The sequence below is a fragment of the Oncorhynchus masou genome, chromosome 24, assembly GCF_036934945.1.
Source record: "Oncorhynchus masou masou isolate Uvic2021 chromosome 24, UVic_Omas_1.1, whole genome shotgun sequence".
NCBI lineage: Eukaryota > Metazoa > Chordata > Actinopteri > Salmoniformes > Salmonidae > Oncorhynchus > Oncorhynchus masou.
Genome location: NC_088235.1, coordinates 101,091,245 through 101,235,423, shown reverse-complemented (window position 1 = coordinate 101,235,423; position 144,179 = coordinate 101,091,245). Strand labels below are relative to the sequence as shown.

At 43.6% G+C, this 144,179-nt stretch overlaps 3 protein-coding genes across 5 annotated transcripts in view; all 3 read left to right on the top strand.

Annotated features, from left to right (window-relative positions):
* Positions 1-4,697, top strand: part of LOC135513151 (N(G),N(G)-dimethylarginine dimethylaminohydrolase 1-like) — a 129,125-nt gene extending 124,428 nt beyond the window's left edge. Inside the window, exon 6 of one of the 2 annotated variants that reach the window (XM_064935908.1) lies at positions 915-4,697. In XM_064935908.1, the coding sequence (XP_064791980.1) occupies positions 915-1,031 (117 nt within the window). In that variant the 3' untranslated portion in view covers positions 1,032-4,697. The remainder of the gene's footprint in view (positions 1-914) is intronic. The other variant, XM_064935909.1, reaches the window with a different exon arrangement.
* Positions 4,698-14,429: 9,732 nt separating this feature from the next.
* LOC135513150 (UPF0690 protein C1orf52 homolog) lies at positions 14,430-18,105 on the top strand. The gene is made up of 3 exons (XM_064935907.1): positions 14,430-14,880; positions 16,552-16,762; positions 17,208-18,105. The coding sequence occupies exons 1-3, from the start codon at positions 14,572-14,574 to the stop codon at positions 17,354-17,356; spliced, it is 669 nt and encodes a 222-aa protein (XP_064791979.1). The 5' UTR covers positions 14,430-14,571; the 3' UTR covers positions 17,357-18,105.
* Positions 18,106-37,390: 19,285 nt separating this feature from the next.
* Positions 37,391-123,185, top strand: LOC135513149 (rho GTPase-activating protein SYDE2-like). Of its 2 annotated transcripts, none has more exons than XM_064935906.1 (7): positions 37,391-37,747; positions 53,521-54,261; positions 69,401-70,593; positions 80,771-80,897; positions 97,446-97,627; positions 97,828-98,059; positions 118,412-123,185. In XM_064935906.1, the coding sequence occupies exons 1-7, from the start codon at positions 37,639-37,641 to the stop codon at positions 119,140-119,142; spliced, it is 3,315 nt and encodes a 1,104-aa protein (XP_064791978.1). In that variant the 5' UTR covers positions 37,391-37,638; the 3' UTR covers positions 119,143-123,185. The 2 variants fall into 2 exon arrangements, with proteins under 2 accessions (XP_064791978.1, XP_064791975.1); XM_064935903.1 differs by having other exon boundaries at positions 37,391-39,868.
* Positions 123,186-144,179: the final 20,994 nt, after the last annotated feature.

Genomic DNA, 144,179 nt, shown 5'->3' with positions numbered 1-144,179 from the left:
TTGTGAGGCTTTTTGGAGATGACCTAATATTTCTCACTCCGTTTTTGAGAACTTTTCTCTACCTAAATGTTCATTCTTAATGCCTTAGATTTGTATCCCTTGTAAGTGCTCCCAAATCAATGTAAAATTAGCAAAGCCTGTAACCTAAAATCAAACTCCTACCTTCTCTAGTGGGTAGTGTTGTTCAAACTATTGTCTGTAGTGTTGTTCAAACTATTGTCTGTAGTGTTATTCAAACTATTGTCTGAGGAGGGACCATTATTTGTACTTGTCCTGGAGAGGCTGAGCTGAGGTGTATATCAATATTATTTAATAATAATTTCCTTTCTTCCTCTCTCTCTCTCTCCATCCCTCTCTCTCCCCATCCCTCTCTCTCTCTCCCCATCCCTCTCTCGCTCGCTCTCTCTCCCCATCCCTCTCTCTATCCCCATCCCCCTCTCTCTCTCACTCTCTCTCTCTCTCTCGCGCTCTCTCTCGCTCTCTCTCTCTCTCTCTCTCTCTCTCTCTCTCCCCATCCCTCTCTCTCTCCCCACCCCTCTCTCTCTCTCCCCACCCCCTCTCTCTCTCTCCCCATCCCCCTCTCTCTCTCCCCATTCCTCTCTCTCTCCCCCATTCATCTCTCTCTCCCCCCATCCCCCTCTCGCTCTCTCCCCATCCCTCTCTCTCCCCCATCCCTCTCTCTCTCCCATCCCTCTCTCCTCTATCCCCATCCCTCTCTCCTCTCTCCCCATCCCTCTCTCTCTCCCCATCCCTCTCTCCTCTCTCCCCATCCCTCTCTCTCTCCCCATCCCTCTCTCTCTCCCCATCCCTCTCTCCCCATCCCTCTCTCTCTCCCCATCCCTCTCTCTCCCCCACCCCCCTCTCTCTCTCCCCCCATCCCCCTCTCTCTCTCTACCCAACTCTCTCTCCCCCAGGTGTTTGAGAAGCTGAAGGACCACATGTTGATCCCAGTTTCCAACATGGAGAAGGTGAAGGTGGATGGAGCCCTCACCTGCTGCTCTGTTCTCATCAACATGAAAGCCAAAGTCTGATCTGAACATGATCCGTTGGGGTCTCAGGTAGACCTTGGTTCAAATACTAGTTGAAATTGTTCACATACTTTGATGTGCCAGGTTTGCCAGTTTTGGACTATACTATTGGGCCATTATTACGCCAGGCAAACTCAATCAAGCACAGACAAAGTATTCTACTTGATTTCGAATAGTATTTTAACCCAGGTCTGCTCTCAGTGCAGGGTCGGCCCACTGCTGCCACCTTGCCCGGTTCAGAACCCCAACTACCTAGCCTGGGTGCAAGTCTGTTTCTGGCCAGTCTGTTTCTGCTGTCTTGCCCCCGAAAACAAATTGGCATCAAGGTTACCAACCCCCCTCCACCTTCTGAAAGTGCTCATGTGTCAATCAATCCCTCTGCTTACTGGTCAATGTTTACAACCCTTTAAAAACAACCACTTCTACTATAACACAGGAGAGGTAAAAAGGACAGTCTGTTTCATAGAATGGTTTGAAGGTGGAGCTATATAATGTTACGGTATAGTTAGTACAGTATATGCATAGTGCAGTAGCCGGTTTATAAAGAATATAAAACGCAAATATATTTACAATCAACTGCTGATTACTATATACATATTTGTAATTATTTATTTTTAGATTCAATTCATCATGATTCATGCCACATAACAAGTATACGTTTTTATTGAGGGGGAGAAAGGAATTAAATCAAATCTACCTAGTTATGGGTAATTCCATGGTAATGGAATTACGCTGAGACTCTGATTTTTCACTTTTAAAATGTATATCAAACAAAAAACTGACTGAAAAGTGTAATGAACCACATAACTCTATACACAAGGACTACTTTTAACAATTTACACACAAAATCTTACAAAAGCATATTTACAGGTAAAACTGTAGATACCGATCGGTATCAAACCAGGATGTGTCACAACCGGCCGCGACCGGGGGACTCATGAGGCAGTGCACAATTGGCCCAGCGTCATCTGGGTTAGCTGAAGATTTTGGCCGACTGGGTTGTCCTTGTCCCATCGTGCTCTAGCGACTCCTGTGGAAGACCAGGCGCTGACACGGTCGCCAGGTGTACGGTGTTTCCTCTGACACATTGGTGCGGCTGGCTTCCGGGTTATGTGAGCATTGGGTTAAGGAACAGTGCGGCTTGGCAGGGTCGTGTTTCAGGAAGGACGCACGGCTTTCGACCTTCGCCTTATCCCTTTTTCTCCCCAAGGTTGTGATATTCAAATGAAAATGTATAAAATAAAATCTGTGCTGGTACAAAGTTTAGTAACCGTAATGCTGTCCCCAAACTTTGCATACGGATAGTTTTTCAAGGTAAATGTTTACTTTTTTACTGTGTAAATTGTTCAAAGTAGTCATTGTGCATAGAGGTGCATGGTTTGTTGAACTTTGAAATCCATGGTTTTTATTTGGCATACATTTTAAAGTGACAAGTCAGAGTCTCAGTATTATCCCCTGACTGTGGAAATGCCCTTATCTTGGTCATATATAAATAGTGGGCTTGTTCTCTCTGTCTGCCATGGAGACCTGAGTTCTCTTACTTTACATCATTGTTGATTAAAAATGTATTATTATTGATTATTGGACATGAATGTTGATTGATCCCTAGCAATGGGGGGGGGTGCTAGTTATTCCACCTGGCTGATCAGGGGGTTATTTCTGTGATTCTGAAGTCTAAACCCAGGGTAGGAAAGTAACTACAAAATTCCCCTGAAAATAAAATGTCAAAGGATGCAAAGTAAAAGTGAATTTCCTAACCTGTCTTAAACTAAGCTGTGCCCACTTTATAAAAGACGGAGCACACTGTGTGACGGATGTTTAATTATGACCAATTGGCTTGTCATTACTCATGATATACTCTCAGAACTTTTAACATGCCTCAATCTGCTGTGTGCCTCCATCGAAAACCAAGTGGCTTAAATAACTACTGCTCTATACTCTAGTCAAGAAGCCTTTATAGCAGATTTCAATGGTTTTTGTTGAGTTTTTTAAGCCCATTGTCACTGCGTTGACTACTGATACTGACCCTGGTACTTCCTTCTTGTTATGCTCGTTCTGTATGAGAGCATGTTAGGAAATCAACATGAGACTGTTCCTCCAGCTGGAGAGATGATACACACTTAGTAGGGTCTCGCCACGAACCACCTCTAATCTATCCTGCTGTGTTTACATTGCATAGATCGCCTTTAGTAAGATCTTTGAAGTCTGTTGACGACATAGAAATACATGTATAAATACTAAAACGGGATCTCCCATTCAAGTCAATGGACCGTGATCGTTGGACTGGTGGACATATGGAGTCTATATATAAGGGTGCAGACTTTTTCACCATTCTAGTATATATTATATTTCTATGGTTAAGAAGCTCTTCCCAACAGCCTCATCAGACATGAGCGTATACATCTCCAGCAGAGGTTTATGAACATACAGATGGCTACCAGCATCTACAACCAAAGCCTATTGCAGAGTGGGGCAGATGATGCTGAGCAAGAACCTGAAAATGTTTGCTTTCGTTTGACACTTTTTCTTTCTTAATAATCTGATGCAGATGAAAACTATTTCATCAAAGGAAGTGACGTCTTGCAGTAAGAAGCACAGCTAGAGACTCTCAGCTTGACGTCCAGTGCTCTGGCCTGGAGTGATGTATAGCCTAGTCTGCGGCCGTTCAGGAATGGGCGAGCAGAATCATTGTGATGAAACATGGAAAGAATTCATTTTGGAAGAGAGGCTTGTAAGCCAGTAAATACTCACTCTCTCTTAAAATGTTCTCTCTATAATTCTCTCCCCCTCTTTATGTATATGTATATATATGTATGTATACATGATCCCTTTCCCTGCTATTGCCTCATACACATTTCTGGGGTAATTTATGACAATGATATCATACAGTCTGGCAAAAGGGCGCAATGACCTGCAGTTAAAAAACATAATTTGTGACACTAGCAGTATATTTTACAGGAGGCCCTTGGCAGGTCCACTGATGATACCATAGTTGCTGTGTATCCAGCACAGACCAGAGCTGACGCAGTCAGTGGCTGTTTACATCCCAAATTGCACCCTATTCCCTACATAGTGCAATGCTTTTGACCAGAGCCCTATGGACCCTTGTCAAAAGTAGTGCATTATATAGGGAATATGGTGCAATTTGGTATGTACAATTTTTATGGGGGCCAAAGTACCTGCTGCAGTTGTAGCCTACTGCTGAAAGTTAGAATAATTGCAATATCCCACCAATCACACTGGCTGTTGCTTGTGATAATTTGAATTTTAAATCAAGTCCCCAAAATACAAATCTATTCAATCTTCCTTCAATTTGAATATTTTTTTTCTTGATCTATCATTTTTTCTATTGGTGGTGACAACTTTCATTACTGATAAATGTACTGCTCCCACTGCCAGCAACATAATGTGCTGTTCCACATGAGAAAGTGTTCCACTGATAGCCTAGGTTGAATTCCTCATAAACTACAATAACATTTTAAGATTGACCTTTTGAGTGACCCTGTGTATCCCATAGAAGTGCTGTGAATTGTCCATTTTGTCTCAGGTTTCTTGGTTTTAGTGTATTGTAGATGTTAAGTTGTGTGGAAGCCTCGGTCAGCCATTTAACACTCTTTTTACACTGCATCTTGATTTGAGCTTTTCAATAAACTTCATTCTAACATCAAATTGAAGGGTTAACTTATTGTGCATTGTATGGGTTTATACTGCATATATTCTGCTGTCCGGACCTCTGGCGGTCTCTATGGGGGTGCCACAGGGTTCAATTCTTGGACCGACTCTCTTCTCTGTATACATCAATGAGGTCGCTCTTGCTGCTGGTGAGTCTCTGATCCACCTCTACGCAGACGACACCATTCTGTATACTTCTGGCCCTTCTTTGGACACTGTGTTAACAACCCTCCAGGCAAGCTTCAATGCCATACAACTCGCCTTCCGTGGCCTCCAATTGCTCTTAAATACAAGTAAAACTAAATGCATGCTCTTCAACCGATCGCTACCCGCCCCTACCCGCCTGTCCAACATCACTACTCTGGACGGCTCTGATTTAGAATACGTGGACAACTACAAATACTTAGGTGTCTGGTTAGACTGTAAACTCTCCTTCCAGACCCATATCAAATATCTCCAATCCAAAGTTAAATCTAGAATTGGCTTCCTATTTCGCAACAAAGCATCCTTCACTCATGCTGCCAAACATACCCTTGTAAAACTGACCATCCTACCAATCCTCGACTTTGGCGATGTCATTTACAAAATAGCCTCCAATACCCTACTCAACAAATTGGATGCAGTCTATCACAGTGCAATCTGTTTTGTCACCAAAGCCCCATATAGTACCCACCATTGCGACCTGTACGCTCTCGTTGGCTGGCCCTCGCTTCATACTCGTCGCCAAACCCACTGGCTCCATGTCATCTACAAGACCCTGCTAGGTATAGTCCCCCCTTATCTCAGCTCGCTGGTCACCATAGCATCTCCCACCTGTAGCACACGCTCCAGCAGGTATATCTCTCTGGTCACCCCCAAAACCAATTCTTTCTTTGGCCGCCTCTCCTTCCAGTTCTCTGCTGCCAATGACTGGAACGAACTACAAAAAGCACTGAAACTGGAAACACTTATCTTCCTCACTAGCTTTAAGCACCAACTGTCAGAGCAGCTCACAGATTACTGCACCTGTACATAGCCCACCTATATTTTAGCCCAAACAACTACCTCTTTCCCTACTGTATTTAATTAATTTATTTATTTTGCTCCTTTGCACCCCATTATTTTTATTTCTACTTTGCACATTCTTCCATTGCAAATCTACCATTCCAGTGTTTTACTTGCTATATTGTATTTACTTTGCCACCATGGCCTTTTTTGCTTTTACCTCCCTTATCTCACCTCATTTGCTCACATCGTATATAGACTTGTTTATACTGTATTATTGACTGTATGTTTGTTTTGCTCCATGTGTAACTGTGTCGTTGTATGTGTCGAACTGCTTTGCTTTATCTTGGCCAGGTCGCAATTGTAAATGAGAACTTGTTCTCAACTTGCCTACCTGGTTAAATAAAGGTGAAATAAATAAATAAAAAACTGCAGACGAACCAGGTTTCCATCCAACCATTTCATGCGGATGAATTACCTGACGCAGGAAAAAAGTCACAACCGTGCTAATGGAAGCAAACAGGATATGCCGGTACCAATTCTTATAAAGACACTGCTCGTTCGACATGGTGGGATGTTTTTGTTAATTATGCGATAAATAGCGGTGGAAGCACCTTTATGTGCAAATATTGATATAATAACCATCATATCGAAGTAAACTTGAAGTCACGTGAAGACATTTTGTGTGGTCCTCCCACTACGACTCGGGAAAGCGTGCAGTTTATTAGGCTACATAAAGGATGAAGCACTTCACAGGGTGGTGAAGGTGCAAGTTGATGAGCTTGATACACCTTTCCAATAAATATCGCGAGGGTCTTATTATGGTAACATGATGATCGGTGCTTGGCTGACGTTTGACAAATACAAATAATATCATAATGTAGATAGCCTACCCGCACTGTATCTGCTGGCCGTTGGCTAGAGCGCATGTTTGCTATATATCCTAACCAACAGTTTTTGTGACAAAACCATCAGGAGTTGAGAATGTACGGAATGTAGTGTAACGACCCTGGGTTTATACGCGCGGAAATCGACCCTGCCGCTTGAGCATGCTTTTGCCGCACAGTCGATAACGCGCAGGAACTCGGGCTCGAGGGTTCGCTCCCTGCTGTTTCATTACACTGGTGTCAGAAGTGGGATGTACATGGGAATTTATCAGCAAAAGTAGGTATGTGCACTATGTCATTACACATGTACTTTTATCCGCAAAAAGTCCATTTGATGGAAACAACTTTTTTTTAAATGCACATATTGTTTTAAGAAGATTTTAGAATGTTCGATTCAAAATCTCGCAAATTGGATGGAAACCAAGCTAGTGATTGGGCTGCCCAATCAGTCAATTGCGTCACACATTCAAATGAAGTGTTATATCGCCACATTGTGGTCGTATATGGGATAATAATTATAAAAACCTTTCACAACTCAGGGTTGCAAAGATGAACATGAGCACAAATTTTATAGAAAATCTGTTAGGTTTTATTTATATATAAAAACACGTTGAGTATGATAAATAAATCATCAAGGACCTGAGCCGCGGCCTAATCACCCCACTACCATCTCGAAGGACGGGGTTCTACTAAGTTAATATATGAAATTGTTTTAAGATGGTCATACCAAGGATCATTAAGCTATTTGATTATGAATTTTAGGACCCTTTTTTGTAGGTATAAAAGTGTATACTGAACAAAAAAATAAACGCAACATGCAACAATTTCATTGCTTTTACTGAGTTACAGTTCATACAATGAAATCAGTCCATTTAAATATTAATTTGGCCCTAATCTATTAATTTCACATGACTGGGAATACAGATATACATCTTGGTCACAGACACCTTAAAGCAATGGGTCTCGCAATGTATTTTTGAGCATTCAAATTGCCACCAATAAAATGCAATTGTGTTTGTTGTCTGTAGCTTATGCCTGCCCATACCATAACCCAATCGCCACCATGGGGCACTCTGTTCACAATGTTGACATCGGCAAACCGCTCGCCCACACAACGCCATACACGTGGTCTGTGGTTGTGTGGCTGGTTGTATGTACTGCCAAATTCTTTCCCAACATTTTGGAGGTGGCTTATGGTAGAGAAATTAATATTAAATTATCTGGCAACAGCACTGGTGGACATTCCTGCAGTCAGCATGCTCCCTCAAAACTTGACACATCTATGGCACTGTGTTTTGTTATGAAACTGCACATTTTAGAGTGTCATTTTATTGTCTCCAGCACAAGGTGCACCTGTGTAGTGATCATGCTGTTTAATCAGCTTCTTGATATGCCACACCTGTCAGGTGGATGGATAACGTTGTCAAAGGAGAAATGCTCAATAACAGGGATGTAAACACATTTGCTCACAAAATTTGAGAGAAACAAGCTTTTTGTGCATATGGAACATTTCTGGGATATTTTATTTCAGCTCAGGAAAAATGGGACCAACACTTTAATTTTTGTGTTTATATTTTTGTTCAGTGTATACATAAAAAAATATTTGATGAAACATTGAATTTGGCTTTACTGCTATTATCCCATAGAAATGCATTGAATAACAGATAGTAAAAGAAAAATCAGAAGAATTTGGTTTTGAAGTGTCTGTATCTGAGAGATATAAGAAAGATCAGGAAATTATTTAAAAACATGTTGGACACATATTTGACCCCTGTTTAAGGCACTGAGTCTTGTGGGTGTCCTCAGTTGCAGCCTCGGCATCCTAGATCAAAACAACTGACATGTACAGTCGTGGACAAAAGTTTTGAGAATGACAAATATTATTTTCCAAAGTCTGCTGCCTCAAGTGTCTTTAGATATTTTTGTCAGATGTTACTATGGAATACTGAAGTATAATTACAAGCATTGCATAAGTGTCAAATGCTTTTATTCACAATTACATGAAGTTGATGCAAAGAGTCAATATTTGCAATGTTGACCCTTCTTTTTCAAGACCTCTGCAATCTGCCCTGGCATGCTGTCAATTAACTTCTGGGCCACATCCTGACTGATGGCAGCCCATTCTTGCATAATCAATGCTTGGAGTTTGTCAGAATTTGTGGGGTTTTGTTTGTCCACCCGCCTCTTGAGGATTGAGACCACAAGTTCTCAATGGGATTAAGGTCTGGGAGGTTTCCTGGCCACAGACCCAAAATATCAATGTTTTGTTCCCCAAGCCACTTAGTTATCACTTTTTCCTGATGGCAAGATGCTCCATCATGCTGGAAAAGGCATTGTTCGTCACTAAACTGTTCCTAGACAGTTGGGAGAAGTTGCTCTGTGTTCTTAAGCAGAATTGTGAGTGAGCCCACTCCCTTGGCTGAGAAGCAACCCCACACATGAATGGTCTCATGATGCTTTACTGTTGGCATGACACAGGTCTGATGGTAGCGCTCACCTTGTCTTCTCTTGTCTTCCAATCGGAAAGGGGATTCATCAGTGAAAATGACTTTATCCCAGTCCTCACCAGTCCAATCCCTGTACCTTTTGCAGAATATCAGTCTGTCCCTGATGTTTTTCCTGGAGAGAATCGGCTTCTTTGCTGCCCTTCTTGACACCAGGCCATCCTCCAAAAGTATTTACCTCACTGTGCATGCAGATGCACTCACACCTGCCTGCTGCCATTCCTGAGCAAGCTCTGTACAGGTGGTGCCCCGATCCCACAGCTGAATCAACTTTAGGAGACGGTCCTGGCTCTTGCTGGACTTTCTTGGGTGCCCTGAAGCCTTCTTCACCACAATTGAACCGCTCTCCTTGAAGTTCTTGATGATCCGATAAATGGTTGATTTAGTTGCAATCTTACTCGCAGCAATATCCTTGCCTGTGAAGCCCTTTTTGTGCAAAGCAATGATGACGGCACTTGTTTCCTTGCAGGTAACCATGGTTGACAGAGGAAGAAGAATGATTCCAAGCACCACCCTCCTTTTGAAGCTTCCAGTCTGTTAATCAAACTCAATCAGCATGGCAGAGTGATCTCCAGCCTTGTACTCATCAACACTCACACCTGTGTTAGCGAGAGAATCGCTGACATGATGTCAGCTGGTCCTTTTGTGGCAGGGCTGAAATGCAGTGGAAATGTTTTTTGGAGATTCCGTTCATTTGCATGGCAAAGAGGAACTTTGCAATGAATTGCAATTCATCTGATCACTCTTCATAACATGCTGGAGTATATGCAAATTGCCATCATACAAACTGAGGCAGCAGACTTTGTGAAAATGTATATTTGTGTCATTCTCAAAACTTTTGGCCATGACTGAACATGACTGGTCAAAAGTTTAAGTACACCTACTCATTCAAGGGTTTTTATTTTATACTATTTTCTATGTTGTCGAATAATAGTGAAGACATCAAAACTATGAAATAACGCATATGGAATCATGTAGTAACCAAAAAGAAGTGTTAAATAAATCAAAATATATTTTATTTTGGGATTCTTCAAATAGCTACCCTTTGCCTTGATGCCAGCTTTGCACAGTCTTGGCATTATCTCAACCAGCTTCAGCTGGAATGCTTTTCCAACAGTCTCGAAAAAGTTCCCATATTCTGAGCACTTGTTGACAGCTTTTTCCTTCACTCTGCAGTCCGACTCATCCCAAACCATCTCAATTTGGTTGAGGTCAGGGGATTGTGGAGTCCAGGTCATCTGATACAGCGATCCATCACTCTCCTTCTGGTGGTTGAGAGAATGCCACGAGTGTGCAAAGCTGTCATCAAGGCAAAGCGTGGCTATTTGAAGAATCTCAAATATATTTTGATTTAAAAACGTTTTGGTTACTACGTGATTACATACTGTATGTGTTATTTCATAGTTTTGATGTCTTCACTATTATTCTACAATATAGAAAATAGTACAAATAAAGTAAAAGCCTTGAACGAATAGGTGTTCTAAAACTTTTGACCGGTAGTGTATGTGTTTGTGAGAGTCACCTTTCCATAGGTATGTAGCCCAAACTGTTCAGACGCTACAGGCAGAAGTTGGCAGACAAGCAGTACCGATTTCAGACAAGTCCCGTGAAGCTTGTCAGGGTCGTAGAGCAAAACGGAAAAACACATTGTGTTTGTAAGTATCATCTTTCCATAAAGGGGTCGTAGTTTCTAGCCCAAATCGTTTGGAAGCTACAGACATTTTCGGGATGTCTCATGGTCTGACAAACACACTATCTCTGTCACCTTTCACAGCAGATGCGGAAGACAGACATGGATTGATACACAGCACATGCAACAACAAAATCCCAGATTACTCTAGTTCAAACAGAGCTATTATGCTGAGTAGACTTCCGTGGTCACAGACATCGACTTAAGGGGGTTTAAATAGTTACCACTAGCCAGCCTCTGCCAATACCCTGCCCTGAACCGTAGTCACTGTTACTAGCCGGCTACCACCCAGTACTCTACCCTGCACTTTAGAGACTGCTTTGCCCTATGTACATAGAGTAATTGAACATTGGTCACTTTATTAATGACAAATTGAGGCTGTTGAGGGCAAATGGGGAAGCAAGTAAATATTGTGAAGTGGTTCCTAATGTTTTGTACACTTAGTATATGTACTGTATTCTAGTCATGGCTCATCCTATATAACTGCAAGTGCAGGTCTGAACATTTTCATAACAACTTCATTATGTTATTCATAAATTCATTTTGAAATGCTTATTTTAAAATGATTGTAATTTGAAACCTAAGGTATCAAATTGATCAGTCTTACATCACCTGTTTGTTAACCATTATGACACTATAGTGAAGACATTTGTATGATCCAGGCCTACAGTTATAACATGACAGACAGCTAGAGCTCAGTCAATTAACTTTTCACAGAGGTGATGAGAGCCTTCTCCTTTTGGGTTACTATAACTTTATAGAGTTAATCTGCACCTTGCCACTTGAGAATGGAGGAGAGGAGGACTGGGAGAGAAACACAAGCAAGCGGAGTGATTGATTGCTCACAGTTTCAGGTAAGAGCTGTAAATAGATACAAATAGTCCTAAAGCCTAGAATAGATTCAATTTGATCCACGGAAGATCTGCTTTATAGCCACTTGACATTTAAAGGTAGCATAATTGTTGATTGAGCCCACATATGCTGCATTTCGCGTACTGTGTATGCGGGAACATTGCCTTTAAAATGTGCATCCCGGCCTAAATATAGAGGCATGGCAGGCGGGCTTGATAGGTCTATAACAAAACAGTCTACTCTAGTATCCTTTGGGCGGGGCGACTGCCAATTATGTTGCCAAGCACGCGCACCGGAGTGTGCCTTGCAGCCTACAGTTGTCCTCTTGACCCGCCAGTTAAATGGTCTGTAGGTGTAACATTTGTATTTATGAGACTAGTCTAGAGTAGACCTAAGAGGCTACAGTGATATCATAAATATTCCCTATATAATTACAGTGATATCACAAATAGAGCCCTATATAATCGAGTCTCTCGAAAAATGCCTACCTATTCTGCGCAGGTTGCAACAAAACAATTTGCAAGGTTGATTACCCCCGGACAACACCCTAAGTGCAATCAATCACCAAAATATGTCTGTGTCCCAAATGGCACACTATTCCCTATAGGTCCTGGTAAAAGTAGTGCACTATATGGAATTGGGTGCCATTTGGGGAGCAGACATCATTCTAAAATAAAGGCCTGAAAGTGAAAGGTCACCTAATTTCTGTTGTTGATTCAGTTATGAAGGGTAAGCTCATTCCAGCGGACCTAAAAACACTTTAGATGTGTCCTCACATCTTCAGTGTTTTTCTCCCCTTTGTTTGTCCCGCGTTTCTCCAGTGTTTCCATTCCTATTGGTCGGTGGTAGTGTCAGTCGCACTGGTGTCACAGGGGCTCCTGTGACCTTGACAAAAGAAAGCCTGATCCAGGATGCTTCCGAGGCCACTGACCTCCACAGAGGTCAAGGATGTACCTGCTGAGGGAGTGGGTGGAGAAGGAGGGAAAGGAGGCCGAGGAAGAGTGGCAAAGAAAGATTAAGGAGGCCGAGCTCCGGCCCTCTGCAATGGAAAAGGACTTGGAAAGTGAGAAGACCAGGGCCTCCTTGCTTGAGGACACAAAGGCCAGTCTTAAAAGAAGTGAGGTAAGCAGGGCCTTGCATTTGAGAGCCATTGAAGAGGGACAGAGGAAGGTGGACAAGGTGGAGGTCAGGGTCTCTTGGAGGGAAAGAGGCCTGTAAGAAACATCTCTCCAACTGAAGAAAGAGCAGAGCTGGAGACAATGAAAGTTAAGAGTTAAGAGCAGTGAAGACTCTGAGGCCAGGCCCTAGAGATGGACAATGTTAACACCAGAGTGCAGGGCTTCAAAGCTGACCAATGCTCTGGAGGAGGAGAAAAGGGTCAGAGGTCAAGGGAAGGACCTCTGGCCGAAAGAGAAAAGGAAGATGGAGCTTGACATCAATCGAAAGATTGAGGCAATCGGGGAGGTTGAGGAGAACATTAAGAAGGCTAGCAAGGAGAGCGAGGAGGTGGTGAAGAAGAAGAAAAGGACAATTCAGAACCCGTGGGAGGTCCTAAGGAAGAAGACTGTCAAGCTTGAGGACGATACCCGAACACTTGTGGCCAAGAAAGGGGGAATGACAATAAAATGTCAACAATGAATAAACAGCTAGAAAGGAGTGAGGAAGAAAACAACGCCCTCAAGGACAACATCAAGGTCCTTCAGTCTAAGATTGAGAAGGATGACAGAGGGGCGGAAAGCACTGCCTACTGTAAGTTTAGTAGTGAGCTAGGAAACATGGAGGAGGAGAGAGGGGCAGAGAACATCACCTATGACCAGCTGAGGAGTGAGCTAGAGAAAATGGAATAGGAGAGGCAGGAGGAGAAACGTTCCTTCAACCAGCTCAGGACTGAGCAGGAAAACAATCTGGCAAGAGAAAAGATTGTTTTGGAAAGGGCAACCTAGCTAGCACATTCGGTACCTCGGAAGTTCCGTGAACGTAAGTTTTTGGTTTGCCATTGGTTCTCGGAACGAACCCATACGTTTCCTGACTGGTAAAACTAAACGTTTTTTAAACATTCTGAGAACAGAAGTGACAATTTTGCCTGTTCTGGGAATGTACATTTTTAGTTTGCAGGGAGGTTCTGATAATGTTTAACTATGGTTCCCTGAAAGCTTTCCTGGGAGGTTTAATTAATGCTCAGAGAATGGAAATTATTGGTTATTTTGAGTTTTGTTTTGTTATAACTTGCTTAACTTTCACTGAATGTTTCAATAATACTTTTAATCATGCAAACACATGCATTTTTATTGTGACACCACCACCAGGATGGAGCTAGCATGCCATGTTTTTTTACACATACAAAGCTGTTAATTTTAGTCTATTTAAACAGTCAAAGGAAACAAGCAGTTTTTTATCCTATCAGTATCGAAACATGGTCCAATGATGCACAACGACCATTCTCTCTGTGGGGTGTTTTGGGAAACACATGATACATATTTGACTGTTGTAGGAAAGATGCATTGTTAAAACATGTGTAAGCCTAAATTCCATCGCTATCGGGAAACCGGGCCCAGGTTAGGTGTACGTGTATCACCTTTTCAGTTCAAGAAACGGGTTTCTCTGTCCGAGCAAACCGGGTTAGGGTTTGGCTGGGGTAGGCCGTCATTGTAAATAATAATTTATTCTTAACTGACTTGCCTAGTTAAATCAAGTTCAAATAAAAAATTGAGCATGACGAAAATAACTGCTCATAAAAGTTATGTCGCGTCTTGAAAAAATGGACTACTGCTCCTTTAAGAAACTATTTTTACGACTATGTTTTTACGTCATTGCGTACTCTTTTACGGCCACAGTCACTCAAAATGGAGTAACCAGCAAAAACATCAAGCTTGCTTGCTAATTAATTAGGGGCATCATCTTATCTCTCAAGTTAAATTCATCGTATTACTAGCTGAGGTAATAATTTTATCAGTATGGCTGATAAGAAGAAACCGGACTCTTTCCATTACTTCATGAGTTACGATGATTTGAGTGACAGTAGTGATAGTAACAGCAGCGATTCTGATGAAGCGGGCCAGAAGAAATCAAGGGGGAAGGGGGTGACCGATGCTACTGGAAGCGGTAGCAAATCCCCCCAACACGGGACCAAGCGGGCTGCCAGTGGAGCTCCTCTACCAAAACCCGACGAGCTCTTCAAATCGGTCTCTAAGCCGTCCTTTCTGTACAACCCGCTGAATAAACAGATCGATTGGGAGAGCCGCGCCGTGAAAGCTCCAGAAGAGGTACTGTGTTTAACCAGCCAGCTAGCGTTCGTCCATTAGCTAGCGGTTGTCGTAACTAGTTGTTCACCAAGCTAACTAACGTTAACTACCTACTTGCTATGTATACTGAACAAAAATATAAACACAACATGTAAAGTGTTGGTACCATGTTTCATGCGCTGAAATTAAAGATCCCAGAAATTGTCCATATGTCCCAAAAAATTGCTTTTCTTTCAAATGTTGTGCACACTATGTTTACATCCCTGTTATTGAGCATTTCTCCTTAGCCAAAATAATCCATCCACCTGACAATGTGGCATATCAAGAAGATGATTACACAGGTGCACCTTGTACTGGGGACAATAAAAGGCCACTCTAAAATGTGCAGTTTTGTCACACAACACAGAGTGTGCCATTTGTATGCTGACTTCAGGAATGTCCACCGGAGCTGTTACGAGAGAATTTAAGTTATTGAATCATCAACACATGATACATCTTCAACTGTTGTAGTGTAACAGTATAACTTTAGACCGTCCCCTCGCGCGAACCAGGGACCCTCTGCACACATCAACAACAGTCACCCACGAAGCATCGTTACCCATTGCTCCACAAAAGCCGAGCAAGGGGAACTACTACTTCAAGGTCTCAGAGCAAGTGACGTCACCGATTGAAACGCTATTTAGTGCGCACCACCGCTAACTAGCTAGCCGTTTCACATCCTTTTACAGTAGGAAAGATGCATTGTTAAAACGTGTAAGCCTAAATTCCATCGCTATCGGGAAACCGGGCCCAGGTTAGGTGTACGTGTATCACCATTTCAGTTCAACAAACGGGTTTCTCTGTCCGAGTAGAAGAACCGAGAACTTCCAGCTTAGGGGGAAAGATGGCGGAAGCGAATGATGAAGTGGATTCTGAATACAATGGCTGTAAAATCAAGGAGAATTGGAGTATTGTCTAAAATAATGGAAAACAAGCCGTCATTTTCGAGAATTTGTCAATACGTCAACCGGCCTCACAACCTCAGATCATGTGTTACCGTGCCAGTCCAGGACCTACACATCCTGCTTCTTCACCTGTAAGATAGTTTGAAACCAGCCACCCGGACAGTTGATGAAACTCTGGGTTTGAAATTTCAGCAGAAATGGTCAGAAACAGTCTCAGGAAGCTCATCTGCGTGCTCGTCGTCCTCACCAGGGTCTTGACCTGAGTACAGTTCACGTTGGAACTGACTTCAGTGAACAAATGCTCATCTTCGATGGCCACTGGCATGCTGGAGTAGTGTGCTCTTCACGGATGAATCTCGGTTTCAACTAACGTGCAAATGGTGTCATGAGGGCAAGTGGTTTGCTGATGTCAATGGTGTGAACAGTGCGCACCATGGTGGCGTTGGGGTTATGGGCGAGCCAGAAATCTTGCTTGTTTGTAGGTGACCAAATACTTATTTTCCACCATAATTTGCAAATAAAGTCACTAAAAATCCTACAATGTGATTTTCTGTATTTTTTTTTCTCATTTTGTCTGTCATAGTTGAAGTTTACCTATGATGAAAATTACAGGCCTCTCATCTTTTTAATTGGGAGAACTTGCACAATTGGTGGCTGACTAAATACTTTTTTGCCCCACTGTAAATAGGGGAAACCTATATTTTTTCAATTGAAAAGATGAGTTACTTATAATTAACTTTTCCTGCAGCCTGCAAAGGAGTTCAAGGTGTGGAAGACTAATGCGGTGCCCCCTCAGACCTACGCCGCGGAAGCAGAGAAGCCCAAGAAGGGAGCTCCCCCAGGGATGGACATGGCCATAAAGTGGTCCAACATCTATGAAGATAACGGAGAAGACGCTCCGCAGCCTCACACCGGCAATGCTGTCTTCCTGCCCACAGAGGAACAGCCATCAGATTCCGGTAGGGAGAAAAGTGTTACCCGTGTGACTGACCACATTCTGCCTGCTTATTATTACATCTTCCTCTCTACAAAGGGTAGTGGTACACTGTCCATACATCTGCTCGAACCAGAGCCCTCTGCCTCGCAAACACATATAACTGCCCGCTTGACGAGGCACTAGCCACTTGCGCCACCGAAAAGCTAGCAGCTATGTGACGTGTGTGCAGACAGTTCACGCTGTTGTGTGGGCTTACGGTACCAGCTTTACCTCTATCTGCTTATGCCTGCACATCTCTCAATTATTTTCAGGCAGAAAATGATTTATCTCTCTCCTCTGACACACAGTAACTTGATATTTACAGCAGGGGGGGATATTGGTGCTGGTTAGGCAGGATACAGTACGCAGCTGTGCATTCCCAGTTAATTTCTGAATGATTATGACGTGTTGTTTTCTCCCTGGTGTAGACGAGGACGGAGACAAGGCCTCTGCGAAGAAGCGTAGGGTGGAGAGCTTCCAGCAGAAGGAGAAAAGGAAGAGGGATCTGGGCCAGGCCACATCTGACAAGAGTTTCGTAGAGGAAGAGAAGAGGATCCTCAGGCAGAATGCGGATTGAGGCCCAGATCTGGTGTGAAGCTCGGGTCTGGCTGCCCTAAGCCTCTGACTGTCCTGCAGCTTTACCCCAGACACCCAACACTTTCCCTTCTTCTCCTCTGTGTCCAGCCCCTGGTTATGTGAATGGTCCAGTACTCGTCTACCTAGGACATATGATATAGATGTTATTGTTCTGAAAACATTTGGACTGTTATTTTTAATCCCTTGTTATATCTTTGAGCATATTATCCAAACACTAGTGGAAAACGCACGTATTACTGAGTGTGTCTAGGTATTGATCAATGTTTCGTTGTAAAGACACGACCACCTGATCTACATAATATAGTCTGGATTTGGATGAATGTCTCTGGACTGCGTTGGGCAAATCATTGTGTTCATCTGTTTGGATCATGAGGAGATGTATTTTTTTATATGGCAACTTATTTTTGAAAAGCAAATGTATAGTAAATACATTTTAGATTATTACTGTCTCTACATGTCTCTGTTGGTGAGACACTAGGTCAAGAAAGACTGCATTTACTAGAGGAATAAACTGTTCCTCAACATGTAATATTCGCTAGATGGCAGCCTTGGGCCACATTTGGTACACAACCTTTTCACTGGTGGGGAGTAGTATCTTAAATGTTGCCATGTCTTTTAATGCATCTATACAATATGTATACAGTTAACCACACACTGACAGTTTTGTCTGTTTTGTAGTAAATTCCGTTGTCTTACACAACTGATGCAATAAATGGAATGTGAATATAAGGCTTGCTGATTGGCTCTGTCTTATCTTGAACATAGAAATCAGCATTGATGTGAGAGTACTAGTAACACAAGCATAACTCTACTGAACAAAACAAAATGGTGTGTTTTGGATCTTAATGCTCAAAGTGCTATATTTAAGCAATAAGGCACGTGGGTGTGTGGCATATGACCTATATACCACGGCTAAGGGCTGTTCCATTATAAACTGGTTACCAGCGTAATTCGAGCAGTTGAAATGTTGTCATACCCATGGTATATGGGCTGATATAGCATGGCTGTCAGCCAATCACCATTCAGGGCTGGAACCACCCAGTTTATAATGTGAAAAGTGTGTGGCTTTTGTTGACGAGAGTAACTTAAAACTACTTTTGGTCATTCTGTACAGGCAGTGTACTTCAGATAATCCAAGGATGTTTCTCATTACATGGAAACACCTGGGAAGTTATTCTGTCAAACATTAACCCATGTTCTGGATTTTTTTTTCATGACTAAAAGTCCTTTTATAGCTACTCATTTAAAATGAAACTACACCTTGGTGATATGGGCATACTGCACTGTTAATGAATATTGTTCCTTTGGTCTTACATTGACTTTGTTCATATTCAATTAATTGACTTGTTTTTATAACCTGGATTTCTGAGAATGTGCTCTGATTGACATGCATGAAATGTGAATTCCCTATTTAAATTTCTTTAGTAGTAAATGGAGCAAATATGTTTTTTTAGCCCAAGAAAAAAAGCTGTGTTTCCGCAACGCTTCTGTGATCTGAGGAATTCCTACCATATCAGTCATCGACCGCTGACATGAAATACTGGCAAATATGCTTTTGATAACATTCCACCTCCAGGTATGTGCCTGGCCTTGCCTGAAATGCATACCTTAATCAGTTTTGGAAGAAGAAACATTGTTATTCCACAATACTAACTTAATTAACAGAGTGAAAACAAATAAGCCTCTACAGAATACAAATACCTGCCTGCTTTCCACCAGTGGAGGCTGCAGAGGGGAGGACAGCTCATAGTAATGGCTGGATTTGTCAAATTATTGGACCTTTATTTAATTAGGCAAGTCAGTTAAGAACAAATTCTTATTTTCAATGACATCCTAGGAACAGTGGGTAAACTGCCTTGTTCATGGGCAGAATGACAGATTTTTTACCTTGGGGATTTGATCTTGCAACCTTTTGGTTAGTAGTCCAACACTCTAACCACTAGGCTACCTGCCGCCCCAGAATGGAGTCAATGGAATGGTATCAACAGTTAATGTTCCTGAGTGGCCGAGTAAGTTTTGACTTAAATCTACTTGAAAATCTATGGCAAGACCGGAAAATGTGTTTTGTCTCGCAATGATCAACAACCAATTTGACAGAGCTTGAAAAAATGTGAAATTAATAATGCGCACATGTTGCACAATCCAGGTGTGGAAAGCTCTTAGAGACTTACCCAGAGAGACACACTGTAACTGCTGCCAAATGTGATTCTAACATGTATTGACTCAGGGGTGTGAATACTTATGTCACTGAGAGGTTTCTGTATTTAATTTGCAATACATTTGCAAAAATGTTTTTTAAAAAGGGTTTTGAGTGCCTTAGACCACTGCGCCACCCAGGAGGCATGTCCAAACTTTTGACTGGTACTGTAATCTCTATTAAACAAAAACAAAACAAAAAAAACAGATCATTCTGGAGTTCTATTTTGACAGTAAAATATAGCAACTGTTGTCTAATTAGCAACCCAAAATTCATGACAATCACTGGAATAGGTTGCACAAAATATATTGAGTCATGCATTCCTGCTTGGACGTGTTAGATGAAACAAGTTATTTCTTGAATACGTCAGTAGTCTATTTATTACACTTCCTATAGAGCACTAATAGAGCAATCTTACTTTATAAGATGATTACTCATTATCTGACCAAATCATGGGTTGGTGCCACCAACTGTAAAAGTTAGTTGCAGCAGTGATACCAGAGGAAAATGTTAGTCTGGAGCCCTGTAATAATAGTAATTAACACTTAGGGTAGGTGTTGATCCAGGGGTACAGATATGCCAATTTGCCACTGATTTGCTTTATATCTTAATTCTTTGGCTTGGCTTTTATAACTTATAAGGCTTAAGCAGACAGGCAGGCAGACAGACAGGCAAGATGCTGATAGATATGGACAGGCAGACAGACAGACCGTGACAGCAGAGAAGATGCTGAGGCAGGCAGGCAGGCAGGCAGGCAGGCAGGCAGGCAGGCAGGCAGACAGACAGACAGACAGACAGACAGACAGACAGACAGACAGACAAGCAGGCAGGCAGACTGAGAAGATGCTGAGACAGGCAGTGCAGCAGAGAAGATGCTGATAGAGATGGACAGAGACAGACCGTGACAGCAGAGAAGATGCTGAGACAGACAGACAACAACAGCAGAGAAGATGCTGAGACAGACAGTGCAGCAGAGAAGATGCTGAGACAGACAGACAATGACAGCAGAGAAGATGCTGAGACAGATAGACAACGACAGCAGAGAAGATGCTGAGACAGACAGACAATGACAGCAGAGAAGATGCTGAGACAGATAGACAGCACAACAGGGAGGCTAACAAAATGGCTAGAGCAGAGGCATAGTTATAGTGGTACCTCCAGTAGAGTGGTACATCCTCTGAATGTAGTTTGTATTTGTACATCACTACGAGTGAACTACTTAAAGTGTAGGAAACCTGTTACATACAGGTTTGATAACAGGCATGAGTTGATACGTTTACTGTCAGGTCAAGTGTATGTCCTTTATAAATTTCATGCATAAGCGGGGTTGGGTAGATTACTTTCTAAATGAAATCCATTACAGTTACTATTGATTTGTCCAAAATTGTAATCAGTAACATAACTTTTGGATTACCCAAACTCAGTAACGTAATCTGATTACATTTTTTTTACTTTTAGATTACTTTCCTCTTACAAGGCATTAGAAGAAGACAAAAATGTATGTTACCAATTGAACAACATCTATTGCAGGATAAATCAATGTTAAAAAAAAAGTTTACATAGCTGGCCATATATGGATGTTCAATTTTACTTTATGGGTTGGTTATGTAGGCTTCTTCTAACCAATCGCTTTCTACTCCATATAATAATATGATTCAATTATATCTTTACATTAAAAACCAAAGTCTATCAGAATTCCAGTCATTCCAATAAATGTTACACCCCTTGATCTTCAAGAACAGGACTTGGAAATATGGAAGTACAGATTAGCCAAATTGTTTTACCTGAGCATGACCCCAAAACGAAGGATTTATTAGCCAGCCCTACTCTGTTGTTTTTGATTTTGTTGTCATGGAGAACTGATTGAGCTCATTGAGTTGAAAAATAAATGCTACACTCATGGAATTGCATGCTTTGAGCACTACTGAAAAGTGCTATTTACATGTAAAAAATGAATGTCATATGCTGCATTTGCTATAGGCCTATTGTTTACATTTTTGTTGGTGACACTTTGATATGCTAATAATATGCAGCTGTTTAAAGAGAAAATCCACAGATGAAACAATAACAAAACGGTTTTGGTAAAAAGCTGAGGGATGGGCCTGGAGAAATGTAACCACTCTCAGATGAATACACAGAGCTACGGATGCAAGGACTGACCCTCCATGATATCCACATTTGTGTTTTAACCATGTTATGAGGCTATACAGTGTTTGTGTACAAACATTGGAGAAAACAAGCTTATATTTTGGGTTCTGATGGAGTGTGACAGTTGAACTAAGCTCATGAAGCATTTATAAGTTATATTCTTCAAGAATCAATGGATATACATAATTTATAAGTCCAAAAATGGATGTAGCAACTACAGGTACCCCCTTTAAGTCTATCAAAAGTCTGGGCTTTGACTTGGCCATTCCAAGACATTTAAATGTTTCCCCTTTAAACCATTCAATGTATTTAGCGCCATCCGACATTCCTCCAATTCTGACCAATAAATTCAGCATTTTGACATGTCCCTCCATGCACCCTCTGTGACTTCTAGGAAGATTTTAACTTCGCAAAATGTTGGGGTTAAGTGAGTTTTCACTATCATTGTAAAGCCCAAGTTATTTTGTTGCTTTGGCAAATTCCTTTCTGAAGATGATTATTTATTTTATGTGATTAGTGATTCATTTAAGTCTGTCCCTGTTACATTCCTTTTAAAATATTTTTTCCGAAAGAAACATGGAACATCAAGAAGTCAAATCATAGTGTAAAAGCAGGTGAGCTGGTTCTACTCTTTGACCATTTTCTGGTGTTTTGTGTTGGAAAACTGAGTTGGTCGAACATAACAAGTCAACCCTGTTGCCAATAGATAGACAGGCTAGACATTTTTTAAAGAACCTGTGCAATCAAAATTCAGTTTTTCCTGTTTTATCATATTGTAGAACAGCTGATGAAGCTAACACTGTAAATGTTTTTATTTTATTTTGTCAGTGTTATTTCCTGATAGCTGCTGGTTGAAAATACAATCTACACAGGACCTTCTAATCAGCAGGTTTGCGTCGGCGGAAGTTTCGGCTTGCAATGGTGACATCACCATTCGGTAAATTGGTTAATAGACCAATAACAAAAAAATCCAAACCTCTCTGCCAATAATAGCTAGTTTTCAGTTTTCCCCTCCCCACTCAGACCACTCCCAGACATCCTTTTTATCCACGCCAAACTTGATGCAAAACCACACCCAAGAGTAACCTAACAACATTCAAAGCCATGCTGATTGGTCAGAGTTTGGAACTCTAGAGAGGGAATCCCCGTGAACGTGGAGTTTGCTCATGCCTGCCATGCCACGAACCTTAGGAGATGCGCAGTTTCGTGGCCTCATTTAAAATGAACTAAACGAAAGGCAAGCAACATGTGACTCTGTAGATCAGTGGTTCCCCAATGCTGGAAGTGGGGCCCCGATTGAAAAACTGTGATTGTCAGTTCCCCAATGCTGGAAGTGGGGCCCCGATTAAAAAACAGTGATTGTCAGTAATAGTGAATCAATGGAGCTAACTTTGCCCATTCAGCTAGAGTTAGCTATGCAGCATCTCTTTTAGTTGCCAACGAGTGTAACGGATGTGAAACGCTAGCTTAGTTAGCGGTCGTGCGCGCTAAATAGTGTTTCAATCGGCGACGTCACTTGCTCTGAGACCTTGAAGTAGTGGTTCCCCTTGCTCTGCAAGGGCCGTGGCTTTTGTGGAGCGATGGGTAATGATGCTTCGTGGTTGACGGTTGTTGATGTGTGCAGAGGGTCCCTGGTTCGCGCCCGGGTATGGGCGAGGGGACGGTCGAGAGTTATACTGTTACACTAGCACAAATGTCAAGTATCTCAATAGTCCTTTCGTAAACAACCTAAGCTAACGCTAGATGATGCACACTGCTAGACAGCTTCAGTCCAATCGGCGTTGTAAATTAGCGATAAGACTTTATATAATTCACAGCTTGCTTACCTCTAAAAACAATGCAATTATTCATAATGTTGATGCTATCCATCTGGTCAGAATTCACTCACTACATAATTTAACTCAACTTCATATATAAATTCAGGAAAATGCTAAATATGGATGGCAGTGTTCTGTTTTGTTTTGGTGGGGATTCCGTCTCTAGCATTCTTCCCAGTGTTGCCAACTCCTCAGTAAGGAAAGTAGCTATTGGCTGTCCTAAAAGTTGCTAGAAGTCGCTAAATGACAGCATCACCTAATTTACATAATTGGCCATGTGCATGTAATTGTGATGGACGCTGTAGGAGAGAGGAATAACGTCGTGGGAGTGACAAAAAGTGAGTAAAAAACACCCTAAATATGTTTAGAACTACAAATGAGCAAGCTGCAGAGAGTGGCACACACAGCGAATAAGAACCAGATATTTGAGGCCATACTCCTCCTTCAGCACTTTATGGACCCCATTGTTAATCCCCGTCATAACAGAGGCATTGTCAGTCCCTATCCCCAGGAGTTTCTCTTTAAGACAACACTTATCGAGGAAAGCCACAACAGCACTGGCTATAGATCTGGCATCTCCTCCCTCCAACTCAACAAGCCCCAGAAATGTTGATACAATTGTCTGCTTGGTGTCACTAAAGTACCTCATCTCAACCCCCAGGTACTTAGAAACACTTACATTCGTGGACTCATCGAGGAGGAGGCTGAAACGTTGGTCACCCACATCTGCGACCAACTCAGAAAGTATGGTGCTAGAACACCATTAATCATTTCTGTACACTTTGTCCTGTGCATTTTGAAGTGGGTAGCAGCTGAGAAGTGGGTAGCAGCTGAGAATGGTTCTCCAATGTGATCACATGCCAGCATGGAACAGTGTTCAGCGATAGCTAATGCCATGGTGTCCTCAGCCTTTTTTGCAGAGTCAATTCTTTTAACCATAAATGGCAGCTCAAAAGGCTTAGCCTTTTTGAGTATGTTTTTGAGTTTACGTGTTTTTTTACATCTCTAAGTTTGGCGTAGAAATCAGCCTTACAATACAGGCAGAATGCCCATGTATCATCTCCAATAAACGGCTTCAACCAGCCTTTGAATTCAGGGTTTGATTCCCACTCCTTTCTGTATTTTTGAGTGTACAGTTTAGACTGAGACATGATGAGCTAGCCAGCTAGATGTTTAGCTTATGTCACAGAGGCACACACACAGTGGACAAGGTGAGTAAGTGACTGAGGCTGTGTGAGTCAAATGCAGTGATTTATTTTTGTGCAGTGATTTATTTTAGACAAAGAACATTTTACATTTACATCCCACCCTGAATGTAAGCCAGGGCGGAATCAGCCAGCGGCGGCTTCCCGCATGCGTGATTCATTTGCAGTCTGGACGCGGAGGGGTGAACATCTCCTGCTCTGACTGCAGCTGGGAGGGACTGCAGCGTGAGGACTGGGCCACCTGTGAGTGCTTTGGGACGGGGGTGTGGCCCACGGCAGCACCTGCTGCTCGTTGAGAAGAGTAAGAACGATACGTGCTTTCACGTCAGAGTCTCCAAAAGTCTCTAATAACACAAGAAAAAGACACTAATTTTGTCGCTAGTCGATTTTTTTGAAAATGTGTCGCTAGACGTGTCTGAATACTCGCTAAATATAGCGACAGAGTCGCTAAGTTGGCAACAACGCTCTTCCTTCTCTCTCCCGCCTTTACTTCTCACAGGGAACAACAGAACTCTGACTAATCAGCGCGGCTTTAAATGTTGCTGGGTTTCTTATGGGCGTGGTTTTGCATCAAGTTTGGCGTGGATATAAAGGACACCTCTCAGACAGTCCTAGCAAAATTCTTGCTTGAGAAATAGTTGTGTGCTAAAAAGCTATTTTTGGCCATTTTAATGGAAATCTATTACAGTACTTAATCTATTAAGGTACTTCATTCTTACTCAGAAATGATTTGATATTGATATAAAAATGGCTGCATTGGGCCTTTAACAATGCACTTTGTTTTGTGAAGCTTGCATTCAATTGATTTAAGTTATCTCTGTTACTTTATTTGACACTTAACAGGCACTAGCTATAGTATTATTATTATTTTTTATCTATTGAGATGGGAAATCATGTTTTTTTAGGTTGAAAATTAGCTCTTTATGACAGAATGTTAACAGTTGGTGAAATCAAAGTTACACTTGGTGGAAGTTACACTTGGTCCACAGTTGGTGGAACGACCACATTTTATACTGTATTTTATGTGTCATATAACCAGTCAAATCAAGCCTTAATGATGATGTCCAGGCATGACAAACAGAGTGCACTCTGGGACAAGACCTCTTTAATCCATAGCTCTGGCTGCTACTGCTCTGCTCTTAAAAGTCCTTAACTACTAATTTCCAGTGAAACTGTACCTGTGTTATGGACATACAGTTAAAGTCGGAAGTTTACAAACACTTAGGTTGGAGTCATTGAAACTCGTTTTTCAACCACTCCACAAATTTCTTGTTAACAAACTATAGTTTTGGCAATTTGGTTAGGACATTTACTTTGTGCATCACACAAGTAATGTTTCCAACAATTGTTTGCAGAAAGATTATTTCACTTATAATTCACTGTATCACAATTCCAGTGGGTCAGAAGTGTACATACACTACGTTGACTGTGCCTTTAAACAGCTTGCAAAATTCCAGAAAATTATGTCATGGCTTTAGAAGCTTCTGATAGGCTAATAGCCAAGACCTCAGAAAAAAATTGTAGACCTCCACAAGTCTCATTCATCCTTGGGAGCAATTTCCAAACGCCTGAAGGTACCACGTTCATCTGTACAAGCAATAGTACACAAGTATAAACACCATGGGACAACGCAGCCGTCGTACTGCTCAGGAAGGAGACGTGTTCTATCTCCTAGAGATGAACGTACTTGGGTGCAAAAAGTACAAATCAATCCCAGAACAACAGCAAAGGACCTTGTGAAGATGCTGGAGGAAACAGGTACAAAAGTATCTATATCTACAGTAAATCGAGTCCTATATCGACATAACTTGAAAGGCCGCTCAGCAAGGAAGAAGCCACTGCTCCAAAACCGCCATAAAAAAGCCAGACTATGGTTTGCAACTGCACATGGGGACAAAGATCAAACTTTTTGGAGAAATGTCCTCTGGTCTGATGAAACAAAAATAGAACTGTTGGGCCATAATGACCATCGTTATGTTTGGAAGAAAAAGGGGGAGGCTTGCAAGCCGGAGAACACCATCCCAACCGTGAAGTATGGGGGTGGCAGCATCATGTTGTGGGGGTGCTTCGCTGCAGGAGGGACTGGTGCACTTCACAAAATAGATGGCTACATGAGGGAGGAAAATTATGTGGATATTTTGAAAAAACATCTCAAGACATCAGTCAGGAAGTTAAAGCTCGGTCGCAAATGGGTCTTCCAAATGGACAATGTTCCCAAGCATACTTCCAAAGTTGTGGTAAAATGGCTTAAGGACAACAAAGTCAATGTATTGGAGTGGCCATCACAAAGCCCTGACCTCAATCCCATCTAAAATTTGTGGGCAGAACTGAATAAGCGTGTGTGAGCAAGGAGGCCTACAAACTTGATTCAGTTACACCAGATCTGTCAGGAGGAATGGGCCACAATTCACCCAAATTATTGTGGGAAGCTTGTGGAAGGCTCCCCGAAATGTTTGACCCAAGTTAAGCAATTTAAAGGCAATGCTACCAAATACTAATTGAGTGTATGTAAATTTCTGACCCACTGGGAATGTGGTGAAAGAAATAAAAGCTGAATTAAATCATTCTCTCTACTATTATTCTGACATTTCACATTCTTAAAATAAAGTGGTGATCCTAACTGACCTAAGACAGGGAATTTTTACTAGGATTAAATGTCAGGAATGGTGAAAAACTGAGTTTAAATGTATTTAGTTTAGGTGTATGTAAACTTCCGACTTCAACTGTAGTTAATGAAGACATTTTTTTCCATAATGTGCTAGTTGCAGTATCAAACCCAAATGATGATGGTACATCCACTTATAATTTCATCCCATGACTCTGGCCACAGCTATTATCTAACTGCTGGTGAGCTGTGTGGTGGTCTGTATTTACACCCTGAGGACTGCTAAGTGCCAGAAAAAAGGGCTGTCAGGCTGTCACCAAGGCTCGCTGGGAATGATAGGTGGTGGGTGCTGTGTAGAGGAGCAGACCTGGGTTCAAATACTATTTCAAATTTCAATTACATTATCTGTCCTTGATTGAGCTTGCCTGGCCAATAGAATTGTCCAAAACTTGCAAACACCGCCCATCTGACAACTCCAGACAGGCAAGAGCAAGAGCACAAAGTATTTGAAAGATGACGATTAGTATTTAAACCCAGTCTGCTGAGTGCTGAGAGACATGTCCTGTGTTGTCTCTCTCTTCCCACTGCCAGCAGGGGCCACAGGCAGATGTTTCTTAGAAGTTACTTTTCACACCACTGGCCGGCCCATACTGACAAACAGATGTTGCACAGTGGAAAACACGGAATAACAGCTAATAGGGACAAATCCTTTCTTAAATCTGTCATTAAATGCTTAATGTAAGGCAACATAAGCAGTGGTAGAAAAAGGCCCCAAATCCTGGTAACCTCAAATAGGTCTTATTCCAGACTAAAGGGGAATATTAACTTGTGTAAATCAATTGTGTATCTGCTGTGTAAGTACAGGTAGTAACATACAAATATATGTAATATAGAATGAAAATACAGAAATTGTAAGGCATAAATGATAAGAACTCATTCAAAATCAATTGTTTTACTGTTGATTGATGCAGGCACGCAACAGGCTACTTTGTAGACATTCATTCATCCTTCTCTGTGCTTTTACTCAGTGGTGGAAAAAGTACTTTAATGTCATACTTGAGTAAAAGGAAAGATACTGTACCTTAATAGAAAATGACGGAGGCGGCTTAGGGTAGAGAAATTAACATTAAATTCTCTGGCAACAGCTCTGGTGGACATTCCTGCAGTCAGCATGCCAATTGCACGCTCACTCAAAACTTGAGACATCTATGGCATTGTGTTGTGTGACAAAACTGCACATTTTAGAAAACTGCACATTTTATTTCAGCTCATGTACATGGGATCTGCCCTTTACATATTGTACGATTACTTGTTTTTTTAAGTTACGGATAAAGGGCACACTCCAACACTCATAATTTACAAATAAAGCTTTTATGTTTAGTGAGTCCGCCAAATCAGCGGCAGTAGGGATGACCACATGTTTTCTTGATAAGTACGTGAATTGGACCGTTTTCCTGTTCTGCTAAGCATTCAAAATGTAATGAGTACTATTGGGTGTCAGGGCAAATGTATGGGACTAAAAAGTAAATATTTTCTTTAGGAATGTAGTGGAGTAAAAGTAAAAGTTGTAAAAAAATATATAAGTAGTAAAGTACAGATAACCCCAAAAATGACTTAAGTAGTACTTCAAACTATTTTTACTTAGTTACTTTACACCACTGAACGTAAGGCAACACATTGCTGTTGCAGATGTACATCAGACGTGTGTTATTGAGATGTGTGTGTGTGTTTTAGGCAACACAACATAATCATTACATTTCTTTACAGGTAGTGTTATAAACCTACACTGAGGTTACAAAACAATAAGAAAATCTTCCTAATATTGAGTCAACAGCCTCAATTTGTTGGGCATGGACTTTACAAGGTGTCGAAAGCATTCCACAGGGATGCTGGCCCATGTTGACTCCAATGCTTCCAACAGTTGTGTCAAGTTGGCTGGATGTCCTTTGGGTGGTGGACCATTCTTGATACACACGGGAAACTATTGAGCATGAAAACTCCAGTAGCGTTGCAGTTCTTGACACAAACCAGTGCGTCTGGCAACTATTACCAGACCCGTTCAAAGGCACTTAAATGTTTTGTCTTGCCCATTCATTTACATTACATTTACATTTAAGTCATTTAGCAGACGCTCTTATCCAGAGCGACTTACATTCACCCTCTGAATGGCACACACATGCACAATTCATGTCTCAAGGCTTAAAAACCCTCCTTGAACCGGTTTCCTCCCTTTAATCTACACTGATTGGAGTGGATTTAACAGGTGACATCAATAAGAGATCAGAGCGTTGACCTGGATTCACCCAGTCAGTCTATGTCATGGAAAGAACAAGTGTTCCTAATGCTTTGTGCACAGTGTATAGTAGACCAGGGCATTTCGGTGAGTGGGATTGTGAGTGATTTTATAGAGGAAAGACAAACACACACACACAGGCCATGGCCCCAGTCACTTAATAGAACCTGGACAGGCCTGAGATCAATGATGTATGGCAGTAAAGTGGAGCCAGATCCAGAGAGGAGAGATTGGTGATGAATGGTGAACAGTAGCAAAGAGGTAGACAGGAGACAAAGAGTCTGACTGTGATGATAAACATGTCAGTGGCTGTCTGTTGATAAAGCCAAGCAGAGGGAAAGGCAGGGCAGGAGGGCTAGCCCCAACCCACTGAGCCCAGCCAGGCCCTAAGTGGCTAACGGTAGCCTGAGCGATAGCCTGACAGCCAGCCTGGACAGCAGTAGGCTAATAGGAGAGATGTGTATGTCTACATCTCTGTCCAGGTCTTGTCCTGCATCAAGAGGCTTAAGTGGCCGGAGCAGGTCGAGTAGCAAACACATGCACTGGATTGGAGGCTTAGAGATAACACTTCCCTGGTCTGGGTGTGTCAATTTGTTGGTGAGTGTGTTGTCTAGATGCTTAACAGTGTGTACTACTAATAAAGCTGTGTCAAGATTTTAGGGAAAGGGTTGTGATGTCAACATATTGTTTGGCAGTGGTTGGAGTACAGATTAATGTCTGCATTTCAATGTATAAACAAATAAACAATGTTCACTTTAGGGACAATATCACAATAAACTGTCAGTTTGACTGCTACTGTATTTTCCCAGACATTTTGAAAAGAGAATAGTACATTTAACAACTGTGTTCTCAACTGAAGACATACAATATTGGGTTTGTGTTGTTTTCATGGTCTTCTCATCATTCGTCATTTTGTCTTCATCATGTCCCGCGTATATATACTTACATCTTTTCTTCAAATATCTTTTTATATATTTTATTTTCTAAAAACTCAACTTCAAAACACTCTCCTGAAACCCGCCTCACCAAATAAAATTTAAAAAAGTATTATTCACCTCAAATCTGAAATCCACATTAGAAGCTAGCCAGAAGCTAGCCAGTTTACTGGCTAACGTTTGTATTCAGCTAACCAAGGATGGTGTTCATCAGCTATCCTTTAGCTCGAAAAGCTATCGCCAGTTTTGTACAACGTGACTCAGACCAGAGCATACCGGACCTAATTTCTCTCCATATCCCCGGGTTCCAACCGCAAACTCTGGACATTTACACCTGGATCTTGCACTAGCTAGCTGCTATCCGAGTGACTATTGGCTTACGTTGGTCCCGGAGCAAACATCAATTATTCCGGAGTTAGCCAGCTGAAGAGTTCCATCAGCCACTCCTGGGCTACAAACACCTATCCGGACCCGTTTTACTGCCAATGCGGAGCCCCACCGGGCCTTCACGAAGGTACTACCGACGTTATCTGCCCGAGGGAGTTATCCAACTGGCCTCTCCGTCGCGACGTTACCTGGAGACCCATCTGCGGCTGTCTTATCGGCTGCTATTTGAATAGGTCTATCGGACAATTTTTTTATTTTATTTTACCTTTATTTAACTAGGCAAGTCAGTTAAGAACAAATTGTCTTGGGTCACTATAACTACAGTACCTCTTCCCTTACTGTATTTATTTATTTAGCTCCTTTGCACCCCATTATTTCTATCTCTACTTTGCACATTCTTCCACTGCAAATCTTTCTTTCCAGTGTTTCAATTGCTATATTATATTTACTTCGCCACCATGTCCTTTTTTGCCTTTACCTCCCTTATCTCACCTCATTTGTTCACATTGTATATAGACTTATTTTTCTACTGTATTATTGACTGTATGTTTGTTTTACTCCATGTGTAACTGTGTGTTGTTGTATGCGTCGAACTGCTTTGTTTTAACTTGGCCAGGTCGCAATTGTAAATGAGAACTTGTTCTCAACTTGCCTACCTGGTTAAATAAAGGTGAAATAAAATTCCAGATAGCGGGAGGATACAGCGGAAAGCATGCGAAAAGAATAGTCACTCTTGATCATAGAGGAGGCCCTTGGCAACGCTGCAGTTCTGACAGTTAGGGATCCAGTCTAATTTATACCCAGAGAAAGACTCAGTGTCATGGACATACATTTAGTTGTGGTGCACACTGAGAAATGGAAAGGCCCATAAAATAAGCTAGGGGGAGAGACTGGAAACAATGGACAGCCATCAGGACAAGCGCTCCAGCAGCTGCAAAGCCCTCTTTCCAACACACACAAACACACACTCCCTGACCAGGCTGGCCTGAATGGGGGCCAGCCAAGCAGATGTTCTGCTTTGCCATCTCAAAGAGGAAAGCGAGTGATTGAAAAAAGAAAAAGAAACGTCCCGTTCTTTGTTCTTTCCCTGCTGTATCGGGGAGTTGTAGAAAAAGTTGCAGAGTAAATTGCAATGTGCTCTTACACGTACAAGGCACTTGGAACAGTCTAAGATGCTCTCACTACTTGGCAACGCTGGTTGTTGCACAACTTTAATGTTACTAAGATACTAGCATTCTACTAGAGAATGTAAGGAATGTTGCTTTGCCATGTGACTTCACTGACAATGTTATGCTTTAGGACGTAAAACTAAACTGACATGTCTTGTGTTTTATAGGTTAATCTATGATAGCCTTGAGTAGTTATACTGTAATGTTGATGGTATAAAGCAGATCTATTACACAGTAATAACACTGTATTTCTCTCATTACTATTTCAGATCATTTGAGTCATCCACTGCTCACTTCTGTGATTATTGTTCATAGTTGTTTAAGTAGCTATCATCTTTTACTAGTATAAACATGAAGCCTATATCAATCAATCAAATGTATTTATAAAGCCCTTTTTACATCAGCAGATGTCACAAAGTGCTTATACAGAAACCCAGACTAAAACCCTTAACATGCAGTGCAGATGTAAAAGCACGGAGGCTGGGAAAAACTCCTTAGAAAGGCAGGAACCTAGGAAGAAACATCCTCTTCTGGCTGTGCTGGTGGAGATTATAAGAGTACAGTGCCTTCGGAAAGTATTCAGACCCCTTGACTTTTTCCACATTTTGTTACGTTACTGTCTCATTCTAAAATTCATTCAATTTGATTTTTTTCCTCATCAATCTACACAACCCATAATGACAAAGCAAATACATATTTAAAATAACCCCAGAAATAGCACAGTATTCAGACCCTTTACTCAGTACTTTGTTGAAGCACCTTTGGCAGCAATTACAGCATCGAGATTTCTTGGGTATGACGCTACAAGCTTGGCACACCTGTATTTGGGGAGTTTCTCCCATTCTTCTCTGCAGATCATCTCAAGCTCTTTCAGGTTGGATGGGGAGCGTTGCTGCACAGCTATTTTCAGGTCTATCCAGAGATGTTCAATTGGGTTCAAATTCGGACCCTAGCTGGGCCACTCAAAGACATTCAGAGACTTGCCCTGAAGCCACTCCTGCATTGTCTTGGCTTATGCTTAGCTGTCCTGTTAGAAGGTGAACCTTCGCCCCAAGGAACTCTCTGTACTTTGCCCTGTTCATCTTTGCCTCGTTCATCTTTGCCTCGATCCTGACTAGTCTCCCAGTCCCTGACGCTGAAAAAGATCCCCACAGCATGATTCTGCCACCACCATGCTTCACCGTAGAGATGGTGCCAGGTTTCCTCCAGATGTGACGCTTAGCATTCAGGCCGAATAGTTCAATCTTAGTTTCATCAGACCGGAGAATCATGTATTTCATGGTCTGAGAGTATTTTAGGTGCCTTTTGGCAAGCTGCAAGTGGGCTGCCATGTGCCTTTTACTGAGGAGTGGCTTCCGTCTAGCCACTCTACCATCAAGGCCTGATTGGTGGAGTGCTGCAGAGATGGTTGTCCTTCGAGAAGGTTATCCCATCTCCACAGAGAAACTCTAGAGCTCTATCAGAGTGACCATCGGGTTCTTGGTCACCTCCCTGACCAAGGCCTTTCTCCCCCGATTGCTCAGTTTGGCCCTGATGGCCAGCTCTAGGAGGAATCTTGGTGGTTCCAAACTTCTTCCATTTAAAAATAATGGGGGTCACTGTGTTCTTGGGGACCTTCCATGCTGCAGAAATGTTTTGGTACCCTTCCCCAGATCTGTGCCTCGACACAATCATGTCTCGGAGCTCTCCAGACAATTCCTTTGACCTCATGGCTTGGTATTTGCTCCTCTGACATGCACTGTCAACTGTGGGACCATATATAGACAGGTGTGTGCCTTTCGAAATCATGCCAATGAATTGAATTTACTGCAGGTAGACTCCGATCAAGTTGTAGAAACAGCTCAAGGATAATCAATGGAAGTGGGATGCACCTGAACAAAATGTAGAGTGTCCTAGCAAAATATCTGAATACTTATATAAATAAGGTATTTCTGTTTTTTATTTGTAATAAATTAGCAAAAATGTTTTTTTAAACTGTTTAGCAATAGTAATAACCTGAACCTGGTTATGGCAATAACCCATGGTCCCATTTCCAGGCTCCTGCTTTCCATGTTGCAAGTAGTTGTGCAATGTTCACTTATATCGTGTGCCATAAGTTATGCACAGTTGTTGTTGTGGTGGTCTGCATATAGAATAAAATTACCTCTCTTTCTCTCTCTCTCTCTGTCTCTCTCTCTCCCTATTTCCCTACCTCCCTCTCTCTCTACCACTCTCTCCTCCCCCATCTCTCTCTCTCCCTCTGTCACTCTCTTCCTTCCCATCTCTCCCTCGTCTCTGTGCCTGCCTGTAGGCTTTGACCTGTAAATATCAAATCAAAGTTTATTTGTCACATGCTCCAAATACAACAGGTGTAGTAGACCTTACAGTGAAATGCTTACTTACAAGCCATAACCAACAGTGCAGCTTTTAAACAAAAAATAAGAGTAAATAGCTGCCCAAACAAGGTCTAATCTATCAGTGAGGCACGCAAAGGTGACAGGTCTACATGGCTCCGCAGCAATAACAGATGCTTATCATAGTGTTTTACTTTGGGGTGCATGCAATCATTACAGACATTGAACTCTGTTTTATTCTCCTAAAGCTGGATTCCCCAACTGGAAGCACGCAGACCGAATATGTCCCGCGAGTGATTTTTTAAAAACGTTTTTATTGTTGAACAGAAAAGACTGTAAAACACCAGCAAATCAGCTCCAAGTAATTTAAATTTTGGAAATCTGTTCCAAAGTATTCCCACGCATAATAGAGAGATATACACCTGCGTGTACAAAACATTAAGAACACCTGCTCTTTCCATGACATGACCAGGTGATTCCAGGTGAAAGCTATGATCCCTTATTGATGTCACTTGTTAAATCCACTTCAATCAGTGTAGATGAAGACAGGTTCAATAAGGATTTTAAGCCTTGAGACAATTAAGACATGGATTGTGTATGTGTGACATTCAGAGGGTGAATGGGCAAAACAAAAGATTTAAGTGACTTTGAACGGGGTATGGTAGTAGGTGCCAGGCGAACCGGTTTGTGTCAAGAACTGCAGCTGGATTTTTCACGCTCAACAGTTTCCTGTGTGTATCAAGAATAGTCCACCACCCAAAGGACATCCAAACAACTTGGCACAACTGTGGGAAGCACAATGGAGTCAACATGGACCAGCATCCCTGTGGAAAGCTTTCGACACCTTGTAGTCTATGCCCCGACGAATTGAGGCTGTTCCCAAGGGCAAAAGGGGGTATGTGCAACTCAATATTAGGAACGTGTTCCTAATGTTTTGTATACTCCGTGTATGTGATCATATACAAATGTAAGCTGTGCCTGACTTGGACTGAAATTGGTGCCGGTACTGGTTATATTTAGGTGCAGGAGCTCCACAATACTTTTGAGCTAATAATTTTCAAGAGGAACTGGAGCTCCTAAAAATCTGCCCCTTTTGCCTGTGGTCAAGTGAGTTTTGGATGACGTTTTTGGCTGATGTTAGCATGATGAGACATCCTCTTTAACATAGAAAGGATAGAGAGACTGTGTTGTTATTCCTCTAAATATGGAGTCATACTGAGGAGGAGATGTCTCCTGAATGGTTCCTTACACACCCACCATGATTATCCAGACTTTGAGGTAGGGGTGCTGAGGATTCTGCAGCACCCCCTGAAAAATCAAAATAGTTGTGCACAGTTAATGTTGTGGTGGTCTGCATACAGAGTAAACTGCCCTCTCTTTCTCTTTTTTTTAAATGTATTAATTTTACCTTTATTTAACTAGGCAAGTCAGTTAAGAACAAATTCTTATTTTCAATGACGGCCTAGGAACAGTGGGTTAACTGCCTGTTCAGGGGCAGAACGACAGATGTGTACCTTGTCAGCTCTCACTCCCTCTCTCCTGAAAATTCATCATATTTTTGCAAAGGGAATATGTATATACTGTATATTAGCAGACCAATATAGCTGTCTGTAGTGCATGCAAAAAATAAGCTAATCATATTTATCTGTATGGACACTCTGTCCAACATGTTTCCCTCTGCGGCAGGCAGAAGACAGATGTGTCTCTCTCTGCTGAAATGCTTCACAGCTATCTACCAGTGAAGGTGTTGATTTAAAACCTGATCAGAGGCTATTTACTGCTCATGGTCCTGTACTTTCATTAAACATGTCAGGACTGGGATTTGAATGTGAAAAAGGATTTTCACTTAGAAAGAAAGAATTCCATAGGGTAGCGCACAATTGGACCAGCGTCGTCCAGGTTAGGGTTTGGCCGAGTTAGGCCGTCATTGTAAATAAGAATTTGTTCTTAACTGACTTGCCTAGTTAAATAAAGGTTAAATAAAAAATCTAATCCTGGCAACCTCACCTAGATTTTATTCCAGACTAAAGGGGAATTTTAACTTGTGTAAAAACATTGTATCTGCAGTGTAAGTACAGGTAGTAACATACATATGTAATTATATGTAATATAGAATGAAAATACAGAAACTGTAAGGCATAAATGATGAGAACTCCATAAGAAATCAAGTGTTTTACAGTTGATTGATGCAGGCACGCAATAGGCTACTTTGACATTATTCATTCATCCTTCTCTGTGCTTTGGTGGAAAAAGTACTTTATTGTCATATTTGAGTAAACGTAAAGATACCTTAATAGAAAATGTCAAGAACAGATATTGAGATTGACAAACATGTTGCTAATAAACACTTATCACAGTTTAAAAGATTATAGCTATCAATTGTTATAGATTCTGGACAGGCTTATTACTTAATATTATCATGAATTATTATTATTATTATGATTATTATGCCTATTTTGACTAGACCTATATGTACTCAGTGGGGATTTATTCATGCGTTTATAGCTTCACTGGAATGTCACCAGTGATTCGCTAATCTGTCACATGTTGCCTCTAGGATACAATGGCACATGTTGTGTCAGTGGCATACTAGGCTGCGTTTACACAGGCAGCCCAATTCTGATATTTGTCCCACTAATTGGTCTTTTGACCAATCACATCAGATCTTTTCACAGCACAAGCTCTTATTCGAAGCTGATCTGATTGGTGAAAAGACCAAATAGTGAGAAAAAAATATCAGAATTGGGCTGCCTGTGTAAACGCAGCCAAATGTTGACAAATTCTTAACATATTGTCGTGAAGTTCTACAATGTAGCAGGTAGCTAAATATTATACTGCTTGCGTACGAGTTTGCGCAATGCGCCTATCACCCCCGCCAGAAAATATTCCAAATATTTGAACAGCAAGCGCAGAGAGGAAGGGGGGTCGGAGAGAGCAGAGAGGAAGGGGCCGGAGAGCGGAGAGAGAAGAGAGAGAGGCGCAGTTGAGCAAGTGAGCTAAGTAGCTAAAGCCAGTCAGTGAGGCCGAGGCGGACAGTTTTGAGGTGACAGTGGAGAATGGGGAGGACTTTGCACGCCCGGCGAATTTTGTCCGCAGAAAGGGTGCTCAAACTCGATCTCTACCCATCTGAGAGCGTGTGCTGAAACTGGAGAAACACCGGTGGACAGGAAGGAATGGCTGATCCTCTGAGGAGGAATTTATTAGCAAAACTTCGGGGGAAGAAAACTAAGAAAGGGACGCCGGCTGGTGGATACGGCGCTGCGACTAATGGGGGCAGAGCAGGTAAAGGAAAAGTTTCTCAAAACCCAGACGGCCAAACTCGTCCAGTAGTAATGTTCGCAGAGTTGCATTGTCTGACAGACAACATCATGAGAGGTAACGATAGTTACGTTAACGACATTGTAGTAAACAAGGTTGGATTAGATCAAGAGCAGAGCACGGTAGGAGTTGTTGAGACGAGTGAGTTTCCCCAGCAGTACGAGGCTTCAGCTAACATGCACATAAACACTAGCCGGGGGCCGGGGGACAATCAGGGTAGCGGGTGCTCCGGGATTAGGGGTCGAGTAAATGAGGAACTCTTGGGGGTCTCACTTCAAAGAGCAACTCAGTACGAGGGGAACGATAGAGACGAGATGATCAGAATCCATAAACAAGGGCCCGGCTACTTCTCTGGACAATTACAACAAGGACACATAGGTAGAGCGCACGAACAGAGAAAACACTTTGTCCCCATTCCGCGACAGTATAGCGCAGGGGATTCAATAGGGTTTGGGAGCAATAGTCCTAATAATCACATTATATACCACAGAAGGCCTGATGGGGTAGTTAAAATGACAAATGGCCACAATCCTGCTTCAAAGAGTAATGGAACAAATGTCTGCTTTGACAAAGATCTAAAGACTCGAGTAAGCCACGGGCAGACAGACGACTCCTGCCATCAAACTGTGTACAACTACGAGGCAGGCAACGGGCAGGGGTCGATAAATGATTTCAAAGTTACGGCAAACGTGCATCCTGGCCACAACCAAATATTGAAAACAAATGTTACAAATAACGGGACGCAAATGTGTCCGCCGGGTATCCCGTGTGCGCATCATCCGGACAGTAATTACACCGAGGAAAACATTGTGATTAGAAACATAGAGAGTTACGGGAGCTCGCCTGAATTTACAGGGGACAACATTAGGGTGACCCATTTGCAGAGCCCGACATTTTTCCCCACTGAATTGGAGATATGCGACGTTAACGTGGCCTCCCACTTCATATGCGCAAGAGAAGGAGCACTCCGACACTACTCTCTAGATAGCGAGGATGATGATTATTATGATAATGTAATTCTTCCCTTTTATGTGTCTGAGTCATTAGGTCCAAATGATAGAAAAAGCTCCGATAAAATAGAAGCCATAGAGTCGGGAAGAGATGTTCCTAAAGGACAAGTCATGAGCGACAGTGTGCAGGAGACAGACAGACTGCGGAGCCAGTTGAAAGAGGCCTATTACCTTCTTATAAACACCATGCATGATATTAGTTTTGATGGTCAGGTCAGTGTCAACGGTTTTATAGATCAGGCAAGTTCCTCCAGTCACTCTCGGGACAGCATGTGCTCACGGTTGTCCATCAAGCACGTGGACAGTGATGCTTGGTCGTCGGGAGAGCACAGTGTCCAACAGGTGTCTGACACAGACTCCATCCTGTTGTGCCTGCTGAGTCAAAACCGAGGGGATCCAAGTCTCAAAAAAAATGTCATTAGCAAGAGCCTCGTGAATCTATCTGCTAGCAGGATTGGGCCTCCCTTACTGCGTTCCACTAGTGACAGAGCTATCAAATACCGCAGTGGTGCGCACAATGCGCCCTGCATCCAGGCCCTCGGTTCCCAAAGCCCTGCCTGTGAGAATGGGGATGGAGCAAGTAGGCCACAGGCTGTTGTAGCCTCTGACCCGTTTGAGAAACAGGCCAGCTACAATGGTGACACGAGCAGCGACGACCTGCTTCAAGACACCGGTGAAGACTTCAAGTTGAACGAGAGTAGTGGCTCGGTCAACAGCCTCACTGGATCGTCCGACAACGCAGACACCCAGCAGGGTGGTAACAGCAAGCGAGATGGAGAGATGAGCGCATGGGACCGGGGAGGCTCTGCCAAGCCCCATGGAGTCACCGTCAACAAGATGCAGGAGTGGATGCACAAAGGCCGTCTGTTGTCTTCGGAGATGAAGCAGCGCATCGCGGGGTCCACGCCCCAACCCCATGGCACCCACGGTGGCCTGGATAGTGCACCACGGCCCAGCCAGGGCCAGGCCAGCTCAGTTCCAGGTGGATCTAAACCAGCAGCCCTGACGACCAGAGTTCACGGGGCCATACCCGCCACTGTGGTCCCATGCCAGAGCCAGGCTTTGCATCAGTCAGGTAGGAAGGGAGGTGGTGGCCCCCCCTGGTGGAGCCACTCTCCGGTCCAGGGAATCTCCCCCCTGTCGTCCTCCTCCATCCTCCTTCACCCATATTAAACTACTCCGTCTGGTCTGGTGGTGGTGGTCTCACTTTCTCTCCCTCTGGATGCAAAGCAAAGGGACGGAATGAATAACTGCCTGTCTGACCGGCCCCTTTGCTTTCCTAGTAGGATTCTCTAGTCTAACTGGTGGCGGGTTCTGGTTCTTCTTCTTCACACACTAATGTAGGTTCCATTTTAACACTGAATAGCACATTGGTTATAGTGGGCCACACTGTAGTAGTAACAATAACCACTAACTCACTCTGTAGTCTCATGGTGTTGATAACAGTGATAATGGTTGTGGTGGGTATGAACATTACTCTTGAACAATGAAATGTATAATGTGTATTAATGTTTGTTTGAGACCATAATTCGAGATGAAAACATCTGTATCGTGAAACACAAATGGATATCCTGTTTTGATATTACCATGTTATTACGGTATTACCATAAAACCTGTCCTTACATCTGCTGGCCTATTTTTTAAGGAAATGGGATACATGTCTACTTTTGCAGGTTGTAAGGTGTAGTTGGTGAGGTGACATCTTTTTCTTGTTGTTTCCCTGTGATATTTTCTATGGTTGGGTATGGATGTGTGTGTGTGTGTGTGTGTGTGTGTGTGTGTGTGTGTGTGTGTGTGTGTGTGTGTGTGTGTGTGTGTGTGTGTGTGTGTGTGTGTGTGTGTGTGTGTGTGTGTGTGTGTGTGTGTGTGTGTGTGAGGTTGGTGTTCCAAGGTATGTGTATGACTGGTGGGTTGAGCCTCGTCCAGGGTAAATAGGGTGATAGGCCACATGTACCGGGTGCTGTTGTTGACTCTCTCTGGTGCAGGGCTAGAAATAGAGTGTGATCTCCGGACTGCAGCGGAGAGGGAGAGAAATAAAGAGGGTGAGAAAGGTGGAGGGAGAGAAGTAGGGAGAGGGGGAGCATGGGGAGGGAGAGAAGTAGGGAGAGGGGGAGCATGGGGAGGGAGAGGGGGAGGGAGGGAGATGGCTGCTAACTTTCTACTTTCTCTCTTTTTCTCTCCATCTCATATCTTTGTCTCTGTTTCTCTCTCTCCCTCTATCTCTCATGTCTCTGTTTCTCTCTCTCTGTTTTCATCTCTCATGTTTCTGTCTCTCTTTCTCTCTATCCCTCTCTTCATCTTGTCTCTGTTTCTCTCTCTCTCTGTCTTCATCTCTCATGTTTCTGTCTCTCTTTCTCTCTATCCTGCTCCATCTCTCATGTCTCTCTTTCTCTCTCTCTGTCTTCATCTCTCATGTTTCTGTCTCTCTTTCTCTCTATCCCTCTCTTCATCTCTCATGTCGCTGTCTCTCTTTCTCTCTAGCCCTCTCTTTATCTCTCATGTCGCTGTCTCTCCTTCTCTCTAGCCCTCTCTTTATCTCTCATGTCGCTGTCTCTCCTTCTCTCTAGCCCTCTCTTTATCTCTCATGTCGCTGTCTCTCCTTCTCTCTAGCCCTCTCTTCATCTCTCATGTCGCTGTCTCTCTTTCTCTCTAGCCCTCTCTTCATCTCTCATGTCGCTGTCTCTCCTTCTCTCTAGCCCTCTCTACATCTCTCATGTCGCTGTCTCTCCTTCTCTCTAGCCCTCTCTACATCTCTCATGTCGCTGTCTCTCCTTCTCTCTAGCCCTCTCTTCATCTCTCATGTCGCTGTCTCTCCTTCTCTCTAGCCCTCTCTTCATCTCCCATGTCTTTGTTTCTCTCTCCCTCTCTTCTTTCCCTCTCTGTCTCTCTATTCATCTTTGTCTACTCTACTCTCTTCTTCTCTCATCATAGAAAAGTTCAGCCTCTTCTGCACTTTTCCACTGTCTTACCATACCTGTTGAAGTCGACCAACAGGAGAAGACAGGGAAAGAGAGGACAGTGAGACAGAGAAGCCACTAGGTGTATGAAAAGGGATGTATAGAAAGACTAGCTCAGGGACCTGGGAAGAGAAAATAAGGTTTCTCTCCCTGTAGGTTGTTTTATTCACTGTCTTGTCCCCCACTCCTTCCTTCATAAGTTCCATAGTAACTTGCATTTTAAAAGGACCTGGGAGTGAATATTTAGAATGCCAATCCTGTTGTTTAAATTGTTTGCTCCCTGTTACTTAATTCCTTAGTATGAATGAACAAAATGGGCAGCGATGAAGTATTTATTAAGGTCAGCCCCAGAGCTTATCTTACCTCTGTGGATCTCTCTCTCTCTAGATCTATCTCTCCTCTCTAGATCTCTATCTCTCTAGATCTATCTCTCTCCTCTCTCTCTCTAGATCTCTCTCACTCTAGATCTCTCTCCTCTCTCTTTCTCTTGATCTCTCTAACCTCTCTCTCTGCTCCACAAAGAGCCATTTAAAAAAGGTAATACCAAAACCTCTCAAAGCGTGACTATAAACTTAGACTATAAACGTTCCTTTTATAGGCGCTCTTTTAATTTATGCAGATATGTGTCTTGGCTGACATGCTAAAAGTGATCCCCATTTATCCCCCTCCTGGTTTATTTATTGGAAATTAGAACTCACTTTGAAGTCATAAATATAATGCAGTTGATTAGGAGTGTAAAATAGATTTGACGACAGTCCTTTTAAAGTGTCTGTATGGCATCTTTGTACTTTTATAATTAGTGTGAAATCCCCCTGCATATTCATCACCCACAATGTGCTATTCACAGTGATGTGTGTGTGACTGAGTGTCTTGGGAAGTAGGTTAAAATAGAGTAGTGAGAAGTTGTTAGATGGCTCATCGTGTGTGTGCATGTGTGCATATGTGTGTGTGAGTGTGTGTGTGAAGTGGGACCACCACGATATTGTTGATGGTTAAGAAAGATAGGGAAGATCTAGAATGATACGCTGGGACAAACACTGGCTGAGTTGTGTAGAGTTCAGTTATCTCCAGGCGTCTACTACCATGTGTAGCATACAGGCAGTAGGTCTCTACTCAGTATTTTTGTTTTCGTCAGTTTGGGGCTCAAAGGAATGAGGATAAATCAAACCTACTGTAGACCAATAGCCATGCCAGCTAGTAGGGTGAAAGGCCCACCAGACTTTGAAGATTTGATTTTCTCTTTTTCTCAGTACCTGTTATGGCTCAGTCTGATCCCCTCGTCAGAGAATAATAACCAGCCTCTGTCTGCATGCTTTGGATATTAACCTTATTGGAAGTCACACACCTGAATTGGGATTATGGGTAATATTTGTCAGAGGTCACAATATATCATTTACAAGGAGTAAAGGCTTCATAAACCCGTTATATGGCTGACATATATGCTTCACAAATCATTTATATGCAAATGTCATACTTTCTACAGGTGATATATCTGGTCTTATAGGGACATTTTAAAACATGTCTACTCTATATTCATGATGTCCAGCACCACGCCAACATCAACATACTGTGAAAATGGCACATTTCTGTGTAAAAAAAAAAGACACAGGAAGATAAGTGATTCCAGTGACATCAAACAATTAGTAGTCAATGCCTCCTCATCATTGGTTAAAATCACTGATGCTTTCCAAAATTGTGGCGTAACCCTTTTGCTGTAACATATAACCCAAGGTAAAGTGATCTCCCCTGCTCTTGGTAATGTATTAAAGTGGCTACAATATCAAATAGGCAGGAAATATTCAATCTGATCCTCTTTGCCAGCTTCCCTCCACTGTTAAGTCGTGTTAAGACTGTTTCGCTCTCTGTGTCTGCATCAAGCCAAGTCTTGTTACTGAACTGCACTGTTTTCTCTCATAAACACACGTAGCACCAGTTCCAGATTACCAAATACAATGCTTCCTCCTGTCTGCTGTTTGTGATACTAAAGACAGATCAGATGATGAATGAGATAGAGGAAGCAGCATCATGGTAGTAGAGCCAGACATCTTTATGTAGAGGGTGAGTCAAATACTAATCATAATACGATATTCTCTCCGAGTTTGTCTGTTGACTCTGCCAAGTCAAAGTCAAGCACCAGCATCTTCATTTTCATGTGATGTCTCAGGCAATGTTTTTTTAATGTGTTTTTCTAGTTTAAGATTCCAAAGAAAAGGAGATAGCAGTATGAATGAATAGGTCGGAAAGAATAGGAACAATGATAAGGTGGAATTCTTGTTGTTTTTTCTGTTGGTATTCTATGTGACCGGGAGAGTGACACCATTTCCAATTCTCACCCCCGCAACAGGGCGGCAGGGAAGAGGACTGACTGACACACTCACACGAACACACACACTGCATTATTTGCCCAGGCCATATGTTACCCCTAAGGTCTTGGGTGTTCATTGGGCAGGCATGCCACTCCAAGCCACTCTCACAGGTCTCAGTCTGCATTACTTTTAATTGGCTGTGTGTGTGTGTGCGTGTGTTGACCACTGTGGACACTATTGGTGAAGGTTACCGGACTCTCATGCCAACTAGAAGCCAAGGGCGAAGGAAGGCTCAGGTCTTGGCAAGCTGTGTCAATCAGCGCAGAGTGCACTAAAGTTATCTCAGGGTCGGGTTAGGGCACGCACAAACACAGCGCACACACACCCAGCACACACATACACAGCACACACACACATTGCATTCCCACAGATTAGGTTTATAAGGGCAAAGTCATATGTCTCTATCAAGCAAGTGTTGACCCAGTTTGAGTGTTTGTAACGGCTTTCCTCCTGGGAAGGAGAGGCGAACCAAAATGCAGCTTGGTTATAGTTAATGTTTTTTAATAAGAAAACTCAACATGAACAGAATACAAAACAAGAAACGTGAAAAGCCGAAAACAGTCCCGTGTGGCAAACACTAACACAGGAGACAACCACCCACAAAATACCCAAAGAATATGGCTGCCTAAATATGGTTCCCAATCAGAGACAACGATAAACACCTGCCTCTGATTGAGAACCACTCCAGACAGCCATAGACTTCCCTAGACAACTACACTGAACACAACCTCATAAATCTAATAAACCCCTAGACAAGACGAAACACAATAAATCACCCATGTCACACCCTGGCCTAACCAAAATAATAAAGAAAACACTGATAACTAAGGCCAGGGCGTGACAGTGTTTTTCACCACTGCTTTAGTTCTCACACAGTTTACTATGAATCCCAGGACATTCCTGGGAACTCTTCACATCTCATCAATAAAATGACAAGACCAGAGAAATTACATTTTCCCCAAATATGGCACTAATGCAATTCCTCAAAATGCACAACATGTCAGCAGTAGATTAACACAAAAAAACCACTAGAAAGTGACCATTCTGGATTACTTAGGACCAATGCCGATTTTTGGGTGTCAAGGAGGCTGAAGGCCACTAATACATAACAACAAAATGGCAATAATTTAATTTGAATGGTAAATGTCTTGATAAACTGGGTAAATGAAGATGGCATAGGCCTATTCACAATACAGGTGAATGCATATTCAATAGGAGTGTGTGCATGCATTGAGTTATTGAGCTTGTTTTGGGTGATCAGTGGAGTCTATGGTGCTACAGGTGACAAACAATCTGTTTGTCTTCCATTTGGGACTTAATATTATCCTACTGATCAACAACATTGGCAAAGAAGCTCCACTGCCACATGTCACGCCGATATGGAAAGACATCATACAGGCACTGCTGTTAGTTTGAAGAAAATCTATGGGTCCAAAGTCATTTCATGATTTGATTTGTGATCGTGATGTGTGACCACTAGGGATGCACGCTATATCGGTGAAGATATCGGAATCGGACGATATTAGATAAAAATGCCAACATCAACATCAGAACGATGTCTAGTTTAACGCCGATGTGCAAAAACCGATGTCAAAGCTGACATGCATACTTATATAACGTAGGTACATGACGTAATGACGCCGCGTAAAATCTGGCACTGAGGAAAGTCGTATTTCATGCTCATGAATGTGCTGGTTATGCTGGTTGTCATACCGCAGCTGCCATTTCAATGGCATTTGAGAACATGTTGGAAACATGAACACACTAGCTAGCTCCATTCGAACAACTGACTCGAGAAATAAGCTCATAATTTGCTCCTGCAGTAGACGTGATACCCTCTTATGGCATTGAAACGCCTGCTCAACAAAACTGCCGACACAGGCTGTGAACAAGCTGTTCGGTGGCATTCTCTCTTAACTGTGTCACCAACATGCTCGATGCGATGTACAAGGACCGCAACTTTCATGCTCGATGCGATGTACAAGGACCACTACTTCGATGCAGACAAGAAACAGGGCTTACGTGACATGTTACATACACAGCTGGACAAGATGGAAACAGACACAGTGACAGTGCGCACCGAGGAAAAGTGGCCATGGACAGACAGAGCTGAAACTTCACTGCTTGACATGTATGATGAAATCCTGGTTGAGAATGAAACGACTGAACAAATGAACAACAAAACAGCACAGCAAATAAGTGAAAGAAATAGGTTTTTGATGATGTTTTACTGGTAATGGGGACATACGTAAATGCTAACAAAATAACTTTTTGGTCAGTGGTGTGTGTGTGTGTGTGTGTGTGTGTGTGTGTGTGTGTGTGTGTGTGTGTGTGTGTGTGTGTGTGTGTGTGTGTGTGTGTGTGTGTGTGTGTGTGTGTGTGTGTGTGTGTGTGTGTGTGTGTGTGTATAACCTTTATTTAACTAGGCAAGTCAGTTAAGAACAAATTCTTATTTACAATGACGGTCTACCCCGGCCAAACCCGGACAACACTGGGCCAATTGTGCGCCACCCTATGGTACGCCCAATCTTGGCCGAATTTGATACAGCCTGGATTCGACCCAGACCCTGTAGTGACCCTCTTGCACAGAGATGCAGTGCTTTAGACTGCTGCATCCATGTGTGTGTGTTAACTATTTAACTGTACTAGAATGCTTCAAAGGCCGCAAAAATGTTAAATATCGGTTATTGGTATCGTTGTTATTTTTGGTAAGGAAAATAGCCAAAAATGTCATGTCGGTGCATCACTAGTGATCACGGATGCTTATGAAATTAGTATTTTCTTCTCATTATCTTTGACTAGGATTTTTTATATTTATTTCAGCTGTCAGGACACATCTCTTAACATCTCAGCTGCCAGGACGAAATTCTAAACAATTCAATTGGCTAGTTCAGCTATCTGTCAAGAAATTGCACGTTGTAACTTGATCCTACTGCTACGATGGGATAGAGCTAAGCTGTAACTCTGCTCCCTTTCACATCTCTCTCCATCGCTCGTATCACTTACTGCTGTTTATTGCTACTATGAGAACTGGTTCAATAGCGATGGCATTTTCTTATCAAGCCATAAATGGGCATAGTATCTAACAAGGAGAGCGATGGTAGGAAAAAAAGGTGACACAATGATGCAAGTTCTGTCTGAATGACTCAAATCTTCCCATAGTTTGCAAAGTGAGAAGGTACACACACGTGCTGACCTACAGCTTTTTTGGTCCATAAGCATGCAGGAAGATTCTTAGGTAGCTACACCTATTGCCAACCTTTATTTAGGCATTTTAAAACAGTTCCTTCTTTCTCTATTATGACAATCATCTAATCCAACTATTAACTGTCAATTTACTGATACGATTGTGGTTGGTCAGGTCAGCACACCAGTAAATAGCTAACCGGAAGTCAGATGGCTCCTTGCCGGAAATGGTGCATGTTCAAAATGATAACCCGCTAACTATGTTGGCTATTAGCTCCTATCTGATATATTAGCACCATGTTTATCTAGCCAGCATAGTAGCTAATATAGATAGCTATCTAACGCAACAGACGAAAGGGTTAGTTATCGTAATCTCTGCTAACAGGTCACATAGCTATCTGCTTAGCTAGCTAGCTACCTAAGCATGTTGCATGCATGTGCGGGCACGTCAACACAAGCCTTATTATTAGTGAATTAACTAAACTAATATTTGCAAGAGGAGTTAGATTTTGGCCACTGTGTCAATTCATGCATTTCTCAATACTGCAACTTTCTGTTGGAGAATGATTTATCTTGCTGCTGCTGATTTTCCCAGTTAGACATTCCTCCGCATTGTGCAGTGCTCGTGGCTCAGGCGGTAAATTGCGGCTGGCCTAGCAGCAGTTTTGCTATGTAGAGGGACTATCCGCAAAGCCAACAAAGAAGGACCCAATATTTTGGCTCGGTCGATTATTGCTTGTTCTCTAAATAGCACATTATCCAAATAGGCTGTTGCATGGTAGCCTTTAGCCTAGAGTATTTACTTCATACAAAATCGGCATAAATTCAATACACGCATAATTGACACTGCCGAACTGCACACGTGACCTGAATGCAGTTAATAAACCCTACAGGAAACCATATAGCCTATAAAATAACGTATGCCTCTTTAAGCTGCTATTGTGACTGCAGAGAGTCACAAATTTGATAAGCCTATGCATAGTTCACTACATAGGCATCTCTGTCACAGACAATGAAGTCTGTTAACAATTCATAGAGGCATGACGGAAATTCTATATTTTCCTGTCCTAAAGCCTAGGCTATTTTCCTATCCAGTCCCAATTCCACTGAAACCCAAAATCCTGTCGTACATGACAATTCCTCATTTTATTCTGTAATCAATAGGTTGCATTATCAAAGCATGTCTCTTGCCAATGCATGTCAAAATAGCGATATAACATTTCCCAAGCTTCTCTGCGATGTCTCGTACTTGCTGCCCATATGAGAGCTTCGGTAGAGAATATGTGATCGATAAACGGTATGAGAGTAGATATGGATATTTGTTAAACAGGTTAAGATACCTTGATATTTAAATTATTTCCACTATTTAAACTGGTCTGCTGTATGTATAACCATCAACCAGATTTTGCCAAATATAGGAGATATTCTGTCATTCTTTGATGGAAGTTATTTAGCAAGTTTAGCAACTTTGGTCATTTGACTTTTGTTACTGCCGTTACAAAATGTGTATGATTCGACAACGCTATACCCGAGAGACGCTCTGTGCATCTAGGAACCGGAAGGTTGCAAGTTCAAACCCCCGAGCTGACAAGGTACTAATCTGTCGTTCTGCCCCTGAACAGGCAGTTAAACCCACTGTTCCTAGGCCGTCATTGAAAATAAGAATTTGTTCTTAACTGACTTGCCTGGTTAAATAAAGGTAAAATAAAATAAATCTTGAGCCCGCTCTGTGTCGGGATAGCCTACTGCTGAAATGCACTGAATTGAGGAACATAACGTTCAAAATTGATGAATTGTCTGTTTCGCAATTCACAACAGTGTCATTGGCGATCAAAGACAGTTACTCTATCATTACTAAATATCAGTTTAATTTGCTCTGAAATCTTTACATAGTGGCACAGCACCCCTCTTATTTGGGGAGAATCCTGGCATAGCGACCATACAGAATCTTGGTTTTAAACACTTTAAATGGAATTCAGATTTTCACGGTATTTCCCGGGACAATGTGGATAAATATGAATTATTCCCGGTATTGAAACTTGGGGGTGATTTTCTGAAGAATATTAATCCCTACAGTTTACTGAGTGTTCTAGAACCTGCACAAGTTATTTTTCAGTTGGTTCTTTCCACTGCTTGAGGCTCCATGGCAATTGTTGTGACCTACATCCAGTGGTTGGCCGTCAGGGCCAGCAAGGCCTTCTCTGCTGGCCTAAACATCATCAGAATATATATTTTTTTTAAATATATTTTCCCACAAATATGTATTAAATTATTCCCCAGAGTAAGAGTTACACTCTTCATTTCATAGCGTTCCTCTTGGTTGCACTGCTTCCAGCCCCAGGTTGAGATTTGGAGGGCTGGTCTTTATGTTAGATATTTTATCCAATCATATTCAGCCATCATGTGTTGCCAGGGTCTCAAATCTGCCCTCAGGCCTTCAGAATCAACAGTGCGGGCGCTTGTAGCTTAAAGTGAATGAAAATTAAAATTTAGTGTCAACCAATCAGCTTTAGAGTTGGCTATTGTACGCCTGCTGGCTGGCTCCAGTGTTACACAGGAGCCAGCTAGCAGGCGTAGTGCCTGCACGTCTTTTGATTGGATTACCAATATTGAGAGGCAGGTCCTATATGGGCAGGTCTCAGAACTAGGAAACTGAAATTGATCAACGAATTAATTTGCATACTACTAAACTGTTTTTTCAACCCACAATGGCGGAAGGAGAAGATATCTATTTGGTCGAGGATATAATTATAACGCCATTCTGAAGACAAACTTTTCAAGAAAAGTTAGACATTGTCAGGAGAGGTAGACGCCGACGCTACAAAGCTGACGCTACAAAGACAGGCTACGAGAAGCACTGCAAACTGTACTGCTGGGAATGCCTATTATTTGCAAGTGATCGATTTGGTGTTTGGAGCCACACTGGCTTTGCAAACCTGAGTTGTCTAACCAAGGCAGCAACGAGACACCAAAGTACGGCTGGGCACTTCTTACAAACAATGGTGCTTTTGAAAACATTTGGGGACACCCGAGTAGATCTACAGCTCAACGAACAAGCGCGCAGGACAACGAAGTTGCACAATGAAAAGGTATTGTACTCTTCCCCTGCAATTCTCTGAATAAAAATTTCAATTTCAAGGTGACGCAACGCCTGGTTATACTGCGTTTCTGTCTAAATGTATAGTGTCTAGAGCCATGGCATCATAATGATGGTAATAAGAGGTGGATTAATTCGGGTGGGACTGTGTAGGACTTCACTGAAGGCCCAGGCCCCAGAACCCCGGCACGCTACTGCCTACATCAATAGTATTTTTTTGTTTTCAGGGCATTGATATGAATTCAATATGCGTTTACAGTTTGATGTGATGGTAGAGAGATAGTAGGAAATGGATGGAGGGGTGTTGGAGGAAGGCGGTGCCGTGCCATGCATGATGTGTGAGAGGTGTTGAAGAGAAAACTGTCAATCTAGAGGAGCTGTGGTCTGGAATGTCCTACATGTGGGAACACGCTACCTCTGTTATGGAAGACCCCTTAAAGGAGACAGCTCTGCAGTGACCAGCTTAACTCACGCTAGGCTGTACGACAGCAGCCTCTAAATCAACTTGAGCTAAGGCTAGCACTAATGCTAACATGCCATCCCCATGCTAAGTGCCTATTCTCATTGACGAAAGTTTAAGCAGAGGCACTACGACAAGATTTCAATTGACATAATATGTACATCAACTGTTTCAATATACATGACATTCTTGACTTCCTTACATTTCGTTGAGGCTGGCAACGTGGCATTCTTGCTTTGCAGCTCCAATTTACCGTAAACATCACAGTAGCCATTAGCAATGCAAACTATTCAACAATGCGAGTTTAAGGTAGGTAGCAAACTAAACAAAATTATTTCTGCATTCTCCTTAGTTACATCATAATAGCTGCATTAGCTAGTTAGCCGAATGCGGATGTTTGCTAAAACTGGAACTGCTTTGAGGTTATAATAATTATAATAATGTACAATAAATTAAGACTACAGATTATTGAATGGGATAATATACACCATTTTTTGAGAATGATCATTTGAAACATACAGTTTTAATGAGTAAATGTATTTATACATGTTTTCATTTTGATAAGAGATTAAACTACAATGAATTGAAGGTTATTTGTTGATGTAAAAATCTAAATGTACCGATTTAAGGTTGTGCCATTAGATTTGGGGTGAGGTGGGGTCACGGAAAATGTTTGGGGGGAAAAATGGGGTCTCCAGAAATTGTCTGAAAAAATGGGGTACCCACTGAAAAAGTTTGAATACCACTGCCAGGGTTAGGGTTAGGGTTAGGGTTTATCAATATCGTAGAGCTCTTTATATGAGGTAAAAAGCTAATGTGCCCGCACGCGCACACACACACTACACACACACACACACACACACACACACACACACACTGTGCCTTTAGGGCCCATGTCAATAAAATCAGCCAAGCAAAAAATAAACTTAGTTTCAATCTAGTGAACTCGGAATAGCTTCCTTACGCAACTTTACAGGCCATGTTCCACTAATTTGATTGCACTGGTTAAAAATAAACTATTTATTCTGACACGCTGGTACTTTGTAATAGTACACTTCTTCAACCCTGAACACACACACACACACACACACCAACACCCAACTCTGGACCCTATGTATGTTGTTTTATAAGTGAAAACATTCTCGGTATCCAGTCTGTAATTTGGTGGTTGTAGCGCAGCTTGCAGGAAATCTGTTTCCTTAAGGAAAAGAGAACTTGTCATTAGCGTCTACTGTGGAGGGGCTCGTCTGGGCTGAGAGGAGAATGCTCGTATCAAAACAGTCTTTACAGAGAGAAGACTGCCATGCGATGCGTGTTGCAACAGGACCCAGCCCTCATCACTCAGATCCAGCCTGTCTGTTTCCCTCTCTCTTTCCCAGCAGGCAGCATCTGCTCATCAGCCCATGGCTTGTCAACACTGCCTGCGGAAAAACAAGACCTGTCAGACAAACAATCTTTGCATGATTTGCAGGGTTACTTGCGTTGCGATTTGTAAGAGATTTGGCTTCTCTTTTTATTATCTGTTAGGTAAACTGTACACACAGAGCTGCGAACTGTACAGACACACAGGGACATCTCTTGTTGCGTTGAATGGGGATGGTACTTTCTGAACCCTTAGAAAAATGTCAAGCCAGAAGCTGCCTCATCACCACATTTTTTATCTGCCCCTATTGATGCTCATATCGCTGCTGGTTCTACTTATGTCAACTGACCAAACCATCCTCCTCACCCTCCATCCCATTTGCCTCATCCCTTCATCCCATCCTCCTCACCTTCCATCCCCTCCTCGTCCTCCTGATCCCTGGCACCTCTATTTTCACTGCTGTCACGATGGCTGTGATTTTTCTGATTTTTTCCCCCCGCTCTGTTTAAGGGAGCTCTGACTCTATCCCGTCTCTCTCTGTGTGTGATTTTCCGCTAGGTCTGAGCTCGCACATTCCCCAAGCTGACATTCCAGGGATGGGAAGTCATTGGAGGAGATGTGCCAGTGTTGCGAGGCGTTTGTGTTTACAAGGGGCCTGCATGGCCTGCCACGTAGTAATGACGGTTTGTGTTTTAGTCCAAATATAGCAGAACCAGCAGTGGAGAAAAATACCAAAAAACACATTTCTCATTCTGTCTATCAGAGGTGAAATACAGACGTGAAGAAAGATGATGTGTTTGGATTTTGAGTAACGTGTGTGGTTGTATGTGAGCGTGAGAAGAGAGGGAAAAGTCCCTACACATTTCTCCATCCCAAGGCCGAGTAAGTCACTGTTGGTAAGTCACCTATGGTTTCATGATACAGATGTTTTCATTTAAAGTAACAAAGGCACAACGTTATCCTCGCAAGGCAAATATAATCAGGTAATCAAATGTTGGGTTTAGAAAACAAGTGGGAGGCTATGATTCAACAAGTTATAAAACATCCCACACTGTTTCCATGGTGATAGTTGCCAGAATATCTCTTTGTGTCTTAAGGCTCCTGTATGAAGGGATACAGGTGAGCAGATGGTGGCAGTGAGATATCAGTATAAGAATGCGTCCAAAATGGCACCCTATTCCCTACATAGTAGTGCTTTACTTTTGACCAGATAATAGGATGCCATTTCAGATACAGCCTCAGTCTCTCCTGCTCTGCAGTCTGACACGTCTCTCTTTCTCTCACTCTCTCTCCTGCAGCTCTGATAGAGAATGTCCACTCCTCCGATAGGCACGAGGTTGGCGAGGGCAAGGCCAGTGAGCTGTCATTATGGAGACCCCCACTCAACACCATCACCGTTTCCAAGAAACGCAACTGGCTCCAGCAGAGCTCTGGGAGGCCGCATCACACCACCCAGGATGACCCCCAGTGCATTCTGGGAGCAGAGGAGGACAATGGACATGGACATACACCCCGACCCCCTCCTAGCCCCTCCCCGGAGTACCTAAAACCCCCCGGACCGCCGCCCTCCCGGCCCCTCCGCCTGCACCTACCCCAGGTGAGCATGTGCCACGCCCACGTTGGACCCCAGCCCAGGTGTGTGGACCCGGCCGAGGAGAATGATGCGGATGACGAGGGGGAGATCTGGTACAACCCCATCCCTGAGGATGAAGAACCAGAGCTACCTCACATTTACAGACCCACCGCCATCCCCCAGGTCAGACTGATGGTCCCTACACGGCCCCAGGAGCCCCAAGCCCCCCAGATCCAGAGGAGGCCCAGCCGGGAAGGGGTGGCCGGGCGGACCCTGGAAGGCTGCAGCCCTGACCTGGAGGGTGTGGGGGAGAGCCTGGGTGGCGGAGGTGGAGGTGGAGAGGGGAGTCAGCAGGGGAATGCTGTACATTCCATGGAGCCGTCGGTACAGCTGCACAGACAGATGCTGCACACATGCAAACCTCAGGAGGAGGGGCCAGCCAGTTCCAGCAGAGCCACAGCTGCAGGTAAATAACCTCTAGAACTACTTCTATCCATCTCCCTCCTCCTAGTCTTATAGTCTTTCTAATCTACTCTCACTCACTCTCTCCTTTTCTTTTACTATCCCTTTCTCCTCTTTCTCTGTACTCACCTCTTTCCCTTCCTCAACTTAGTGCTGGCGGCTGTCTGTCTGTCTCTCAGTCAATCAGTCTTTCAATCAGTCTTTGAGACACCACGCACACACACATACCTCTACTCTCTCTAATCAAATCTCCACATAGTGGTGTCAGTCATTAGGTTAGCTAAACCCAGCCAGACATTAGTTAGCCAGGTGGAATTAGTTGGCATTCCTGAAGGGAATAAATCATTTTTTTTCTTTGTGACTGAAGCTCATTCCCGGGATTAAGCAACGCTGTAGACTAGGGCTGTCCGAGTTAACCAATTTACTGAAGTTCACTTTTGGTGTGTGTGTGTTTCAGTGTCGAGACGGCGCAGCACGATTTTAACTATTATGTAGGGTGTCCAATCAAAAATGCATATTTTGACCAACTTCTTATCTCTATCATAATCTGTCCAAACTGTATTGAAGTTGTTACCCTTGTAGCATGGCCAGAATTAGGGTGACTAAATCAATGGAGGAAAGACACAAAAGTGGTAAACAAAATCTGGAAAATTGATTTGCGTCAGTAAGGCTGGATTCTGTACAATAATTAAATCTACATGGCTACCTGACAGGCTCGTCTTTCTTCTCAAATCCGCAGGACATAAAACAATATAGAGGTAAGAGGGATATCGATTTAGAGACATGACATGTAGTATTTTCATATTTTAGTATACGTTTAATTTGAAATTTCTGTTCTTTTTCGAAGATTGAAAAACCCCACTGAACGATTCAGAACATAAAAAATGATATTTGTCTTCACATAAGGATTTAAAATTTCATCACCAAAGTGCGTTTCACCGACTCTGGGCAGAGAGGGTGTACCCCCTATATTGTGATGACAGCCCCTACACAACTCTCTTAGTACGTTGTATTTTTAATTTTTTTACTTCTTATTTTGACTGCTCTGATGTGGCAACACGGTTGTTTGGACATTTTGACAAATCTTGAAGTGAACCCATAATTATGACTTTTAACTACTGTCTTCTATGGCACGCAAAAGAGCTTTCTGGTTGTTGAACACAAAGCGAAGCTGAATAGCAAGGATATACTTATCCCTTCCGCATAATTGGCAGCAGCCATAGCAACAGAAGTTCTTTATGAAAGTCATAACAAGCCTGACATGTGCACTGGTGTTGCTCACTTCACTTTGACTAAATGTATTAGTGAAAAGAGCAAACTACCAGATATCTACTGGTAATACTAGTTGGTTAGAAGTTTTAAAAGTATTAAAACACTTTTTACATTTGTCTGAGTGAACAACAGCAAATGTTTTGGAACCTCCTTCATCCTACATCTCCAGTCTTGTCTTGGGGACATTCTCTCCAAAACAATGTGTTCTGAGGGGACATTCTCTCGCTCAACCTTTTTTGTGAGAGTGAGTGACATAACACAAGCGTGATTGACAGGTAGCGGCCAACAGAGCTCGGCCAATGGGTAACAACAAAGCCCCGGCTCACAGTGACATCACATGCTGAGTGGCCAAAGTCTCAGTCATGAAAGACTTTACATGCAGGATCAGGATTAGCCTTAGGCCAGGGCCTGAGTGGGGCCTGAGTGGGGTCTCAGTGGGGCCTGAGTGGGGTCTCAGTGTTCCAGCACATGAATGCTGGAATAGCCACAGACACTTTACATGCAGGATCAGGATTAGCCTTAGGCCAGGGCCTGAGTGGGGCCTGAGTGGGGCCTGAGTGGGGTCTCAGTGTTCCAGCACATGAATGCTGGAATAGCCACAGACACTTTACATGCAGGATCAGGATTAGCCTTAGGCCAGGGCCTGAGTGGGGCCTGAGTGGGGCCTGAGTGGGGTCTCAGTGTTCCAGCACATGAATGCTGGAATAGCCACAGACACTGATTATAACCAATTAAAACTAAGCTATTTTCTGCTCTTGTCATTTGATATGGTACAGTGTGAAATTCCAGATATTTCCCACAGTCTTTCATGGTTAAACGATGAAAGGGGAAAGCACGTAGAAAGACTCCTCTGTGTAGAGAGAAGTTGCATGATTATTATGTTGGTTATCAAACTGTGTGTGAATTCTGTGTGATTGATCTGTGACTGAGACAGAAAGGCATTTACAGGAACTTGTGTCATAAATGAGTCAGTATGTTGTTGTGTTGTGTGGAATGTGGCGTCCTTGTGATAGTGTAGGTCGCCTAGTTATCTGGGAGATGTGCTGCTTGCTGTGTTCTGTGTTGTGCATGGTGGGGAGTGTTCAGTGAGTGTTTTGTGTTCCAGTGTTCCACTCCGGAACTCCCTGCTCGTTGTTGACTTTGCGGTCGGCTCCTGTGGGTTAGCCGACGCCACTCCACACTTCAACCCGTGTCTCAACAAAAAAGACCCTACCGCATTACATGTCCTCAAAGAGAAAGTGTGTGTGTGTGTTACTACGTTGTGTGTGTTACTATGTTGTGTGTGTTACTACGTTGTGTGTGTGTTACTACGTTGTGTGTGTTACTACGTTGTGTGTGTGTGTGTGTGTTATTACGTTGTGTGTGTTACTACATTGTGTGTGTTACTACGTTGTGTGTGTTACTACGTTGTGTGTGTGTTATTACGTTGTGTGTGTTACTACGTTGTGTGTGTGTGTGTGTGTGTGCGTGTGTTACGTTGTGTGTGTTACTACGTTGTGTGTGTTACTACGTTGTGTGTGTGTGTGTGTTATTACGTTGTGTGTGTTACTACGTTGTGTGTGTGTGTGTGTTATTACGTTGTGTGTGTGTTACTACGTTGTGTGTGTTACTACGTTGTGTGTGTTACTACGTTGTGTGTGTGTGTTATTACGTTGTGTGTGTTACTACGTTGTGTGTGTTATTACGTTGTGTGTGTGTTACTACGTTGTGTGTGTTACTACGTTGTGTGTGTTACTACGTTGTGTGTGTGTGTTATTACTTTGTGTTTGTTACTACGTTGTGTGTGTTACTACGTTGTGTGTGTGTGTGTTACTACGTTGTGTGTGTGTGTTACTACGTTGTGTGTGTTACTACGTTGTGTGTGTGTGTGTTACTACGTTGTGTGTGTGTGTTACTACGTTGTGTGTGTGTTACTACGTTGTGTGTGTGTGTGTTACTACGTTGTGTGTGTGTGTTACTACGTTGTGTGTGTTACTACGTTGTGTGTGTGTGTGTTACTACGTTGTGTGTGTGTTACTACGTTGTGTGTGTGTGTGTTACTACGTTGTGTGTGTGTGTTACTACGTTGTGTGTGTGCCAGCTAGGCACCCAGTGAGAGGTGACGTTACCTATTTATCCGTCAGTCAAGTCACAGGTGTTGTGAACGGTGGTGAGCCCTATAATAATAATAATGATGATGATGACGATGATGATGTATGTGTCCAGGTCTCTGTAATGTGGTAAAAATACTCCCATAATCCTTTGGGATGTAACAGGAGCTGAGTGCCGAGACGCTGTCACGGCAGGAAGTGGCAGGGTGACAGGCCGTGTTTTGGGTTTGCAGGTGGACAATGTATCAGACATGTCCCTGACTTAACCCTATACATTCTGTATACTCCCCTTTTCCTAAGGGTCAAAAATGCCCCGCCTTCACTAAACCCCTAAAATAAATCAGCTTAATTGAATTTTAAACCCCAAATCTATTTTGCATGAAGAAACAACCTGCCATTCATCACAAACTTTGTGAATATGTGGGTTTTCCCTCTTCACAATGCAGAAAGACTGAATTTAATCAGTGGACACCACTTGTTGTTATTACAACACACCTGTCAGAATTGTTTTCTTTAAGTAGAGGTTTATTATTATTTTTGCTAAAGATACTGTATAGGTGTAACATATTTGTTTTAGCAAGGGATAACACTTGTATAGCCTAAGAAAGTATCAGAAATGTACAGAAAGTAGTTTTGAATGCATTTTATTGAAGGGAAGCAATAACAGTATTGAACTTTTTTGGCAACATAGTGATATATTCTTATATACTGTGACTAGTATCACCACCCTGGATGGTTCCGACCTTGAATATGTGGACATCTATAAGTACCTAGGTGTCTGGCTTGACTGTAAACTCTCCTTCCAGACTCATATCAAACATCTCCAATCGAAAATCAAATCCAGAATCGGCTTTCTATTCCGCAACAAAGCCTCCTTCACTCATGCCGCCAAACTTACCCTAGTAAAACTGACTATCCTACCGATCCTCGACTTCGGCGACGTCATCTACAAAATAGCTTCCAACACTCTACTCAGCAAACTGGATGCAGTTTATCACAGTGCCATCCGTTTTGTCACTAAAGCACCTTATACCACCCACCACTGCGACTTGTATGCTCTAGTCGGCTGGCCCTCGCTCCATATTCGTCGCCAGACCCACTGGTTCCAGGTCATCTACAAGTCCATGCTAGGTAAAAGCTCCGCCTTATCTCAGTTCCCTGGTCACGATGGCAACACCCACCCGTAGCACGCACTCCAGCAGGTGTATCTCACTGATCATCCCTAAAGCCAACACCTCATTTGGCCGCCTTTCGTTCCAGTTTTCTGCTGCCTGTGACTGGAACGAATTGCAGAAATCGCTGAAGTTGGAGACTTTTATCTCCCTCACCAACTTCAAACATCTGCTATCTGAGCAGCTAACCGATCGCTGCAGCTGTACATAGTCTTATCGGTAAATAGCCCACCCAATTATACCTACCTCATCTCCATACTGTTTTTATTTATTTACTTTTCTGCTCTTTTGCACATCAATATCTCTACCTGTACATGACCATCTGATCATTTAACACCCCAGTGTTAATCTGCAAAATTGTAATTATTTGCCTACCTCCTCATGCCTTTTGCACACAATGTATATAGACCCTTTTTTTCTACTGTGTTATTGACTTGTTTATTGTTTACTCAATGTGTAACTCTGTGTTGTCTGTTCACACTGCTATGCTTTATCTTGGCCAGGTCGCAGTTGCAAATGAGAACTTGTTCTCAACTAGCCTACCTGGTTAAATAAAGGTGAAATAAAAATAAAAATAAAAAAAACAATGAGGAATTCAACTACAAAATACTAGTTGTCTCCCATTTTTGAGCCATTGCCCCCATCCACAAGGTGTATAAACATCAACAATAAATACGAATAAAATAAGATAATAGATACAAAACAAAAACGTGAAGAACATAAATCTAATTTTAATTAGCACATTTAGAACAGTGTGCAAGTGTGTGAGCATGGACTTTGCAGATATTCTCACATGTGCAGCACATAGTATTTGTTTTACAGTCCTTCTTTGGGGGGCAGAATTGGCATCTCCTCCTCTTGCCTGCCCCAGCTGCAGCCTCAGGTGGATCAGGACAAGATTCAGCCCCCTGAACAGCTTTCACAAGCGCTGCAGAGGCTGCTGTGCAGGTGAGGCGCTCACTTCTTTAAATGTGTGGCGTTACAAGTGCCTTTCCCAGCTGCTCCAGGAACCCCCTCCTCTTGTTCCGCTTATCAGGCAACCAGGTAGGGTTGATCTTGTTCCATATCACAAAGGAATTGTATGAGGACACATCAATGATGTTTTGGAAGATGTCCAGGGGTCAGCGGGCAGTCATCCTCCTGCAGCTGTAAGTCCCAAGCACCTTGTCAACGTTGTCCACGCCTCATTTGTTGTGGTTGTAGTCCAGGATGATGGCTGGCTTCCTGTCCTCACGATCACTGATCTCAGCCATTTTGTGCAGTGTGTTCAGGAGGACCACATTCTTGTTCCTCTTTGGAAGGTAAGAAAATAGAGTGGTGGTGGGGGTGAAGGCAAACTTTGATGAGAAGGCCTCTCTCCCTCTTGTTGCAAGGAGTGCAGGGGGGAGCTCAGGCTTGTTCTTTCTAACTGTGCAAACCATGGTGATCTTCCTCTTCAGGAGCTGCTGGCTGAGTTCATAAGAGGTAAAGAAATTGTCACGTGACATTGTGCCTCCTCAGTCCGTCTGTCACATCAAGCACAACCCGCATCCCCTGGTTCTTCTCCGGGCCTCCACTGGTTGGCTTCCCTGTGTAGACTAGCATCTTCCAAGCGGAGCTGGATTGTGCGTCACAGGCCACACATATCTTAATGCCATACTTTACTGGCTTGCTGGGCATATACTGCCGGAAAGGACAGCGACCTTTTGACAAAAGAGATTACTATCAGTAATTAGTATCAGTGTCACAGAAAACAATCACATAAATCAATGATATTACAGCAATACATAATAAAATGAACAGTGAAAATGACTTACATTACAGATATGAAAATGAAAATGTACCTCTGAATGGAACTAGTTGCTCAACGCTGTTACTTCAGGGCCGTAGAGGTATGGCAGACGCTCCACCCACTTCTCCCACTTCTCTCGTAGCATTCTTGAGAAAGTGTGAAAGACTTTCAGTGGCATTGTGGCACGGAAAATCGACCAAGTTTGTCATCTCCAGGATGATTTTTTTCTATGGCTGGTGTGATGAACATGTAGAATGTGGAGGTGATGTCCTAGGCATGGGCAACTGCATGTCTTGTGGGTCAAGGGGTCATCCTTATGACTTTTTGTGCTGCCACCCTGCCCTGGTTGTCATATGGTGACAAGGACCATGTTATTTTGCTGTTCTTTGACAAAAATGTCTCACTTTCAGCTTGGAGGATTTCTTCTTCATCTGAAGATAATGCATCGTGCTCTGGGTTGTGTTCTTCCCCATCTTCTTCTTCAGATACCTCCTCCTCTTCTAAATCATTGTTCTCTTGTTCCTCCTGGACATCTGAAAAAATCTGATCTACGACCTGTTGTGCACTGAGAATCATGGCTTCAGCTTAGAGAGAACTGGGGGGACTGTCATCTGCAGCACCTTTATAGCCTCTGACTACATTCCCCATTAGTAAACTATGCTTTCAAGAAATGTTTATTTTGTCTGATTTTTAAAATTTTTTGTCTGTGAACTTGAGTCATGTGTGGGGTCGTGGAGGGGAGATGCAGCACATGCACAAAAAAAGTTGTAGTGTTGTCTGAGTTCATCAGTAGCACGTATAATCTCAATATCTCATTGTGTGTGTGTGTGTGTGTGTGTGTGTGTGTGTGTGTGTGTGTGTGTGTGTGTGTGTGTGTGTGTGTGTGTGTGTCTTTGTGGTTTTTGTGGTGTGTAAATTATTTTATAACTGCTGGGTCAAAAATGACCTTAAGACAATCTTTGTACCCTGGTGGTGTACAGCTTTCATCGAAATATGAACAAAGGCGATGTTTCACTTTTTCTAATGTTGGGGTCACTCTAGGAAAAGTAATCAAATTTTAAGCTGAAAAAAGATCATTTAGAGGTTTTTCTCTGCTGTTAAACATAGTGGGGGGTCATATTTGACCCTTAAGACAACACGGTTAAGCAGGGTGTACTATTAGCTGGTTGGTGGGGTTATTGGGAGGGGAGGTAAGGTTGAGAACTTAAGTTTAATGGACAAATGTATGCTGTGCTGTGTGATTTGGCCTTCTAGTCGTGAGTGACTGACTGACTGACTGACTGGTCATGGAATTGTTTCACCCCTCTCCCCACAGGGAGTAATTGAGACCTGTCACTCAATCTGCTTTCCACAGACTACAGGGAGGAACAGACATGGGGGTAGTATGGTCACTGCTTTCAGTAATGCCATATTGTCCACATGCAGCCTGTAAAAGAAGGCCCTTGATTAGAATAAAAGGGGGATAGTAGAATGGAGAGGGGAACTATAGTGTCCTACTCCTTTTTCAGGTTTTTGTGATGCCAACATCCTATCACCCTCCTCCTCTTCTCTTCTCCTTTATAAAGTCTCAATCCCCTCTTCACTACGAGCCAAACCCACTAGCACAGAGGGCTACTGTATTACAAGTGGCTAAAATGGATAACACTTTGTTACTGGCTTTGAATAATAAGAGTGTCTGTTAAATAATAATTCATTTATGCACGTTAGATTAGAATGACCCAGTCCAACACTAGACCTTCTATCTCTGTCCGTCTGTCCGGCTGGTTGGTTGGTTCTTTTTCCTAACCGGATACACCCTAGACTCCTCATAGGGCTGTCATTGACTGCTCCTTTGTCTGGCTGAATGCTGTGTTTGTATGGAGGAAAATGACGGATGGACTATAGAGAGCATGTAGAGGCAGGTGTGTGTTCACATAGCGCCTGGACAGGAAATCTGGAAGTTGGGCCGTTGGGGTCAAATGTGGTCAGAGCTATTTTTATGGTTGTTTGGATCGGATCAGCCTGCGAAAGTGAAGCGCTGCAGTAAATGAAGGATCACTTCATTAATTTTGACTCTGGGGATCACAAGAGTGAAAATACACACACACACACACACACACACTGTTGTTGGAGATAGAGAGGATCTCTGGGCTGAGTTGGAATGCCTGTGGCAGTAGCCGTAGTCTACATAGAGAGCAAGACAGGCTGCGTTGGCAGGTAGCCATGTTGTTGTGCTATTGGGAGTATAGAAAGCATAGGGCCTGCCTGCCATGCCTGGCTATGGGTGCATCCCAAATGGCACCCTGTTTCCTATTTAGTACACTATAAAGCCCATAGGGTACTGGGTGCAGTAGTCCACTGTAGGGAATAGGGGACGTATACTATATTTGGTCACCATTGTAATGAAACACCTCCCGTGGCTGCTGGGGCCTCTGAAAGGATTCCAGCACTGAATGATTTAGGCCCCAAGGAGAGGAGAGCCACCAATACAGTGTCTCTGTCTGTGTTCCAAATTGCAGCCTATTCCCTATACAGTGCACTACTTTGATCAGAGTCCTATGGGCCCTGGTCAAAAGCAGTGCACTAGAGAATAGGGTGTCAGAGGACAGTGCACTAGAGAACTCTCTTTCCTTCTCTGTTTGTGTCTATAATGAGTGTGTGAGTTTGCAAGGGAGAGGGCAGTTTTTCACTTTAAAATGTATGCCCCCAAAAAAACAATGATTGCAAAGTTAAAGGGATATTTTGGGATTTTGGCAATGAAAGCCATTACCTACTTCCCCAGAGTCAGATTCATCCGTGGATACCATTTTTATGTCTCTGTGTGCAGTTTGAAGGAAGTTGCTAACTAGCGTTAGCGCAATTGCGAGCTAGCATTACTGCAGTTAGTATTGGCTCGCGAAACAACCTCTAACTTCTTTCAAACTGGATACAGAGACATAGAAATGGTATCCATGTAGCAACAGTCATCAAAATTGTTAAAATGTTTTAAAAACAATTGTAATAAATGCAACAGTTGGACAATATATGAAGATACTGTCGTTCTGTCCCTGAACAAGATAGTTAACCCACTGTTCCTAGGCCTTCATTGCAAATAAAAATTTGTTCTTAACTGACTTGCCTAGTTAAATAAAGGTTAAATAAAAAAACTAAAAAACTAAATCCATCAGATATTGACAGAATTATAGCATATTCAACATTTTACTTACATGGACAAATAATAAATGAAGTTCAGGAATTTTGTTGGGAATTCAGGTATTCAATATAATGTCAAATATCACTTTTTCTTCTTAGAATGCACTCATATTTACATTTTCTAATGCTATCAGGTATTTATTATATATATTTTGTGTTAAAATAAAGTTATATGTGCAGCATTTGCATAAATACACTGGGTGTATTTGCATGTATTAATACATTAACATAACGGGGTGGAACAGGGTTGCAACACCAACAATGTGCTGTCTGCAGTGCTTGCTGTTTGGGGTTTAGACTGGGTTTCTGTATATCACTTTGTGACATCGACTGATGTAAAAAGGGCTTTATAAATACATTTAATTGATTGAATGGTCGAGCCTATCTGCATTGTCTAGACTGCCTTATTAATTACTGTTGTTGTCAAATTCTGTTGCATTATTCAACAAATGTGTCAATAGCAGGATACCCTCAGATAACAAGTCAACACGCTTGGCTCTAGATAACACCTATCTATACATACTTTACATTGTTTGCAAAATCGGACATACTATCAGTGTTCATTTTTATAATCAGTGTTCATTTTCAGAAGTTGCTTTCATTTCAGTGCAACTAATTTGTAAGCATTTCAACTGTATTGAATTGAAATAAAAGTCTCTTCTCTTTCTTGTGATGTAAGTGTCGATGAGGCGTTAAATCTCAGACGAAGCTTTAGTGTACTTATAGATTCAACGGAAAGACGATGTATTCCATTAAGCCCATTTCAACCATTACTGGGTTGTGTTTGACAGGTAATTCAAAACATTTACGTGGTTGTAACGTTAACGGGAATAATGACAGGCACAAGCAAGAGTGTGAGAGTCTCAGGAGTAAAATGAAAGCAATCAATCCAGCCAGATTTAAGGAATTTTGGACCCAGGAAATAGATGGTTGGAAAAGACAGATGTTTCGGTGGCCGGGGCATGTTGCTAATCCATGAGTTCATCTGATTTGGGGGAAGTAGATAAAGGGCTTCCTTGCCAAAATCCCGAAGTATAACTTTAAACAAACCATACAACTCTATGCACAAGGACTGCAATATGCAGAAATTGTTCCTCTATTTCCTGGTTGAAAAACAAGCAAGTGTGACAAAACAAGCAAGTGTAAAAAATCATTGTACCATCTAAAACCGCTGTGAAATATAATTTCAATAACCAAAAATATTGTATTTTCAGCTGTTTGAAGCTGGTGTACCAAACCAAAAGTTGCTAAAATGACATTTAAAAATGGGAACATTTCTATGTGAATTTGGTCGGGTCGCACAAAAAGTTACATATGGCAGCTTTAACAATTTCCACAAAAAATGGTGCAAAAACAGATTTACTTGAAGAAAAGTGCAGATGCAAGGTTTGGTAATAGAATGACAGCACAAACAGCACAGACCATCATTCTGTTATCAAACTTTTCATCTGCACTGTTCTTCAAGTAAATGAGTCTCTGTTACCGTGGAATTGTCTAGGGATAATTAAGGACATCAACTTTGTCTCCTATCACCTTCTGTCAGAGGAAGTACACTCATACACGCACAGTTACTGTCACAGAACACAGTAACTCCCCCCACACACACACAGTCTCTCTTTATGCCCACACATATGCACACACAGGCACATACACACACCCCTTCCACACACACACATCGCTCTCTCGCTTAGCACCTGTCTGGGCCCAGAACTTTTTTAAAGGCAATCAAGGGCCATAAATTCCTTTTCTTTGTTAGAAGGGTGTCAGTGACAGTCTGCCCGGGGTGGGCCTTGGGGGTCATAAGGGAGAGGGGGGTGTATGGGGGCGACACTGGTCACCCAGCTCCGGTTCCAACGTGCGGAATGCTACCCTTTGCCCTTTGACCCTATGAACATCCCCCCGGGGTTAAGTATCAAACAGTTCCCCTGATCCTCAGGTAGAGGGTGTCGAGTGTCTGTCCCTCTCTTTCTCTCTGACGTTGCTGTAGATGTTGCCACAGGGTAAATGGCTACAGAATAGTGAGGGAACTATGGAGAACAGCACAGTAGTCATTGGATTTGTTTTAAAGGTAATGTTATTCTACTTGGTAAATGTTATATCCACCAGATTTAACTCAGTTGGCTGTTGTTGTGGATGAGGGTTATGTTCATACCATTAGATTTAGGATAATTGCCAAATACATTTCCACATCATGTACTCATCTGAAAACGGACATAAAATCAGACAATACATTTGAACATACATTTGCTTTACAAGTAATTTACCTTTATTATAGGAGATTTTGAAAGTTGATTGGTCCAAAATGTGTTCCAGTGGTTTCAGTTCAGGCATGTGAGTTTGGCCAAACCTGAACCTCAGTATCTGGGACCCACCGTAGATGTTGTTTGGCACTTCTTCCAGAGGTATTTTGCACCTTTGGTCCGGCTCTCTCCCCCTTTCCCCCTCTGTGTGCTGGTATTTGTTATTGTCATGAACCACTAGCTAACAGGGATTTATATTCAGCAGCCTAAGGAAAGGGAATGGAGGCTAAACATGGTTTATTATGGAATGTCAGATAACACCCCCTTTCACTGGCCAGGCCTCTGATTCGCAGTACAAGGAGTGCCTTTGTCCCCCCCATACCCCCTCCCCCCTCTCGTCTTCTCTCTTCCCCTCTTCATGCATGCAGCAACCCACTCTGCCCTACTGCTGCCTCCATCTTACCCCCTCGCTACACCCTCCAACACCTCCTCTACCCCCTCCCGGCCTCCCTCTTACCCCCTCGCTACACCCTCCGACACCTCCTCTACCCCCTCACTGCCTCCCTCTTACCCCCTTGCTACACCCTCCGACACCTCCTCTACCCCCTCACTGCCTCCCTCTTACCCCCTTGCTACACCCTCCGACACCTCCTCTACCCACTCCCTGCCTCCCTCTTACCCCCTTGCTACACCCTCCGACACCTCCTCTACCCACTCCCTGCCTCCCTCTTACCCCCTTGCTACACCCTCCAACACCTCCTCTACCCCCTCCCTGCCTCCCTCTTACCCCCTTGCTACACCCTCCGACACCTCCTCTACCCACTCCCTGCCTCCCTCTTACCCCCTTGCTACACCCTCCGACACCTCCTCTACCCCCTCCCTGCCTCCCTCTTACCCCCTTGCTACACCCTCCTACACCTCCTCTACCCCCTCCCTGCCTCCCTCTTACCCCCTTGCTACACCCTCCGACACCTCCTCTACCCCCTCCCTGCCTCCCTCTTACCCCCTTGCTACACCCTCCAACACCTCCTCTACCCCCTCCCTGCCTCCCTCTTACCCCCTTGCTACACCCTCCAACACCTCCTCTACCCCCTCCCTGCCTCCCTCTTACCCCCTTGCTACACCCTCCAACACCTCCTCTACCCCCTCCCTGCCTCCCTCTTACCCCCTTGCTACACCCTCCGACACCTCCTCTACCCCCTCCCTGCCTCCCTCTTACCCCCTTGCTACACCCTCCAACACCTCCTCTACCCCCTCCGTGCCTCCCTCTTACCCCCTTGCTACACCCTCCAACACCTCCTCTACCCCCTCCCTGCCTCCCTCTTACCCCTCTCTCCAGAATAGCACAGCAGGCCCCTCTGAAAATAGAGCAGGGGATGTTGGCAGATCATGCTACCCTCTTCTGTGCTCTCTTTCTCTTTGCTTTCTTTTTCTCTTCCTCTCACTCTTTAACTCTCTTTCCCTCTATCTCTCTTTCTTCTACTTTCTCTTTCCTCTCTTTTACTCTCCTTCTCCCCCTTTCCCTCTCCTTTGCTCTCTTCACAATGAATAGCCAACAGAATCACTCCTTTGTTTCAGCAGTGTGGAGGAACTTGTGGTTTGAAAACAGAAAACTGAAAATGATACGGAAGTGATAACTGTAAAGAGAGAATAAGCACATTATAGTGTGTTTTGGAGTGATTTAATGTCTTATATTCAACTGTGTGGTTTTATCCCTGAATTCTGATTGGCTGAAAGTCATGGTATATCAGACCGAATACCACGGGTATGACAAAAGTTTTAGTTTTACTGATCTAATTAGATTGGTAACCAGTTTATAATAGCAATAAGGCTCCTCAGGGGTTTGTGATATATGGCCAATATACTCAGCGTTATGTCGTGCATAACAACAGCCCTTAGCCGTGGTATATTGGCCATATACCACACCTTCTCTGGCCTTATTGCTGAAATATTCAACTGTGACAGAATTGTCCTCAAAAAGTAACTGAATGTTGAAGAAATTAAATCAAGTTTTTGTTGTACTTAGTTACTAACGTATTGTCTTGGAAGGCCATGAATGTAGATACTACTAGTACTGCAGTGCACCAAATCATAAAGTTCTCTTAAAATGGTGGTGATGCAGACTGGTTCTGTACAATATATAAATGAGTTACCTCAGCCATGTTACATGTTTTGGACATTCTGTCCCTTGAAGCTGATGATATTTCCCTGTGATGTGTGAAAAGGGGAGAGGATAGAAAAAGGGAAAGGTTAGCAAAAGAGGAAATCCTATTAGGAAAGGGAAAAGTGTTCTTCTCTGTTTTAAACAGGCTCAAGACTCCCATCGGGGGACCAGCGGGACACTTCAGTCATCTAAACTGTAGCTGGCCTGAGGCTGGAGGGTGAGGGCTGTCCTGTCCATGTCTTCTCTGTCCACTGCACCTGGTACTGGCTCGCTGCTGGGGCAGGCCAGATGGATTTGTTTAACCTGACAAACTTCTACTGAAACAAACTAATAGAATAGTTTGTCGCAAGAGGGGTGGGTTGTTGTAGAAACAGAGTATGGCTGGATGGATGGATCATGGAAGCAGGCAGAGCCCACTGAAGGACAGTGCCTTGGGGGAAAGATTCTGAGAAGGAGCTCCCAAATTCAGTCCCACTTCATAGGCTTTCTTTCGACTAGACTCTCACTCTGGCCCCAGACTACTGGTTCAGAGGCTTTCGACTCTCACTCTGGACATAAGACTACTGGTTCAGAGGCTTTCGACTCTCACTCTGGCCCCAGACTACTGGTTCAGAGGCTTTCGACTCTCACTCTGGACATAAGACTACTGGAGCTTCTCTCCAGGCTCTAACATTCCTGAGTGTAATTTAGGCAACTTGTAGACGCATACCATTGAATGGATGTGTTAGTAATGGGTTCTCCCTTCAGTAACGTTAGCCCTGAGCCCTGAAGCAGAAGTGTCGAATTCCTCTTTGTGTAACAATTTGCTTCAGAGACCTGGCTCGCTCACACCTTTGCTAATAAGATCTACCGTAATCTAGAATTGACCTAGCATTTAATTTAGTTAACGACATCACAGGAGTTCATTCTTAGTTAACAACTGGTGAAGTTTGTTACGGTCTGATCTGGAATGCAAGCTGTTGCTGATGGTGTAAAGCAATTGAATTTAGTCCCATATTAGTCTCACGTCAACCCCTGTCTAACTGTCAGCTGTCTAAAAACTATGACATATACATAACTCAATTTAGAGTTGTTTAGCCTTCAACAAATCTTCCCAGTGCCCTTCTTTAGTATCTAAATGTTGAGTGTTGTGTCTATCTTCGTGTATTTTCTCTGGTGACCTCTGTGAGTTTCAACATGGTCTCTCTCTCTCTCTCTCTCTCATTCTCTCTCTCTTTCTCTCTCTCTCTCTCTCTCTCTCTGTCCCTGTTGTTCTCACTGCAGCAGAAGGCCCTGACCTGGCCACCCCTAGCTTCTCACCTCCCTCCAGCCCCAACCCTGCTAAGAAGGGAAGCTCCCTCAACTGGTCATTCCCGGACAAGATCAAGTCCCCGCGCACCGTCAGGAAACTCTCCATGAAGATGAAGAAGCTTCCGGAACTCAGCCGCAAGCTCAGCGTCAAAGGGATCCCTAGCAACAACACCAGCGGTAACGGAGCCTGCGTGAGCAGCCAATCAGAGACAAGGACCCAGTGTCCCAAAACCAATAGTGGGTCAGAACCAGGCTCCGCTCCTCCCAGGTTGTCCCCAGGGGGCGGGCAGGGGGCGGCCGCGAGCCGTAATGTGATCTCGAGATATCACTTGGACAGCAGTGTGTCGACACAGCAAAGTTACAGCAAGAAGAAGAGCAGCGGGACCTCCATGTCGGCTAGCAAGGGGGGCTACCTCAGTGACGGGGACTCCCCAGAACTGGTGGCCAAGTCTGGGAAGCACAGATCCTCAGAGGGCAAGGGAGGCAAGGGGAAGGAGAAAGAGAAAGACCCAGCCACTGGAGGAGGAGAGAGAACAGGAGCAGGAGGAGTAACAGGAGGAGGTGGCAGCTCCAAGCTGCACGGCACAGAACTAGACATTGACGCGTTCCGCCACTACGCCTTCACAGAACAGCCCAAGTGCACCCAGTACATCTCAGGCCTGATGAGCCTGCACTTCTACGGCGCTGAGGACCTCAAGCCGCCACGTGTCGACTCCCGGGATGTCTACTGCGCCATCCAGGTGGACTCGGTCAACAAGGCACGCACTGCCCTGCTCACCTGCCGGACCACCTTCCTAGACATGGACCACACCTTCAACATCGAGCTGGAGAACGCCCAGCACCTGAAGCTAGTTGTGTTCAGCTGGGACCCCACACCCAAGAAGAACCGGGTGTGCTGTCATGGCACTGTGGTGCTACCGGCTCTCTTCAGGGTGACCAGGAGTCATCAGCTGGCCGTGAAGCTGGAGCCACGAGGCCTGATCTACGTGAAGTTGAACCTGATGGAGCAGTGGCAGAACTCCCTGGACGGAGGCTACGATGGGGACCGGGAGCGACAGATGTTTGGGGTGGAGGCCTGGAGGGTTGTGGAGAGAGAGAACTCAGGACTCATGGTGCCCCTGCTCATCGAAAAGTGCATCACGGAAATTGAGAAGAGAGGCTGCCAGGTGAGTTCAGCTCATGAGAGTTCATGTTTAATGTTTGTTTGGCAGATTTAGCAGATTCATCTCTTTGGTGGTAGACTTGTGTGAATTTGATGAAATGTCATATTCTTCAAAAATGTAGTTATTGTAGTTATACAGTACTAGCTGTATGTTGCAGAAAACCATGTGAAAGTTATTAGTTTGGCATGATACTTGAAACTAGCTAACTTAACATGCTGGATAGACTTGCTGAAATCAGACATAATGCCCTCTACCACCTCCAACTCCTCTTCTTCTTCAAAGGAGAGAGACTCCAGCTTTGGTCAGGGGGGGGGGCCTGAGAGGCTATGCCTTGGTGGGGGGGCAACCTCCTTGGGTCTTTCGCCATTACTTTCTCCGGGCCTCTCCACAGCTAATCTATCAAATGGAGGAGTACAAAGAAAACAAGTGGCCTGAGGTAAGGTCTGGCCAATGTGCTAATGGTTTTAGCCACTGGCCAAGTACGTTTATTAGTTGTGTTTTCTTTGTACTCCTCCATTTCTCTCTCTCACCCCTCTCTCTCCCCCTCTCTCACTCAATTTCTCTCTCCCTTTCTCTGTTGATTTAAGAGACAAACATAACTCAGACACTTGGTAGAGTTTGTGTAGGGGAGATGATTATCACTAGATGCAGTTTGGAGCCATCTTTACCTGGGTCCCCCAGGGGCCCCATTTGAGAGGGGTTAGGGGGGATCTACATCAGATTACACAGGAATGTATAGGACGTGTCACAGAGGCATGCAGAGAGAGCCAGACACACAGCATAGCATGTCTTTAGGAATAATTATGTGTATCCCTAGATGGAGACTACTCTCATTTCAGTGTCTCCATAAATGCATGGCCTTTGGGGCTGTAAAGCCTTTAAGGTACTGGATGAATGTGGCTGTTCTGAAACAACTGCTGATTGGTGTCCCAGAAGCGAGTTATGTGTGTGGGGTTGCTGTAAGGCGTGTTTTTGTATTTGTAAGAGACAGATGTCCTTTCAGAAAATGTATCTGTCTGAAATAGTCCTGTGTGGTTCAGTTGGTAGAGCATGAGGCTTGCAATGCCAGGGTTGTGGGTTCGATTCCCATGGGTGACCAGTAAGGAGAAAATGAAAGTATGAAATGGATGCACTCACTACTGCAAGTTGCTCTGTGTAAGTGTGCCTGCAAAGTGATGAAAATGACATATGTTGAGACAAATAATTATCTGATATCAGCTCCACTAAAAAGTCAGTGAATTTTAGTGCATTGTTTTCCTAGAAGGGGGTCAGAAGTTTGTGAATGGTGCAGGTGCATCCATCTATTTGCTATCTGTCAAGATCGCCTAGTCCCATCCCTACTGATTGGCTTAGTTAGGGGTCCAACAAGCCTGTGTGTGTGGCTGGGTGTGTGGGTGGGTGGGGGTGCATGGGTGCCTGCCTGTCCTCATGCTCGCTCATTCAGGAAGTCCCTGACTCACCACGGGAAACCATTCTGTTGTTTTAATTAAGGCAAGGACAGACCATTGTTTCCTATTGGTGTGTGTGTGTTGCTCAGCAGCAGATAAGGCCAAGGCCTCTTCACCATCAGCTGTCACACTACTGCCTGTCTGTGTGCTCTCTGCTCTCTCCTCTCAGAGCTGCTACTCACCCTAAACTAAAGAAAGAGCTTTTTCTCAATAGGCTTGTTGTTCATTGTGCCCAGTGACTTCTGTTTACTCTTGCACGAAGCTAAATCCCTGCCTAATCTGCCCATTTTTTACCCTCTCGTGTGAGTGAGTGGGGTTTAGAAATGTTAGACAGAACAGAGAGCTCTCAGTCACAAACAGTGTGGCTAGTGGCCTGTGTAGACATTAGTGGCGGTAGTCTGGAGGCCTGTTAAAAGTCATAGATAACCAGCTATGTACCAAGCTAGGGTCTGGAGCCTAGAGGCCTGTAAAGAATATACAGTGCATTCGGAAAGTATTCAGACCCCTTTACTTGTTCCACATTTTGTTACGTTACAGCCTTATTCTAAAATGGATTATATGACATTTTTTCATCATCCATCTACACAAAGTACCCCATAATAACAAAGCAAAAACAGGTTTTTAGAAGTTTTTGCAAATGTATTAAAAATAATAAAACATAAATACCTTATTTAAATAAGTATTCAGACCCTTTGCTATGAGACTCGAAATTAAGCTCAGGTGCATCCTGTTTCCATTGATCATCCTTGAGATGTTTCTACAACTTGATTGGATTCCACCTGTGGTAAATGTAATTGATTGGGCATGATTTGGAAAGGCACATACCTCCCTATATAAGGCCCCACAGTTGACTGTACATGTCAGCGCAAAAACCTTAGAGCTCAGAGACAGGATTGTATTGAGGCACAGGTCTGGGGAAGGGCACAAAAACATTTTTGCAGCATCGAAGGTCCCCAAGAACACAGTGGCCTCTGTCATTCTTAAATGGAAGAAGTTTAGAACCACCAAGGCTCTTCCTAGAGCTGGCCGCCCAGCCAAACTGAGCAATCGGGGGAGGTGGGTCTTGGTCAGGGAGGTAACCAAGAACCGGATGGTCACTTTGACAGAGCTCCAGAGTTCCTCTGTGGAGATGGAAGAACCTTCCAGAAGGACAACCATCTCTGCAGCACTCCGCCAATCAGGCCTTTATGGTAGAGTGGCCAGATGAAAGCCACTCCTCAGTAAAAGGCACATGACAGCCTGCTTGGAGTTTGCCAAAAGACACCTAAAGGACTAATTTAATCTTTAGGGGCTGGAGCCAGGAGGCCTGTAAACACCGTAGATATCCAGCTATATGCCGAGCTAGGGGCTGGAGCCAGGAGGCCTGTAAACACTGTAGATATCCAGCTATGTACCGAGCTAGGGGCTGGAGCCAGGAGGCCTGTAAACACCATAGATATCCAGCTATGTGCCGAGCTAGGGGCTGGAGCCAGGAGGCCTGTAAACACCGTAGATATCCAGCTATGTACCGAGCTAGGGGCTTCAGAAAGTTTTCATACCCCTTGGCTTATTCCACATTATGTTGTTTTACAGGCTGAATTCAAAATGGATTAAATCGATTTTTGGCACTCATCTACACATACAGTGCCTTGCGAAAGTATTCGGCCCACTTGAACTTTGCAACCTTTTGCCACATTTCAGGTTTCAAACATAAAGATATAAAACTGCATTTTTATGTGAAGAATCAACAACAAGTTGGACACAATCATGAAGTGGAACAACATTTATTGGATATTTCAAACTTTTTTAACAAATCAAAAACTGAAAAATTGGGCGTGCAAAATTATTCAGCCCCTTTACTTTCAGTGCAGCAAACTCTCTCCAGAAGTTCAGTGAGGATCTCTGAATGATCCAATGTTGACCTAAATGACTAATGATGATAAATACAATCCACCTGTGTGTAATCAAGTCTCCATATAAATGCACCTGCACTGTGATAGTCTCAGAGGTCCGTTAAAAGCGCAGAGAGCATCATGAAGAACAAGGAACAGACCAGGCAGGTCCGAGATACTGTTGTGAAGAAGTTTAAAGCCGGATTTGGATACAAAAATATTTCCCAAGCTTTAAACATCCCAAGGAGCACTGTGCAAGCGATAATATTGAAATGGAAGGAGTATCAGACCACTGCAAATCTACCAAGACCTGGCCGTCCCTCTAAACTTTCAGCTCATACAAGGAGAAGACTGATCAGAGATGCAGCCAAGAGGCCCATGATCACTCTGGATGAACTGCAGAGATCTACAGCTGAGGTGGGAGACTCTGTCCATAGGACAACAATCAGTCGTATATTGCACAAATCTGGCCTTTATGGAAGAGTGGCAAGAAGAAAGCCATTTCTTAAAGATATCCATAAAAAGTGTCGTTTAAAGTTAGACACAAGCCACCTGGGAGACCCACCAAACATGTGGAAGAAGGTGCTCTGGTCAGATGAAACCAAAATTGAACTTTTTGGCAACAATGCAAAACGTTATGTTTGGCGTAAAAGCAACACAGCTCATCACCCTGAACACACCATACCCACTGTCAAACATGGTGGTGGAAGCATCATGGTTTGGGCCTGCTTTTCTTCAGCAGGGACAGGGAAAATGGTTAAAATTGATGGGAAGATGGATGGAGCCAAATACATGACCATTCTGGAAGAAAACCTGATGGAGTCTGCAAAAGACCTGAGACTGGGACGGAGATTTGTCTTCCAACAAGACAATGATCCAAAACATAAAGCAAAATCTACAATGGAATGGTTCAAAAATAAACATATCCAGGTGTTAGAATGGCCAAGTCAAAGTCCAGACCTGAATCCAATCGAGAATCTGTGGAAAGAACTGAAAACTGCTGTTCACAAATGCTCTCCATCCAACCTCACTGAGCTCGAGCTGTTTTGCAAGGAAGAATGGGAAAAAATTTCAGTCTCTCGATGTGCAAAACTGATAGAGACATACCCCAAGCGACTTACAGCTGTAGTCGCAGCAAAAGGTGGCGCTACAAAGTATTAACTCCAGGGGGCTGAATAATTTTGCACGCCCAATTTTTCAGTTTTTGATTTGTTAAAAAAGTTTGAAATATCCAATAAATGTCGTTCCACTTCATGATTGTGTCCCACTTGTTGTTGATTCTTCACAAAAAAATACAGTTTTATATCTTTATGTTTGAAGCCTGAAATGTGGCAAAAGGTCGCAAAGTTCAAGGGGGCCGAATACTTTCGCAAGGCACTGTATATATATCCCATAATGACAAAGTGAAAACATGTCTGTAGAGATTTTTGCACATTTATTGAAATGAAATACATATATATCTAATTTACATACAGTACCTCTCAAAGGTCTGGACACACCTTCTCATAAAAATGGTTTTTATTTATTTTTCCTTTTTTATGTTTTACTATTTTGTAGAATTATAGTGAAGACATCAAAACTATGAACTAACTCATATAGTAACCAAAAAAGTGTTAAACAAACCAAATATATTTTATATTTGAGATTCTTCAAAGTAGTCACCCTTTTCGTTGATGACAGCTTTGCACACTCTTGTCATTCTCTCAACCAGCTTAGTGAGGAATGCTTTTCCAACAGTCTTGAAGGACTATGCTGAGAACTTGTTGGCTGCTTATCCTTCACTCTGCGGTCCAACTCATCCCAAACCATCTCAATTGGGTTGAGGTTGGGTGATTATGGAGGCCAGGTCATTTGATGCAGCACCATCACTCTTCTTGGTCAAATAGCCCTTACATAGCCTGGAGGTTTGTTTGGGGTCATTGTCCTGTTGAAAAACAAATTATAGCTCCACCAAGTGCAAACCAGATGGAATGGAGTATCGCTGCAGAATGCTGTAGTAGCCATCCTGGTTAGGTGTGCCTTGAATTCTAAATAAATCACTGACAGTGTCACCAGCAAAGCACCCCCACACCATCACACCTCCTCCTTCATGCTTCTTGTTGGGAAACACACATGCGGAGATCATGCGTTCACCTACTCTGCGTGTCACAAAGACACGGTGGTTGGAATCAAACATCTCCAATTTGGACTCATCAGACCAAAGGACAGATTCGTGTTTCTTTGCCCAAGCAAGTCTCTTCTTCTCATTCGTGTCATTTTGTAGTAGTTTCTTTGCAGCAAATCGACCATGAAGGCCTGATTCACACAGTCTCCTCTGAACAGTTGATGTTGAGATGTGTCTGTTACTTGTTGCAATCTGAAGAGCAGTTAACTCGAATGAACTTATCCTCTGTGGCGGTCCTCATGAGAGCCAGTTTCATCATAACACTTGATGGTTTTTGGTCTTTTACCAAGTAGGGCTATCTTCTGTATACCAGTCCTACCTTGTCACAATAAAACTGATTGGCACAAACGCATTAAGAAGGAAAGAAATTCCACAAATGAACTTTTAACAAGGCACACCTGTTAATTGAAATGCATTCCAGGTGACTACCTAATGAAGCTGGTTCAGAGATTACCAAGCGTGTGCAAAGTTGTCATCAAGGCAAAGGGTGCCTACTTTGAAGAATCTCAAATATAAAATATATTTTGATTTGTTTCACACTTTTTTGGTTACTACATGATTCCATATGTGTTGTTTCATAGTTTTGATGTCTTCGCTATTATTATACAATGTAGAAAATAGTAAAAATAAAGAAAAACCCTTGAATGAGTAGGTGTGTCCAAACTTTTGACTGGTACAGTATACCGTTAGGAAATTGCTCAAAGGGGTGTGGGTGAAGACTTTTCTGCACATATTTTTTCAAAGCCAATTAAATGGAGATTCCCGATTGAGGATGCTTTTTAGTCCAGGACTAGGAATAATCTGTGTCCAGTTAACTACCCCCTAGTTGTTGGAATGTGTGACACCATGCTTGTTGGTGTTTTAAAATTATTATTTAAAAATATATATTTATTTATTTATTTTATATTTAAAACATACAATATACTTGCAGTGAAGCCACTCAACAACTACATCATATTAGTCATCTAACAGCCTCCCATCCAGAGCGACACACAGAAGCAACCAGGGTCAACGCCCTGCTCAAGGGCATGTTGACAGATCTCCCACCAGCCCTCCAAGACCCCCCCTACAGTTCCCCAAGAGTTGCCCCTCAAACATTCTATATAATAATTTGACCTGAAAAGCACAAAGTCTTGAATCTTACGTCATTTTATATATCAACTCATACACCCTGTACCATGGAATCGGTACATCAAAAATCTCTTCCCAACTATTTTGCCATCTGTATGGCACAGCTGTAAACATCCGGGCCTCAAATAAAACTGGTCAACTTTCCTATTTATACTATTTTTATTCCTCCACGAGTTTTGATCCTTTATATTGGGCAGACAGACCAGTTTCCTACCTTCTCCAACTGCCACCTGCATCCTCCGTTTTTGGGGTAATGCTGTAATCAATTAGTTGTAATCTTGGATTGAGCAGACCTTCCCATACAATTCTGATTACTCCACGAAAGACATAACTCTACCATTTCAATTTACAATATAATTCATAAACAGAATACCATTTTCAAACATATTTTCCATAAATACAGGTATTTTATGCTTGTTGGTGTTTAGCTAGCTTCCAATTCCAGTTGTGAAGAGTCCAGTCAGTGCAGTACCCCTCTGGGTTATGCAAGAGAACGTGGTTTCTGCATTGTACTCATTAAACCTATTGTTTAGTAAGAAACAAAGCAAAGAGGCTTCGTACCACCCAGAACCATAGATAGGTGCTGCACTACCTGGAACATGGCAGTTCCCTGGCCGGAGATTAGGAAGCTGTATCGTTGAGCTATTCATAACAGTTCCAAACAGTTCATAACAGTGTAATTAAGTGTATATTGTGATCAGCCAGTACACACAGGCTCCGTGTTCCCATGGGTTTTCCATGGTGGTTTCACTGGTCATGTAACTACTCTGTTGCTACTCTAAGAGGTTGTTTACAGTGTGTGACTGCCATGTTTTGAACTGACAGCTGTGGGATCCTTGCTAGTCATTAGTGCTGAGCAATTAACTGACATTTCGGTTTTCAAACAACTAATTGACAGACATCGGTTCAATTATTTGAATTCCATTTTGTAAAAAATAATTCTGTCAGCTCAATGCACACGTTGTGCAGTTTCTGTTGAGATAAATCAGATCATGCCCGAAGTCTGTGATGTAGTAGGGAGTTGTAGTTTCCAACAGGCCAATATTCTACATCGTTTAGCGCAGAAATAATGTTAATTAACTATAAAGACCATAATCCATTGCACGCCTTCTTGTCCGATCTGTTTCTTTTACACCTGTTTTGTAAAAGAGACAGAAGAATGCGCCATAGCATGATTTGAGAGGGATGAAATACATGATCTAAGCCAAGGTTTCTCAAATTCAGTCAAGTGTTTATTTATATTTTACACTTTTAAGGGAATAGTGCCAGATTGTGGCAATTAAGCCCTTTTTATACTTTCAGAGTCAGATTAACCCATGGATACAATTTGTATTTGAATTGCCAAAATCTTATACTATCCCGTTAAGATCAGAGTGACAAGTTACAACATACAGTGCCTTGCGAAAGTATTCGGCCCCCTTGAACTTTGCGACCTTTTGCCACATTTCAGGCTTCAAACATAAAGATATAAAACTGTATTTTTTTGTGAAGAATCAACAACAAGTGGGACACAATCATGAAGTGGAACGACATTTATTGGATATTTCAAACTTTTTTAACAAATCAAAAACTGAAAAATTGGGCATGCAAAATTATTCAGCCCCCTGAAGTTAATACTTTATTTCGCCACCTTTTGCTGCGATTACAGCTGTAAGTCGCTTGGGGTATGTCTCTATCAGATTTGCACATCGAGAGACTGAATTTTTTTCCCATTCCTCCTTGCAAAACAGCTCGAGCCCCGTGAGGTTGGATGGAGAGCATTTGTGAACAGCAGTTTTCAGTTCTTTCCATAGATTCTCGATTGGATTCAGGTCTGGACTTTGACTTGGCCATTCTAACACCTGGATATGTTTATTTTTGAACCATTCCATTGTAGATTTTGCTTTATGTTTTGGATCATTGTCTTGTTGGAAGACAAATCTCCGTCCCAGTCTCAGGTCTTTTGCAGACTCCATCAGGTTTTCTTCCAGAATGGTCCTGTATTTGGCTCCATCCATCTTCCCATCAATTTTAACCATCTTCCCTGTCCCTGCTGAAGAAAAGCAGGCCCAAACCATGATGCTGCCACCACCATGTTTGACAGTGGGGATGGTGTGGTCAGGGTGATGAGCTGTGTTGCTTTTACGCCAAACATAACGTTTTGCATTGTTGCCAAAAAGTTCAATTTTGGTTTCATCTGACCAGAGCACCTTCTTCCACATGTTTGGTGTGTCTCCCAGGTGGCTTGTGGCAAACTTTAAACGACACTTTTTATGGATATCTTTAAGAAATGGCTTTCTTCTTGCCACTCTTCCATAAAGGCCAGATTTGTGCAATATACGACTGATTGTTGTCCTATGGACAGAGTCTCCCACCTCAGCTGTAGATCTCTGCAGTTCATCCAGAGTGATCATGGGCCTCTTGGCTGCATCTCTGATCAGTCTTCTCCTTGTATGAGCTGAAAGTTTAGAGGGACGGCCAGGTCTTGGTAGATTTGCAGTGGTCTGATACTCCTTCCATTTCAATATTATCGCTTGCACAGTGCTCCTTGGGATGTTTAAAGCTTGGGAAATATTTTTGTATCCAAATCCGGCTTTAAACTTCTTCACAACAGTATCTCGGACCTGCCTGGTGTGTTCCTTGTTCTTCATGATGCTCTCTGCGCTTTTAACGGACCTCTGAGACTATCACAGTGCAGGTGCATTTATATGGAGACTTGATTACACACAGGTGGATTGTATTTATCATCATTAGTCATTTAGGTCAACATTGGATCATTCAGAGATCCTCACTGAACTTCTGGAGAGAGTTTGCTGCACTGAAAGTAAAGGGGATGAATAATTTTGCACGCCCAATTTTTCAGTTTTTGATTTGTTAAAAAAGTTTGAAATATCCAATAAATGTCGTTCCACTTCATGATTGTGTCCCACTTGTTGTTGATTCTTCACAAAAAAATACAGTTTTATATCTTTATGTTTGAAGCCTGAAATGTGGCAAAAGGTCGCAAAGTTCAAGGGGGCCGAATACTTTCGCAAGGCACTGTATATTTGTAGCAAACATAGCAAGCAGTGGCGTGAATGAGAGCCACGAGCGTCCAGCCACAGCTTGCTCCTCATCATTTCTACAGTGCAGTGGTGCGCATCAGTTATATTTCAGATGTTGTCAACCTCATATCATTTTTATGCATTTTGGAGTAGAATGCCTTTAACCTGGTTGTCTATGTGTTTCTGCAGGTTGTGTGTATTTAACCTGGTTGTGTATGTGTTTTTGCAGGTTGTGTGTATTTAACCTGGTTGTCTATGTGTTTCTGCGGGGTGTGTGTATTTAACCTGGTTGTGTGTGTGTTTCTGCAGGTTGTGTGTATTTAACCTGGTTGTCTATGTGTTTCTGCAGGGTGTGTGTATTTAACCTGGTTGTCTATGTGTTTCTGCGGGGTGTGTGTATTTAACCTGGTTGTGTGTGTTTCTGCAGGGTGTGTGTATTTAACCTGGTTGTCTATGTGTTTCTGCAGGGTGTGTGTATTTAACCTGGTTGTGTGTGTTTCTGCAGGGTGTGTGTATTTAACCTGGTTGTGTGTGTTTCTGCAGGTTGTGGGCCTCTACCGTCTGTGTGGTTCAGCGGCAGTAAAGAAGGAGCTTCGGGAGGCCTTTGAAAGGGACAGCCTGGGTGTGGAGCTCTGTGAAAACACCTACCCTGACATCAACGTCATCACAGGTAACATTACACTGCAAATAGCATCAGAACCTCTGTCCTGTAACACCTATTAAAACTATTGCTGTGTGTGACATGTACAGTGCCTTTAGAAAGTTATTTGCAACAAGGCACTAAATTAATACTGCAAACAATGTGGCAAAGCAATTCACTTTTTGTCCTGAATACAAAGTGTTATGTTTGGGGCAAATCCAAATTCAATACAACACATTACTGAGTAGCACTTTCTATATTTTTAAGCATAGTGGTGGATGCATCATATTATGGGTATGCTTGTGATCGATAAGGAGTTTTCGAAGAAAAAAGAATGGAGCTAAACACAGCAAAAATCCTAGAGGAAAACCTGGTCTAGTCTGTTTTCCACCAGACACTGGGAGATGAATTCACCTTCCAGCAGAACAATAACCTAAAACAGAGTTGCTTACCAAGAAGACAGTGAATGTTCCTGAGTGACCAAGTTACAGTTTTGATTAAATCTGCTTGAAAATCTATTGCAGGACCTGACAATTGTTGACTAGCAATGATCAACAACCAATTTGACAGAGCTTGAAGAATTTTGAAAAGAATAATGGCCAAATGTTGTACAATACAGGTGTGCTAAGCTCTTAATCACTGGTAAGATGTAATCGCTGCTAAAGATAATTCTAACATGTATTGACTCAGGGGGTTGAATAGTTATCTAATCAAGATATTTTTACCGTTTTATTTTTCATATATTTTTTACAAATGTTATAATTTTTCTTCCACTTTGACACTACAGAGTCTTTGACCAAAAACGACAATTCAATCCATTTTAATCCCACTTTGTAACAAAACAAAATGTGGAAAATGTCAAGGGGTGTGAATGCTCTCTGAGGGCACTGTACAAACGTCACACATGTGTCTGTGCATGTGTGTGTGCGATTGCATTTACGTGTGTGTGTGTGTGTGTGTGTGTATGTGTGTGTGTGTACATGTGTGTGTGCATGCATGCTTACTTGCATGTTTTTGTTTGTTGTAAAAGTATTCCAGTCAGCATACCACCAGCATGTGAGTGTATCTGAGAGGAGAGCCCTCACATCAGCCAGCCAACCATCCAGACCAATGTGCATTTAGGTCATTCCTTCATTTCCCTTCTCCAGGTTTAGACATGCCACTCGCTCTGACCACCCCCGCTCTAACACACACACACACACACACACACGCACACACACACACACAGACACAGACCCCTGAACATAATTCACGTACTGAGGGTTACCATTATTTACACATTAAATGGAGGACAATAACCCAGTTTCACTCTGCTTGAAGTAATGTAATTCCTCACTGGTTTCAATCATTATCAATGACAAACTAGGACTAAACCGTTCTGCTTGGCCATGTTGGGACTGGAGTAAATGTCCAATATTCCCCTTCGCTGCAGCCTGCAGAAGGATGTTAGCCTGATCAAAATAGCTAAACAACACCAATGATCTGTTAACTTCCAGAGTATGTCTGCCATGTCACTTGTTAACCAATGAATGTAGATTCCAGAATAGACAGGGGAGGGGCAACAGTTAAGAGAAAAATAATAAATAAAAATACTTGCTCACGGATTATTATTTTCTTCCCACCAAAAAAGAGGAAGACCATGGAAGCCCCTTGGCATTGTGGGAGCTGCTGTTGGTTTTGGAAAGAGGCCCATATAGGCGTCCTCGTATCATGCCTGCTTTGATCCAAATGCATTAGTATGGCAGGGCAAAGAACACAGTTAACAGTTGAGCGGGTTAGAAAAAAGGGCCAGCACCAGTGTGGATTGTTGGTTTTTGCTTGCTGTCTAAATTTACTCTGCCGAGCGTGTGGCTGTTGCAGATGGGCTGAGGGAGTGAGAGAGAGAGCGCCGGGGAAGGGTGGCTGGGCTGAGAGCAGTGATAGATAGAGGGGGGTGGGGTATGGGGGTTGGTGGTTTGAGTGTAGTCAGGTCAGCCGGAGAGAGAGACAGAGAGACTAGCTAATAAGCAGGCCAAATGGATGAGCTAAGAGGAGGCGGCGAGGTCTGGGTTGTCACCCGGCTCATTTAAAAGGCAGAGGTATTGAAAGGGATTACCCCGTGTCAAAGTTCAATCCAAAGCTTGCAAAACATGTGAACTGCCTAGCCTTACTTTGTTTCAAACCATGATCCCAGACAAAGGAAACAACTCATCATGATTGTCATGCTCTGAATAGAGAATAGTTGTAACATACATGAAGTGAATTTAGCCAATGGCTCTTTTTTGTCTCAGGCAGCGGAATTTCTGGGTTAGATTTTTTTATTGCGATACAGTATTTTTAGGTACAGACTTTTTTGGTATTAACATTAAAACTTGTCAGTACATTCAGAAGTTGTATGTAGGTTAACATGGATGACAACAGGAGTCTAGATGGTGTAGGTCTCTACTGTAATTGAATTAGTGTTGACAGCTGGGATGTGACTTAAATCAAGAAGGGTGGTGGAGGGGGCAGGAGCTCTCTCTCTCTTTAGCCCCCTTTGACTCAGAGACATTCCTCCAGGGCTGGGAGGGCTTTGGCAGGACCCCGTGTCCACAGACCCGCCCCCCAGCCCCTTCAGTCAGGAGCACAGATGGAAGGACAAGCTGCTCATTTTAGTTTTAGTCATGGTGGTGTGCTTCGGTCACCGGCCAGGCATTACTTCCGACTTCTCTGGTTCTGATCTCAGAGAACGCCATGCTTTACACAAGGAGGCTTCTGAGAGGCCGAATAGGTCAGTCACAACATCTGCCATTCTTAAGTTATTATTGAAGTATTATGTATTTCTAGTCTATGTAACACAGCAATGAGACTGTACGAGGATCATTGTAGATGTAACTGATGTTGTTTCTCCACCTGGTAGCTAATGCATGGAGTCCCATCTATCAACCCTTTCTTGGCAGGAAGCCAACACAACAAGAAGCCTCAGTGATGCGTTCTAAATTAAATAGAGCAAGGGTTGATGGTGAATCCATGTAATTTCCCTCCTCTCAGTGAAAGGGAAGATAGTGGTTTGGGCTTAGTTAGAGTCTGTACGTGTGATGAGCTGCTAGTTGCTCCGACAAAGGTCATTACAAACCGAAAGCTTAGAAAAACGAAAAAATCGGAAATTGCATATGATTTAAGAGACTCCCTTTGTTAACAAGGATAAAGAGTCTAGTTTGTAGCCCAGCTAGCTGCCCTTCCAGTCCTCTAGTCCAGCCCTCCCCATGCAGTGAATACATGGAAAGTCATTAATAGTGCTCTCTTTGATGCAGAACACACAGATGGTATTTGGTTAAGTGGAGGCATGGTGTCTTAGCTGAACTCTAGGCCAAACAGGAGGCAGGAAGGGCCCGTCATACAAACACCTACAGTCCTTGTCCAGTGTGAGTGGGTGGGTGTCAGAGAGAGAAGCGGGCAGGGCAAGGCAAGGCCCCGCCCCCTGTCCTCGACAGCCCCTCTGACTCTCTCTCTACTGGTCTGGGAGTGTGAGGAGAAGGCAGGTGTTGGAAGGAGAACAAGCCCCTATTTGTTTCTTTAGGGCAGCATCGACCGACGGCAGCAGTGACCTGTAGTTTTGTTTGAAAAAGGTGTTGGACCATTGCCATATGGGTCTTGTAGTGTTTCTTGTAGATATTCTGCAAAAGTCTACAATTTCAATTGTGAAAACCCGTATGTATAAGATTTGCCTGTCAATGACTAAACTTTGGACCAAAAACACAACACATTTCTCTATCAACTCAAAGCTAATTTCTGCCACCAATTCCCCTACAGGAAAATCCCAAAACAACTTCACTGAAAAACCAAAACACCTTCCCTGAAAAACACAAACACCTTCCCTGAACAACAACATTCCTCGTCTCCATGATGTGTTTGTTGCCTAACACATCACAGGCTGTGAAAATAAAGGTAACACCTGCAGAGGAAGGCCACCTGTTCCAAACTGAGCATGACCTTGCCTGGTGTGTGTGTGTGTGTGGCAAGCCCCAAAAGGGGTTAAGGTACTCCAACGGCAGAGTAAACACAGAGCTGTGTCATAGCAGGCTAATCATTTACCCCACACATAATGGCTGCATTCTCTCTGCTCTGAGTCACTACACACGCACGCACACACAAACACACACACGCACACACACAAACAGGAGGTCCAGTGTTTATATCAAAACTACTGCGGAAGGGAACATAGAATATTGGTGTGTATTGAGTTATAGGTGTGTTGTGTTCACACAGAGATCATTAAGGTGGTATAAGTGAGAACCTATAATCTATAATTATTTGCTCAGTAGTAAAAAAAAGGAAGGTTATTTTCATTGTCACATTGCATTTCAAACTTGGCACTAGTAGAGCACTATGTTAGTTGGCGATGGAATAACTAGATTAAACTGAAGTTGATGAATCTATTTGTTTTTGTGAGGACTGATAGAACACTGTGTTTTGGTTTTGCTGGAGGATGTTCACAATCACTGCTTCTATCTGCCTGGGAAATCAGCATGTCTAAGGAAGTATCCAGAGAGCTAGAAGTTAAACCCTGTTACATTTATCTCTCCTTTATCTGTACTTATCTAACACTGCACATTCTAAACATCTCTTTAATACCTGGTACCTCTGAGTCAAATGGGGGTGAAAATCATGAATGAAAAAGCAAACAACATTGTAGCTGTTTGTCAAATGTTTCAAAAGCTCAATAGTAAACCAGGTAGAGTCTCTGCCCAGACTGTTGTTAAAGAGGGGCGGACTGACTGGCAGGCTGGTTGGAGTGCTATCTATCACCAGGCTCCCTGAACAAAAATTTCCTTTTCATATCTGCTGTTTTCATCTAGGCATGCAGTCCTCCAGTCTGAACAGAGACCTGTCATCATTGTAGATCTACCTCAGAGAAAGGGGGAGAATGGTGGGGGGCTGGGAGAGGGGAGAGAGAGAGAAGAGAGAAATCACAAAATGTGACAAACACCAAATTGAGACTGCATGCAGAATTCTGCAAAAATATCCTCTGTGTACAATTTAAAGCTCCAAATAATGCCTGCAGAGCAGAATCAGGCCGAAAGCCGCTAATTATCAAAATCCAGAAAAGAGACGTTACATTTCTACATTTCTTCCTAAAAGGAAGCGATTCCCAAACCTTCCATAACAAAGCCATTATCTACAGAGAAATGAAACTGGAGAAGAGTCCCCTAAGTATGCTGATCCTGGGGCTCTGTTCACAAACACAAACAGACCCCACAGAGCCCCAGGACAGCAACACAATTAGACCCAACCAAACCATGAGCATACAAAAAGATAATTACTTGACACATTAGAAAGAATTAACAAAAATACAGAGCAAACTAGAATGCTATTTGGCCCTAAACCGAGAGTACACAGTGGCAGAATACCTGACCACTGTGACTGACCCAAACTTAAGGAAAGCTTTGATTATGTACAGACTCAGTGAGCATAGCCTTGCTATTGAGAAAGGTCACTGTAGGCAGACCTGGCTCTCTAGAGAAGACAGGCTATGTGTCACGCCCTGACTGTCAGGACCCGGTTACGAACCTGGGTCTCCGGAGTGAGAAACAGTCACTTAACCAACTGAGCCACGAATAGTCAGCAGAACCCAGAAGATGAGGCAGACACAGCAGTACTTAAGACGGTGTATTTAATAAAGTAAAAAAGGAGAAGTCCTTCAATACAAAAAATGGCAAATCCAAAAGGTGGTAGGAATAGCACAAAAAAGCCTCAAGAGATACTCAAAAACAAAACAGAATTCCACAAGAGCATCCACCGGAAACGACAAGAATACACAGAACACTAGGGCTGGGTGCTAACATACAAACACAGAGCACAGAACTGAGGGAAACTAAGGGTTTAAATACAATCAGGGGAAACGAGGCACAGGTGCAAATAATAATGGGGAACAAGGGGAAAAACATGAGGTCAAAAAGCACAATGGGGGCATCTAGTGACCAAAACCCGGAACAACCCTGGCCAAATCCTGACAGAATCCCCCCCCCCCCCTAGGAACGGCTCCTGACGTTCCTACCAGCTCTCTCAGGGTGGAGGGCCCTGAACTGACGAATGAGGTCAGGGTCCAGGATGTCTTTGGCAGGAACCCAGGAGCGCTCCTCGGGACCGTAGCCTTCCCAGTCCACCAGATACTGCCAGGACCGCTGCACCCGGCGGGAATCCAGTATCCGATGGACGGTATAAGCCGGCTGGCCTCCAATGACACGAGGCGGAGGGGGAGGTCTGTCTGCCGGGACAAGGGGAAAAAAACAACAGGTTTTAACAATGAAATGTGAAATGTGGGATTAATCTTAAGGGATCTGGGTAAGTGTAGGCGATAAGAAACTGGGTTAACTCTCCTGGCAACCTTGAAGGGACCGATGTATTTTTGGGACAGCTTGCGAGACTCCACCCGTAGAGGTAAGTCTCTTGTGGAGAGCCAGACTCTCTGGCCGGGGCGCAGGGTAGGCCCGGGACGGCGACGTCTGTTGGCTTGTTGTTGGTACCTCTGTGAGGAACGCATAAGATTAAGACGGGTCTTCCTCCACATAAGCCGACAGCGTCTGACGAACTTCAAGGCTGAAGGCACTCTGACTTCTGCCTCCTGGTCCGGGAACAATGGAGGAGCATAGCCAAACTGACACTCGTGCGGGGACATACCAGTGGAGGAGGAGCGCAAGGTGTTGTGCGCGTATTCGGCCCAAACAATAAAGGATGACCATGTGGACGGGTTGTCACGAGTCATACATCGGAGGGTGGTTTCCAGCTCTTGATTCATCCTCTCTGTTTGGCCGTTGGACTCCGGATGGTACCCTGAAGATAGACTGGCAGAAGCCCCCATGAGTTGGCAGAAGGCCTTCCAAAACCTTGAGGCGAACTGGGGACCTCTGTCAGAAACCATATCTTGAGGAATGCCGAAGACTCGGAACACATGATTAATTACCAACTCAGCCGTTTCCTTGGCAGAAGGTAACTTAGTCAGAGGGACGAACCTGGCCGCCTTTGAAAACCTGTCGATTATGACTAGGATAGTAGTATTGCCATGGGATGGAGGAAGTCCAGTAATAAAGTCCAATGAGATATGGGACCAGGGTCTGTGGGGAACAGGTAAAGGGTGAAGGAGTCCTTGAGGGCGGAGGTGAGAAGATTTGCCCTGGCAGCACACGGGACAGGCATTGACGAAAGTGGCAACGTCTTCTCTTATGGTAGGCCACCAGAACTTACGCTGGATGAACTCCAAGGTGCGACCTACGCCCGGATGACAGGTGAGGCGAGAGGAGTGCCCCCACAGAAGGACCTGAGTCCTCACTGCCTTGGGGACAAACAACCGATTGGCAGGACCTCCTTTCGGGTCCGGTTCGCTAGCTTGAGCACGTCTCACGGTATCCTCAACTTGCCACGAGATCGGAGCCACAATCTTAGCAGCAGGAAGGACAGGCATGTCCGTGTCATCTCGAATGGCAGGAGCGTAGACTCGGGACAGGGCATCCGGTTTGAGATTCTTCGACCCGGGCCGATAGGTGAGGATAAACTGGAATCGATTGAAGAAAAGAGACCATCTAGCTTGTCTAGAGTTCAACCGCTTCGCCTGCTGGATATACTCCAGATTTTTGTGGTCCGTAAGCACTTGAAACGGGTGAGAAGCCCCCTCGAGCCAGTGTCTCCATTCCTTCAATGCCATCTTAACCGCTAGGAGTTCACGATCCCCACATCGTAGTTCCTCTCAGTCGGGGTAAGCCGGTGTGAGAAGAAAGCGCACGGATGAAGCTTCTTGTCTTCACCCCTCTGAGACAGGACAGCTCCAACACCAAGCTCTGATGCGTCTACCTCCACCACAAATGGTTCATCCGTAGTCGGTAGTATCAGGATGGGAGCAGAGAGAACACGCTGCTTGAGTCCTTGGAAGGCCGTCTCAGCTTCTCTTCCCCACAAAAACCTTGCATTGCCACCCTTGGTTAAAGCTGAGAGAGAGGCTGCCACCAAGCTGAAGTTCTTGATGAACTTGCGGTAAAAGTTTGTGAAGCCCAGGAAACGCTGAACTTCCTTAACGGATTTGGGGGTGGGCCAATCCGCTACCGCCCCTACCTTCCTGGGGTCCATTTGGACTCGACCGGGTTCCACTACAAATCCCAGGAATTGTACTCGGGATGAATGGAATTCACATTTTTCCGGCTTAACGTACAGATGGCTGTCCAGGAGGCGTTTGAGTACTTGTCTGACATGCTTAGTGTGTTCTTGAAGGGAGCTCGAAAAGATGAGGATGTCATCCAAGTAAACGAAATGTTAAGCATATCCCTAAGCACATCGTTTATGAGCGCTTGGAACACCGCTGGGGCGTTGGTCAGGCCGAAGGGCATCACCAAGTATTCATAGTGACCAGTAGGCGTGTTGAAAGCGGTCTTCCACTCGTCACCAGGTCTGATCCGCACAAGATGGTATGCGTTCCGCAGGTCAAGCTTAGTGAAAACAACTGCTTCCTGGAGCAGCTCGAAGGCTGTGGCCATAAGGGGTAGCGGGTAACGGTTACGGACGGTTATGGCATTGAGTCCCCGGTAGTCGATGCAAGGACGTAATCCACCGTCTTTCTTGGCCACAAAGAAAAACCCTGCTCCCGCCGGGGAGGTGGATGGACGCATGAGGCCTGCTTCCAGAGCGTCCTTGATGTAGGTATCCATAGCAGCTCGTTCGGGTGGAGATAGGGAAAAGATCCGACCCCTGGGGGGCAAGTGCCCGGAAACAGGTCGATGGGGCAATCGTAAGGTCTATGGGGTGGTAGCATGGTAGCCCTCTGTTTGCTAAACACCAGTTTGAGGTCATGGTAACACTCGGGAACTCGGGTCAGGTCGATGGATTCTAAAGACTCGGGAGTAGAACTCGGGGAATTCTGGAAAATACAAGTAGCTTGGCACGTAGGACCCCACTGCTTGATAGTGCCCACAGACCAGTCGATGTGAGGGTTATGGCTGTGAAGCCAGGGGTATCCAAGGACGAGAGGGAACTCGGAACAGGAGATCAAATGAAAGTTCATCAATTCCTGGTGTTGTGAAACTGAAAGTCGCAAGGAGGTAGTGACATGAGTGACAAGTCCAGATCCCAAAGGGCTTCCATCCAATGTAGTGACCCTCATGGGTTCACATAGAGATTCAGAGGGAACGCCATTCTCCTTCGCCCAGACACCATCCATGAAGTTACCTGCGGCTCCAGAGTCTACCAAGGCTTGAAGGTGAAGCTTGTGGTTGTCCCAGGAGAGGGTGACTGGAATGAGCAGACGGGAGTTGGACGGATGGGAGGAGGTTATGTTTCCCGTTACAGTTCCCCCCGGTCTGTACGGGACAGAGCGTTTCCCTGGAGCCCGGGACACGTGGAACGGAAATGGCCCGGTTTGCCGCAATATAGACAGCGTCGCTCCCTCATCCGGCGGTCTCTCTCAGCCTGGGAGATGTGTCCAATCTGCATGGGTTCCGATGGAGCCAGCGAGGATAAAGGTGGGGACTCGGAGCTAGGACTGATAGGGGCTAGAGGTCTACGGTTGAGTTCTCTCTCTCTCAGACGCTGGTCAATGCGTGAGGCCAACTTGATCAGGGACTCGAGATTGTCCGGTGGTTCCCGAGTGGCCAGTTCATCTTGGATAGTGTCGGAAAGGCCTTTCAGAAAGCACACCGTGAGCGCCTCGTTGTTCCAGCCACTTGCTGCTGCCACCGTGCGGAACTGGATGGCATAGTCCGTCACGCTGCGCCAACCTTGGTGGAGAGTCAGGAGCTGTTTGGCTGAGTCAGAACCACTGCTTGGGCCTTGAAACACTCGTTTGAATTCCTCAGCAAAGGCAGAGTAGCTGGCACAGCAGGAACTATGGGCATCCCACACAGCAGTAGCCCAGGCCAGGGCTTTTTCCGACAGCAGGGTGATGATATAAGCGATCTTAGACCGGTCGGTGGGAAACGACGAGGGTTGTAGCTCAAAGGAGAGAGAACATTGGGTGAGAAACCCTTTACAAGCACTTGGATCACCTGAGAACCGTTGGGGAGGTGGAAGACGAGGTTCAGCCAGGGGGTTAACTGCCATGGGTACGTGAATCTGAGGTACTGGGACGGGAACTGTTGCCGGGGTAAGACGATCAGAGATTTGCTTAATGGAAGTCAGCATCTCCGACAGAAGATGAGAATGTCTAGCCATTAAGGCCTCTTGCTGAACCAGGGCGGCTTCGTGGCGTTGGACAGTCTCCTGGTGGTGGGACAGCATGGCAAAAAGGTCCTGGGAACTGGCTGCCTCTGGGTTCATTTTTGGCTCTGTGTTTCTGTCAGGACCCGGTTACGAACCTGGGTCTCCGGAGTGAGAAACAGTCACTTAACCAACTGAGCCACGAATAGTCAGCAGAACCCAGAAGATGAGGCAGACACAGCAGTACTTAAGACGGTGTATTTAATAAAGTAAAAAAGGAGAAGTCCTTCAATACAAAAAATGGCAAATCCAAAAGGTGGTAGGAATAGCACAAAAAAGCCTCAAGAGATACTCAAAAACAAAACAGAATTCCACAAGAGCATCCACCGGAAACGACAAGAATACACAGAACACTAGGGCTGGGTGCTAACATACAAACACAGAGCACAGAACTGAGGGAAACTAAGGGTTTAAATACAATCAGGGGAAACGAGGCACAGGTGAAAATAATAATGGGGAACAAGGGGAAAAACATGAGGTCAAAAAGCACAATGGGGGCATCTAGTGACCAAAACCCGGAACAACCCTGGCCAAATCCTGACACTGACCTCAAAGAGACGTTTTATTTCTCTATTTGGTTCGGTCAGGGTGTGATGTGGGGTGGGCTTTCTATGTTTTGTTTTCTATGTTTCTTTATTTCTATGTTTTGGCCGGGTATGGTTCTCAATCAGGGACAGCTGTCTATCGTTGTCTCTGATTGGCAACCATACTTAGGTTGCCCTTTTTCCCTCCTTCGGGGTGGGTAGTTAACTTTGTTTGTGGCACATAGCCCTTAAGCTTCACGGTTGTTTGTATTGTTTATTGTTTTGTTGACGGCATCATCATCGTCATCATCCTAAATAAAAGGAATATGTACACTCACCACGCTGCTCTTTGGTCCTCTTCATTCGACGCCCGTGACACTATGTGCACACTGCCCACAAAATGAGGTGGAAACTGAGCTGCACTTGCTAACCTCCTGCCAAATGTATGACCATATTAGAGACACATATTTACCTCAGATTACACAGACCCACAAAGAATTCGAAAACAAATCCAATTTTGATGAACTCCCATATCTATTGGATGAAATACCACAGTGTGCCACCACAGCAGCAAGATGTGTGACCTGTTGCCACAAGAAAAGGTCAACCAGTGAAGAACAAACACCATTGTAAATTTAACCTATATTAATGTTTATTTATTTTCAGTTTTGCACTCAGTTTTGCACTATTTGCACATTGTTACAACACTGTATATGGACATAATATGACATTTGAAATGTCTTTATTCTTTTGGAACTTTTGTGATTGTAATATTTACTGTTCACTTTTGTTTATCCATTTCACTTGATTTGGCAATGTAAGCAGATGTTTCCCATGCCAATAAAGTCCCTTGAATTGAATTGAATTGAGAGAGAGACAGGATGATGCTTTAAGTGCCTACCATGATGGCTTGACACAGCAAACTTAGTTGTTTTTTAGTAGAATAAAATCTGCAGCACCACCATGGCTATGTGGTGTAGGAATGCACAAACGGCAGACTCTGCACTGCTATGTTGAGGCATGTTGGGTCTTGAGTACAGTTATGGAGGAGGCTCTGATCCTGACTCCTGATGTGAAAAACACCCCTGAGTTAGGGACAGAGGAACGGAAAGAAACGGTCACACCCCTGAGTTAGGGACAGAGGAACGGAAAGAAACACCCCTGAGTTAGGGACAGAGGAACGGAAAGAAACGGTCACACCCCTGAGTTAGGGACAGAGGAAGGGAAAGAAACACCCCTGAGTTAGGGACAGAGGAACGGAAAGAAACGGTCACACCCCTGAGTTAGGGACAGAGGAAGGGAAAGAAACACCCCTGAGTTAGGGACAGAGGAACGGAAAGAAACACCCCTGAGTTAGGGACAGAGGAAGGGAAAGAAACACCCCTGAGTTAGGGACAGAGGAAGGGAAAGAAACACCCCTGAGTTAGGGACAGAGGAAGGGAAAGAAACACCTCTGAGTTAGGGACAGAGGAAGGGAAAGAAACACCCCTGAGTTAGGGACAGAGGAAGGGAAAGAAACACCCCTGAGTTAGGGACAGAGGAAGGGAAAGAAACACCCCTGAGTTAGGGACAGAGGAAGGGAAAGAAACACCCCTGAGTTAGGGACAGAGGAAGGGAAAGAAACACCCCTGAGTTAGGGACAGAGGAAGGGAAAGAAACACCCCTGAGTTAGGGACAGAGGAAGGGAAAGAAACACCCCTGAGTTAGGGACAGAGGAAGGGAAAGAAACACCCCTGAGTTAGGGACAGAGGAAGGGAAAGAAACACCCCTGAGTTAGGGACAGAGGAAGGGAAAGAAACACCCCTGAGTTAGGGACAGAGGAACGGAAAGAAACACCCCTGAGTTAGGGACAGAGGAAGGGAAAGAAACAGTCACACCCCTGAGTTAGGGACAGAGGAACGGAAAGAAACGGTCACACCCCTGAGTTAGGGACAGAGGAACGGAAAGAAACGGTCACACCCCTGAGTTAGGGACAGAGGAAGGGAAAGAAACGGTCACACCCCTGAGTTAGGGACAGAGGAAGGGAAAGAAACTGTCACACCCCTGAGTTAGGGACAGAGGAAGGGAAAGAAACGGTCACACCCCTGAGTTAGGGACAGAGGAACGGAAAGAAACGGTCACACCCCTGAGTTAGGGACAGAGGAAGGGAAAGAAACGGTCACACCCCTGAGTTAGGGACAGAGGAACGGAAAGAAACGGTCACACCCCTGAGTTAGGGACAGAGGAACGGAAAGAAACACCCCTGAGTTAGGGACAGAGGAACGGAAAGAAACGGTCACACCCCTGAGTTAGGGACAGAGGAAGGGAAAGAAACACCCCTGAGTTAGGGACAGAGGAACGGAAAGAAACGGTCACACCCTGAGTTAGGGACAGAGGAAGGGAAAGAAACACCCCTGAGTTAGGGACAGAGGAACGGAAAGAAACACCCCTGAGTTAGGGACAGAGGAAGGGAAAGAAACACCCCTGAGTTAGGGACAGAGGAAGGGAAAGAAACACCCCTGAGTTAGGGACAGAGGAAGGGAAAGAAACACCCCTGAGTTAGGGACAGAGGAAGGGAAAGAAACACCCTGAGTTAGGGACAGAGGAAGGGAAAGAAACACCCCTGAGTTAGGGACAGAGGAAGGGAAAGAAACACCCTGAGTTAGGGACAGAGGAAGGGAAAGAAACACCCCTGAGTTAGGGACAGAGGAAGGGAAAGAAACACCCCTGAGTTAGGGACAGAGGAAGGGAAAGAAACACCCCTGAGTTAGGGACAGAGGAAGGGAAAGAAACACCCCTGAGTTAGGGACAGAGGAAGGGAAAGAAACACCCCTGAGTTAGGGACAGAGGAACGGAAAGAAACACCCCTGAGTTAGGGACAGAGGAAGGGAAAGAAACACCCCTGAGTTAGGGACAGAGGAAGGGAAAGAAACAGTCACACCCCTGAGTTAGGGACAGAGGAACGGAAAGAAACGGTCACACCCCTGAGTTAGGGACAGAGGAACGGAAAGAAATGGTCACACCCCTGAGTTAGGGACAGAGGAAGGGAAAGAAACGGTCACACCCCTGAGTTAGGGACAGAGGAAGGGAAAGAAACGGTCACACCCCTGAGTTAGGGACAGAGGAAGGGAAAGAAACGGTCACACCCCTGAGTTAGGGACAGAGGAACGGAAAGAAACGGTCACACCCCTGAGTTAGGGACAGAGGAACGGAAAGAAACGGTCACACCCCTGAGTTAGGGACAGAGGAAGGGAAAGAAACGGTCACACCCCTGAGTTAGGGACAGAGGAAGGGAAAGAAACGGTCACACCCCTGAGTTAGGGACAGAGGAAGGGAAAGAAACGGTCACACCCCTGAGTTAGGGACAGAGGAAGGGAAAGAAACGGTCACACCCCTGAGTTAGGGACAGAGGAAGGGAAAGAAACGGTCACACCCCTGAGTTAGGGACAGAGGAAGGGAAAGAAACGGTCACACCCCTGAGTTAGGGACAGAGGAAGGGAAAGAAACGGTCACACCCCTGAGTTAGGGACAGAGGAAGGGAAAGAAACGGTCACACCCCTGAGTTAGGGACAGAGGAAGGGAAAGAAACGGTCACACCCCTGAGTTAGGGACAGAGGAAGGGAAAGAAACGGTCACACCCCTGAGTTAGGGACAGAGGAAGGGAAAGAAACGGTCACACCCCTGAGTTAGGGACAGAGGAAGGGAAAGAAACGGTCACACCCCTGAGTTAGGGACAGAGGAAGGGAAAGAAACGGTCACACCCCTGAGTTAGGGACAGAGGAAGGGAAAGAAAAGGTCACACCCCTGAGTTTTATGTCATGTAGGTCAGGAGCGATATAGGAGGGAAATCCTTTCTTACACAGCAACAACTTTAAAGAGCATACAGTATGTATAAATCTTTAACATAGGGTCCTACTATATATATTTTCCTTAGATTTGATTTGTAATCAGTCTTACCGCTAGACTATGCTCTTGCCAGTGTGTTTGAAGCTAGAATCCTTAATGTTGAAAAGGCCATGTTGGTTTGTGATATTACAACAACAAAGAAGTTACTGAAAACAATGGACACTGTCACCTCGGACATCATTGCACTCGCGACTGAAGAGCACAATATGTACTGCAACAACAACAAAATCTCAGCTCGACAACGAAACCTATAACAGCTGTAGTGGGACAGCCAGTGGCGCTGTTTCTCCTACTGCAGATCCCATCCTTAAACTGCAGGAGTCTGGTGATGAGTAAAACACAACTCAGCCTGACGGGCATCTGGGAGTTTTCAACAGTGGACTGAATCTACATCACTCTGTCAACAGAAGTCCACCTACTGCATTCCCGCCAGACTACATGCTCTGTATGTAGAATAGAATAGTACTTTATTAGTCCATCTCTGGGGAGGAAATGCTGGTTATTCCACACACTAAAAAGCAGCCTGATCCCAGATCCCCAGTATGATTTCAGTCTGCTCTTTGTTTCATGCTTGCTTTTCATCTGGATTAGAGGGTAGCATGGATAGAGATTATACCAGGCAGTCTAAAAAAGACTGGACAGCATTAAGTTAATGACTCCCTCTTCCTTAAGTAAACAATGGGATTGGACAGGATTAAAAAGTGAACATTGATTCATGCTCTTATTTCTCCTATAAAGCTGTTAGGGAAGACGACTAGACCATGAGTTGTAATGTAGTATGTTAGAAATAAAATATGGGTAACAATTTACATAAAGTTCTTCTTATACCGTTGTAGTTATACTCTGGAGAACGGTTGTGAAAAAAGCCAAAACCCAATTAAGTGTACTGATTGTACTGGTTATATGCCATGCTTAATTGATTAAGCAGCTCTATTTACAGTGGCTTAATCTGGATGTTATTGTCAATCTAGTCACGTACATGTGTCTGAACTGAAGTTGTCTTTGTATGGTAATGGACCTGGAGTAGTTACTAACTGAAACAGCCTCAGTCTCTGTCTCCAAATCACTGAGGACCCACTGACTGCCCAACTCAAAGCTCTGCTCTGAAAAGCGATGGCTCGTTAAGCACAGAAAAATATATAATAATATCCATCCATTCCACCGCTGAGAATTGACACGCTGCCAAGACGTCTTTCTTTATTTCCATATTTGTCTGTTATTTTTTCTCCTTGCCTTTGAGGAAAATAAAATACTTTTAAGGGGGCTTAGTGGAGACAGACAGTGTGGGTTTCATGTTTGCTCGCCTCTTTTGTCTGGGCCTGTTGGAGGCTGAATGTGGCTGGAGTTACAGGTTTAAAAGTCTGCACCATCACAGAATCGAGTCCCCCCCACCCCCTCTTCGACATTCTCAGGCTGCCATGTCACGCCCGATTCCAATCAGGCATTGCCCTAGATGCCCCCAGAACAGAACCCACCACAACAATGGGTCCTAAAATTCTTGGCAGCCAGCAGAGTGTGTACCAGGCCCAGCCTGCTGTGTAAAAGTAAGGGAGAAGAAAAGCCTTTGATTTCTCAATAACGTCTCTTCATAAAGATTATATTGTTAGCAATTTGTCAGGTATTTAAGCTGTCTTGTGAAGTACATAAGAGGTAGTGTGTTTCACTCGATTGAGCTGTGAAAAAAGCATCTAAAGCCCAGCTGATCGAGCCTGAATCCGGTCCAGATGGCACAGACAGACAGTGGTGTTCTTCATGGTCTTCTTTCTGGTGAAAATCTTTTCTGCCCTCTGAAGTAACATCTGGTTGCTGTCATCATCGTTGCCAGAGTTGTTATAATCAGAGCTTATTATTCTGTTCATTCCATAAAGGGTTTCTCATGCTCTCCTTCTCCCCACCCTCTCTCGCCCCCCTCTCTCTCTTGTCTCTGTCTCTCCCTCCCTCTTTCTCTCTGTCCATCCCTTCCTCTCTCCAGGTGTGCTGAAGGACTACCTGCGTGAGTTGCCGTACCCACTCATCACTAAGCACCTGTATGAGGCTGTGTTAGACTCCATGGCTAAGAGGCCTCTGCGTATTGGAGCAGGAGGATGTGAGAACGACCTGGCGGACACAGAGCAGACTGTCAGACTGCTGGAGAACCTGCCAGAGGTGGAGAGGGTAAGGAGAAGATCCTTTTAAGGGCTTTTCACACTACTGAGCCGTACCTGAGCCAAACCAAGCTGTACTGAGCTGGCCTGATTACGAATCCTCCCTGTAGTTTCTGGAACCATGCTGTAAAAAAGAACATATCTGAGGCAGCGCAGTACAGTTGTGTTAGCCTCCCTGACCCAGCATGCTCTCTGTCTGTGTGATCCCAGTTGACCCTGCGGAGGCTGCTGGACCACCTGAAGCTGGTGGCGTCGCACCACGACGTCAACAAGATGACGTGTCAGAACCTGGCAGTGTGCTTCGGCCCCGTGCTGCTCAGCCAACGCCAGGAGGCCAGCTGCCATAGCAACCGCGTCTTCATTGACTCAGAAGAGCTGGCCAGTGCCCTGCACTTCAAGAAGCACATCGAGGTGCTGCACTACCTTCTGCAGCTATGGCCAGGTAACCTCCACCATAGAAATGCAATATTACTAGAGTGACCTATGTCATAAACCTTCATAACTCTAGAATGTAGCAGATAATGGAAGCCATCTTGGTCAGGGATAAATGAAAATCTAGTCAACTTCATCCTTCATCCATTTTTATAGTTCATTAATGACTAGCTTAATTACTAGGTACTTTATCTTGCAGTGGATGTATGAGGCTTTAAGATCAGGCAGTCTGTGATTATGAACATCCTGGGCATTGTGAATCACTGAGCCAACAACTTAATAAACAACTAATTACATTTACAGATATTAAAAAGCACTCACCCAAAAGCAAGACATTTCCTAGAAGGGCACTATGTTGGTGGAACTGCTTTCTAGTGCAAATTGCTCCTAGCTCTGTGGTTCTGTTCCAAACATGACTTTAAAAGGCTGGGCTGGCGCTTTGATCTCTGGTGGTTTGGCTTGGCTGACACACACACACACACACACACACAGCAATTAGCCATTCGCTGCCATCTGTTCGATCTTCATAGATGAAATGCTCCACAGAGTGCTTCATCATATTGGGAGGGCCAAAGCCTTGTTGTTAACCAAGCTCATTGGGTAGCGCTGCTTTTATATAAATCACTGTCCAGAGAAAATATGGCACCCTATTCCCTATATATTGCATTTCTTTTGTTCAGAGCCCTATTGGCCCTGGTCAAAATAAGGGCACTATAAAGGGAATAGGGTGTAAAGTGTCGAATCAAAAACGCATCTTTTGACCAATGGGTAACATACTATGTTAATTGTGTCGATACAGTGCATTCAGAAAGTATTCAGACCCCTTAACTTTTTCCACAATTTGTTACGTTAAAGCATTATTCTAAAATGGATAGTTGTTTTCCCTCATCAATCAACACACAATACCCCATAATGACAAAGCAAAAACAGGACTTTAGAAATGTTTGCATGTTTACTAAAAATAAAAAACTGAAATGTAACATTTACATAACTATTCAGACCCTTAGTACTTTGTTGAAGCACCTTTGGCAGCGATTATAGCCTTGACCTATAGAGTCTTCTTGGGTATGATGCTACAAGCTTGGCACACCTATATTTGGTGAGTTTCTCAAATTCTTCTCTGCAGATCCTCTCAAGCTCTGTCTGTCAGGTTGGATGGGGAACGTTGCTGCACAGCTATTTTTAGGTCACTCCAGAGATGTTCAATCGGGTTCAAGTCCGGGCTCTGGCCAGATCTAGGAAGAGTCTTGGTGGTTCCAAACTTCTTCCATTTAAGAATGATGGAAGCCACTGTGTTCTTTGGGACCTTCAATGCTGCAGAAATGTTTTGGTACCCTTCCCCAGATCTGTGCCTCGACACAATCCTATCTCGGAGCTCAACAGACATTTTCTTTGACCTCATGGCTTGGTGTTTTGGTTTTTGCTCTGACATGCACTGTCAACTGTGGGGCCTTATATAGACAGGTGCCTTTCCAAATTGTGTCCAATCAATTGAATTTACCACAGGTGGACTCAAATCAAGTTGTAGAAACATCTCAAGGACGATCAATGGAAACAGGATGCACCTGAGCTCAATTTCGAGTATCATAGCAAATATGACGACCACCTGGATTCGGTCTTATGTAGAAAAATTTGAAATTGTGTTTTTTACATTGGATAAAAGTAGAGACTCGGGGCTAGAAAATCGTATATGATACACTGCAGTTGAGGAACAATGGGAACGTAATTATGTTTGAAAGTTGATACATTTATAACCCCACATTTGAGAAAATGGCCCTTGAATGTTTTGGTACTGGAGAGCTCTTCTTTGTCTACACCCATTCAGCATCGTTCACACCCTCTTAAGGCTTAGCCCCACCCATCTCTTCAAGGATTCACATGTGAGGCCATGTGGTAAACAGACGCTATATCAAATAAAGTTTACGTTTATTTGTCACATGCACAGGATACAGAAGGTGTAAACGGTACAGTCAAGTGGAACCTTGCATAGTAGCGATACCAAAACAGAAAGTGTCCTGATATTTGATCATTATTAGATGACGCTTACCCGCCACACTTGTCTACATTGATGGGTCATGTGAATGAAATTCTATAACCATCCCTCAACCACATCTAGCTAAGTGGATGGGTCACCATTGTCTAGACATGTACACATGTGGGGGCGGCAGCGTAGCCTAGTGGTTAGAGCGTTGGACTAGTAATCGGAAGGTTGCAAGTTCAAACCCCCAAGCTGACAAGGTACAAATCTGTTGTTCTGCCCCTGAACAGGCAGTTAACCCACTGTTCCCAGGCCATCATTGAAAATAAGAATGTGTTAACTGACTTGCCTGGTTAAATAAAGGTAAAATTTAAAAAAAATTCATGAAATACAATGGATGGCCATATCCACCCCCAGACACACCTGGCTAATTTGATGGGTCATGTAATAATCCAGTCAAAGTGAATTCTTTTGTTTAGGCATTTAGCTAGCTAAACAATGAACCGGCATAATCCCATCTCATACTACTACCAATACAAACATTGTCATAGCTGTAGTATGAATCTGCAGGTAGCTAAAGCTAACAAACTAGGTTCAATGTTAGCTAGCTAACATTAGGCTATAACTAGCAAATGGAATTTCTGATTCAAATAATATTACTACACAGATCATACACGTAACGTTAGCTAGCAAGTCAGCAAGCTAATGTTTGCTAACTAACTTGCAATAAAAATGACTTTCTGACCAAATGAGAAATGTAGATCTGAAAATGTAGCTAGACTCTTACCCGTATACATAAATGAACGGTTCACGGTAGATTGGGACCATTTAACTTTGTTTTGCTTGTAGCCTCATCTCGTTTTACCTGTGTTGTGTCAAGTCGGTCTGGTTCACACTAACTGTGGCGTGTGCAGAAAGTAGCCCATTACTTTTTCCAACTGATCTGTCGATAGCGCCTGCTAAATAACGCATTTTGATTAAAAAATATATGTTTACGTTCGAATGCTGCTCCTGTGAAGTAGTAACGTGCGTCAAATGCCTACTTTCCTGAAACTGGTCACAATAAGGTATTTCTGTTTTTTATTTTCAATACATTTGCAAAAGTGTGTCATTAAATCAAATCAAATGTTATTTGTCACATACACATGGTTAGCAGATGTTAATGCGAGTGTAGCGAAATGCTTGTGCTTCTAGTTCCGACAATGCAGTAGTAACCAACGAGTAATCTAACCTAACAATTCCAAAACTACTACCTTATACACACAAGTGTAAAGGGATAAAGAATATGTACATAAAGATATATGAATGAGTGATGGTACAGAACGGCATGGCAAGATGCAGTAGATGGTATCGAGTACAGTATATAATATGAGATGAGTAATGTAGGGTATGTAAACAAAGTGGCATAGTTTAAAGTGATACATGATACATGTTAAAAGATACATGTATTACATAAAGATGCAGTAGATGATATAGAGTACAGTATATACATATACAGTGCCTTGCGAAAGTATTCGGCCCCCTTGAACTTTGCGACCTTTTGCCACATTTCAGGCTTCAAACATAAAGATATAAAACTGTATTTTTTTGTGAAGAATCAACAACAAGTGGGACACAATCATGAAGTGGAACGACATTTATTGTATATTTCAAACTTTTTTAACAAATCAAAAACTGAAAAATTGGGCGTGTAAAATTATTCAGTCCCTTTACTTTCAGTGCAGCAAACTCTCTCCAGAAGTTCAGTGAGGATCTCTGAATGATCCAATGTTGCCCTAAATGACTAATGATGATAAATACAATCCACCTGTGTGTAATCAAGTCTCCGTATAAATGCACCTGCACTGTGATAGTCTCAGAGGTCCGTTAAAAGCGCAGAGAGCATCATGAAGAACAAGGAACACACCAGGCAGGTCCGAGATACTGTTGTGAAGAAGTTTAAAGCCGGATTTGGATACAAAAATATTTCCCAAGCTTTAAACATCCCAAGGAGCACTGTGCAAGCGATAATATTGAAATGGAAGGAGTATCAGACCACTGTAAATCTACCAAGACCTGGCCGTCCCTCTAAACTTTCAGATCATACAAGGAGAAGACTGATCAGAGATGCAGCCAAGAGGCCCATGATCAATCTGGATGAAATGCAGAGATCTACAGCTGAGGTGGGAGACTCTGTCCATAGGACAACAATCAGTTGTATATTGCACAAATCTGGCCTGTATGGAAGAGTGGCAAGAAGAAAGCCATTTCTTAAAGATATCCATAAAAAGTGTTGTTTAAAGTTTGCCACAAGCCACCTGGGAGACCCACCAAACATGTGGAAGAAGGTGCTCTGGTCAGATGAAACCAAAATTCAACTTTTTGGCAACAATGCAAAACGTTATGTTTGGCGTAAAAGCAACACAGCTCATCACCCTGAACACACCATACCCACTGTCAAACATGGTGGTGGCAGCATCATGGTTTGGGCCTGCTTTTCTTCAGCAGGGACAGGGAAGATGGTTAAAATTGATGGGAAGATGGATGGAGCAAAATACAGGACCATTCTGGAAGAAAACCTGATGGAGTATGCAAAAGACCTGAGACTGGGACGGAGATTTGTCTTCCAACAAGACAATGATCCAAAACATAAAGCAAAATCTACAATGGAATGGTTCAAAAATAAACATATCCAGGTGTTAGAATGGCCATGTCAAAGTCCAGACCTGAATCCAATCGAGAATCTGTGGAAAGAACTGAAAACTGCTGTTCACAAATGCTCTCCATCCAACCTCACTGAGCTCGAGCTGTTTTGCAAGGAGGAATGGGAAAAAATTTCAGTCTCTCGATGTGCAAAACTGATAGAGACATACCCCAAGTGACTTACAGCTGTAATCGCAGCAAAAGGTGGCGCTACAAAGTATTAACTTAAGGGGGCTGAATAATTTTGCACGCCCAATTTTTCAGTTTTTGATTTGTTAAAAAAGTTTGAAATATCCAATAAATGTCGTTCCACTTCATGATTGTGTCCCACTTATTGTTGATTCTTCACAAAAAAATACAGTTTTATATCTTTATGTTTGAAGCCTGAAATGTGCCAAAAGGTCGCAAAGTTCAAGGGGGCCGAATACTTTCGCAAGGCACTGTACATATGAGATGAGTAGAGTAATGTAGGGTATGTAAACATTATATTAAGTGGGGTATTGTGTGTAGATTGATGAGAAAAATAATTTAAGCAATTTTAGAATTATGCTCTAATGTAACAAAATGTGGAAAAGGTGAAGGGGTCTGAATACTTTTCAAAAGGTCCAAACTTCTGGTCTCTATCCTAATCTGTCCAAACTGTATTGAAGTTTTTACCCTTGTAGCTTGGCCAGAATTAGGGTGACTAAATCAATGGAGGCCAGAGAAACAAAGTATTGTATCGCATCAGCTAGCAAGAATTAAAGATAAAGATACAATATAGAGGTAAGATGGATATCAATTTAGAGACATGACGTGTAGTATTTTCATATTTTAGTATACACTTTTCATACTAATTCGACATTCCTGTTCTTTTTCAAAGATTTCTCACAAAAATAAGCGTGTCTCTGTGAAATGTCAATGGCGCACTGAGCGTATACCAAACATTTTCAAAGCATTTTACATTTATTTCAGCTGGTGTCATGCTATTTTAGCTTTTTGTGACCCATGGAAGCAACTTTAAAGACGACGACCACAATATGTAAAATCCTCAAAAGAGAAACCTGCACCACGATGTCAACAGAGCTCAGGGCTTATTATCAGATGTATCAGGTTACGAAATCTGACCTTTTATATATAGTTGAAGTCAGAAATTTACATACACCTTAGCCAAATACAATTTAACTCAGTTTTTCACAATTTCTGACATTTAATCCAAGTACAAATTCCCTGTCTTAAATTAATTAGAATCACCACTTTATTTTAAGAATGTGAAATGTTAGAATAATAGTAGCGAGAATGATTTATTTCAGCTTTTATTTATTTCATCATATTCCAAGTGGGTCAGAAGTTTACATACACTCAATTAGTATTTGGCAGCATTTCCTTTAAATTAAATAACTTGGGTCAAAGTTTTGGGGAGCCTTCCACAAGCTTCCCACAATAAGTTGGGTGAATTTTGGCCCATTCCTCCTGACAGAGCTGGTGTAACTGAGTCAGGTTTGTAGGCCTCCTTGCTCGCACACGCTTTTTCAGTTCTGCCCACACATTTTCTATGGGATTGTGGTCAGGGCTTTGTGATGGCCACTCCAATACCTTGACTTTGTTGTCCTTAAGCCATTTTGCCACAACTTTGGAAATATGCTTGTGGTCATTGTCCATTTGGAAGAACCATTTGCGACCAAGCTTTAACTTCCTGACTGATGTCTTGAGATGTTGCTTCAATATATCCACATAATTTTCCATCTTCATGATGCCATCTATTTTGTGAAGTGCACCATTCCCTCCTGCAGCAAAGCACCCCTACAACATGATGCTGCCACCCCCGTGCTTCACGTTTTGGATGGTGTTCTTCGGCTTGCAAGCCTCCCCCTTTTTCCTCTAAACATAACGATGGTCAATATGGCCAAACAGTTCTATTTTTGTTTCATCAGACCAGAGGACATTTCTCCAAAAAGTACGATCTATGTCGATATAGGACTTGTTTTACTGTGGATATAGATACTTTTGTACCTGTTTCCTCCAGCATCTTCACAAGGTCCTTTGCTGTTGTTCTGGGAATAATTTGCACTTTTCGCACCAAAGTACGTTCATTTCTAGGAGACAGAATGGGTCTCCTTCCAGAGCGGTATGACGGCTGCGTGGTCCCATGGTGTTTATACTTGCGTACTATTGTTTGTACAGATGAACATGGTACCTTCAGGTGTTTGGAAATTGCTCCCAAGGATAAACCAGACTTGTGGAGGTCTACAATTGTTTTTCTGAGGTCTTGGCTGATTTCTTATGATTTTCCCATGATGTCAAGCAAGGAGGCACTGAGTTTGAAGGTAGGCCTTGAAATGCATCCACAGGTACACCTCCAATTGACTCAAATAATGTCAATTAGCCTATTAGAAGCTTCTAAAGCCGCAACATCATTTTCTGTCATTTTCCAAGCTGTTTAAAGGCACAGTCAACTTAGTGTATGTAAACTTCTGACCCACTGGAATTGTGATACAGTGAAGTGTAAGTGAAATAATCTGTCTGTTAACAATTGTTGAAAAATGACTTGTGTCATGCACAAAGCAGTTGTCTTAACCGACTTCCAACTTCGACTGTCATGTTAATGAAATGTTAATGACATGTTAATGATATGTTAGAGAAAGACCCCACTGAACTATTCAAAACATGAATAATCATATTTGTCTTGTTAAAATGTACTTTACAACATAAGGAAGTGAAATTTCCTTACCAAATTGCGTTTTCACCCACTCTGGGCAGAGTGGGTGGACACCCTGTAGTGTGCTGTTTGGGATGCAGACAGACACCCTGTAGGATGCTGTTTGGGATGCAGACAGACACCCTGTAGGGTGCTGTTTGGGATGCAGACAGACACCCTGTAGGATGCTGTTTGGGATGCAGACAGACACCCTGTAGGATGCTGTTTGGGATGCAGACAGACACCCTGTAGTGTGCTGTTTGGGATGCAGACAGACACCCTGTAGGATGCTGTTTGGGATGCAGACAGACACCCTGTAGTGTGCTGTTTGGGATGCAGACAGACACCCTGTAGGATGCTGTTTGGGATGCAGACAGACACCCTGTAGGATGCTGTTTGGGATGCAGACAGACACCCTGTAGGGTGCTGTTTGGGATGCAGACAGACACCCTGTAGGATGCTGTTTGGGATGCAGACAGACACCCTGTAGTGTGCTGTTTGGGATGCAGACAGACACCCTGTAGGATGCTGTTTGGGATGCAGACAGACACCCTGTAGTGTGCTGTTTGGGATGCAGACAGACACCCTGTAGGATGCTGTTTGGGATGCAGACAGACACCCTGTAGGATGCTGTTTGGGATGCAGACAGACACCCTGTAGGGTGCTGTTTGGGATGCAGACAGACACCCTGTAGGGTGCTGTTTGGGATGCAGACAGACATCCTGGACCAACTGTGGCTCTATGGTTGGTAATTTGTCTCCTTGTCCAACTGTTCTGCTCTCAGCAGCTGTCTTCTTTGTGTGCATGGTGACATGAGAACAGATACGCACTGTTGAGTACAGGGATAGAGGGAGGATATGAGAGAGAGAGGGGTATGAGTGTTGGGTTGCTAGGCGGTTTAGATGTCAAAGCCTGTGTTATTGTTTAAGTCTAAGGAGGATGGAGAATAGAAGCCTGTAAGGCTAAACCTGTCTGATCCCCTCAGATCACTAACATTCCAACTGCACTAACTGCATTTAACTTCATAGTGTTGTTTACGTACGCTGCATGGTGTATTGCTTAAGCTTATACATGCAAGGCAAGCAGCTGATCTTAATACTCCTCGCTGTTCCTGCCCTCCAAATTGAATCCCATTCTGCTTATTAATATGTTAAAACATGACCTTGATTATTATTTTATATGATTTTATATGATATTTTATTAGTACAAAACAGACATCATACAAACATCAACTACATCACTCCTGCCCAGACCCACTAGCCCTCACCCCTATCTCCATCAACTACATCACTCCTACCCAGACCCACTAGCCCTCACCCCTATCTCCATCCACTACATCACTCCTACCCAGACCCACTAACCATCACCCCTATCTCCATCAACTACATCACTCCTACAAAGACCCACTAGCCATCACCCTTATCTCCATCTACTACATCACTCCTCCCCAGACCCACTAGCCATCACCCCTATCTCCATCAACTACATCACTCCTACCCAGACCCACTAACCATCACCCCTATCTCCATCAACTACATCACTCCTACCCAGACCCACTAGCCATCACCTCTATCTCCATCAACTACATCACTCCTACCCAGACCCACTAACCATCACCCCTATCTCCATCAACTACATCACTCCTACCTAGACCCAGTAACCATCACCCCTATCTCCATCAACTACATCACTCCTACCCAGACCCACTAGCCATCACCTCTATCTCCATCAACTACATCACTCCTCCCCAGACCCACTAGCCATCACCCCTATCTCCATCAACTACATCACTCCTACCCAGACCTACTAGCCATCACCTCTATCTCCATCAACTACATCACTCCTACCCAGACCCACTATCCATCACCTCTATCTCCATCAACTACATCACTCCTCCCCAGACCCACTAGCCATCACCTCTATCTCCATCATCTACATCACTCCTACCCAGACCCACTAGCCATCACCTCTATCTCCATCAACTACATCACTCCTACCCAGACCCACTAGCCATCACCTCTATCTCCATCAACTACATCACTCCTCCCCAGACCCACTAGCCATCACCTCTATCTCCATCAACTACATCACTCCTCCCCAGACCCACTAGCCATCACCTCTATCTCCATCAACTACATCACTCCTACCCAGACCCACTAGCCATCACCCTTATCTCCATCAACTGCATCACTCCTCCCCAGACCCACTAGCCATCACCTCTATCTCCATCAACTACATCACTCCTACCCAGACCCACTAGCCATCACCTCTATCTCCATCAACTACATCACTCCTCCCCAGACCCACTAGCCATCACCCCTATCTCCATCAACTACATCACTCCTACCCAGACCCACTAGCCATCACCTCTATCTCCATCAACTACATCACTCCTACCCAGACCCATTAGCCATCACCTCTATCTCCATCACCTACATCACTCCTCCTCAGACCCACTAGCCATCACCTCTATCTCCATCAACTACATCACTCCTACCCAGACCCACTAGCCATCACCTCTATCTCCATCAACTACATCACTCCTACCCAGACCCACTAGCCGTCACCCCTATCTCCATCAACTACATCACTCCTACCCAGACCCACTAGCCGTCACCCCTATCTCCATCAACTACATCACTCCTACCCAGACCCACTAGCCATCACCTCTATCTCCATCAACTACATCACTCCTCCCCAGACCCACTAGCCATCACCTCTATCTCCATCAACTACATCACTCCTACCCAGACCCACTAGCCATCACCTCTATCTCCATCAACTACATCACTCCTACCCAGACCCACTAGCCGTCACCCCTATCTCCATCAACTACATCACTCCTACCCAGACCCACTAGCCGTCACCCCTATCTCCATCAACTACATCACTCCTACCCAGACCCACTAGCCATCACCTCTATCTCCATCAACTACATCACTCCTCCCCAGACCCACTAGCCATCACCTCTATCTCCATCAACTACATCACTCCTCCCCAGACCCACTAGCCATCACCTCTATCTCCATCAACTACATCACTCCTACCCAGACCCACTAGCCATCACCCTTATCTCCATCAACTACATCACTCCTCCCCAGACCCACTAACCATCACCTCTATCTCCATCAACTACATCACTCCTCCCCAGACCCACTAGCCATCACCTCTATCTCCATCAACTACATCACTCCTCCCCAGACCCACTAGCCATCACCTCTATCTCCATCAACTACATCACTCCTACCCAGACCCACTAGCCATCACCTCTATCTCCAGCGCCTGTATCACTTTCCACCACATGGCCTCAAACTGCACGATTTTGTTAAAATATTACTTTTAGTACCCTCTCCACCTAGGATATTCCAGTCCTAACCTTAACCATTAGCCCTCCCGGCTTCACCCAAACATTTCACAATCATTATGAGATATGTCCAGCCTCTTCACGAGGACCACACCTTCCACTGCATTGTTGCATAGGCCTGGAGTGTGTGACCTGGGTTATGTGAATTTGTTTCTGGGGTTGTGTGAGTGTGCCTGGGGTTGTGTGAATGTGTTTCTGAGATTGTATGAGTGTGTCTGGGTTTATGTGATAAGGAGAGTTTGCTTTTCCTCTGTACTTGCTATGTCTTCAATGGGGGAGGAGGGTGTTAATGAATGGTGTGTGTGTGTGTGTGTGTGTGGGCAGATATGTGTCTGTATATGTGACTGCTAAGCCTTGGTATTTGGTGAATTTCATAAGGAGGTGAAAGTGTGTGTGTGACACTTTGGCCTTGGTGACCGCTGTGCTTTTCTGGTGAGTGTGGGCGTGCTTGTGTGTGTTGTGTGTGTGCTTGCGGCCGTGTGTGTTTGGGCAGAGAGCAGGTGGTCAGGGAGAGATCACAATATGGCAGCGTGGTGGAGTGAGGGGAGAGGAGAGGAGAGGAGAGGAGAGGAGAGGAGAGAAGGGTGTGTGAGGCTCTGGGTATTTTTAACTGGTCAGGGACAGCAGAGTGGCAGCAGCCCTGGATTTGGAAGTGTTCAGGAGGGTGTGTGGCACAGGCAGGATGGGGAGGCTGGGAGTTCAGGGGTTGAGGTGATGGGGGTTCGGGGTTATTTGCTTATTCTTGGATCAATGGCAGATGCCTCCTTGAGCCCTGAAATAAGAACGATCCTGCTTTTTATCTACTACACGCTGTAACACAGTCATCATCTGTTCATCTACTACACTCTGTAACAGTCATCATCTGTTCATCTACTACACGCTGTAACAGTCATCATCTGTTCATCTACTACACGCTGTAACACAGTCATCATCTGTTCATATACTACACGCTGTAACACAGTCATCATCTGTTCATCTACTACACGCTGTAACACAGTCATCATCTGTTCATCTACTACACTCTGTAACACAGTCATCATCTGTTCATATACTACACGCTGTAACACAGTCATCATCTGTTCATCTACTACACGCTGTAACACAGTCATCATCTGTTCATATACTACACGCTGTAACACAGTCATCATCTGTTCATCTACTACACGCTGTAACACAGTCATCATCTGTTCATCTACTACACTCTGTAACACAGTCATCATCTGTTCATATACTACACGCTGTAACACAGTCATCATCTGTTCATCTACTACACGCTGTAACACAGTCATCATCTGTTCATATACTACACGCTGTAACACAGTCATCATCTGTTTATCTACTACACGCTGTAACACAGTCATCATCTGTTCATCTACTACACTCTGTAACACAGTCATCATCTGTTCATCTACAACACGCTGTAACAGTTATCATCTGTTCATCTACTACACGCTGTAACAGTTATCATCTGTTCATCTACTACACGCTGTAACACAGTCATTATCTGTTCATCTACTACACGCTGTAACAGTCATCATCTGTTCATCTACTACACTCTGTAACACAGTCATCATCTGTTCATCTACTACACTCTGTAACACAGTCATCATCTGTTCATCTACTACACGCTGTAACACAGTCATCATCTGTTCATCTACTACACGCTGTAACACAGTCATCATCTGTTCATCTACTACACGCTGTAACAGTTATCATCTGTTTATCTACTACACTCTGTAACACAGTCATCATCTGTTCATCTACAACACTCTGTAACACAGTCATCATCTGTTTATCTACTACACGCTGTATCCCAGTCATCATCTGTTCATCTACTACACTCTGTAACAGTCATCATCTGTTCATCTACTACACTCTGTAACACAGTCATCATCTGTTCATCTACTACACTCTGTAACACAGTCATCATCTGTTCATCTACAACACGCTGTAACACAGTCATCATCTGTTCATCTACTACACGCTGTAACAGTCATCATCTGTTCATCTACTACACTCTGTAACAGTCATCATCTGTTCATCTACTACACTCTGTAACAGTCATCATCTGTTCATCTACTACACCCTGTAACACAGTCATCATCTGTTTATCTACTACATGCTGTAACACAGTCATCATCTGTTCATCTACAACACGCTGTAACAGTTATCATCTGTTCATATACTACACGCTGTAACACAGTCATCATCTGTTCATCTACAACACGCTGTAACAGTTATCATCTGTTCATCTACTACACGCTGTAACACAGTCATCATCTGTTCTTCTACTACACTCTGTAACACAGTCATCATCTGTTCATCTACTACACGCTGTAACAGTTATCATCTGTTCATATACTACACGCTGTAACACAGTCATCATCTGTTCATCTACAACACGCTGTAACAGTTATCATCTGTTCATCTACTACACGCTGTAACACAGTCATCATCTGTTCCTCTACTACACTCTGTAACACAGTCATCATCTGTTCATCTACTACACGCTGTAACAGTCATCATCTGTTCATCTACTACACTCTGTAACACAGTCATCATCTGTTCATCTACTACACGCTGTAACAGTTATCATCTGTTTATCTACTACACGCTGTAACACAGTCATCATCTGTTCATCTACTACACTCTGTAACAGTCATAATCTGTTCATCTACTACACTCTGTAACAGTCATCATCTGTTCATCTACTACCCTCTGTAACAGTCATCATCTGTTCATCTACTACCCTCTGTAACAGTCATAATCTGTTCATCTACTACACGATGTAACACAGTCATCATCTGTTCATCTACTACACGCTGTAACAGTTATCATCTGTTCATCTACTACACGCTGTAACACAGTCATCATCTGTTCATCTACTACACTCTGTAGCAGTTATCATCTGTCCATCTACTACCCTCTGTAACAGTCATAATCTGTTCAACTACTACACTCTGTAACACAGTCATCATCTGTTCATCTATTACACACTGTAACACAGTCATCATCTGTTCATATACTACATGCTGTAACAGTTATCATCTGTTCATCTACTACACTCTGTAACACAGTCATCATCGGTTCATCTACTACACTCTGTAACACAGTCATCATCTGTTCATCTATTACATGCTGTAACACAGTCATAATCTGTTCATCTACTACGTGCTGTAACAGTTATCATCTGTTCATCTACTACACGCTGTAACAGTTATCATCTGTTCATCTACTACACGCTGTAACACAGTCATCATCTGTTCTTCTACTACACTCTGTAACACAGTCATCATCTGTTCATCTACTACACGCTGTAACAGTCATCATCTGTTCATCTACTACACTCTGTAACACAGTCATCATCTGTTCATCTACTACACGCTGTAACAGTTATCATCTGTTTATCTACTACACGCTGTATCACAGTCATCATCTGTTCATCTACTACACTCTGTAACAGTCATCATCTGTTCATCTACTACACTCTGTAACACAGTCATCATCTGTTCATCTACTACACTCTCTAACACAGTCATCATCTGTTCATCTACAACACGCTGTAACACAGTCATCATCTGTTCATCTACTACACGCTGTAACAGTTATCATCTGTTTATCTACTACACGCTGTAACACAGTCATCATCTGTTCATCTACTACACTCTGTAACAGTCATCATCTGTTCATCTACTACCCTCTGTAACATTCATAATCTGTTCATCTACTACACGATGTAACACAGTCATCATCTGTTCAGCTACTACACGCTGTAACAGTTATCATCTGTTCATCTACTACACGCTGTAACACAGTCATCATCTGTTCATCTACTACACTCTGTAGCAGTTATCATCTGTCCATCTACTACCCTCTGTAACAGTCATAATCTGTTCAACTACTACACTCTGTAACACAGTCATCATCTGTTCATCTATTACACACTGTAACACAGTCATCATCTGTTCATATACTACATGCTGTAACAGTTATCATCTGTTCATCTACTACACTCTGTTACACAGTCATCATCTGTTCATCTATTACATGCTGTAACACAGTCATAATCTGTTCATCTACTACATGCTGTAACAGTTATAATCTGTTCATCTACTACACGCTGTAACAGTCATAATCTGTTCATCTACTACACGCTGTAACAGTTATCATCTGTTCATCTACTACATGCTGTAACAGTCATCATCTGTTCATCTACTACACTCTGTAACACAGTTATCATCTGTTCATCTACTACACGCTGTAACAGTCATCATCTGTTCATCTACTACACTCTGTAACACAGTCATCATCTGTTCATCTACTACACGCTGTAACACAGTCATCATCTGTTCATCTACTACACGCTGTAACACAGTCATCATCTGTTCATCTACTACACGCTGTAACACAGTCATCATCTGTTCATCTACTAGACGCTGTAACACAGTCATCATCTGTTCATCTACTACACGCTGTAACACAGTCATCATCTGTTCATATACTACACGCTGTAACACAGTCATCATCTGTTCATCTAATACACTCTGTAGCAGTCATCATGTTCATCTACTACACTCTGTAACAGTTATCATCTGTTTATCTACTACACTCTGTAACAGTTATCATCTGTTCATCTTCTACACTCTGTAGCAGTTATCATCTGTTTATCTACTACACGCTGTAACACAGTCATCATCTGTTCATCTACTACACTCTGTAACACAGTCATCATCTGTTCATCTATTACACGCTGTAACACAGTCATAATATTTTCATCTACTACACGCTGTAACAGTTATCATCTGTTCATCTACTACACGCTGTAACACAGTCATCATCTGTTCATCTACTACACTCTGTAACACAGTCATCATCTGTTCATCTACAACACGCTGTAACACAGTCATCATCTGTTCATCTACTACACGCTGTAACAATGTTATCATCTGTTTATCTACTACACGCTGTAACACAGTCATCATCTGTTCATCTACTACCCTCTGTAACAGTCATCATCTGTTCATCTACTACACGCTGTAACAATGTTATCATCTGTTTATCTACTACACGCTGTAACACAGTCATCATCTGTTCATCTACTACCCTCTGTAACAGTCATCATCTGTTCATTTACTACCCTCTGTAACAGTCATAATCTGTTCATCTACTACACGATGTAACACAGTCATCATCTGTTCATCTACTACACGCTGTAACAGTTATCATCTGTTCATCTACTACACGCTGTAACACAGTCATCATCTGTTCATCTACTACACTCTGTAGCAGTTATCATCTGTCCATCTACTACCCTCTGTAACAGTCATAATCAGTTCAACTACTACACTCTGTAACACAGTCATCATCTGTTCATCTATTACACACTGTAACACAGTCATCATCTGTTCATCTACTACACGCTGTAACACAGTCATCATCTGTTCATATACTACATGCTGTAACAGTTATCATCTGTTCATCTACTACACTCTGTAACACAGTCATCATCTGTTCATCTACTACACTCTGTAACACAGTCATCATCTGTTCATCTATTACACGCTGTAACACAGTCATAATCTGTTCATCTACTACACGCTGTAACAGTTATCATCTGTTCATCTACTACACGCTGTAACAGTCATCATCTGTTCATCTACTACACTCTGTAACACAGTTATCATCTGTTCATCTACTACACGCTGTAACACAGTCATCATCTGTTCATCTACTACACGCTGTAACACAGTCATCATCTGTTCATATACTACACGCTGTAACACAGTCATCATCTGTTCATCTACTACACTCTGTAACACAGTCATCATCTGTTCATCTACTACACGCTGTAACACAGTCATCATCTGTTCATCTACTACACGCTGTAACACAGTCATCATCTGTTCATCTACTACACGCTGTAACCCAGTCATCATCTGTTCATCTACTACACTCTGTAACACAGTCACCATCTGTTCATCTACTACACTCTGTAACACAGTCATCATCTGTTCATCTACTACACTCTTTAACACAGTCATCATCTGTTCATCTACTACACTCTGTAACACAGTCATCATCTGTTCATCTACTACACTCTGTAACACAGTCATCATCTGTTCATCTACTACACTCTGTAACACAGTCATCATCTGTTCATCTACTACACTCTGTAACACAGTCATCATCTGTTCATCTACTACACGCTGTAACACAGTCATCATCTGTTCATCTACTACACTCTGTAACACAGTCATCATCTGTTCATCTACTACACGCTGTAACACAGTCATCATCTGTTCATCTACTACACTCTGTAACACAGTCATCATCTGTTCATCTACTACACGCTGTAATACAGTCATCATCTGTTCATCTACTACACGCTGTAACACAGTCATCATCTGTTCATCTACTACATGCTGTAACACAGTCATCATCTGTTCATCTACTACACTCTGTAACACAGTCATCATCTGTTCATCTACTACACGCTGTAACACAGTCATCATCTGTTCATCTACTACACGCTGTAACACAGTCATCATCTGTTCATCTACTACACGCTGTAACCCAGTCATCATCTGTTCATCTACTACACTCTGTAACACAGTCACCATCTGTTCATCTACTACACTCTGTAACACAGTCATCATCTGTTCATCTACTACACTCTTTAACACAGTCATCATCTGTTCATCTACTACACTCTGTAACACAGTCATCATCTGTTCATCTACTACACTCTGTAACACAGTCATCATCTGTTCATCTACTACACTCTGTAACACAGTCATCATCTGTTCATCTACTACACGCTGTAACACAGTCATCATCTGTTCATCTACTACACTCTGTAACACAGTCATCATCTGTTCATCTACTACACGCTGTAACACAGTCATCATCTGTTCATCTACTACACTCTGTAACACAGTCATCATCTGTTCATCTACTACACGCTGTAACACAGTCATCATCTGTTCATCTACTACACGCTGTAACACAGTCATCATCTGTTCATCTACTACACGCTGTAACACAGTCATCATCTGTTCATCTACTACACTCTGTAACACAGTCATCATCTGTTCATCTACTACACGCTGTAACACAGTCATCATCTGTTCATCTACTACACGCTGTAACACAGTCATCATCTGTTCATCTACTACACGCTGTAACACAGTCATCATCTGTTCATATACTACACGCTGTAACACAGTCATCATCTGTTCATCTACTACACTCTGTAGCAGTCATCATGTTCATCTTCTACACTCTGTAGCAGTTATCATCTGTTTATCTACTACACGCTGTAACACAGTCATCATCTGTTCATCTACTACACTCTGTAACACAGTCATCATCTGTTCATCTATTACACGCTGTAACACAGTCATAATATGTTCATCTACTACACGCTGTAACAGTTATCATCTGTTCATCTACTACACTCTGTAACAGTCATCATCTGTTTATCTACTACACGCTGTATCACAGTCATCATCTGTTCATCTACTACACGCTGTAACAGTTATCATCTGTTCATCTACTACACTCTGTAACAGTCATCATCTGTTTATCTACTACACGCTGTATCACAGTCATCATCTGTTCATCTACTACACTCTGTAACAGTCATCATCTGTTTATCTACTACACGCTGCATCACAGTCATCATCTGTTCATCTACTACACGCTGTAACACAGTCATCATCTGTTCATCTACTACACTCTGTAACAGTCATCATCTGTTTATCTACTACACGCTGTATCACAGTCATCATCTGTTCATCTACTACACGCTGTAACAGTTATCATCTGTTCATCTACTACACTCTGTAACAGTCATCATCTGTTTATCTACTACACGCTGTATCACAGTCATCATCTGTTCATCTACTACACTCTGTAACACAGTCATCATCTGTTCATCTACTAGACGCTGTAACAGTTATCATCTGTTCATCTACTACACGCTGTAACACAGTCATCATCTGTTCATCTACTACACGCTGCATCACAGTCATCATCTGTTGATCTACTAGACGCTGTAACAGTCATCATCTGTTCATCTACTACACGCTGTAACAGTTATCATCTGTTTATCTACTACACGCTGTAACACAGTCATCATCTGTTCATCTACTACACTCTGTAACAGTCATCATCTGTTCATCTACTACACGCTGCATCACAGTCATCATCTGTTGATCTACTAGACGCTGTAACAGTCATCATCTGTTTATCTACTACACGCTGTAACACAGTCATCATCTGTTTATCTACCACACGCTGTAACACAGTCATCATCTGTTCATCAACAATTTCTCATCCCTCTCAGTCACGATACCCCGGCAAAAATCGGCGTTTCATTTATCTGACTTTAAATTGTCTGTATGTCCAGCCCTTATATTTAGCCTCACAATGAAGTGTTTTAACATGTTATTTTCAGGACAACCAGGGCTACAAGTAGATCACAAATCAATTTGATATAAACAAATGCATTCATTTGTCAATACAAAAAAGAAGGTCCACCAAAGCAAAAACCTGATAAAAAATGAATTTATACGAATGTAAGTACAGAAATTGTTTGCTCACTGGGAAATGACAGTGACAACATTTTGGAATTTGAGACAGCAACTATGTGAGCTTATTACAGTATTATAGACACTTCGTCCTGGGATTTCCTATGTAGAAGAATGTAGAAGAATCCCATACCTTCTAACAACTCTAGTGTACCTTGTGAAGTCATAGAGCAAAACATGTTACGTGTTCGTGGGAGTCTCAGCTTTTAATTAGTCAAACCATCCGGACTCTACAGACGTTTTTGTCGAAATACCCGGCACACCGCGCCGGCGTTACGGTGGTACTCATTGAAAGCATTCATACAGTATGATATCAAAATCAGCTGTTGGCTTTGCTGTTCCACTGTGGGCTTGTGTACTTTACTTTCTACCTTCTTCGGCATGACATAGCTGTAACAGTAAAGTCGAGCTTCAAGGTCTTTCATGTCAACTGCCTGCTTGACTGGTTGCTTTTTGTTGCAGAGAGTGGACATATCAGTTTCACCTCTGAAATGTGTTTTGTTTGTTTTGTTTTATTCCACCACTGACTGTAGGAGGTATGTAAAGGTGTACTGTGGGGGACACCGTGTAGTAGGAACACAGAGAGACAGACAGGTAACTGGGCTGTGGTGGTTGGAGTGTTGGCGTGCTCAGTGTTCTGTTCATCTTCCTGGCTCAGACATGCTCATATCATGTGATTCCCTCCTACCCCTTCTTCACCCCACAGAAGGGACGTGTGTTAGGTTAGTTCACAGACATTTGAAGACTAGGTCAAATGTACAGCTGTAGAAGTGAAGTAGTAGAGTGTGTTGGAGTGGCTTTGGCATATTTCTATGCAGCATGGCATGGGTTAATGTCTAAACTACCACCTTTAGACCTTGGCTGTACTCCAGGAGGACCTTGTGTATACAGTGAGCTTGAATGAAAATTACAATATTTTTTAATTGGTTTGCACCAACAGTGCTTGAAGAGCTTGTGCCATACACCAGGAGTTAACAGAGCTAGGACTATGGCACTGACTGAATAACTTCCTGTTTACTCTTTAACTAACTATTTCTTTCTCTCTCCTGTCTTTCCATCTCTCCTTATAGTGGTGGACCCACATGGAAAGACCTCATCCCCCATCCTGGAGCACCCCGGCCCAGCCGACCAGCCTGCCGCTCCACCCCTGCGTCGGAGGAAGGAGCGTCCCCAGGTGCTGAACTTGAGTGATGCAGAGATGGCCGGGGTGCTGCGACCTAGGCCAGGCCGACTGGACAGCCCTAGCAACCGTTATGCCGGTGACTGGAGTCGCTGTGGAGAGCGCTACCTCCCCCCTCCTCTGGCCCAGGAGGAAAATGACTATGATGATGTTCCTTCTGAGGATATGGAGGTCACTGAGGAGGGACAGGAAGGAGAGGACAGGGCGAAGGAAGGGGGAGAGGAGCTGAGACAGGAAGGATTACTGGACAGTGGACAGGAGGAAGGACAGGCAGAGCCACCTTCAGCAAAACAGGAGCCCCCACTACTCCAGGAGGTGATGGAGGGACCTGTAGAGAAGGAGGAAGAGGAGAGAGAAGCAGAGGAGGAGAGAGTGGAGGAGAGCGATGTCTCCAGTGACGGTCAGCCATCAGACGACAGGGTGTGTGATGATGAGGATGAGCGCATCCTGCCCCTCCACAACCCCAAAGAGCACACATACCAGGCTTACATGAAGATCCAGGACATCAGCCCCGTTCTCAGCAACAGGGTCAACCTGCGAGACCTGCAGGAGAGCATCGACACGCTCATAGGCAACCTGGAGAGAGAGCTCAACAAGAACAATCTCAAAGTTAGCTACTAACACAACACACATTCAGCCTCACAGGCTACTGACTCAAACACACAGCCCAACAGGCTACTGACTCAGACACACAGCCCAACAGGCTACTGACTCAACACACACTCAGCCCAACAAGCTACTGACCCAAACACACAGCCCAACAGACTACTTACTCAACACACAGCCCAACAGACTACTGACTCAACACACACTCAGCCCATCATGCTACTGACTCAAACACACAGCCCCCGAAGATGGAAAAGGCTTAGCTAATTCTAAGGGCTTCGAGACTGGAGAGTTGTTGGGGTTCAGGAATTTGGCTCCAGGGTTGCCGTGGTGACCTTTAATAAAGACGACTCAGTGGCACGTGCACCCGTGTCGTGCGCCCCTGCAGAACTCTGGTGTTTAGAACTCTGGTGCGTGATTGGCTGGACACTTCATTTAGCACCTACCCACAAGACATTATTAGATGTTTCATTAATGTTTTGCTTTTGATGACTTGTTTTTACATACCGCTCATGTTCTGTTGTTCTTATCCGGTTGTTGTTGTTGTTGTTGCTTCTCTTCTTATTAGAAGAACCCATTGACCCCCAGGGGTGTAAACGGTGCCTTAATTGTGTGAAGGTGGGACTTTAAGGCAGGGGAGAGCTTTTCTATTGAGGTACGAAACATTATGACGTACAGCAATGCACTTATGAGGCAGGCTTTAGTGTATAGTACAAGTCATTTAGGTATACGGTACATGCAGTATAGCTGGCTATGGACTGGGAGGAGAACCAGGGAGGGGGCTAGACCTCTGAACCCTTCTCCTCCTCAGGTACGAGTACAAACGTATCATACAGTCACATACATACCTGCTCCAATACCATGAAGAAACACATAAACAACGAGATAATGGGTGATAAGTGTTTCTCTCTACCTGCTAGAACAGAGCAGCTAATCTGTAGCAACAAAGAGAGATATAAAAAATAACTAAAGTGATGTCATGTATTTGAAAAATGAATAAGTGAATATGACATGGGTGAAAACCATTAATATCTGGTTTTCTTTTAGCCCTTCTTCCACAACCTCCCACATGATCTAGACCAGGGTTTGGTCTTAATGTGCACCCAGAGGTTCCCCAGAACCCCTGATCAAGACCACACGTACCGAACTCATTCCACAGAGGGCCCAGGGTCTGCGGGTTTTAGCTCCTCCCTTGTGCTTAATTGATTAATTAAGGTAATGAATTAGTAAGGAACTCCCTACACCCGGTTGTCTAGGGCTTAATTGAAATGGAAAAACCCAAAAACCTGCAGACACTGGGCCCTCCGTGGAATGAGTTTCAGACCCATGATCGAGACAGACAGTGATCACCTGCGGGTTTAAAGAGGAAAAAGTCCAATATGGGAAACTTACGTATGGTACATACTGACTGCAGAACAGCAGTTCACGTGTTTCATAGAAACAGTTACTGTGTGGAGAGGACTCTGGCTAGTACGACATGTGAGTCCACTACCTAAATAGATAAAAGCAAGTTTTCAGAAATCCAGGGATTCAGAATGATCAGTATTTAACATATTTATGTATATATAAATGTATTTGGAGTATATATATTATTTTTTACAGCTTATATATATATTTCCATACAGGCATATTTAAATGCTCACCATAACCTTGTAGTGTTGACCCATGATAGACTATATAGACGGATTGGTTGTTTAGCAACAAAACCAACACGTGCAACTATGGGGTTAAACAGATGGGGTAGGCTTAGACTGTTGATAACATGTCAACTATATTTTGTTTCTAATGTTCATTGAAAACAAATACATTTGCACAATGAGCACTTGTCTCTCAAATACATTGTTACAATTGGTTAGCTAGCTAGAGAATATTTGCCATATTAGCATAGGCATGACATCAGTCAAAACAAGACATGGTATCAAGAACAAAATAAAACAAGCTGAAACGAGCCACCTGCAATTCCCCACATGGCAGATTCTTGTCATTGTTGCTAGCTATCTGTCCATCCAGGACCACAACACATGGCCTTCTGCCCCATTGAAATGTGTGAATGGTTTTCGTGACGTTGTCACCGAACCCGTCTATGTTGCTTTGTTTCCTCCCACTTAAGGTACCTGTACACATCTTAAACGTGCTGGACTAATGGTACAACTTAAGCTGTAATATATATGACATAGAAATACATTCTTGCAGAAAGAGAGATATTGTTATTTTTGTTATATTTTTTTGTACATATTTGGCATCTGTTTTGTCGCCGGTTGGTCTAATCTGACTTCATAGTTGTGTTTAAAAGGTACTGATGAACATTGTTGCATGGTCAAAAGCTTTATTACTGACTTAAACAAGTATATTTCCCACCTGAGGTTATCGTATCATATTTATGTGTACATGGAGATTCTTTTCTATTTGTTCCTATCCCACTTTTTTGTCATCCCTTTGACAGCTGCTGACACAGACTAACAACCAGGTTCAAAAGAACATTTAATTGAAAGACTAAAAGAAAGGAAAATCATTCAGCTAGCTAGTCCCTAAGGCGATTGCACTGCAGTGCAGTAGTTTCCTATGGTGATGGGAAACTATCCAGTGAAGCTTTCATTATATAAGGATGTTGTTCTGGTTCTAGCCTGGCCCTTGTTCCTCTCCTCCGGATCTGGCCCTTGTTCCTCTCCTCCGGATCTGGCCCTTGTTCCTCTCCTCTGGATCTGGCCCTTGTTCCTCTCCTCCGGATCTGGCCCTTGTTCCTCTCCTCCGGATCTGGCCCTTGTTCCTCTTCTCCAGATCTGGCCCTTGTTCCTCTCCTCCGGGTCTGACCCTGGTTCCTCTCCTCCAGATCTGACCCTTGTTCCTCTCCTCCGGGTCTGACCCTGGTTCCTCTCCTCCGGATCTGGCACTTGTTCCTCTCCTCCGGATCTGGCCCTTGTTCCTCTCCTACAGATCTGGCCCTTGTTCTTCTCCTCCGGATCTGGCCCTTGTTCCTCTCCTCCGGGTCTGACCCTGGTTCTTCTCCTCCGGGTCTGACCCTGGTTCCTCTCCTCCGGGTCTGACCCTGGTTCCTCTCCTCCGGGCCTGGCCCTGTTTCCTCTCCTCCGGGCCTGGCCCTGTTTCCTCTCCTCCGGGCCTGGCCTGGCCCTTTCCTCTCCTCCGGGCCTGGCCTGGCCCTGTTTCCTCTCCTCCGGGCCTGGCCTGGCCCTGTGTCCTCTCCTCCGGGCCTGGCCTGGCCCTGTTTCCTCTCCTCCGGGCCTAGCCTGTCCCTGTTTCCTCTCCTCCGGGCCTGGCCTGGCCCTGTGTCCTCTCCTCCTGGCCTGGCCCTGTTTCCTCTCCTCCGGGCCTGGCCTGGCCCTGTTTCCTCTCCTCCGGGCCTGGCCTGACCCTTTCCTCTCCTCTGGGCCTGGCCTGGCCCTGTTTCCTCTCCTCCGGGCCTGGCCCTGTTCCTCTCCTCCGGGCCTGGCCTGTCCCTGTTTCCTCTCCTCCGGGCCTGGCCTGGCCCTGTTTCCTCTCCTCCGGGCCTGGCCTGACCCTGTTTCCTCTCCTCCGGGCCTGGCCGGGCCCTGTTTCCTCTCCTCCGGGCCTGGCCTGACCCTGTTTCCTCTCCTCCGGGCCTGGCCTGGCCCTGTTTCCTCTCCTCCGGGCCCAGCCTGGCCCTTTCCTCTCCTCCGGGCCTGGCCTGACCCTGTTTCCTCTCCTCCTGGCCTGGCCCTGTTTCCTCTCCTCCGGGCCTGGCCTGGCCCTGTTTCCTCTCCTCCGGGGCTGGCCTAGCACTGTATCGATCAATGCATTCCTCCCTCTTCACTCTTTCTCTAACCCCCTCCCTCCTTCCCTCTTAATCAGTGTGTTACATGTCCACATTGTGTCTGAGCACGTGCACATTGTTGTTTGCCTGTACAGTAAGTGTCATACGGTCAACGTGTTTCTGTAATAGTTGTTTTGTTTCATCTCTTTCCTGTTTGTATGTCTGTCTTGGAAACAGAAAGCTATGATGAAAGCATCCCTAAATAGAATAATACTTTGTTCTGATCTTGAGAAATGTATGGTCATATTAAAGTATATATTTCACATGGCCTTGCGTCTTTCTGGTTATTACATTTTGTCAAGTTGATTCAACCATGTTCTGCTGCCAAATCCTCGGCCGATAGATGAGAGTAAAGTGAAACACTCAAAGCATCCCATTTTGAGATGTAATGTCTGTTATGTCTTTTTGCTATTCACTTTACACCAGTATTAAAATTTCTAACATTAACAGTCATTAACACTCACTTATTTATTGGGTCTTGGTTTCTACCAATGTTGCTTTCAGAATCCGCTACTGTGCTGTGACTTCCTGCCTTTAAGTTAGAAGGGATTTCAAATAAGGGTTTTTAAGGTATTAGGGTTCAAATCAGGGTTTTCAATGTATTAGGGTTCAAATATGGATTTCCAATGTATTAGGGTTCAAATATGGATTTCCAAGGTGTTAGGGTTCAAATATGGATTTCCAAGGTGTTAGGGTTCAAATATGGATTTCCAAGGTATTAGGGTTCAAATATGGATTTCCAAGGTATTAGGGTTCAAATATGGATTTCCAAGGTATTATGGTTCAAATATGGATTTCCAAGGTGTTAGGGTTCAAATATGGATTTCCAAGGTGTTAGGGTTCAAATATGGATTTCCAAGGTGTTAGGGTTCAAATATGGATTTCCAAGGTGTTAGGGTTCAAATATGGATTTCCAAGGTATTAAGGTTCAAATTTGGATTTCCAAGGTATTAGGGTTAATCTATCTTTGCTATGGAAAAGTTAGAGCAAAGCAACAAAAGACAGGAAAGATGGGAAGTGTTCCTGGCTCTGCAGAGTTTTGGGAATATTTTTAGGATGTGGGAATCTCCCAGTCCTTGGCACAGCTTCGGGGACATTCCAGAACAACAGCCCTCATCATTTTAACTCTGTGGAGGAGCCTGCTCCCTTTCTTTTCTTTCTTTTCACGCTCCGTAACACAAAACACTGAAGACATTCTTTTAAAAAGTATACTCTTCCATAACAGACTTTATATGGGCAAATAAAACTCTTGGAATAAAATGGAAAGTTTTACATCTTCCTGAGTCTCAGGTTGATTTAAAACATCCAGACTTGGAATTATATCAACTTGCCACCCAAGGCTTTTACTACAGACATATAGTTAAATGCACTAAAGAGGAACAATGGGTACATATTGAAGATGCTCATCCCCAGAATCTTTTTACGTGTTTGTTTTCAAAAGATTAAGCTAAGAACATTAACAACTTCATAGTTAAGAACCTCATAACAATATGGAAGAACATTAACAACTTCATAGTTAAGAACACCATAACAATATGGAAGAACATTAACAACTTCATAGTTAAGAACACCATAACAATATGGAAGAACATTAACAACTTCATAGTTAAGAACACCATAACAATATGGAAGAACATTAACAACTTCATAGTTAAGAACACCATTACAATATGGAAGAACATTAACAACTTCATAGTTAAGAACACCATAACAATATGGAAGAACATTAACAACTTCATAGTTAAGAACACCATAACAATATGGAAGAACATTAACAACTTCATAGTTAAGAACCTCATAACAATATGGAAGAACATTAACAACTTCATAGTTAAGAACACCATAACAATATGGAAGAACATTAACAACTTGATAGTTAAGAACACCATTACAATATGGAAGAACATTAACAACGTCATAGTTAAGAACCTCATAACAATATGGAAGAACATTAACAACTTCATAGTTAAGAACACCATAACAATATGGAAGAACATGAACAACTTCAAAGTTAAGAACACCATAACAATATGGAAGAACATTAACTACTTCATAGTTAAGAACCTCACAACAATATGGAAGAACATTAACAACTTCATAGTTAAGAACCTCATAACAATATGGAAGAACATTGACAACTTCATAGTTAAGAACACCATAACAATATGGAAGAACATTAACAACTTCATAGTTAAGAACACCATAACAATATGGAAGAACATTAACAACTTCATAGTTAAGAACACCATAACAATATGGAAGAACATTAACAACTTCATAGTTAAGAACACCATAACAATATGGAAGAACATTAACAACTACATAGTTAAGAACCTCATAACAATATGGAAGAACATTAAAAACTTCATAGTTAAGAACACCATTACAATATGGAAGAACATTAACAACTTCATAGTTAAGAACACCATAACAATGTGGAAGAACATTAACAACTTCATAGTTAAGAACCTCATAACAATATGGAAGAACATTAAAAACTTCATAGTTAAGAACACCATAACAATATGGAAGAACATTAACAACTTCATAGTTAAGAACACCATAACAATATGGAAGAACATTAACAACTTCATAGTTAAGAACCTCATAACAATATGGAAGAACATTAACAACTTCATAGTTAAGAACCTCATAACAATATGGAAGAACATTAACAACTTCATAGTTAAGAACACCATAACAATATGGAAGAACATTAACAACTTCATAGTTAAGAACACCATAACAATATGGAAGAACATTAACAACTTCATAGTTAAGAAACCATAACAATATGGAAGAACATTAAGCGGATTATGCAAGAACCAATATCACTCCCAAAACACAACCCTATGGAACAATCCTTGGATAGCGTTTCAGAATACACCAATAATTTGGAAAACTAAAAGCATAGGAACCGTAAAATAATTGGTTTTAGGAAATATATTAAGTTCCATGACAGAATTAAAAATACCAATGTAGATATTTTAAAATATATGCAAATTAAAAGTTTTGATTTTAAATCTTTTGGACATCAGAGCAATCTCAAAATTCTATTTGAGTCAAAAATGATACTCATATGATCGGTAAAATATACAAAACCTTGCAGCGGACCTATCCAACTGACAACCTCTTGGTTCAAATATGAACTATTTGAACCAAGACTTAAAAACAACTGATATCGGCACAAGTTGGAGGGAGCATAGCAAACAAAATTACAGCTAACAAAAATGTACGCTTAATCCCATGGATAGAATTTATTATACAAGAGACAAATAATGAATAATTATTAATTATTAATCAATTCTACAGCAAAACGGAGAGTCATGTCTTAAGTGTAAGACTAACAATTAGTCAATAACCCATGCCTTCTGGGAAGGCTATGAAGTTCAAAATTATGGCCTAAGTAATGAAAGTTGTTAATCCGTCTGTCCGCATATTTCAAGACATGTCATATGAGGCGGCAGTGAGACCCATGTGTTGGACGACACTCTTCTCATCAATTATCTTGAAAAAACAAATTCTTAAAAACTGGAAATCAACCAATCCTCCATTGTTAAGACAATAGAAAAAACAGATGCTTCATTCTGTAAATATTGAAAGAGCATGGGCGACGAAGAGGAACAAAATGGTGCAATTTGAGGACGTGACGGAGAGTAGTGCAGGCCCTGGAGATAGAACAGGTGGGTCTGGGCAGGACTGAGGATGTTGTTGTGCATCAGTATGTTATCTTTTGTATTTGTTTGTTTTGTTTTGTCTTGTTTGAAATACAGCCAGGGCACCCATAATAGAAGTCAGTATTAGATCCATGCATGTCTGAGGACGTGGATGGAGGACGTGGACGTGCAAACTTTCAAATTCCAAATTTCTGACGGGCCTGGACATGTACTGGCGTAAGCAGGGGGACACGTCTGGCACTGCAAACCCAGAATCTCTAGTGGCACAGCTAGTACTGCAATGCAGTGCCTCGACCACTGCACCACTCGGGAGGCCCATGCATTCTAATTTTGATGCCAAACCCACCACTGTTGTGTGTGATGAAGAGCTCTATTTTCATGTCATCCAACAAAAGTTGCCACTTGATAACAGCCCGTCTGTTGTAGTGTTCTCAACTGAACCTGTTCATTATCTAATTGGAAAGATAGAGACCCAGTGAGCATAGCCTTGCTATTGAGAAAGGCTGTTGTAGGCAGACCTGGCTCTCAAGAGAAGACAGGCTATGTGCACACTGCCCACATAATGAGGTGGAAACTGAGCTGCACTTCCTAACCTCCTGCCAAATGTATGACCATATTAGAGACACATATTTCCCTCAGATCCACGAAAAATCGAAAACAAACCCGATTTTGATAAACTCCCAGATCTACTGGGTGAAATTCCACAGTGTGCCATCACAGCAGCAAGATTTGTGACCTGTTGCTACAAGAAAAGGGAAACCAGTGAAAAACAAACACCATTGTAAATACAACCCATATTTATGCTCATTTATTTTCCCTTTTCTACTTTAACCATTTGCACATCGTTACAACACTGTATATGGACATAATGTGACATTTGAAATGTATTTATTATTTTGGAACTTCTGTGAGTGTACTGTTTACTGTTAATTTTGATTGTTTATTTAACTTTGTTTTATTATCTATTTCACTTGCTTTGGCAATGTTAACATATGTTTCTCATGCCAATAAAGCACCTTGAATTGAGAGATAGATATGGGTCTCTTACGGTAAGCATGTGAAACTAGATCTACTCCACCCGTCTAATGTCCCACCCACTCCCTCCCTGTCCTTCAACCTCCCTCTCAATCTCCCCCCTCAACCTTCCATTCCAGCTAAACAATGGTATATACAGTAGCATTTTGCAAATGTAAAAAAATATATATCATACACAGTAATATTTTACACACACATGAAGTTACCCATAAACTATCATTTCTAATTAAAAAAACACAAATGTGAAAAATTGGTGGATATAGCATCAAGGAAATTAACTCGTCTTTAATGTTCCGTACTAACTAATGTGAGTCATTAGAATAGAAGTTACTAGTTGGAGCTAAGCCTCCATAATTGCTGGGAACCTTTAGATTCAAAAACAACCCCAGCCAAGACAGACATTCCATACATGTGGTGTCCTTCAATAAGATGATATTAATCACATTTTACCCAAAGTCCTGCTTCCTTCTGATGTATTTCTCTTTTGTTCCTGCCGGTGGCGGCCCTGTTACTTGGCAGCTCATCTGAAGCCGGTAGACAAATCACTGACAGATTCCTCTGGTAGCTAGCTGTGTTCAGGGCCAGAATGATGAGATGAGAAGGGAAAGAGAGGAGGTTTAGAAGAGAGGAGGGAGAAAGAGGTGAAAGTGAAGACTGGAGAGGGGAGAACAGAGAAGCAGTGTGACGAGAGGGAGAACAAAGAGGAGAGGGTTTATATACGGGGAGACGATAAGGAAGAGAGGAAAGGGAGAGGAGAGAGAGAGGTGAAAGTGAAAAAAGGTGAGAGGATGAAAACAGAGAACCGGTGCTTCTGATCCTGTGGCTGGGGCCTCACAACGTAGAGCAGAGTAGCCCTTCTCTCTGTCTAAATTAACCCCACTCCCCTGGCCTCCCCTTCTCTCTTCTAGCCGTGGTTACGCCTTGCATTAATATGTGATTGTCGTCATCTGATCAACATGATCTGATCACTATCTGATCGAGATTTGTCTTCACATGGTATTAAAACGTATCTCTTATCTGCCCACTGCCTCTGCATTGTTACCAGATCCCTGGTCCCTCCCTGTATGCAAATTAATCCAACTTGCCTTGGACCTCCTGTTAAGCACGCCTAAGTGAAGAGGAAACGCAACACCCTGCGACAACTCAACTCCCCATGAAGTGAAAGAGGAATGGACTGTAGGTGCAAGTAAGGATGACAAAAGTCCAAATTTACCATTTACTAGGAATTTATTCTGTCACACAGTAATACGGGGAAAAGGGGCTGGACGGCAAAGAAAGTAAATGTCAAAGCCCCCCTTTCCTATCTAACCTGCCTACCTACCTAACTTAGCACCACCTGGAGCGCTAACCAAAATACAGGGGGTGGTCCGCCCAGGTCTTACCTATTGTGCCTAGACAGTGAATATACTACGGGTATATGTATGCCCGCGGGCATCTTGCCTAAGCACTCCCTAGCTCAGGCCATTTTTTTATTTGTTTATACTGTTTTTTAACCTTTTTTTTAACTAGGCAAGTCAGTTAAGAACAAATTCTTATTTTCAATGACAGCCTAGGAACAGTGGGTTAACTGCTTGTTCAGGGGCAGAATGACAGAATTGTACCTTGTCAGCTCAGGGATTTGAACTTGCAACCTTTCGGTTACTAGTCCAACACTAACCATTAGGCTACCCTGCCACCCCATTAAAGCTCTGACAAAGCAACAAACACAGAACATACCAAAGCTGCTACCAACAACAACTAACATAGTAGATACCAATGACCAACATGCTATACCCCTCAGCCATCAACCTCCTCTCTCAGCAATGATCTATATCACAATCAATCTTTCTCCTGAAAAACAGAACACTGGATTTTATAGCTTCAGAAGGCATTGGAAATTAGAGACAGCTGCGTCCTGACAAGAGGGCGGGGTCAGCTCTCCAATTAATCGTGGAGTCGACCAATCAACTGCTGGGGGATTTCAGGAAGCCATCTCCTGAAACACACTCAAATACACAAACTACACAAAAACTACAACACAGAAACTGGGGAACTTAACACATCCCTAATCACAAAAGCTGTAGAAATTAACAGAAAACAGCACACTTTTATAGTTTTACACTCTCATCATTACAACCTATATTTGTTATCCAATTATTTAAATATTAGGAGGCCTCCTGGGTGGCGCAGTGGTCTAAGGCTCTGCATCGCAGTGCAAGCTGTGCCACCAGAGACCTCGAGGCTCTGTCGCAGCCGGCCGCTCCCGGGAGTGTCGTTAGGGAGGGCTTGACTGGTAGGGTTATCCTTGTCTCATCACGCGGGCGTTTGCAGTGCACGCTGAACAGGTCGCTAGTTGTATGGTGTTTCCTCCGACACATTGGTGCGGCTGGCTTCCGGGTTGGATGCGTGCTGTTTTAAGAAGCAGTGCGGCTTGGTTGGGTTGTGTTTCGGAGGACGCATGGCTTTCGACCTTCGTCTCTCCCGAGCCCGTACGGGAGTTGTAGCAATGAGACAAGATAGTAACTACTAGCAATTGGGAGAAAAATAGGTAAAAAAATATATAGATATTATTTCATATATCCTCCTGTTTAAAAAATAAGTTAAACAGCTTTGTAAAACAGCTAAGCCTAGATGCATTGGTTGTGTTTAGGCAAGTCATACAAATAATTAGCATATCAGAAGTTTGTATTTCGAAGAACCTTTAATATAACTGTGGTCAAATTATAAAATTGGATAAAAGCGGCAATGGATAAAAATTGAAAGGAGCACGTTTGTAAAGCAAATGCTATGGATTTATAAAGAAATAAAGTGTCAATCTTAAAGTAGCCTAAAGAGTCCTTCGTCTTGTGGCCTTGCTTACAAAAAAAGCTATGCGCCTTTACACATCAGTTAAGATATATTCTGCACTTTATTGATAGCTATTTGTATGAAAATGATTGCATTTAATACCAGGAGTCTGATTCTTATTTAGTATAGGCCTAAACAGTTCCAAAGACAAATAAATCAAAGACAAATATTTGCGCCGAATACTGTTACGCGGAGTGAAACAGAGGAACCCAAGAAAGGACTCAGACGAGGAGACTGGGATGAAGTAACCAGGGTATTTATTGAAACACAAGGGGGAGATGGATCGCAGGTCAGGGGAAGCTCGGGCTGGTAGCTGGAAACCAGGTGCGGAGGCTGAGGCTGAGGCTGGAGTGAGAGGGGTTGAGACAAGGTAAGTAGGTCTGGAGGGGAATTCAAGGGAGTAGCAGAGTGGGTGTTACGTTCCCCAGTTTATGTGTTGTAGTTTGTATGTTTGCATGTGTTTATTTCAGGAAATGGCTTCCTGAAATCCATCAAGCAGCTGATTGGTCGACTCCAGGGCTAATTGGAGAGCTGACCCCGCCCCCTCGTCAAGACGCAGCTGTCTCCAATTACCTATACCAGAAGCTATATAAAAGCCAGTGTTCTGTGCAGGAGGGGAGAATTTTGCTAGAGGTAGATTTGCTAGAGGAATTTTGCTGGAAGTAGATTTGCTAGAGAGTTTTGCTGGGAGGTCATTGCAGATATTTTGCTAGAGATTTTGCTGGGAGTTCATTGCTGAGAGTTGGTATGTTTAGTGAGTTTGTTGCTCAGATAGAGCTTATTTGACATCCTTTGTTTCTTAGTTTGTTTGCGAAAATTGTTTAATATTCTGTTTCATTTGTTCCCAGGGGGGAAGGGGAAGGCACCTAGGGAGTGCTTAGGCAAGAGGCCCGCGGGCATACATATACCCGTAGCATATTCGCTGTCTAGGCACACTAGGTAAGACCTGGGCGGACCACCCCCTGTATTTTGGTTAGGGCACCAGGTGGTGCTAAATTAGGTAAGTAGTGGGTAGGCAGGTAAGATAGGAGAGGGGGGGGGCTTTGACATTTACTTTCTTTTCTTTGGTTCCGTCCAGCCCCTTTTCCCCATATTACTGTGTAAAGGAATAAAGTCGTTGTAAACGGTACCACATTCTGCCTGTTGTCATTCTTTCTTGCACCTACAGTCATACATTTTTCACTTCACGGAGAGTTTAGTTGTAGCAGGGTGTAGCGTTCCCTCTTCATAGAGGCGTGCGTAACAGTGGGGAATCCAGGACAGAGCAGCAGAATGGGGAGATGTGAGACTGGAGACAGGGACCAGAGTCAGGGGGGCAGAACTGTGGCGGAGAGGAAAACAGTGTCAGGCAAGGAAAACAGGCACAACAGGATCTGAATAGTAACAAATGGCTAGAACCGTAGACTGACTGAGCAGAGATTACAATCTGGCAGCGTGGAAGTGTTAGGGCTGAGTATTTGTAGAGTTCTTGATTATGGAACAGTTTGCAGCTGGTGGGGATCTGCTCTGACTCTAGCACACCTGTCTCCGCTCACACAATCACACACACACAGAGAGAGAGAGAGAGGGCGAGGGAGAGAGTACTGGAGGAGTAGCGGCAGGTCGAGGAGACACGATGAGCAGTGGAGGGCGATGCAGGAGCAGATGTGACAGAATAGAACAGATGTGTGTATGGTGTACCTTACCGTGAAATTACAGTGAAATGCTTACTTACAAGCCCAACAGTGCAGTTTTTTTAAGAAAAGACTTGCTAAAAAATTAAATACAAATAAAGAAATATAAACACAATAAAATAACAAAAATGAAGCTATACACAGGGGGTACCAGTACCAAGTCAATGTGCGGGGTGCAGGTTCGTCGAGGTAATTTAGGTAATATGTACATGTACAGTGCATTCGGAAAGTATTCAGAATTTTTGTTATAGTCTTATTCGAAAATTGATTACATATTTGTTTACTCATCAATCTACAAACGTTTTTTAAACATTTTTTGCAAATTAATTTAAAAAAAATACTGAAATGTCACATTTATATAAGTATTCAGATCCTTTAATCATGACTTTGTTGAAGCATCTTTGGCAGCGATTAAAGCCTAGAGTCTTCTTGGGTATGATGCTACAAGCTTGGCACACCTCTATTTGGGGTGTTTCTCCCATTCTTCTCTGCAGATCATTTCAAGCTCTGACAGTTTGGCTGGGGAGTGTCGCTGCACAGCTATTTTCAGGTCTCTCCAGAGATGATCGTTCAGGTTCAAGTTCGGGCTCTGGCTTGGCCACTCAAGGACATTCAGAGACTTGTCCCGAAGCTACCCCAACTTTGTCTTGGCTGTGTGCTTAGTGTTGTTGTCCTGTTAGAAAGTAAATCGTCGCCCCAGTCTGAGGTCCTGAGCGCTCTGGAGCAGGTTTTCATCATGGATCTCTCTGTACTTTGCTCCATTCGTCTTTCCCTCAATCCTGACTAGTCTCCCAGTCCCTGCCTCTGAAAAACATCCCCACAGCATGATGCTGCCACCACGATGTTTCACCGTAGGGATGGTGCCAGGTTACCTCCAGATGTGACGCTTGGCATTCAGGCCAAAGAGTTAAATCTTGGTTTCATCAGACCAGATAATCTTGTTTTTCATGGTCTGAGACTCCTCTAGGTGCCTTTGGTAAACTCCAAGCGGGCTGTCATGTGGCTTCCGTCGCACCACTCTACCATAAAGACCTGATTGGTGGAGTGCTCCAGAGATGGTTGTCCTTCTGGAAGGTTCTCCCATCTTCACAGAGGAACTCTGGCACTCTGTCAGAGTGACCATCGGGTTCTTGGTCACCTCCCTGACCAAGGGCCTTCTCCCCCGATTGCTCAGTTTGGCCGGCAGGAAGCTCTAGGAAGAGCCTTGGTGGTTCTAAACTTCATCCATTTGAGAATGATGGAGGCCACTGTGTTCTTGGGGACCTTCAATGCTGAATACAGTTTTTGGTACCGTTACCCAGATCTGTGCCTCGACACAATCCTGTCTCAGGGCTCTACGGACAATTCCTTCGATCTCATGGCTTGGTTTTTGTTCTGACATGCTCTGTCAACTGTGGGACCTCATATCTTCAGGTGTTTGCATTTCCAAATCATGTCCAATCAATTGAATGTACCACAGGTGGACTCCAATCAAGTTATAGAAACATCTCAAGGATGATCAATAGAGACAGGATGCACCTCAAATCAAATCTAATTGTATTGGTAACATACACATGTTTAGCAGATGTTATTGCAGGTGTACCGAAATGCTTGTGTTTCTAGCTCTGACAGTGAAGTAATATCTAACAATTTCACAACATATACCCAATACACACAAATCTAAGTAAAGGAATTCAATTAAGAATATATAAATATATGGATGAGCAACGTCAGAGCGGCATATACTAAGATACAGTAGTATAGTATACAGTATAGAATGCAGTATATACATATGAGATGAGTAAAGCAAGGTCTGTAAACATTATTAAGGTGACTAGTGTTCCGTTTATTAAAGTAGCCACTGATTTCAAGTCTATGTATAGAGGCTGCAGCCTCTAAGTGCTAGTGATGACTATTTCACAGTTTGATGGTCTTGAGATAGAAGCTGTTTTTCAGTCTTTCTGTCCCAGCTTCGATGCGCCTGTATTTACCCCGCCTTCTGGATGATAGCGGGGTGAACAGGCAGTGGCTCGGGTGGTTGTTGTCCTTGATGATCTTTTTGGCCTTCCTGTTACATCAGGTGCTGTAAGTGTCCTGGAAGGCAGGTAGTTTGCCCCCAGTGATGCGTTGGGCAGAGAGCATCAACCTCTGGAGAGCCCAGCGTTTGCGGCGGTGCAGTTGCCATACCAAATGGTGATAAAGCCTGATAGGATGCTCTCAATTGTGCATCTGTAAAAGTCTGTGGGGGTTTTAGGTGCCAGGCCAAATTTATTCAGCCTTCTTAGGTTGAAGAGGCACTGTTACACCTTCTTCACCACACTGTTTGTGTGGGTGGACCATTTCAGTTTATCAATGATGTGTACGCCGAGGAACTTGAAGCTTTCCAGCTTCTCCACTGCGGTCCCGTCAATGTGGATGGATGCTCCCTCTGCTGTTTCCTGAAGTCCAAGATCATCTCCTTTGTTTTGTTGATGTTGAGTGAAAGGTTATTTTCCTGGCACCACACTCCCAGGACCCTCACCTTCTCCCTATAGGCTGTCTCGTCATTGTTGGTAATCAAGCCAACTACTGTTGTGTTGTCTGTAAACTTGGTGATTGAGTTTGAGGCGTGCTTGGCCATGCAGTCATGGGTGAACAGGGAGTACAGGAGGGGGCAAAGCACGCATCCTTGTGGGGCCCCAGTGTTGAGGAGCAGCAAAGTGGAGGTGTTGTTTCCTACCTTCACCACCTGGGGTCGGCCCGTCAGGAAGTCCAGGACCCAGTTGCACAGGGTGGGGTTCAGACCCAGGGCCTTGAGCTTAATGATGAGCTTGGAGGGTACTATGGTGTTGAATGCTGAGCTATAGTCAATGAACAGCATTCTGACATAGGTATTCCTCTTGTCCAGTTGGTATAGGGCAGTGTGCAGTGTGATGACGATTGTATCATCTGTGGATCTATTGGGGCGGTAAGGAAATTGAAGTTTGTCTAGGGTGACAGGTAAGGTAGAGAATATATGATCCTTGACTAGTCTCTCAAAGCACTTCATGATGACATAAGTGAGTGCTAAAGGGACAGGGAAGATGGTTAAAATTGATGGGAAGATGGATGGAGCCAAATACAGGACCATTCTGGAAGAAAACCTGATGGAGTCTGCAAAAGACCTGAGACTGGGACGGAGATTTGTCTTCCAACAAGACAATGATCCAAAACATAAAGCAAAATCTACAATGGAATGGTTCAAAAATAAACATATCCAGGTGTTAGAATGGCCATGTCAAAGTCCAGACCTGAATCCAATCGATTATCTGTGGAAAGAACTGAAAACTGCTGTTCACAAATGCTCTCCATCCAACCTCACTGAGCTCGAGCTGTTTTGCAAGGAGGAATGGGAAAAAATGTCAGTCTCTTGATGTGCAAAACTGATAGAGACATACCCCAAGCAACTTACAGCTGTAATCGCAGCAAAAGGTGACGCTACAAAGTATTAACTTAAGGGGGCTGAATAATTTTGCACGCCCAATTTTTCAGTTTTTGATTTGTTAAAAAAGTTTGAAATATATAATAAATGTCGTTCCACTTCATGATTGTGTCCCACATGATTGTGTCCCATACAGTTTTATATCTTTATGTTTGAAGCCTGAAATGTGGCAAAAGGTCGCAAAGTTCAAGGGGGCCGAATACTTTCGCAAGGCACTGTATGTCTAGTGCCTGAGCCTTGAATTGCGACTACACTTTGACTCTATACTGATGCTTTGCCTGTTGGATTGCCTTGCGGAGGGAATAACTACACTGTTTGTATTCAACCATGATCCCAGTCACCTTGCCATGGTTAAATGCAGTGGTTCATGCTTTCAGTTTTGTGCGAATGCTATCATCTATCCACGGTTTCTGGTTAGGGTAGGTTTTAATAGTCACAGTGGGTACAACATCGCCTAAACACTTCCTGATAAACTCAGTCACCGTGTCAGTATATATGTCGATGTTATTCTCTGAAGCTACCCGGAACATATCCCAATCAAATGCTGACCGAATTATCTCTCAAGATCATTTTCTTTGGTTACAGTCATGGCCATGTATATCCCCCCTCAAGCCGATACTATGACGGCCCTCAAAGAACTTCACTGAACTTTATGCAAACTGGAAACCATATATATTGAGGCTGCATTTATTGTAGCTGGGGATTTTAATAAAGCAAATTTGAGGAAAAGGCTGCCAAAGTTCTATCAACATATCATCTGGAGTACCAATGTTACACCAACTTCCGGGATGAAAACAAGGCCCTCCCCCGCCCTCATTTCGACAAATCTGAGCTCAATTTCAAGTCTCCTAGCAACTGGTCTGAATACTTATGTAAAAAAAGTTATTTGTGTTTTCACTTTGTCAATATGGGGTATTGTGTGTAGATTGATGAGAAAAACATTTATTTAATCAATTTTAGAATAAGGTTGTAACCTAACAAAATGTGAAAAAAGGTAAGGAGTCTGAATACTTTCCGAGTGCACTGTAGGTAGGGGTAATGCAACATGCTGGGAGAATGACCGGGGTTTAGTTCAGTAAATGAGTCTCTTTTACTCATGGAGGGTTGATAGAGTGACATACTAGTGATGCCGGGATGCTGGCCTTCTAGGCAGAGTTTCTCTGTCCAGTGTCTGTGTTCTTTTGCCCATCTTAATCTTTTCTTTTCATTGGCCAGTCTGAGGTATGGCTTTTTCTTTGCAACTCTGCCTAGAAGGCCAGCATCCCAGAGTCACCTTTTCACTGTTGATGTTGAGACTGGTGTTATGCGGGTACTATTTAATGAAGCTGCCAGTTAAGGACTTGTGAGGGGTCTTTTTCTCAAGCTAGACACTCTAATGTACTTGTCCTCTTGCTCAGTTGTCCACCGGGGCCTCCCACTTCTCTTTCTATTCTGATTAGAACCAGTTTGCGCTGTTCTGTGAAGGGAGTAGTACACAGCGTTGTACGAGATCTTCAGTTTCTTGGCAATTTCTCGCATGGAATAGCCTTCATTTCTCAAAACAAGAATAAACTGACGAGTTTCAGAAGAAAGTCCTTTGTTTCTGGACATTTTGAGCCTGTAATCGAACCCACAAATGCTGATGCTCCAGATACTCAACTAGTCTCAAGAAGGACAGTTTTATTGCTTCTTAAATCAGCACAACAGTTTTCAGCTGTTTTCATTATGTTAACATAATTGCAAAAGGGTTTTCTAATGATCAATTAGCCTTTTAAAATGATAAACTTGGATTAGCTAACACAACGTGCCATTGGAACACAGGAATGATGGTTGCTGATAATGGGCCTATGTTGATATTCCATAACAAATCAGCTGTTTCCAGTTACAATAGTCATTTACAACATTAACAATGTCTACACTGTATTTCTGATCAATTTGATGTTATTTTAATGGACAAAAAAATGTGCTTTTCTTTCAAAAACAAGGAAATATCTAAGTGACCCCGAACTTTTGAAAGGTAGTTATACAGTGTATCTCCTCTCCCCATGCCTCCCCTTCTCTTTCAGTCTAAACTATCCCTCCTCTCTCTCTCTCTCAATCCCCCTCTTTCTCGCTCTCTCACTCACTCTCCCTCCTCCCTCCCTCCCGCTCTCTTTTTCTCTCCTCTCTCTCTCTCTCTCCCTCTCTCTCTCTCTCTCTCTCTCAGTCCCTCTCTTTTTTGCTCTCTCACCTGCTCTCCCTCTCTTTCTCTTTCTCCATCTCTCCCATCTTCAGGAGAGCACAATCTCAGGATGAGGTCCTGGGTTGGCTTCGGCGGGGATGAGAGAGACAGAAAAGTGAAAGGTCAGCTTTAACAGCTGTGTCGGTCTCTCATTTGAGATTGTGGCTCCTTCTATTTGCAGGTGACAGATCTCATCTAGCATCCACTTTCATTCCAAAACCAACCTTCAATGTTTTCTCATACATTTGCCTTTGGTTTTATTGATACAGGACTTGGTTGTAGTGATGATTATATCCTCAGAGGAAGAAGCAAAGGGATATCATTGGTATTCCAGATTGCCATGATGTCACTGCCCAGTCTCCTCTCAAAGTTCTACTTAAATCATCTCAGCTCAGGCTACCCAGAGTGCACTGGGACTGTAAGGCAAGACTGTCGTGATTGCTTCCTGTTCCTCGTCATAGATGGGGGCGGTGGCTTAGAGGCTGGCCTCACTCATTCTAGAATCCCCCCGATTCCAAGAACACAGGATGAGATGTTACTATCCTTTGTGCAAGCACTTCCAAGAGTTAATGAACAGTGAGCGTGGTGAAATTTGGGGAGCGCATCGTCAGTAGTGTACCTTTGGTTCCTAGGGTGTTTCGGCCTTTCACACTATGCACCCTCCCCAAAGGCGGCCAGCGACAGGGTGATCAATCCTACGCTTGCGTCCCATTTCCAATTAGTCATAGGATTTGCCTTGTTGTTGATAGCCAACATCCCATGGGACTATGCATGGCAGGGGCGTCCTCCTCCCTGAGTCAAGCATTGTTGACCGCATACCTCCTGGCCCTCTCACTTCGGGGCCCAGCTGGGGTCTTTCCTCTTCATCCAGAGTCATTGACTGCTGCCTTCTGCCGCCTCTGATACAGCTTTGATTGCCGAACGCTGGCTCTGGCCCTTAATTCCCAGGTCTCTAAGCAGTCTGGTTGTAGATGTTGCCACAAAACCTCTGCAGCCCACCTCCACTGGTCGGACTTCTGTGTTCCAGCCATGATGCCGTGCTTCGGCAGCTAGATCAGCATAGCGCAGATGTTTTCGCTCATAAGCCTCATCTACTGAGTTTTCCCAGGGTACTGTGAGCTCAATGATGAAGACCTTATTGCGTGAACGGGACCAGAGCACCATGTCAGGTCTTAGGGTGGTGGTTGCGATCTCCGGAGGAAACACAAGTTGCTGGCCAATGTCAGCTAGCATTTTCCAGTCGCGGGCCAAGCGCAGCTGGTCTCGCTCTAATGGTGTAGAGCCGCTCTTCGGTGGTTCAACCCCTTCGAGGGACAAAGTTTGTCCGTAAGGAGTGTGATGCTGCTGTGGGTGGTAGGGAGTTGGTGGCAGCTCGCTTGTCCTCCAGGGCGGACGCAGGGTTTTTAAGGACTTGGTTGTGACGCCAAGTGTAGCGTCCTTGGGTGAGGCTTGTTTTACACCCTGTGAGAATGTGCCTGAGGTTGGCTGGCATGGAACAGAGGGCACAGTCCGGATCTTCACCATACCATTGGTGAAGATTAACTGGTGTTGGAAGGACGTCATATGTTGCTCTGATTGAAAAGCTCAACCGCCTCGCTTCCATGGCCCACAGATCCTTCCAGCTGATCTTCCTCTTCTCCACACTGTCCCATCGAGTCCACTGTCCCTGTTTGGCAAGAGAGACTGCCTTGGCCCTCCTTGCAGCCTCCTCCTGATGGCGTACTTCCTGCACTACCATCTTCCGCCGCTCTGGTGCAGTGGCCTTACTCCAAGCAGCACGGCTAGTTAGCCCAAGGCCTCCTCTCCCTTGCTGAACATGACCCACAATGTCAGCATGTCTTAGGGCTGCTGTTGCCTCCTGGACTGCTTTTCCTGGCCTCCATTTGCGCCCAGTTGCCAAGGTCGGCGCGTTGTTGCTCACCACTGGGTCTCGAGATTCATTCAGTGTCATCTGGAGCCTGGTTTTTGCACACTTGAATTCCTCTGTTAGACTGGTGAGGGGCAGCTTGAGGACACCATCTCCATAGAGGTCTATGGTGGTAAGGCATCGTGGAACTCCGAGCCACTTCTTTAAGTAGCCTGTGACTCCTCTTTCCATCTTCTCCACTGTTGAGATTGGAACCTCATACAGTGCTAAGGGCCACAACACCCGGGGTAGGAGACCAAACTGCAGACACCAGGCCTTTAACTTTCCAGGTAGCTGGGTGTTGTCGATGGACTGTAGGCTACTACTAATGTCTTTGCGCAGCTGTTGCACCTGGTCTTTGTCCTTCAGGCTTGCATCATACCACCTTCCAAGGCTTTTTACCGGCTGCTCAGACACTGTTGGGATTTGGTCATCTCCGATGAAGAATTTCAGGTCAGAGAGTACTCCCTTCGCAATCGAGATGCTGCGTGACTTGGATGGTTTAATCTTCATACGGGCCCAGCTGATGTTCTCCTCGAGTTTTCTGAGCAGTCTCCTGGTGCATGGGACAGTGGTGGTTAATGTTGTAATGTTGTCCATGTAGGCTCTGAGTGGAGGGAGGCGGAAACCAGAGTCGATTCGCTGTCCACCAGCAACCCATTTTGAGGATCTGATGATAACCTCCATTGCCATTGTGAATGCCAACGGAGAAATGGTACATCCCGCCATTATACCTACATTCAGGCACTGCCATGAGGTGGTGAACTCTGAGGTGGTGAAGCAGAACTGCAGATCCTGGAAGTACGACTTCACCAGGTTTGTGATGGTGTCTGGTATGTGGAAAAATCTGAAGGCAGACCACAGGAGTTCATGGGGCACAGAGCCAAATGCATTGGCGAGGTCGAGGAAGACTACATGGAGGTCCCTTTTCTCCACCTTGGCCATTTGGATCTGGTGCCAGATCATGCTGGAATGTTCCAAGCAGCCAGAGAACCCTGATATTCCTGCCTTCTGTACAGATGTATCGACGTACGCATTCCTTTGCAGGTACTCGGCCATCCTCTGGGGAATGACCCTAAAGAAGATTTTACCCTCGACATTCAGTAAGGAGATTGGGCGGAATTGGCTGATGTTCACTGCATCCTTCTCCTTAGGGATCAGGACCCCGCCTGCCCTACGCCACACTTTGGGTATAATCTTCTTCTGCCAAGCTGTTCTCATAAGCCTCCAGAGGAACCTCAGGACGACTGGTGCGTTCTTATACACTTTGTACGGGACTCCATTTGGCCCCGGGGCTGATGCTGTTCTTGCCCGTCGAACTGTGTTTTCCACCTCTTTCCATGTCGGAGGGCTGATCTCAATATGATGTTCCAGGGGTTCAATGGGTGGGATATCTGATGGGATGGCCAGATGTTCATGTCGCTTTGAGTCAAAGTTTGTTGTTCTCAGGTGCTCCTCTAGGTCTTTCTTTGTTGTTTTTAGAGCTCCACTTTTTTTCTTTGTGAAGAGACTTTTAAGGAACTTGAAGGGATCTTTGTAGAATCGAGTTCTAGTTTGTTCTTTCTTCCTTCTGCGTTTCCGTAGGTTCTCTGCTCTACGGAGGGATGCCAACCGGGTTTTGATGTCAGCCTGAAGTGCCTCTATGCCCTCCTTTTCCACTTCCGAGACCTTCTTCCACTGTTTCTTAAGCTGCCGCCTTTCTTGAACGAGGCGCTTGATTTCTTGTTGCCTCCTGGAAACTGGTGGGGTTGGAACCTTTCTCCCGCCTTTTGCCTCTTCCACTCCAAATCTTTCTGTCCCGTACTCATAGATGATGTCCCCCATCCTCTCCAACTTCTTCTCCACTGTGCCTCGAAGTCTCTCGAGGGTCAAGGTAAGGTCAGTATTCACTGTTTCCCACAACTTCTTGTCACTGGCGCCAGGCCACTTCACATACGGTCTGTGCCCTGGTAGTCTCCTCTCGACTGCAGGTCTGGGAGGCTGGGTGAGTTCCACTCCTGTTGTTGGTTCCACCTCAGTTGCTACTTCGGTGCTTGAGTTTATGTCCTCCATGACAGTGGTACTGATGCACTGCAAACTATGGTTTGCGTCCAGTTGCTGTGCTTCATTCGACTGATTTGATCGCTTTCGCAGAAAGTAATCAATGCGAGTTCTCTGTCTCTCTTTACCCAAACACCCCTTCTTCCCCTGGTGGATCCTCAGCCCATGGTGTGATGTAACTTTCCTCCAACCACAGACACATACCTGCATCTGTTTGTGGCCCACTGTTGCAGCAGAACTTGTGACAGTTGCTGTGGTGTAGGTCATTGGAGAATTGGAGAGTGTTCTGAGATCATTCTAAAACTAAAAAAATGTTTGAGGGGATGTTGATATTACAGTTCCAAACACCTGACACACAGACACAGACACAGACACACACACACCTTCAGATACCTCCCATTGCCAAGTTGTGGTATGTCCCTCAGACTTCAGCTTTTTGGTAGAGAGAGTAGGCCTAGACTAGACTTGGGTCAAAACTCAACATAGCTTTCAATTGATAAAATTATAGGAGTCAAGAGGTAACATTCCATTCCAATACCCTGGCTACCTGATCTGTTATGGGGTCAAAGGTCAACTAATGAAATTCACCCCCCACCCCTGAGGGGACTTTAAAGAAAACCTGAGCGATTTAGGTGTGTGGCCACATTTGTTATGAAGCAGCAAATTCACAATCAGTCTGTAAAATAGACTAAAGTGTTAGGGCTCTATTCAATCTGGATCGCAAGCATTTATGATTGCGCAACAGAAATGTAAAGGTAATTTCAGATTGAGCCAACATATGCAGTGTTAACCATGAGTGCAGTCTCTGCTAACGCGGTAACATTGCCTTTAGTTCACACTGTAACGATGAACTTCCCCAATACGGATTGAATAGAGCCATTAAAAACACTTTACATTACAGTGTTGTTACGACTGGATGTAACCCGTATTGATTGATGCTAGAGTTAGGGTTGAACCGGGATGTGGAAGCTAAGGTTAGGGTTGAACCGGGATGTGGAAGCTAGGGTTAGGGTTGAACCGGGATGTGGAAGCTTTGGTTAGGGTTGAACCGGGATGTGGAAGCTAGGGTTATGGTTGAACCGGGATGTGGAAGCTTTGGTTAGGGTTGAACCGGGATGTGTAAGCTTTGGTTAGGGTTGAACTGGGATGTGGAAGCTTTGGTTAGGGTTGAACCGGGATGTGGAAGCTAGAGTTAGGGTTGAACCGGGATGTGTAAGCTTTGGTTAGGGTTGAACCGGGATGTAGAAGCTAGGGTTAGAATTGAACCGGGATGTGGAAGCTAGAGTTAGGGTTGAACCGGGATGTGGAAGCTTTGGTTAGGGTTGAACCGGGATGTGGAAGCTAGGGTTAGGGTTGAACCCGGGATGTGGAAGCTAGGGTTAGAATTTAACCGGGTTGTGGACGCTATGGTTAGAGTTGAACAGGGATTTGGAAACTAGAGTTAGGGTTGAACCGGGATGTGGAAGCTAGGGTTAGGGTTGAACCGGGGTGTGGAAACTAGTCTCTGTAGCAGTGTGAGAAATTAGAATCTCTCGAGGAAAACATGTCCATGGCAACACTGGCATTATGTTACCTCCTGCTGTCCTCCCAGCGCAGCACAGCCGCCTCCTTCTGACTTTGCAGTCATATGCTCATATTTGCCTTCATGTCATGTGACATTTCACGCTGCCGCATTAGTATTTGCATCCACTCCAAGCAGGGGTGCGTGTGTGTGTGAAGATAAACGCATTACGTGAGTGTATGTGTGTGTGAAGATAAACACGGGTGTGTTTGTGTGTGCGTGCGGGCGGGCGGGCGGGAGAGTGTTTGTGTTAAGTGTGTGAGCTCCAGAAAACACTCTTTAGCCCCTGCAGCTGTGCCTAAGAGCTCAGATGAACATGTGTGAAATGTGTGGAGTGCCCCCTCACAGAGAGATTTAGACCTCCCTGTGCACCCCACCCCCACCCCCTAACCCTTCCCTCACACCCCCACACACCCCCACTGAGCAGCTAGCAGCTAGGGCCAGGCCAGCACAATGCCCAGCCAATGGCTTAATTATACAGGCCAGATTTACAGGCCTCCTGCCCAGCACCTGCTTCCATTGTTTCCCAGGATTTGGAGGATAAATCTAAAGCAGTGGCTAACAGTGATAAAATAGGAATGCAGCCCATTCCAGCCCAGGCTACGCTAGGCATCCCGCCGTAGTCAGACGTCCCACAGTTAAAGATCTCCTCTTTTTATGTTTGGGAAATCTCTTAGATGAAGAAATCAACTGACGAAGATCTGACAACATGAATAGCCTCCTCCTAAAGGGGTAGTGGTGGAGTTCTGGAGTTGCTGTTTGCTGTTCTGTGAGACCGTCTTGATAAAAGCCTACAGCAGCATTACATTTACATTTTAGTCAATAAGCAGACACTCTTATCCAGCACAACTTATAGGAGCAATTAGGGTTAAATGCCTTGCTCAAGGGGGCATCGGCAGATTTTT

Coding starts and splice junctions, on each gene's coding strand:
- LOC135513150 (XM_064935907.1), top strand. CDS start 14,572: ATGGCTGATAAGAAGAAACCGGACTCTTTCCATTACTTCATGAGTTAC. Junction 14,881..16,551: donor CCGTGAAAGCTCCAGAAGAG/GTACTGTGTTTA, acceptor CTTTTCCTGCAG/CCTGCAAAGGAGTTCAAGGT. Junction 16,763..17,207: donor GGAACAGCCATCAGATTCCG/GTAGGGAGAAAA, acceptor TCCCTGGTGTAG/ACGAGGACGGAGACAAGGCC.
- LOC135513149 (XM_064935903.1), top strand. CDS start 37,639: ATGGCTGATCCTCTGAGGAGGAATTTATTAGCAAAACTTCGGGGGAAG. Junction 97,628..97,827: donor ACCTGCCAGAGGTGGAGAGG/GTAAGGAGAAGA, acceptor GTGTGATCCCAG/TTGACCCTGCGGAGGCTGCT. Junction 98,060..118,411: donor CCTTCTGCAGCTATGGCCAG/GTAACCTCCACC, acceptor CTCTCCTTATAG/TGGTGGACCCACATGGAAAG.